The sequence below is a fragment of the Batrachochytrium dendrobatidis genome (genome assembly GCF_000203795.2).
Source record: "Batrachochytrium dendrobatidis JAM81 unplaced genomic scaffold BATDEscaffold_2, whole genome shotgun sequence".
Taxonomy (NCBI): Eukaryota; Fungi; Chytridiomycota; class Chytridiomycetes; order Rhizophydiales; genus Batrachochytrium; species Batrachochytrium dendrobatidis.
Window position 1 is genome coordinate 1,425,836 of NW_006281100.1, and position 136,748 is coordinate 1,562,583.

Below are 136,748 nucleotides of genomic sequence, written 5' to 3' on the forward strand. Positions count from 1 at the left end.
TATCTTGAACGCATACGGAATTGGAATCATCACAACCCAAATGAAAATGAGCAATTGTGACAATGACATCGAGATTATTATCAAAGAAACAAGGATAAAGACCAGAAAACATACAGATAGTACTATTCATTGAATTCCGATCTTGAGAAGGAGAAGGAGAGTAAAAACACAATTCCAGAACAATAAATAGAAACAATCACAACAAGTGCTTTATTCAAGCAGATATAAAGATACATTGATTAAACACGGAAAAGAGACTTGTCCATTCAGAGTAGATTAACAAGTGATTTCCACAACGATGGACATGATTGACATGATACCGAGTTGTCCCACCACAGTGTAAAAAGACTGCACTATCAGTTCCACGATCATTGGTAGCAACATCATCACTGGAGTCTGAATGTGTCATCAATTGATGAGACATTGTTGGTTGACAAACTGTCTCACTGCAATGGAAAGAGACATTTGAGTTGCTTTCATTATTGCTTGAATTCAAAGGTGTCAACATCAACTGTTGGTATTCACACTCACTACAATGCCAACTATTGCTGTAACAGAAACCAGTCTCTTGTAATGAATACACAACTTTATCGAGTATTTTCAATGATCAAAGTAGCACTCGATTGCATCCATTTCTCGATATTCTTACTCCGGTAATCTACAGGAGTACAGCCATCGTCATCATATGGACAATATTCATCATCAGATTCTACACCACCAGCCATACACCAAATGAGACATGTTGTCTTGTGTAACTCTAGTGCGTTCCTGTTTGGTAGTCGAGTGAGATTGTTGTGAATGAAATACAATGTCATTTCACTGTTGGATTCGACTGTTTGTCGATTGTCAGTTTATCTCTTTTGCCTTGTTCTGCGGATAACTTTCAAATCTTCAATTGTCTCAATCCACTTCTTGTGCTTGTCACTTGTCAGATCATTCGTCTCATTGATTACTTTGATCACCAGTTTGTCATCCACTACATCCACATATTGCTTTAGTTTACCAAATTGGTCATGGCAATTGATACACAACAACAGTCCGTTCTGTATTTGATGTTTCTGCGTCAAACCAGCTCGTAACAAGATGGATGGTTTGTTGTATGCCATTCCAATGTTCTTTTGTGATATGATGTGTGCTCCTTGCAAGGACAACTTATCCCAGCAAAACAAGCAGACGCCGTCTCTCTTTTCAACCACCTTGTTCAAGTACTTGTGCTGTAGCTCACTCACTTTTGCAACATAGTCCAGATCATCAGCAGAGTTGTTTCTTGATGTTGGGTTTGATGAAACTGGAGTGTGATAGCTGGATGAATCGTTGTAGTCTTTGTGGAATGGCAGTATGTAATACCCAAACATGTCATCAATGAATGTACAATGATGTTCTGGGTCTGCCAACTGGACCTTGGTTGAGAACTGCTGCTGCTCTGCAAATTGGTTGGCAGTCAGCAGGTTGTGCAGTCGAGTGATGTGTGAGGTTTCTCCCTCTTGGATGATTCCCAAAAACAAACCTCGTTTGTTGTCATCCTGTCACAACTCCTTTTGTCTCTGTGTTGGTATGGCTTGAGTGCTGATTTGGTAGTATTCATTCAACAGTTGTGTTGTTGCTGTGTTTGTTGTTTCGATATTCATTTGATGTTTTTTGACAAAAGAATGAAACTCGAGCCAACCAAAATAATTGCAGTCAACAATCAAATTGGACAATATTCACCAATAATCTTTTAAACTCGTACAGTTTGTACAGTGTTGTCATAAAAGTCATGGTTTGACACATTTTCATCAAGTTATCAGTGAGTATCAACGAGTATCAATCAACAAAATTGGTCTCGTTGATTGATATACTATTATAGTGTAATCGATTGAGTTGAATTGACACTCGATCGAACAATACAAATAAACACAAAATTGTTTAAATATTCAAAGTGTGAATTTGTTTCATTCTTCACACAATATTAAATTTTGAATTCAAGTCGCTTTTTTTTGTTTCTTTTCTTTCACAATTGTAATGGAAAATAAAATATTTTATATCAAATATCTTGACAACCAGCCAGTGAAAATCAAAACTCACTTTGATGGAGAACTAGAGAGAAGAACCCCAATTGATAGTGTTTTGAAACTAATTGCTGCTTACAAGACTGCCACCACTCCCCTCCTTGACGCTATCCCTGTTGACGAGCCCACTCCATTATGTGGTGAATGGTCCAGCCATTGCTGGGAATGAACCCCTGGCCTCCATTCAACATCCAGTTGGTTGTTACGGCCATTCACTGATTATAAAATCAAGGAGTGGTGTGAATGTTGTAAAGTTTTCCAATTCAAACCAAATTCCCATGAGTGCCATTGATCTCTTGGAATGGCTTTCTGGATCGAATGTTAATTCTGCAGTTGATTTGGCTGACAAACAAGTGCTATCTCAGCAGCAAACCAATCTTAATCAAAAAGTTGTATTTCCGCTGGCTGGTCGAGAGAAATCGCTCCAGCACATTGCATCATGCTTTATGGCCACCTATCGACATCGTAGCAATATTGATCGGAATTCAAGACGTATTATTGTATGTACTGGTATGCCGGGATTGGGAAAAACTCGACTTATGACAGAGTGCTCTATCACAGTTTTAGACATGACAGGGATTCAAGGCAAACGACTATCGGCAATCGTTTCTTTTGGAAATGACACGAACCCATATGGCGAAATTGACAAACTCCTTGGAATCAAATGTTCATTTACCTGGAGATTGCTCCATTCGGTTTTCAAGGCGCAATACAAGTTTGATGATTGGATGCGTGGAAATTCACCAATAAACAGAAGCGGGCTCACAATGACATTAGCTTTATCGACCATTGAGCTTTATTGGAGTCAGAAAGCTCGAGACAGCATACTTTTATTTGTCGGAGTTGACGAGTATCAAAAACTCGGTCAAGATGAACTGAGTTCTCTGCTGGATATCTTGTGTGCTTCTTCTTATCGTGCTAAAGTGTCAAGGCTTACACTTTTCTGTATGTTGGCGGGAACTGACCTGAACATGATTCGTATTGCTCAACCATCACATCCTAATATTGAGAGAATACCAACCCGGTTTCTAACTCACATGGAATCAATGGAGGCCATTGGTCCTTTTATTTCGGATATACACTGGATTCGTGGTCAGTGAAGCCTTTGCTCAAAATGCCTTTCATCTAAGCGGAGTGCCAAGACTACTGACTGAGTTTGCAAAACAAGTTGTATCCATGAAGCCGAATGATCTAACCGAACACCGTTTTCGGGAGGCAAGAATGGTTGCGCTTTCAAACTTGCAGCATCATCAATTGTCACTCGCTGATATTTTGAAGCTACTGGCGATTTCTTTTACAAACATGCCTGTTACATATCTACTAAACTGTCCGTTTTCTGAATCATCGCTACCTTCTGCAAGAAACCTTACTTGGAGTCAAATGGTTTCAAACGGGATGTGTCAAATTCAAGATGATGGTCAAGTGATTGTACCATTCCATATCATTGTTCAGGCTTTGGAGAGGCCATTGAGTCAAAGCGTCGGTCTAAACCAATTTGGAGCGGCGCTCCTATCATCGTTGAATGGTTTGTCGCTTGACGTTGAATATCCACTTTCCAACATGACTCGTTGGTCACCATGGGAGTATTTTGGTGCTAGTTTCTACTGTATCAGAATCAACTCGTTTCTTGTATTGGGAATATCGATACTTTCTTTGTCTGATATACTGTGTGGATCGCGGTTTGATTCAGGTATTTTCAATACTCAAGTTCACATCAGAATTGCTGAAGTTTTCCAATCAAACGAGCAATATGGACCTGATATGCCACGAATGATCACTCGGAAACACGACAGCTGTTGTCTCGTTGACTGGGTTGGCGGCGAGACATTGCAAATTGTAATCAATGGTGAGAATGGACCAGGAGTGGATATATACTTTATTCTGAAACGCGCAAAATACTGGCTATATCATAGTTTTGGATCAACGAAAACGACTTGGTTCTGATATTACAAACTCGAATCTGACCACTTTCCGATCGAAATTACCGAACCCGCCAGCATGTTTAAACAAGTTCAAGTTGGACTCTGTTTTTGGTCTGATGAGCATATATTCACAGATTAATATTAACCATGTTCCAAATTCAACGTATTTTGTTTCTGCATCAGATTATCTGTATTTTCATGGTTCACTCTATGATCATCCAGGTTGTTCTATGGCCATTGATGTCAATTCTGCATTGAAAACATCGATTAAACAGATATTCTGCGGTACCAATGATGAGCAAACGAATTTGGCAAACAAGGTCATTGAACAGCGCTACAACAAACGCATTGCAAGCTATGATGAACTTGAATCATTGGTGTCACAATGGGGTGGAAAGCTGAACGAGTCGGCTCGTGCAAGAATCAAGTTTTAAAAACCTGGCTAGTATTTACATTTTACTATTTATCAACCATAAATGTAGAAGGTGTAAAACATGATTTCAAGTATTGATTTTATCGAATTCATCAAGTGGTTGATTGCAATAAATGAACGCTGACTAGATGTTGGCATGCACTACACAAAATTCAACCAAATCATTGCAACTTTCAAGTACTATTTATTCAGTTTCAGTTTTAATGGCATTGATTCATTTTTACAATCTTGGACATAATATAGCAGTGATTCTGGGTGAATCTCATCAATTGTGTTCATTCGAGTCAGAGCATGAATCTGGTACGGTAAGCAACCAATCCTTTCAGATCATCCACTATTGTATACCAAGTCTTTTGTCCAAGATTGCACATCTCGAATAAACAGTGTGTGACAACTATGGACACATGTAGCAGTAATTGACGGTCAAGAAACTGATATCAATATTCCATGTATACTACCAAAGTGTGTAGTTTAATTGTGGTTGTTTGATTGGTACATATTTGTACATATTTGTATGACTGAATGATATGGCTGCAGTTATTTAATCATTTCAGTACAGGAATGAAACCTTGAATGTACATTGTAATCCAAACTTTATATTACAAATATTGTTTAAATTGACTCTTGGGATTGTCAGTCCAATAACATGCCATTAAACGATCACCCGTTGAGTTGAGTGGTGATATTTGCTGTATTGGTTGGATAAACACTGTCGATTCTTGAATCAACACAACAACCATCATATGACACACAATCAGACTATAATGTTGAATCTACACTTTGTGCACTCTTAGTAGTCATACATTGTACGATCACCAAATTTGAACCCACATTCATGTATTGTGTTTGACTGTCAATGTTGTCAATACAACTCTGTACACACATTTATTGTGTTTATCACCATCCAACTCAATCTCACCATTTCAATCAATCTTGGTCAATGTTGATGATTTACACGCTAATTCATTATCCAATCTTGTCTGACATTATTATTGGCTTTAATCACGTTTGGTTTGTAAACTGCCATGATTTGTACTACCATTATCATTGTGTATCTGATCACCAAATATTCCAATACATCAATAATACCACAGTGTAAACAGTAATACAGTTGATCAGTCTTGTGGCAAGACATTTCATTCAAGTTTGTATTTGGAAATACTCGATGGTTTAATCACCACACACTGTTTGTAATGCGATTGTCATTGATCTCATTTCATTCCAGTCCAGTCCATCTGATTTATGATGATGTTTAGTAATCCATTACCATGTGTTATAGTAAACTAGTTTGTTTATTAAACCAAATCTACAACGATCACATTCAGAATATTAATTTACAGTATTTCTAAATGCATGTTTGATAACAATCCAATTTTGTTACAAAAAACTGATCAAAACAATACTAAAATGGAACAATTCGTTTGTGTGTTTTACAACAATCCAAACAAACAATTGTTGGCAATTGTCGGACATTCGCATAAATGAAATTGTCATCAAAATTCAACTTTACTAATTTTATCAAACATGGATTGTGTTGATATCATGAAAGAGTTGATCAAACGCCTGGAAGATTTGAAACTATTAACAACGGATACTCAAGTATACAAGGCTGATGGAATATGAGACAGACTGCTTGTGTTGATACTGGAGCTGAAAAAACATGGCTACAGTAAGTTTAATAGCCATTGTATTATTGATGAATTCAAACTGTTGCTGACTTTGTGTTGGTTTGAAATGGCAGACTTTAAAGTTATATTGCCTCGCTTACAGAGTATTGGACTGGAAGATATCACAGTCAAGTATTTGGAGTATAATCGACCCAGTTTACAGGTATTCATATATTGTAACAATAATGGATTGTTGTTCATGACTAAACTAATCAACATGTGTTGTGTAGATCAAAGTAATGAAGTTTGCTGCAGTGTTTGCGAGTATGGTATACTATGATGGTCGGTTCAAAATATCTCAACGACTAAGCAACCAAATTGTACAACTCATGCAATCACCAAGCCGTCAAGTCAAAATGGCGGCAAGTCATGATTGATATTGATCAAATGATTGAAATTCAACTCATCTAGTGTCAATATGCATATAGGCGATGAAATCATGCACAGAGGTGTACAAATATAAACGCTGGAGGGAAGAGGATGGATTTGATTTTAAGCCAATGGTTGAGATTATTGTCCATGAGCCTGATCAACAAGTGTTCACATTGGCAATTGGCCTGTTCTCGAAAGTTTGTCATGATATTGACGATGAAAATGTATGTTTACAACAATACAATATTGGATCAGTTTGGACAGTGTCTTGTCATGTTGATCTGATTGTATACTTGACATTGAACAATATCATTAGTTTGGCATCGTGTTGTCAAGACTTGTTTCACGACTGGAATCATCCGATGGTTCAGTTGCTGTCGATTTTATCGAAAATCTTCAAACCATGTATCTGAATATTTATTGTCATGACCGAGTAAAAGCAGTGAAATGTGGCATCATTCCAGCACTAGTCAATACGCTCAGGTATGTGGTGTTATGCATGAATGTGTGTCCAGTCATCACAATTGGTAAATTTGACATGGTTGGATTGACATGACATGAATACAGGAGTGTCGATCAAGAAGTGATTTATGAAAGCATTGTTGCTATTCAGAGTTTTTACAATGTTACAGATTATGAAGTGACTTCAGTCGAGTTTATAAGGTCGGGTTTGATTCAAGCACTGAACGACTTGTGTATCAAATACAGCAACAACTCTGGGCTAAAAACACGCATGATCAAGATGGCTGGAACAATTGCATCCAAAATGCGGGACTTTCCTGTATCGCTTGTACGATCGTTGGTTTTTGAGCAATTGACGATATCAGTGTGTGATCTCCGCATGGGTTACTCTTTTCGCCTGTTTGATAATGTCAGCGACATGATTCAGAAATCTACAAACAAGACCGAGATGATCAAGGTGTTTCAAGAATATGGAATTATGCAGCAACTCATCACTATTTATTCACGTACAGATATACGTTTGCATGATTCTGGTGCTGGTACTGTAAACTTACTCATGACACTTGCTGATTTTGCCGATAATCATTCCGACAGTTCAATACGTACCGAGTTGGATCAAGGCGGGATACTTGAAAATCTGATGGCTATTGTAAAGTCGGATGCTGCTGACCACGTAAACAAGAGGGTTGCTGACCAGATCATTGAAGCGTGTTTCCAGCATCGGGCTTACACTGCTAGTTCGAGCATTTGGCCATACAATGACAATGCCGAAATTGATATGAAATCTGGAATGGCCGGATATACACATGGACAGGCACGCACACTTGTCGAAATGCAGTATATCCAGTATCTCCATTCTATACTTTGCAAACCCATGTGGTGGATCGATATCACAAACCAGCATATTGTGGAGCAATGGAGGGTTGACTCACTCGGTCAGAATATATCACCATCAACATTTAATCTTGCATTGGAACAACTCGGGGTTTTTGTCAAACAACTTGTTTGTAGTGGCAGTGATGGATTTGGTACAATTGTCCCAGGACCTGTTGAACTGACGTATATACTGGACAATGGCATACCTGACAATGTATACACGCGATTGATGACAAATGTATCGGATATTGAACATGGATCAAATCACAACACTGGTCAAATGGTGCACAATCTAATTGATGCATCAATGTACAGTGTTGTATATGGACAAACGATAATTGCACCACTGAGTATACGACTCGAATACACCACAATGGTACCATGCGATATGCTGTTATCGACTCGACTTGTTTCAGATACGCCCATCATTGACAGCAGTCCCAAGTTTATATCACGCAAGTTCCAATGTCTTCCGAGTGAATTCCGTGTCGAACAGGATGGCAGTGTGACCATCAACTCATACATCAACAATCTGAATCCGATATGGCATCGAGACATGTACAAATGCATTGCCAAAATATTCAAATGTTTTGTCCCGATGTTTGAAAGTCTGATCAGAACGATGGATCCACGGTTCAAGTATATTGATATTTGCAATCGCACAAAGGGATATAAACCACCAAGCCAGTCAGATCGTGGTGGTATGGAATCAGACACTCAACTCATTCGTCCCGTGTATGTACCAACACTTCCGGAACATTTTGAATCCAAATATGAATCAGCAAAGCCAGTATCACTGCGTGGTCGTAATCTACAAGTCATTGTCAAACTCACCAACATTCAACTGACACCATCCAAACCTAAATACAACGAGGGAAACTGGCACATTGAAGGTCCAATTAACGAATCGATTGTTGCAACTGGACTGTATTACTACGACGTGGAAAATATCACCACGCCCAAACTCGATTACCGTGTGGCTGTTGATCGTTTTGATGAAATGGCATCTGATATGTATTGGAAAGATGTGTACGACATTGATGAAGAATCACCACGCAATCAGTATATAGGATCGCTTGAATTACCAAATGGTCGATGTGTAGTTTATCCCAATCGATACCAACACAAAGAACAATCATTTGAACTTGCAGATCCAACTCAACCAGGACATTGCAAGATTCTGACATTTTTTGTAGTGAATCCATCTCGTCGGACTGTTTCGACTGCGCATGTGGCTTCACAACAACCACAATGGTACAACTCGAGTCTTGACAAGACACCCATACTGCCTGAACTGTGGAATGATGCCACGCAGTATATTCAAGGTGTTCAATCACCAGCTGAAGCCAAACACTATCGAGATGAATTGACAAGTGACCGAACTCAAATCACAGCGGCATATAACGAATACAGATATGAGCGGGTGATTGATCTTTGATGGTGAATTATGAGATTGTGATTTTACAACAATGAGTTGCAATGCCAGTCATATCTATGCAATTAAATGGATCGAATAAATTGAATCAATCATGACAATCATGACAGTGATTGTTGATTATATTGACTGATTGTGTACAATTGATTGATACAAGTGATATGGATGCATCATTCGGTGTTGTTGAATCAGATCATTGCTTGATTCTGTCAATGTGATCAAATGGATTACTACAAAACTGGACATGCTCAAGTTGAATCAAGTATTGAATCGAGTATTGGATTGATATTTACACACAACCACAATTGTAACCACAATTGCAATCAGCACAGTCTGAATATTAGACATTTGAACATCACATATCGAGTTGTGGATAAATGCGAGTTGGCATATTGGACTGTTTTTGTAGTTTATTAATGATTTGATTCACGACTGTTTGAATTCAAGGCTCAATATGGATTACAACTGGATTGTCGTTGTTTCCATTTGGTATGACAAATCTGTCAATGTGTTGATTGATTGCTAGTCCATTGACCAATCCATCGTCCAGTAATTGTCCAAATAAGTTGTATCCGAGTCGAGTTGTCAATCAGGATACCGTAACCTGACATCCAAACGATTATTCAAACGATTGTTGAAACCATCAATGATTGCCAGAATAAGCTTTACGACTCGACTGCAATAACCACCACAATCATGGTCAGGTTAGTATGTTGATCCGTCTACAAAGTTCCAATACTGCAACAGATTCAACATACTCTTGAAAGTGCTGCACACCACATGAATCCAGCAAACCCACTGATGAATTGAACCAATCAATTGACCAATGACATGACTCGATATTGGACATCGAGTTGCACACAGTTGGTAAAAAGTCACCGACATGTTCAGATAGTCAAACCTTGACTACAGGTTGATATCATCATCCAACACACCAAATACAACACACAATCTGGACGACTACTGGATCATATTGTGGATATCAATCGACGTAGCTACTGGTTCCAAACAATCATGCACAGTCATTACAGGACAATATGATACATTTATGAATAGCATGTTGTAATCAACACGAGTGGAGTTGTGCAATAGACTTGTCATGGTTTACAATGGTTTGATATGAACATGATGACTCGGACTCTATTCAGTCGGATCAACTCGACCACAATTGGTCGTGTATATTATGATTGACACGATCAATTGTAGTTGAACTCGAATACAGATTGACTGTTGAATCACAATGCGTGGTATCAGCAACATGATGTGATATATAGTGGAATGTATACGCTAACCTGACATGTGTCATGTAGTGTGTATTCGATCAATATGGGTATTAGCAATCAACAAGTCATACGATGTTTGTGTTCGAGTGATGGAATGGAATACAATGGAATGAGTGCATCAATCCAGAATACGAGTCAACCATGACATATGATCATAATGTGTGGTTGATACAACTATATAGTGACAATCGATATTGATATAGTAACACACAACATTTGTAAATCGCTAGATAGCGTGCAGCGGTGACCAAACATGTCGAGTTGAATGCAAAGTATTACTAAACCACAGCATGTTGAATCGTGCCAATCAATTACAACTCTGAAAAGCATACAACACACCACATTGGTGATGGTGTAGTAATCGAATGCCAGCCATTCAGTCCTGACCTGTACCTACTTGACTGTATCTTGGCACACTAGCCAGGGTTAGGGTGGAGAAGGGTGTAAAACCGCACAATCGATCAATCGTACGATGCTTGAATGTATAGCCGAATAGCGGTCCAGTAAAAATTGCTGATCGTCATATAAAGAAATCCTCCCTTTAAAGTTTAGCATTGATAACAATAAATTAATACCAACCCTGACAACACCGTTTTTTGAACGGCCATTCAGCATGCTTTTAATACCATCCACTCAATAACAGATATAAATACAGTCTAAAACCAATCAGTTGAACGACAATCATCCACAATTCGATCAAACCAGTAGAATGAGATTCGCAGTCACTATATTGTCATCAATTCTGACTGTTTGCTCAGTTACTATTGCTAATCCGATTCATTCCAGTGCGACTACAGATGCTGAACATGATCCTTTGACAATTGTTTCCAGTACGACTGCAAGTACCGAATATGACTATTTGACAGTTGTTCCCAGTTCAACTACAAGTACCGATTCTAGCCCTTCGTCAACTCCTAATACAAGCGATGTAGACCCAAGTGATTCTGATTCTGATTCTGATTCAACTCCAGATGGCGTCGATGAATTGCTCAAAAGATACTCGAAAAAGCAAAAAGATTATAGCAACAAAGGGAAAGAATGCGAATTCATAGAGCTTCAATATGGTAATCAAAAAAGCCTGATAAACCGTTTGGAGAAAAAAGTTGCCGATTTGAAATCTAAACACCAAAAAAACAAGATCAAGCTAAGATTTGGTGGTGGCAGGGAAGTAAAGGAGCTTGAGGATCGGCTTAAAACAGGGTATCCCGAACTTTCTGAGCTTGAAAAAAAAAAGAAAAAATGCAGACTCGAGCAAGAAAATATTGAGTATGAGCTAGACCTCATCAAATTGGCAATGGTGGGGTGCATTTTCACAGAATCTCCCAATACTCAATCACTTAATGAGCGATTTTCGCGTACGATCTCACGTCCTCTCGTTAGGGATTACATTGAAGCATATGAAGAGTCATCAGGATGCACGGATGACTTTGGCCAAGATCCTAGTGAGCAACAACAAAATCCTAGTGAGGAACAGCAAGATCCTAGTGAGGAACAACAAAATCCTAGTGAGGAACAACAAAATCCTAGTGAGGAACAACAAGATCCTAGTGAGCAACAACAAGATTCTGATATTGAACAGCAGCAAGATCCTAGCGAGCAACAGCAAGATTCTGATATTGAGCAACAGCAAGATCCTAGTGAGCAACAACAAGATTCTGATATTGAGCAACAGCAAGATCCTAGTGAGCAACAACAAGATTCTGATATTGAGCAACAGCAAGATCCTAGCGAGCAACAACAAGATCCTAGTGGACAACGAAAAAGTCAAAATTCGCGACCATCGCCAAAAATACAGTCTAAATATAATTCCTTTAAACAAAGAGCTTCCACCTTTGGGCAGAGAGTTTCCGCCTTTGGACAAAGAGCTTCCACTGGTATACGTAGTGCTTTCTCTAGACTTGGTGAAAGAGTTAGATTGCTTATCGGACGGCTTAGGTGTGACAATAAATCCGAATGTTAATCTGGATTGGTTTCAACCAATTCAATTATCACCCCAACTCAACTTGCAATAAATTTGGATTTACACATTATATCTGATCATTTTACACAGTCTTGGTTGACACAATATCATACCATAGTATGCATTGACACTTGTATTTCCAATACAATACAATACAGTTGATTGTATATTGCATAGTTGTACACATTGATGATGCTGACGTGCATGTGTGTATTGTGTCGATATGATATTGCTTGACATGTCGTATTGACACATGCAACACCAATACCAACAATAGTCATGTGTGTTGATATCAGATCTGACCAACTCGATCAATTAGACTGGTTTGACTCGTTGATTGTGGTGTCAATAGTTGCATCAATAGCCTGACTGATCACACATATCAGTCGCAGTATCAACTCTGTCGTGTGTCAAGTATCACATGTTGATGTATCCAATGATCGTATATTGGTCGATTGGTGCAATATGATCACACACCAATGGAATGTAATAATCATGGTATTTGCAGCAGTATACCATATTGCAACTGTTGATATCGCGTATCTAGTATCGACATGATCATCCAGATATACAGTGATGGATTCAAACAATGCATACCATGATTGATACACTTGGATAATGTGTATTCAATCCATACCATGTATTACCAATGCAATAGTATGTGTGATCGTCGTGTATCAAACAATTACGATACACACTGGACTGATCCAATACATGCACGGCTTGAACATATCACACAATCAAACATGGACACACCACATTAAAAATACATATAATATCAGCTTGTCACTAATGAATTGTATTCAGTCGAGTTTATTGAGAGTCGCTGTGTGACTCTTGACAGTGTGCTGAGTGTTCAGGCACGACTACTTGATCAGTTGTAGTTGATGTATCCATAATGGGAATGAGCAGTCAAACAACGTGTAATACAAAATTAGCAAGTTGATGGATATAATAAAACTGGCCATTTATTTAATAGTGCATAACATTGATCTTTCTGTAATCGAAATGATGTACATGAACACTAATCTGATCTGATATTGCATAATCACAGCATATTATCATTGTGCAGCATGTTGATGACTAACCACTTCACCTGAATATCAAAGCTCTCAATACCATCGTGTGGTGATCAGAATATACTTGCCGCATGATGTCGTTGCACAGCATATTTTAATCAAATCTAACCCTAATACCAACTTTCAGCTTCAACAACAGGCGATTATATAGGCGGATCTCCCTTTAAAGCTACCTTGACATCAAGCCAACACTAATCCCTTGAAGCAGCCATTCAACATGCTTTTAATCTGGCCCACTCTAATGTGTATAAATGCAATCTAAAATCAATCAGTTGAATGACATTACACCTTGCTCAATCAAACCAGTATAATGAAATTATCAATCGCCGTATTGGCATCAGTCCTGACTGTCTGCTCGGTCACTATTGCTAGTCCAGTCATTCCCAGCTCAACTACAAGTGCTGAATCTAGTATTTGGACAGTTATTCCCACTGCAAATGCAGTCAGTGAACCTGACTATTCGGAATATCCTATCCCATATGACGGGTATGGAAAGTATTGCCATCCACTTGATTTTGATGGAATGATGCTGGTCAAACTACTTGCAAAAAATACACATAAACTAGAAAAAGTAACAAAATATATCAACAAGAAAGAGTCCAACATTGCATGTCAAGAAACATTGGTGGGTGAGCTCAAGGAAAGACTGGACTCTGTAATGGATGATGGTCATGGGTCAGGAATCGCCGAGCTTGAATCCGAGTTTATTAAACAGAATGGCATTCTTGAACAACTCAAAGAACAGTTGGAGCGACTTTTTAAAAGACATTCGAATAGGTACAAAAAAGATGTTGGATTGCGATCGGCACTTGCAGAGTACTTTGCAGAGCATGGTATGTCTGGAGAAATGACTACTGATGGTGAGCCAAACCTATATTCATATCTTGGATTCAAGAAATGTTTTGATTATTTCTACAATCGCTCATGACAATGATTACCAAGATCCAAGCATGGTGTAGTTTTTCAAGATTATGATGTTTGGCAACAAACTCATGGACCAGATTCGTTACATTGCTGGAGTTGAGTGAACCATCACAGTCACATCCAGTATATGTTGTAATGCAGCGTGTATTGCATGTTGGTTTAATTGTCATGTGTCATGCATTCAATGTCGTTCATTCAATAAGCATCGTGTATTGTCAAACAATAGTGTATTATACTAATGGTTTGATCATATTGCACTAATCAACTACTATGTGCTGGCATGACTAATCATTCGGTGTGCTACACATATTGAATGCATGCAAATCCATGACTGTCAATACTTGTTGTTGAAATGGGTTCAGATCACCATCAGCTCACTCACTCGTTGCACCGATGCAACTGCATGATCAACCTGACACCAACCAAACCACACTCGAATATATATGTTCCAGTCATGTGCATCGTATATCGATTGTCAACTCCAACACATTCCACCATGATTATGGTCACATCACACCATGCTGATGTATGTCGATCGGTATCACATTGCAACCAGTTATCATCCAATGACTGCAATGCAATACCGTGCATGTATTGTGACTGATACGCTGTGCACCATCAGCAAGTGTACAACTGTCACTCGATATATCGAGTCTGATATACAACAACATGCTGTGTTTACCATGATCAGGTTTTTGATCAATCTTGGACTCATGATACATGATTTGTCATGTTGGATTGTGTGGATGTGTCATGGACTGCAATTTAGTTGCATACACACATATGTTTGGCATTGACCGATGCATACTGTGTAACAACTGATCGGTGCGGATGTAATTGCACACTTGGTGGTATTGTGCATTATGGTTGTTTGACAATGGATGAATGCTGGATTAGTCAGTTATATGCAACCTGTTTGAATCGACCTATTTGAACAAACATTCGATGTAACTGACAACAATTTGTATATATGGCTGTTGGATCAGTCGAGTTTGTGCTGGTAGCGTACCATTGGTAACAGACACTGTTCTGACACCATCACTGGGATTGCCATACAGCAGTTGACCAACACACTTGTAACATCACCAGTATATGCTTGTACGATTACAGCCTGTTCACATGAGATCATTTCATATCTCAATACCCGAGTTTATTTTAAATAAATCCATTCAAAAAACAATATATTATTACAAGTGATTTGAATCAAGAAAACCTAAAAATCGATGTTTTGAATCTTGACCAAACACTACAATTCAACATGTTCTGTCGTGGTACTGCTTTGCTTGCTGTCCGCTCTGTTCTCTCCAAAAAACCTGCTGCATTATCAACTGCTGTGATCCGCACCATTCCTATACGTACTCTGACTTTTAAGCCACTGTATACTGCTGAAGCAACTGCTAATGGTGGTCGGCAAGTGGAATACTTGGTCTGTCAATGATCTGAAATACACATGTATTGGCATTATAAATAATATCTATGTGTGATTAGTAACGGCACAGTCAAGACCTCTGATGGACTTTTAGATCTTCAGCTTGCACTTCCAACTGGTCTTGGTGGACCAGGTGACACTCGAACAGTTGTAGATCTGTTGATATGGCTACAATATTGAGATCAAGCGTACTAATTTCTATTCTCGGTTGTTGCTCCTTGAAACGATTACTCAAAGGTGGTGCCAAATCCAACCCAGAACAACTCTTTGCAGCTGGCTACTCTGCCTGCTTTCTTGGTGCACTACATCTTGTTGCCGGAAAAGCAAAGATTACTCTTCCTGCGTCTACCACAGTGAATGGTCATGTTCACATTGGCCGTCACGATGGATCGCTTTTACTGGAAGTCGAGCTAAAAGTGTATGCTCCTGATGTTGACAAGACTAAACTTATGGAGTTGGTAGAGTCTGCCCACAAAGTTTGTCCATACTCCTTAGCCACTCGTGGAAATGTCAAGGTCCATTTGCAGTCGTATTCACATAAAATGTAATACTTGCATCTTGCAATGATTTGCTCGACTTGGCTTTGGAATAAACAATGCTTGAATGTTTCCTACTAGAAATTGGCTTTAAAAATACGACTATCATGTGATACAATCAGACTATAGTTTGGAATTGGAGTTATTTTCTTGGTACATCCATGTATTGTACAATCACCAGATTCATGCATTACAATTCAGGCCAAGTTTGACTATTCTCAAGCTCTACTTTGCATCCTGAATCACAGACACATTCGCGTTCTAGCTCAAACCAAAGACCAAGGAATGTAGCAGTTGTTTACATACCAATGTTTGGTTTGTAGGAAAGGAGAGTCAAAGATCGAACAAGTGTCGAGAATGTGTAATATAAGCATTTGTTCAATTCTATCCAATGTTTCATTTACGTGAATATGGCAGTAAATAGGTATTGGCACAGTTTCAAAAGTCTCGCGATTATTGAGTGGCAAGACCCATCTATATTGAACTATAGATTTTTTTATTTTAATAAAGGGACTTTATTCAAGTTGTGGATTTTACTGCACATGTATAATTTTGGGCCAAGCGAGATCATCTATTAATCTTGGGTTTATTGGTCGAGTTTTGGGGTTTTTGATTAAACATGGATTTATATAGGAATACTTTGCCAAGCAACAGATAAATTGCGCTGTGGGGACCCTCCCAAGTGCGGTAAAACATGCCGTCTTCGTCCATCAACTTCGATTGCATTCAGCATATCTGACACCAACCATACACCAACACTACGTCCCAACATTGATCCATTCCTTGAATGCGCACCTTCCAAGAACCCATCGTTTAGTAAATACGTTGTACACGTGTTTCGCTTCATATCTAAAATAATAACTTCTCCTCTTTGCTCGGCCGGAGCAATGACAACTGTGGATGCATCGTTGCTGATATCAATTCGAACGTTGCGACCCACAAAAGGAATTTTTGAAATGGAACAGAGACCTGATATTGCAGTTGTTGTATTAACAAATGGGCGATACGGTTGAGTCAATGCATGAATTGGGGCTTTACGATCAAGGTTTGTCTGGTTAGAAAATATTTGAACGCTCCGAATTACATCAAATACTGCCAAAATATCGGTTGTATACAAAACCAGATGAAGTCGAGTGAGAAGGAGATGAAAAATACCTGAACCTCGCATGAATGAACTGGGAATATCACTTGTAATATCAGCCAATAACGATCCGTTTCCAATGTACCATAATTGAACAAGAGCTGGATTGTGCGTTTGATCAGCTAGCTCATTGGCTTGATTTGGTAGCGAAAGAATACGTACCGCTACTACTAATTCGTTGCAAACAATGCCTTGTATCAATCCAAAGGTTATATCTCGCTGCCACACTTTTCGCATTGGGGATGGTAATATCCTACTTGACTTGAAAGGTGATAAAAATGGGGAGGGAGGTGTCGAATTGAATGCTGTGGACTCTTGTCTGCGTTGTTCAAGTTCAGTAGAAATGCTGCGTTGAATCAGTTCAAAACTATCGTCTTGGTATATCCCGTTCTCGTTTGCATCATCCAAGTGCCAACAGACAACACCCTGCACTCTGGGAAATGGACTCGACTCGTCAAACTCACTTGCTATAGATTTGCAAACCAATGTTCGTCCACACAATGATGCTCCAGATGCCTGAGAGGAAAGTATCCATATACCTTTGACGCGTTCATGGTTGTTTCCATCTGTAATGGTTTGTGGTGGTACCACCATTCCCAAAGGAAGTGTTGGCCCAAGTAAGTCGGATGCTAGCCATGGACCATTTGGATGCAATCTTGGATCCCATATCCTGATAGTAACTAATTTCTGTCCGGGAACAATTTCTTGTAAAATCAAAAGATCGGATCGCGACTGATGAAGAAGTTGAACCGATACGCCTGCTGGTCGAAGTGGTTGCATAACACGAAACGAAGGAAAAGATGCATCAAAATTTGACGAGGGGAGTGAGGGGGATTGAAATGCCATGGGTGATCCCATTTGAAATGACTGACTAGGAGATGTTCCAGGAGAAACGTCTAAACCTCGCATAATTTGGCCTCCGTTATCAAACCATAGATGTTGTCTGGGAATGCTTTGAGAAGAACCAGCATAATTTTCTGACAAAAGAGTGGGCAGGCTGATTGTTCCAGTGCCAATTCTTGCTATTTTGACTTGCTGGAATGCAACTGGCATTGGCGAGATTGCATTTGGAATGGGCAATGGACGAGAAGGCTCGGGATTAAAGCGGGGTTTGGAGTTGGTTAATGGTAGAGTCGGCACTAATGAAGAAAGCAGTAACAATGGCTTTTTTTTACTATCTGATCCTACATGATCGGTATCTGAAGTTGTAGTATCTTGAGATGCTTCAAAAGACTTGACAGATGAACGCGATTCCATAGGCTGGAGAGCAGTTGGACTGATATTAAAAGTTGCATTCTGTCCAATACCATTGTTTAAAGTACTGCTATTCAATGGAGATATTATTGCACAGTTATTCCCAACCTGTAGAGCCTCTAGACGGTAATGACTCCATGATACCCACATATGTACAATATCTCTCCAAGTTTCTCCTTTTGCCAAACTATGAAGCAACTGTTGCTTAAAAATCACTTCAGGTGATTGACTCGAGCCATTTTGTTCAGTGAATGTAAAAGCCGTGGTCATTTTGGATTCATCTAATAATGAAAACCTGATTTAAAAGACAAAATAGTTTAATCAACTGCATCAACACAGTATGGAATAGTGCATGTTTAACACCAAACATAAATCGGCACAATAACAGTGCTATAAAGTTTGCCATTACAATGAAATTGGATTGCTATTGACTAAATCCTATCCAATACGATGCTTAAATAACTGCGATATTGACAAAACGACATACCTGCAGAAAACCAACTGTCTGTGGATTTCTGTAAAAAGCAAGGCCTGCCATACAAAAGTGTCATGCGCGCTGACTAGCTGGTAAGATGCCTGGCAGGTTTGTTCAAACCGACACACTGTTTGCGGTGAGGTATAAATCAAGACTATCAACAAGACTTCGGGTGGCAAGATACTAGTAGTCATGCTTTAGTAAATTCCAATGCACTATAAGCTAAATAGTATGCTGCTGTATTGATACTATCAAACAAGCTCGAGTGAATGACTAAAGAATGTGAATTGAATGGCTTTCCAAAAAGCTTATTTGGCGGACAAAGTAGTAATAAGCTATAAACGCATCAATTATCATCACTTTAACTGAAAGTGCTTTAAAGCACATGACTGAATAGACTGTTTCTCAACAGAAGTCATAAAATGCTATAACAAGTGGCTGAGAGCATCGTCACTTTACTTTGGATTTCGCCACTGAAGAGTCGAATGCTTGCGTGAACATTTATTAAACTTTTGTATGTTTTGAAATCAAAACTCGCTAGAATTCGGCACATTGAATCAATCTATTCATATAGTTATAGCAAGATTTATTTGTCAAAACCTTTTCTTGATATGGTCTCACATCATGTCCTCTTCTTCCTGATTCACTCCAGTAATTGTTGGCAATTCAATAGCTGTGCCAAGAGGTACAGATAATCCCAATTCTTCTTCACGAATCCCCCGATCAACTATCAATCTCGCCAAGACTCCTTCCAGTTCCATTGTACGTTCCATTTGCTTGGCTGCAAACAATTGCATATGGCGGATATAATCGACCGACCGACGCAAAATCACTCCCTTGTTGGGTTTGTTTTGAATGTCACTGGCAAATTCGGGTAAAAGGTTCGAAAGCTCATGGATCTTTTCATTGATATGATCTCGACGACGTCGTTCAACTGCATTATGTGATTCTCGTCGACGACGTCTTTTTTCAATAAGTACATCTGCACTATGGATTTAAATTCAGTTGAATTGAATGCTTCAACACCAACTTGAAAGCAATGGCATAGTATAGCCAATATTTGAATTGACTAGACAAACAATCAGTGCCTACCTTGGTTTTCCTTCATCTTCCACTGATCCAGACAAGGCAGTAGGTGTGTGACCAAACGAACCAAACGAACTTGGATGGCTGCCGAGAAAATTATTTGCATCAACCCCACTATAACTTGATGGATGCATAGGCATGGACATGGAATAGAATCCATTTGGCTGTGTTTGAAATCCTGGTGTTCCTGTATATTCAAACAAAAGACCGAATGAAATGCATTGGGTTGGTAGTGCAAGTTAGTTACAATTGGGGATTGAAGAACACGATTGGAAAGTTTCGTTGATGCAATAAGACCATAATCAAGTAGAAAAGTCACAAGTGGTATTGTCAAGATGCATAACCATTGATTATAAATAACATCTACCAACAATAGTCCTTTGAAAAGCACTATTCTTTTATCTGGCAGGAGGGATGTGGACATACAAAACCTTTAACTCTGACATCAGCCAGTAGCAATGATAGACTCATGATAAAAACAAACCTCGATCGATATTATCATGTGGAGAGGCAGACAGAGGGGACATCATGTGCTGGTCTTTGGAAGCAACTACGGCCGCAACTCTATTCATACCCATACCAGACATGTCAAAGTCATTATGTAGAGTGAAACAATTGGAATTGTCTAGAAAAGATTCTTCTTTGATATCGCTATGAAACTGTGGCAAAGACAGGATACTTGGGTCGATGGATGCATTGAACTGCTGCTGTGGTTGCTGTACATGTTGTCGAGGAAATAAGGTGTGTTGCTGCTGTTGAAGTTGTTGCAACTGAGGAATGGTTTGTTGTTGTGGTTGTTGCTGCATGTCTTTGAATAATAAAAAGTAAACAAGTCCAGTAACAAGTATGTGTAAAGCACTTGCTTCCAGCAGCAACGACAACTGCTGTAATTATCGGTTTACAGCCGTATTCACGTAAAATGGAACATTAAATAAGGGTTCCCAAAATACATAATAAACGGCCAATCTCATGGATTGATAGTTCACACTGAAGACCCACTTTTCTAACTAGTCTGTTGTTCAACTTTCGTTTTTCTTGAATAAAATTTAAACAATTGTTTCAATATTAACAAGATTCATATGACATTCACATTTAAAATCGTCTTGCTTCAAATCCTTCTAGCACAGACTCTAACCCATTTTCCAATTTACCCACTACACCTGACATACTCATGATTTGATTACCAAGTAGTTCCATCAGTACAGTCAGATTTCCATTAGAATCACTTTGTCCTGCTAAAATATCGTCAATCGCTTGTCGCGTAGACATGCATTGTGCAACAATACTATTCAGTTCTTGCATTCGTTCTTGTCTTGTATTCATAAATCTGTTCAAAAAACCAGGCTTTGTCTAGTAACATCCAAGACAATCGTATGATTAATAAAAAATCAATATTTAATCCTATTCCAAACTTGCTCTGCTAAAATTCTCACCTTGTCTTGATACTCGAGTTTATCAGCAATAGATTCAAAAATTTGTGCCGAATCTGGTCCAGCCCATATAGGTGCGTGCTCATTCCCATTAATCAATACGCTTTGCACTTTATCACATATATGCTTCAGGGTTTCTCCAAGTGGTACGGTTGAATTAGCAGTATCTATGGCATTACCAACTAAATCAAGAAAGTCTATCTGCAGCTGCCGTGAAAATTCAAAAGCATCACTGAATACAGCCAGTGCATCGACAATTGTGTGTGCACGGGTACCATCATTAGATTGAATGTTTGGATACACTTGACTAGAAGTAAAGGATGATGGGTTATGTCGAGTAAACTGGTCGCGATGCTGTCCACTGTGGGTGATGCTTTGAGGTTGTGATATGTGCGATTGATGCAAACCCATAGGCCGTAATCCTTCAGGTATATACGGTACACTTAGTCCAGAAAACTCAATCGATAGCTCTGGTTGCCATGTCCTATCTACATTACGCATTACCACTCCCGATGAAAGTGTCTGTTGCTCTTCATTAAAATCAGGCGATTTCTGGCTTAGCAGGGCAGCCAGCTCTTCAGCATAGGCAGCACTTTCAAATCCAGACCTTTCCTGTGGTCCAATAATTGCTACAACAATTAAAACTCTAGACAAAGCTTGATCCGCTAAAGTGGACGCATCAAACTGCTTGGCATTGTAGGCTTGCTCATTCGATATTGAAAAACCACTCTTTTCAATTCTTATCAGCTCAACATACTCTACGCCTGGAAGTCGCAAGCAAGCCATAATATCTACTCTGATCCAGTATTCAAATTCTGGCTTATCTACCAAATTGTAAGAGTTGGGACCCAAATAAAATGAAACAGTCACTTTTGAATTAGGTCGAGCCAGAATACGCTGGGCGGGTGTAATGGTGTTGGATTGACGCGATTTAAAAGCTGGCTTGTCAAGATTCAATTGTAAAGTAGGTGTTGTTGAATCATCACGCTGAGTTGATGATGCAGGCGATCCAAGTTCATACATAAAATCAAATTTATCTAAAGGTGCAATGATGCTTGCCAATAGTGACGATCTATCAAAATTTCGCTGACTAGGTGTTGATTCAAAGTCGACAAACTCGTCTTGTTGAAAAGCATCCTCGTGTTTAGGTAAATCCTTTAAACGCATCGTGGTATCCACGTTGACGTTTTTGTCCATTGGAATTTTTTTTAAATGCCCAGCAGGTTCCAAATCCACTTGTAAAACATTATTAAAAAAATGCTGTAGGTCATCAACCAGCGCTAAAAATCCGGTATCATCTAGCTGATCCACCATTGGATCTAAAGTAGCATTTTGAAGTGAAGATAATGACTTGGTGTTTGTTAAATCATCATTGCTCTGTCCAGGATCACAACTAAATGCAGCAAGTGAAGATACGCTGGACTCGTATGTTGGAATTCGAGAATGTAGCTCAGATGTGACATCGGCCGAGTCATGCGACATAACGGAAAAGCTACCTGAACATGTCATTGCAACACCACTCATATTGTACTTTGCAGTCATGGCAGATTTGGTTGGATCTTTAACCCGCCATTCATGAAAATATGAGGATACCTTTCCAGAAAAACTGCCACCTTTTCCTTGGCCATTAGCTGACGATATATTTGAAGCCAGAGAATTTGCTGCTGCATCCTTGGCAATCTTGTATATTGTTTTTCCTCCAAACACCAAAGACAGATTTGTTTCATTCAATGAAACACGGCCAGTAAGAATCTTGTCCAACGCCTTTGTGGCCACTAAAGCTAAATCTGTGTCTAACAAATCTAGCAGTGGTTGAATCCACTCTTCTTCAAACCCTACTTGTCCACTTTCAATTCCAGACTGTGACGATACTTTTTGATGCCCGCGCAGCATATCTGCACCAAGTCGAAATGCTCCTTCAGTGTGCCCATCCGGAAACAGCACCCTCAAACAAACCAGCACATGTTCCCGATACACAATCATTGTATTTCTCAACAATGACATGAGAAAATGCAAAACCTTGGTTTCCCATTTAGGGAAAAAAGACTCTCTGATGACAGACGCAAGTTGGCGCATAAACTCGTCCATACTGCGAAACCTTTTTTTGCTATACATTTCGTGCACGCGGGATAAACCTATATGATTGTTGATTTTGCAAATATGTGCAAGATAACTGGCAATTGTACATGACTCTTTTATAGGCAGCTGTGATGGTGTGGATGTGCTATCAATGCTGCTACTCGAGCTAGATTGTGGCTGATTGACTGGTTTGATATGGTCGTCTTCTTCACCCGTTGCATTAGCAGAAGCAGCAAAAAGTGCATCTTGGCTACCTTCATGCAACAAACGAGGCAAATTGGCCAAAACAGAAAACAGTACACGCGACGTTTGAGAGGCATCAATCAGTAACGAAGCCGGTAGCAACATCAGCTTATTAATGATATTCAATGATAGCATTTCTGTTTTTGAGGAGCACATGCCTTGTAGAATCAATGGCTGCAAGCCGTAAAATTCGCCTTTCCATCGCGTAGGAAGGTTTGCAAGAAGCAAACTAGAAATACGAGCATCAGATAGATCCAACCGTGAAATGATATTTTCAAGAAGATGTGCACCCATTTCAAATTCGCATTCATGCGAAGACTGAATAATAGCAATACTGGCCCAAAAAAATTGTGGAAAATAAACAAGCCTGTCATCCGACAAGTGTGATACCATCCACTGCAACGTCTCGATCAGTTCAAGAGTGTATCCTTGTACATCCTCGGAAGAATCCCCCAATGTAACTGAAAGTCTTGCCAACAAGTCGCCCACCATATTTTGAGTAAAGACAGGTCGCAGTGCTCTAAAAACTTGCAGCGATCGGCATGCAATATGTCGAACAGGACACTCAGTGCCCCAAGACAAAGCTAAAACTCCCCAAGTTTGCCGTAAAGTTGGATGAATGGTATGAAATAAGTCTAAAACCTCCAACACAAGTGCTGATAATTGGTAAACGCTGTCAATAGTGGGTTTGGAAGGTGAAACATCCTCGTATGTCCATAAACGCTTTCCTTCTTTAAGATTCAGTGCTGTAAGAGTAGCATCAATACTTTCTCGCCGCGTTTCTCTCGGTAGCATAGCCTGAATGATATTCACCAAGAGAGACCGTGCTTGCTCACAAATCAAAAATAAAAAGTGATCGAGTTGAACAAAAATGGCATGAAGGAGAAGCGGCAAATGAGGTCGCAAGGCAAAATTTCCAACCTCGATAGCAACCTCGACCAAACAAGTAAATGCAATCTGACCAGGTGAAAAGGGTGGTCGTTCAGGCATAGAGCTTAATGCATCATTTATACTCGCTGTAAAATAGCCTTGAAGATATGGGCATTGCTGTGAAAGCAAAGCGGATATGTTGTCAGGATTGGTAACCATATTCTTGGGCGTGATTTTTGAAATGATAATTTCGATAAATGTACCACATGAAGGTGTACGACAGATACACACGGCAATCTTTTTTGCAATTGCCACAAATCGTGGATTGCGGCGCTCAAGACCAACTAATAGCAAATAGTCTACAATAGTACCGATATTCTTTTCTTCCCATGCCTGCCGAGACGCTTGGTGGTTTTGATGAGATGTGCCATCTAAATCAACAAGATGCACCCATAGTAATTCAATATCCGTGATAAATATATCCCCAAACTTGGTCGTCAAATAAAAAAGATTTCCAAGAACCATGGCAGTGATGGCTTGAGCATGCAATTGATTCTCCGATTCAGGCACTCTAGAGCCAACTTGGTCACTATTAACATCGTAGTTAAATCTACCGTCTAAATCCATGTTTTGTAGCCAGGGACTAAGCGTTAACAGCAAATCTCGAATCCGCGGTTGATATAATGATATGTCTGCAAGCAAGTAAATTCTATGTATAAGCTCAGAAAACATCTATAAGATATAACAGTAAAAATTACGATAGTTTACAAAGGTTGTTAGATAAAAACCAATCTAGTCTTATGTTATGGCATGTACTTACTTCGTACGTCAGCTCGGGTCGTTCAATTGCAAGTCGCTTTGAAACCATACCCTGAGCGTATTTGAACACAAGTGGCAAAGAACTAGTAATCGCTGCAGTCTCATACGTTGCCTGAACTTCTCGTAACAAATCATCTTCTGAAATCATTAAGCCATCCATTATATCTTCATCATGTGCACCACCAAGCTCTAAAGGCTCGTCGTCCATATTAAAAGAATCCATTCTACTAATAAGCATTTCGCTAGACTGTGATCCACGGTCAAACATATTCCGCACATCAGCCGCTAAAGCAGATCCATCTCCACCTGATCCAAACATGTGCCGATCGACTGACAAAAGTAGTCTCGCCGCACCTTTTCGTCTTTGTGAACTATCACTACTAATGTTATACAGAGCAAGACATAAAATTTTGGACACGCTGATGGATGCTTTGCGACCTTGACGACACACCAAATCCACAAAAGCCATAAAATAAGCTAGAGTTAATTTAGATTCATCGTGTGTACCCATATAGTCCGTCTTGGATTTCTTTTGATGATTATAGCATTGCTTCAAAAGTTCTTCTATCAATCGCTCGTTGGAAATATTATTCGACAACAAGTGTTCAATTGTTTTTCGAGCAATTGGATGATACTCTACATGTGGTGACCCCAGAATAGCATTGATCCATATGATAAGTCTACTAAGATCAAGTTGAAGGTAGGCGTTATCTTTTGAGGAAATAGGACCGTTACATAGACTTGCAATGGATTTCAATGAAGCAGCCTCAAGGGCTTTGCGCTGCTCTTCCAAAGTAGAGGTGACTGTTGCTCGAAGGCTAATATCTTTGACTTGTTCAAGAACCACTTTCATCATTCGAGCCTCACGATCACGAGTCATGTCGCTGTTCAAGCCAAACCCGCACCAACTCTCAAATAGCAAAACTAATTCCAACCTAAGAGCAAATGGAATATAGGTTTCAATAGATTCCGTGCCTGATGCAGTCGGTCGAGATGAACCAACAGCCGTCACCAATGAATGGTAGAATTTGCTGATAAAACAACAGAAATAGTAGCGAAGCATTTGATGATCCCATTCAAGCTGAATCTCTGAATCCGACAAAAACTGTATAAGAGATCGAATCATGTCAAGTATTGGAGTCATAATAGTTGGGTCAAGACGGTATACATCATACTCGACAAACTCGGCAATAAGAGATAGCATATGTGTGACTTCCATTCGAACACGTTCAAGTCGTTTTATCTGAAAAAGTGCTTGGGGTTGCGAGAAATTTGCTTTACTCATTGGTTCAAACTTTCCGCTGATTGATCTGCTACGCATATCTTCAATCACAGTATGTAATGTTGGCTGAATAGCAACCAATAATCGGCCAAAGCAGTTGGGATGGACTGAGCCAAGAGCAAGTGATGCAATTTGGCGAATAGAAACGTTTTCGCACCACAACAATGGCGTAACAAGTTGAATCAGCTCATCAATATTAAACAAAGCGGTTGCATTATTTATGTGATGACGAGTATGAGCATCCCGTTCGCCGGATATTGAAGTTCGCGAACCATGCTGAGGAAGAGTTGTGGGGCCAGAGCCATTATTCATACTTGATACACCACTTTTGTTACTATGAAAACTGGCTCGATTTAAACTGGATGTGGAAGGTCGACCCTGTACTGTGCTGGTTTTTATAGGAGAGTAACATGTAGCAACAAAAACAAGACAACTCTTCCATTGATTAATCAAAAAATCAACACGCAGGCAAGAGTTACTGTCATTCCCAGATCCGGTCGAGTCATTGGTGTTACCAGGCTGACCGTGGTTATTTGGATGAGTGCTGGATCCGTTTACTCCAAAATGGAAATTACTGTTATTGTTCATATTTGTGTTGGTGGCAGTATTCAATAAATTAGCTGTACTAGTATTTGATGCGGCGGCACGCTTTTCTATAGAAACACGCTCCATGGCCCATTTGTTTACCGATCCTGCCATTCCTTTTGATGAAGTCGGTGTTTGCTGTGGATCAGCCAAAGTACAAATAGTATTGTGCATGGCACGAATGCGTAAAAACATGTCAATAATACTACGTTTGACGGCTTTTGGACTTGCATAGTCCATGACCCATTTAAGAAAATCTGGAAAACATTGATTCCAAAGAATCTTGTCCCGATAGTTTTCAGAAATGGCCAAAGTGGCAAAACAGTCGGGTTTGGCCAAAAGAGACAGCAAATAACGTCTGTTTTGCTGTTGTATTTTGGGTGGATCAGGACGTGCTGAGCTTCCGACGAGACTGTCGAAAAAATGTTTCTTCAACAGCTCTTGACCGCAATTTTCCATAATAGTAATGATACGCACAGTTTGATGTTTTTGTGCTTCATCCGGAGCATTAGAAACAGACAAATTTCGTTTATGATGAAAAGACTCTGAATCAGGAAAGGCAGGATACACAAAATCACTTTCAGATTCTTCTTGGATAGGCTCAGTTTGCTGCACTGCCTTTTTCCTTTGTAGAGTATTGCGCGTATTTCCATGAAGAGTCGTAAGACGTAAAAGAGTGCTGCTGTCTTCTGCAAGCAATGGGCGATTGCGGTTGAGTGTAGACGAATACTCGAAATTCTTTTGTTCATTTGGATCAGCAGAGCGTTTTGCTTTCAGCTCCTCAAGCTTAGTATCAATTGTGTTTGCCAGACGAAAGGCCTTGATGGCCATCTCACGGCATGCCGGCCGACCCATTGTCAGAAAAACCAAGCCACGACTTTCAATTTCGTCAATTACCCATGAACATTCATACCTGTCAAAGCTTTGCAGCGGCCCATCGGCCTGTTCAATAAAGTTTTCAAACCAAATTTCGGCAAGACCAACAAAATTGCTGGAAACACAATGCATTACACATTTATATGCATATTCGCTGACGCATAGATCGGCAAAACGGTGTCCAATAATAGACATGCATACACTAGTTGAAATTCTCAAAACTGAAGCAGAAATGCTTTCAAGCGAGCTGGATGTGAACCAAAATGTGTGTTGAGTAGACGAAGTCTTAATACGGGCAATACGGCAAAGTGCTGCAAAAGCTTCACGGCGGACATTATCATCCAAGTGAACTAGTAGTCGTGAAATGACTTCTATCACTTTCAATGGTGTGATCCCTAATGGGGTATATCTTGGAAGGCATTCCAGTACCGAGCACAGCAAATCCAGGTGTGGTCGAATTTTTACAAACAACTCCGTGATCGTTGGCTTATCTTTTTCCAGCCCTGCCAAAACAGATACACTTGCCATTGGAGCATACAACGAAACTTGAAGTACATCACTAACATTCACACTAGGACGTCGATGAAATGAATTTGATGAGCCGATTGTACCACCTGATGAGCACTCGGGAAACTCAAAACCCATTGAAGGTCGGTCCATGACATATACGTTGCCAAGGGTCTGATCCAAAAAAAGCAAGGCGCGACCAACCACTGAATTGATCGTCTCGAGCGTTTCTCGAATACTACTGCCCATACGAACCAAAATCTCTTCAGAAAGATACCCATTGATAGTAGGACAATTCGTGGTGGTTTTACTTATCGGCACAGCATCATCTTCAGATCCAAAAACAATATTGTGCTGGGCATGGTGAGCCAGGTTTTGTAATGAGCTCGACGTACCGTTTTTATTCGAATGATGATCTGGGAATCGCGGCGATGGTAAATTGATCTTTCCTTCAACCACCACCATCCCAGATCCAGACTGTACGGCAGACACTGTTCCAGCAGTAATAAGTGATGATCCTTGTGGATCTCCCAAACTGACTTCCACATCGGAGAGAAACAAAATAAATGATCGAAAAGCAATTAATAGCCGCTCTGGATTTGGAAGTACCTCTGTGTTACGAAATATTCCATAGCTCAAGTCTGCCTCGCTAGAGCCATAGGAAATCTGTGATGTCGCTGAAGATGTTAATAGCAGTGAGATGCTGGGTAAATTATTAAGCGAAGACGGCCCCAGTAGCATGTTGATAATCTCATTCCCATACTCGGAATATTTAACAAGCACAAAGTAAACAATGCGCACAAAACTAGTTGTGTCGCAATCTGTTGGGACAACTCCGCGCTTATTAGCTGGAAACAAAACGCGAAGAATCTCATCTACTCGGCGTTGTACTGTCAAAGCAGGAGACTCGAAACAACGGAATAGATATACCCATATAAGTCGAGTCAAGGACACAAATGCAATCTGCTTTAGTTCTCTTTCTGTATCACCCTTTTCCTTGAAACGCTTAATAAGCAATTGTACAAAGTCGAACCAGTTTTTGAGAAAAAATTCCCGTTTAGATACACATAATAATGTAGAAATAAGTGGAAGTGCTGCCTGTAGCGCCATATTAAAAGTGTATAAAAAACTGTCAGTGACATCAATCACTTGTAAATACTAAATCAATAGACCTCACTGGTAAATGTCTTGATTTGTGCACCATACGAGCTGCCTTTGGGTAGATAGTGTCAACGGTTTTTTGCCATGCTGGAAGATTGACTTCAGCTGAAGCAATCTATATATTTGAAACAAAAATTATATAGATAGTTAGATAAAAAATCATAATACCAGTAAGGATTTTGCTACTCACGCTAGCAATAGGATCTAAAAGCTCAACAAACAGATTGGCATAGGCGTGCTTCACATGAATATTGTGTGTATCCTGAAATAGATCAGCGCTAGTTTGCAAAAACTCGGCCGTTTCCTCAAGACAGTCCATTGGGTAAATCTATTTATACACTCCATTAGCATCCCTTGCATAAATACAATAGCAGATTCGACGTATAAAACCCATGAAATTGTATCTACCTTGAGTTTCAAAAATCGCATCGACCGAATGATTAGCTCCAGTTTGGTTTCCTTGGTGGGTGCTGCACCACGACCAATTTCGCTGATAAAACGATCACTAACTGTAGCAAATCTGATTCAAATTTCAATGGCAAATACGCCAATCAGCCAGAAACAAGGCTAAATATTTACTAAACAGCAAAAACAAAATACCTAATATTGGATAGTGCACCGATAAGCTCTGCAAACATGTCTACGTTGGCCTGTCGATTTACAGATTTTACAACAAGATCTCTAAATCACAAAGTTTGAATAGTGATATTATCAGACTGGATTAAAATAAACAAAACTAGCCTACAAATAGTATACTTACGGATCTGAATTTTTGAGCTGTCCAAATACCATATCTTCAAGCTTTTCACCAAGGTCGTTTGGCAATGTGTTTTTTCCAAGTTGTGATATAATTGTCGTTAAAACTCGACATAAAACAAAGTTTGCCAAAAGTGACTTTCGTTCCTTTAATATGGTTAGCAAATCCTTGGACTTTAGTTGTGGGTACATCATTCGACTATTTGTACAAATAAAGAACAGTCAGAACAAAATATGTCATCGTGTATCTGCAGTATATAAAGTAGTATAACACTTACATATGATCAGGAACAGTTGTCATGGATTGATCTCCTTTTGATTTTCTCCACACCATGATACTATCAATAATAAGCTTTGGGCAACATTTTGCAATTGAGGCAATTGAATAGAGTAGTCGGTCAAACGCTAGATCTACCCCAGGGTTGAGTGGAGATGATATATCGGTATCACGATCCTGTATGGTTTCAAATTAAAATTAAACAAACGATTAAGCAGTCGTCTAAAATGAAGATTTCAACCAAACACACAAGTATTTTTAACTACATCCGTATCCATGTAAACCAATACACTAGATAAGCATGTCAAAATCCATGATGGACAGTCTCATCAAATCATTGGTTTCAGTTTACTGGACGTTTACTGGACATTGTGTCCTCGAAACTCTTGGTTGACTGACTTTTCCCCCTTGTGCCCATTTTTGTATTAAAAACTGAGTTTTTGCATCGCAGTTTCAGTCAATCCTACGTTCTTGACACTTGTCCAATCTCCAACTCTTCAATCACTCAAACATCCAAACTAGACACTACAAGTAAACATTGCATGACCAGTATCCAAACTGCTGCATTCATGATACGTGCAACTTTTGTTCTGTTGAACTAAAGCGCGGACGTATCTGATATTTTAGAATACAGCAATAATGAGTTTGTAGAGTTTGATTGGCAACATCAAAACAGTCAACCGCAATATTTGGATTGCGATGGATGCATCTGGTTTCAAAATTGATGATCATAGCGTATGATCATATCAAAAAAGAACAGGTTCAAATCTATAGTTTGTATGCATCATATGATGAATGTTTGAAAAACTGAAAATGTCAATGTGTAGTAGGAAAGTAAGGGAATATCTGACAATTGTCCATTCCAAAACAAACGACAATCACTGCGAGTGTTGCAGTTTACACGAATATGATTGTAAAATCGACTGGATTAGTTAGCATCGAATATCAAGTATTTGATTTTACAATTTTTGTAAAAGATGCTGTACACAGTTCAAGTCAAGTCCTGATGAATAAATTCCAACATATATAGTATGTATGCTAGAAATACCTTGTAAAACCCAAGAAATCCTTCATTTTTGAGCGTTTTTGATCCACAGTCGATGACGCCAGTATATAGTGGTGCTTCCCGGGGTTGAGTTTGCAGACGGACTTTGACTGTATCAAATGGCTGATTAGCACGAATAAAAAACAAATTAACACAATAATTCAATTTCACAGTTGGGCGATCGCATAAAACAATGGTGTAAGTGATAGCCATAGTAAACCATAACCAGCAAAATGGTCTTGCATTTGAATCATATACAGCGACAGGAAAGTATTTTTGATAAAGATACAAAGTGCAGACAAGTACTTGCCTGACCAACTAAAACTTGTACAACACCACCAATGCTTCCAGCCAAAAGTTCTGTTGCAGTCTGATACTTATTCTTGACTGAATCCACACTGGCCATGATCTACACAAACTATTAACCGAACAAGTCGGATATTGAATAATTTTCAGTAAATTACAGTATCTGGCACGTGATTCTTGATTGGCTGGCGAGTGTTTAATACGATAAGCAATGCGGATAGAAAGAGTGAATGAGCAAGTCGTGCAGATGAACTTGATAGTAAGAGCAGTTCAGACTAAGTCTGGCATAACACTCCAAATACGAATAGATTGGATTCTGACACGATCGGATTGTTGGGCGAGATTTGGTCAAAAACAATCCATTGCAGTCTGTGTGGTGTGTACTGGACTTTGTAGCACATCAATAATCATTCTGTTTTAAAGTGCAGCAGATTCATATCGAGTTTAAATGAATGGCATGAACTGGTCGAGTCAAATATTCGACGTGAATTTCCTTAGACTTTCCACCACCATCAACTAAAGCATCCAAACAGCAGATTGTTAATGGAAGGCTTCCAATTCCCTCCAAGAGATGAACATGTTCCACAGCAGAAACCCACTCCCATAGCTGAGCCTACTATTCTACAGCGACCTTTGAGGTCATTGAATAGTCTTAATTCCGGAAACAGTCCGACTTCTGCCAATGAAAATAGTGCTGCTGGTATCATCGATAATGATGTTTCTGCCAGACTCGGTCTATCTTCCGGATATCCTAATACGTCCATCCAGTCCGGCCCTGTGTCTGGATTCCAAACTACTTCAATACCGCCACGATCTTCTAGTGAAAAACTAAACGTATCCACTGCCGTCGATATAAACTCGACTTTGCCAGGCCTGTCTGTCATTTCTGCTTCTGCTCTTATAAATACACCCCCAACTGCATCTGCAAGACACTACACGGCTTTGGATCAGGAACTTTCATCATCGCTGGGTGCTATCAAAAGCAATGCAGTTCCAATTGTGCTGCAAGCCATATTCGCTAAATTCGTTCATGCTGCTGAATCTAAAGTTGACAGTCTCTTAAGCTATCAGTTGGTATGTCGTATCTAGCATCAACCTGTTATATTTTACAATCATATTCGTGTAAACTGCAACACTCGCAGTGATTGTCGTTTGTTTTGGAATGGACAATTGTCAGATATTCCCTTACTTTCCTACTACACATTGACATTTTCAGTTTTTCAAACATTCATCATATGATGCATACAAACTATAGATTTGAACCTGTTCTTTTTTGATATGATCATACGCTATGATCATCAATTTTGAAACCAGATGCATCCATCGCAATCCAAATATTGGGGTTGACTGTTTTGATGTTGCCAATCAAACTCTACAAACTCATTATTGCTGTATTCTAAAATATCAGATACGTCCGCGCTTTAGTTCAACAGAACAAAAGTTGCACGTATCATGAATGCAGCAGTTTGGATACTGGTCATGCAATGTTTACTTGTAGTGTCTAGTTTGGATGTTTGAGTGATTGAAGAGTTGGAGATTGGACAAGTGTCAAGAACGTAGGATTGACTGAAACTGCGATGCAAAAACTCAGTTTTTAATACAAAAATGGGCACAAGGGGGAAAAGTCAGTCAACCAAGAGTTTCGAGGACACAATGTCCAGTAAACGTCCAGTAAACTGAAACCAATGATTTGACGAGACTGTCCATCATGGATTTTGACATGCTTATCTAGTGTATTGGTTTACATGGATACGGCTGTGCACTACCCAGTTTTCGATTGCTAAATATATCTTCAATATACTATTTGATAACCATATATTTAGGGTACGCTTACTCCACTGCTTGGTATCGGTGCATGTGTCTCGATTCAGTTTGGTGCATTAGAGGCTATGAAGCGTTACTTTTCTGGAAACAACAAAACTGGATCCCAAAACCTCAGTATTCTTCAACTATATCTCTCGGGTGCTGTATCTGGTGTTGCCAACTCTGTTCTCAGTGGACCCATTGAGCATATTCGTACTCGTTTGCAGATTCAATCTTCCACCAACAAGTTGTACAACGGACCTTTGGATTTTGTCGGAAAAGTATCCAAACAGTATGGTATGTCTGCCATTTTCAAGGGACAGACAGTTACGGTCATTCGCGAACTCCATGGGTTTGGAGTTTATTTCTGCGTGTACGAGTATTTGATGCAGCGTGCTATGGCGATCAACGGTATTAAGCGTAATCAGGTACCTAGCTGGAAGCAACTTCTTTTTGGTGCTACCTCTGGTTACATGCTGTGGATCTCTGTCTACCCTATTGTAAGGTTTATATTTTGATCAACATTATGCAAAACATATGATGTGTTGGATATTGACTCAGTGTTGTGGTGATATGTTGCTATTTTAGGATGTTATCAAATCAAAACTGCAAACAGACAGTTTTGATAAATCTACTCAGAAATACAAAGGCATGATTGATTGTGCTTCCAAGATTTTTGCTCAAGAGGGATTGACTGGTCTTTATAGAGGTATACAGATTTCTGATTGTTTTTATCAAGCCATCGAATTGACTCGTTAGATTTTTGATGTGCATTATCACTGACACCCAAACTTTGTACTGCCTTGGACTGAATAGGGTTTTGGGCGTGTATGCTACGTGCAGGTCCTGCCAACGCAGCAACATTTGCTACCTATGAAATGGTCATGAACTTTATTGGAAGATAAGATGTCTTGCAACTAATAAACTTCCCCACTATAAACAAGGCTGTAAACTGTTTTTCAATTAGATAAGCAAGCATCTACAATCGCTTGCACATCATGCATCTGTATTCAAGTATGGTTTATATTCAGTCATGATCACCATCAACTCCTAATTCAGCCTATTGCCAGGAATATCTATGACTGATACTGCCACAAACATGCAGACAAATCAATACAAGAAATCAGTTATTCATACACTGTATCGAAGAATCAGCTGAGCAGGGTCAATGGATGCTTGCCAACCCTTACAAAGTTCTGTTTGGAACATAGGGTTCAGAAGGTCAGATTCGCCGCTATCCTCTCGACAAGACCAATACAGAGCAGTTACCTTGCTGCTTTATCAACAAGCTTGGATTCAACTCCTTGCATTGACCACAGAAAATGCAGACCACCGCTCATATCAGTACAGCTGAAGCTTCGTTGCATATCAATCACAAGGACACTGATGAGGGTTTTGAAGATGATTATCCAGAAGAGTTTCCATTCTGGTACAGCTTTCCCAGTGGAGAACAGCATATTGACAGACACCAGCAAAAACTACTGTTTGAGTCGTCCAGTGCTAGCAAGGCAGTGTTTCCTTTGGATTTGTTTTTGAAGCAACGCTCGTCCGTCGACCTTCGAATTAGAAACGACTCGACTGTCGCTTTCGATGACAATCATCAGTCATTCCATAATCAGGACTCTGTCCTGCACTATTTCGTACCCACTACAAAGTCTGAAAAACTCCTTGACCAATATATATCTGGGGTAATTGAAGGTATTATGATTTTTGAATCGGGTAGTTGGATATTGTCTGCAACTCATCTAATCCTAAACTGTGCTATCCAAATCATCAATATTAGCATTTTTGGATGAGCCTGCTCCTATCTATGCGACAGCCGTTTCTAGGACTCACAGTCTGACTGGAAAGTTTGGTGGTTTATCAATTCCAGATGGTAACCGTTCATCCGTTGCAGATCTGGAATCATATCTGAACCATCTTAAACTCAACGTGATTGACAAATCCACCCGGACGGGCTCTTCCAAGATGATTGGCCATATGGTAATTTCAGTTGATGTTTGAATGCAATGATACGACCAATGACTGCTTTGGCACACAAGCTAATCCATTGACTTTTGAATAGACTACCGCACTTCCTTTTTTTCACCGACCTTTGGCAAGACTTTTGGCTGCTCTAAATCAAAACGTAGTAAAAATCGAAACGGCATCCACATTCACTAATCTGGAGCGCCAAACACTAGCCATGTTGCACAAGGCATTTTTTGGCTCCTCTGATGAATTTTACACTCGGTATGCATATGCTCCAGAATACGCTCTTGGTGTCATGGCATCTGGTGGAACGATCGCCAATATTACTGCTTTGTGGATTGCTCGCAACAAGGCACTGGCTGTTAATGCTGCTAACGGATGTCGTGGAATAGACAAGGAAGGGTATATATCAGCCATGCTCAAATACGGTTACAAGCGTGCTGTTATTATTGGCAGTACACTGATGCATTACTCGTTTAAAAAAGCAGCCGATTTGCTTGGATTGGGTGAAGAGGGTCTTGTGTTGATCCCTGTAGATGATGCATTTCGCATGCGCATAGACGTGTTGAAAGCCAAAGTTGAGAAATGTGTTGCAGAGAACACACTAGTCATTGCTATTGTGGGAATTTCTGGTACAACAGAAACAGGATCTATTGATCCTTTACTTGATATAGCCTGTATAGCTCACAAGTATCATATTCATTTTCATGTCGATGCAGCTTGGGGTGGACCATTGATTTTTTCACCCGAGCATTCTAGTAAACTAGCTGGTATTTCGCAAGCAGATACAATCACAGTGGATGGTCATAAACAGTTGTATACGCCAATGGGGCTTGGTATTTTACTTGCAAAATGCCCTTCTTTGGTAACGTTTATTCGCAAAACTGCAGGCTATGTCATTCGCCACGACTCGCCCGATCTAGGGAAATTTACTCTAGAGGGTTCTAGGCCTGCCAATGTATTGTATCTTCATGCCTCGCTTAATCTGCTTGGCAAGCAAGGACTAGGAACCTTGATGACTCGGTCAGTGACGGTAGTGAAGCAAATGGCAGTGCGATTGAATCTGCATCCTTCGCAAAGTTTCCAGACTTTACATGAACCCATGAGCAATGTACTTTTGTATCGCTACATTCCATCTGACTTGAGAGAGTCTATTGCTGACGGCACGTATGTGCCTAATCCGGAAGATGAAGATAGAGTGAGCGAAGTCACCAAAAGACTACAGATTTACCAAGCAAGCTGCATACCTTCTGATGCAGTTTTCCCCGAGGTGTCTACACATGCAACGGATGAAAGTACAAACGGAGAAGCGGGACTTCATTCTCAGCAGAATCAACTGCAAGGTGGATTTGTAAGTCGCACTCGTGTTCTATTCAAAGGATTTCATGTCAATGCGCTGAGGGTTGTCGTTGCCAATCCATTGACTACGTGGAGAGATGTTGAGGGTGTCATTTCTGACCAGCTCAAAATGGGTGCGATGATTGAAGAGGAAATGAAGCGGGAGCAGATGGTAAAGCGTGTACGGGACATGTATCCTATGCATCGACCCAATGCAGTTGTACCTGATAGTGCCAAATCTTGTACTGCTTTGGCTGCATGTGATGGTACGGATACGTGTAAACCAGATGATAAGATAGAGTGGTGGCCTGGATGGCCATTTGATTTGTAAACTACTTTTTAGCATCTTGTCATCCAAGCTGTGCCCATCATCTGCTAAATAAATTTTATTACATAATCAACAAACGAGTTTAAAATCAGACTCGGATAGTATTATAGTATGGAAGCTCAACAGGCTGAAGCGAATCATCACAATTCACAGCTACATTTGCGTAAAATGGTCACTAGAATGTCATTAAATAAACAGCCAATCTCATGACATGGTTGATGTCAGTTTACTGGAAACGATTGAATTTAAACTTTTTAGTTGACTGGCGTTTTCCCTAGCAATCAGCATGTATAGTGGTATTGTATGCATCATACGACGGGTATTGTGTCTGAAAGAATTGAAAATGCCAATTTCCAATAGGAAAGCACAATAAATATTTAACCATTGTTTATTTTAAAGCAAAATAAAACTGCAAGATAAATACAAAAAGGCTTTCTTTTACATGAGTACGACTGTAATATAATTAATGAATTCTTTATCCTATTGACCTTTAACTTCAAGATATAGGAACAATCAGAACTTCGGTATCCTTTGCCTTGAGATTATTCAACGCCAATGAGATTTTTGAGCAATAGTCCGCAAACTGATCAATTTCATTTTGCTCAACTGAAGTTGTGGAAGGTAAGCTGTGTATACTGATGGAATGGCCAGATGAGGTGGTGATGGGAGCGATTAAGGTACTGGGATTTAGCTGGATTAGTGTTTGAGGGTGTCGCTTCAGACGAAGTTCCTTGACGATATCGTCCTGTGGTGCATTTTCCAAAGCCCGTCTAATTCAAGTTGGTAAAAAGGTTAAATTGAAGCCATTGTATAAAACACATGTTTAGATGCATTCAAGCCATACCTATATTCAGCCGATCGCTGAACAGCATAGTTATTCTCAAGTCTATCCAGCATCCTGATCGAAGAAATATCCATCAAGTGCCTGTTATTGAAAAAGACCCAAAAATAGGTTTAAATGCATGCATACAGTTAATGACTATTACTAATCGAAAGACATGGCTGTATGATAGTTTCAAGCTCATTGTGGATAATATATGCACAGCCACTATGGTCAATTTGCCAGTAATCTTATTTCTAAAAAAATAGAGCAAGTCGAATATGTTTGAAAATATATGAAATAGACCAGTCTTACTCTGCTGTAGCTTGAACGACGGTTTTGAGTTTGTCCTGTACTATTGTTACTTCAGTGGGTGAAGACTCTGTATTCATGCTATACAATAAAGTCGTAACTGAGTGAATACGATGAGTTGTAATAAAAAGACGATAAAAATGCAAGGCATTACTCTGGTATGGAGTCATATCCGCTTGTCTGTAGTCGTAGATTAAGAGGACTGTCACTGTCCTGAGCCAAAAGTCGAGTCTGCTCATTAGACTAAAAAAGATGGCGAGTCAGCCAAGTCAATACATCAAGAATGGTATTTCACACAACTGTAGTGATAGCTTACCCCCGATGACCTTGTTCCACCAAGACCTGAGCAACACTGTCCCATATGTATGTGTAATCAACCAAGTGCTGAATGTGTTTGCAGATGTTGGATAAAGTTGTGTAAAATAAGATTAACGGGTATTAAAAAAGGTTTGTGAATTGCTAATGTATTGGTTGTATTCGTGTAAAATGCAATACTATCTTGCAGTTATTGCTTTGGAAATGAATTTCTATTACAAATCGACTTTAACAATACAACGATCATCATGTAATGCAAACTATAGTTTTGAATTGAGACTGTTTGAAAAACTACAGATTAACAGATATTGGAATACACTGCTGACAATCCAGCTACAAACTCGAATGCATTCGCGCTTCAGTTACACAAAACAGAGTTTCTAGCAAACCATGGCATGAGATTGGCTGTTTAACGTTCTGTTTTACGTGAATACGAACATTACTGTTCAGCTGTTGAGATTAGAAACAACTTGCCGAGAAGATTCAGTCTTGAAATCAGTTGGCAATTCCACCACAAACGCCAAACAACTTTCCCATTCAATCGAATTCCAGTTATGTTTCTGGTCAACTGGCTTTGGGATGTTCTGGGCAGCTTGGGTATGATATGACTATGGGTTTCACTACTGTATTATTGTCTGTTTTATAATGCTATCATTTGCTTCTGGAATGCATTGCTGGCTGTTTTGATCCCCACCATTCACATGAACACTCGAGTGGTGTCATGACTAAACGAGGTTGGTTTAGCTTGATGCAGCCTACCATCATAATCCATCGAGTCGATAATAGTCATACGCTGCTGACTATGCATATCACTGCTATTTAAAGCCATCTTTAATGCACCATTGATCTCATGCAGTCTAATGTCGCATTGTATCAAACTGCTGCTTCATCCATGCTAACCTTTTTGTATTGTTACTTTGGATCATATCTACTGTTTTGATTAACAGGGCTTGTAAACAAGAGCGGCCGTCTACTGTTTCTGGGTCTGGACAATGCTGGCAAGACCACTCTGCTGCATATGATGAAGAATGACAGACTGGCCACTCTCAATCCCACACTTCACCCTAGTATGAACTGTTTTGTTGTTGGTCTCTTGCTGGATTATTGTTCTCACTCTAGTTTCATACAAATTCATAGCATCGGAAGAATTGGCTATTGGTAATATCAAGTTTACAACGTATGATCTTGGAGGCCATCAACAGGGTATAGTTTTGCATTCATCAGCCATATCAACCAAACTTGATCTAGTTTATTAACTTTATGAATTCATATGGAACCTTGGATCGTCTTACTGTATATAAAATCTATTCAGCTCGTCGTCTTTGGAAGGATTACTTTCCAGAGGTTGATGGCGTTGTGTACCTCGTTGACTGTGCTGACGTGGCTCGTTTCCCCGAAACCAAGGCTGAACTGGATGTGGGTTTTAGATTACATTGCTACCAACTAACACACCATCTTGTTGAGCATATGCTGATCGCTTAGTCTAATTTTGTTTATTAGGCTCTTTTGTCGATCGAAGAGCTTGCAAAGGTTCCATTCGTGATTCTTGGAAATAAAATCGATGCTGCTGGTGCTGTTTCTGAAGATGAGCTTCGTGCCCACTTGGGACTCTATCAAACCACTGGTAAGGGTAAAGTTGCTCTCAAGGACATTCGCCCAATTGAAGTATTCATGTGCTCTGTTGTCATGCGTCAAGGCTACGGAGACGGTAAGCTAATATGAACTGCCATAATTGAAAAAACAATACAAGATAATTATTCTAATCTTTAACTCGACTACAAATGCAATAGGTTTCCGATGGTTGTCCAACTACATTAACTGATTACTCTAAAAAGATAAATTGGATCAGTGAAATCTACTTGATAAGATGGAACTTTTTCGGAACGACTAGGTTATATTGCGAGCTCAGTTTTCTTGCTGAACCCAAAATGCTATTTGAATAAAAGCCTTGGTTTGATTCGATTACAGCTGTATTCATGTAAAATGGAACATTAAATAGGGAGTCAGTGGTGTGAATCATCGTGTCATGAGACTGACCGTTTACTATGCACTCATTTAGTAGTCAATATTGGTTTTGAATTCATCAGTAGACTGATTTTTAGTGATTGTACCATGTATTCCTGCAACCTTTATTTTCTTGAACGCGAACGTGTCCGAGTCTAGAACACAACAATCGAGTCTGATGCTATTCAACCAATCCAAATATCTGGATTGCAGTGAATGAATCTGATTTCAAACGTCAAGCATTGTCCAATCCAAAGCAAAGGGAAATCACTGCAAGGCAAATCAAGTCATTTCACAAGAATACAACTGCAAAAGTAGAGTATGACACCACGTGATGTAAACTGATTGCATTTGAATTAAAATTCTGACGAGCAAACTCGAACCGAAAATGAGTGGAAGCGCTGCAGTGGGTGGAAAGTTGTCCAGAGAGGACTTTCGCAAAGAGAAGCTGATTGAAGAGCAGCGAAAAGCGTAAGTGATTATCACTGCACTTGCATTACATTTTTTGATTTTTAACCATCCCATTCATGTTGTAGAGGAACGCTTCCAGCTGAAGTCGATCCAGAAACTGGCCGAGATATCAACCCTCACATTCCTCAGTATATTTCCAAACCACCATGGTACCTTGATATTCAACATGCTACTCTAAAGCATCAACGGTATGAAGATGCATCTGTTTCTTCAGACATGAACACTTGGTATGCTCGAGGTTCTCGTCAAGGTCCCGCTGCAACTAAATATCGAAAGGGAGCTTGTGAAAACTGTGGAGCCATGACCCACAAAACAAAGGAATGTATGGATAGACCAAGAAAAAAAGGAGCAAAATGGTCTGGTCAAGGATTTCAAGCTGACGAAGTCATCCAACAGGTTCAGCTTGGGTTTGAAGGCAAACGTGATCGCTGGAACGGATACAATGCCATGGATCATATTAAGCAGGTCGAGGAATGGGAGGTGATTGAGGAAAAGCGACGCTTGAAGCGAGAAAAGGAAGCTCAGGAGGCTTTGGCTGCTGCTGCTGCTAAAACAACTGCTGCCAAGACTAATGAATCTGCTGCATCTAAACTGGACGGAGTTGCTGCTGTTCATAATGGAGATGCTGATGGATTCAAACAACCCGCTCCTAGATCTGGACTTGTGAGTGCCGAAGTTGCCGCTGCTGCCGCCGCCGCTGCTGCTGCTGTTGATGATTCCAGCGACGACGAAGATGAAGACAAGTATGCTGAAAAGGCTAATGTTGCAGGCCAAAAACTGGATACCAAATCGCGCATTACTGTCCGTAACCTTCGTATTCGTGAAGACACTGCAAAATACCTCCGCAATTTGGACGTCAATTCTGCTCATTACGATCCTAAAACAAGATCAATGCGTGCCAACCCTCACAATGACAAGGATGCCAGCGAGGTCACTTATGCTGGAGATAATATTTTGCGGTATTCTGGAGATGTGTCCAAGATTGCTCAATTGCAATCTTTTGCCTGGCAGGCTGAAGGTAGAGGAAAAGATGTCCATCTTCAAGCCAATCCCACTCAAGCCGAATTGTTATACAAGGAATATCAGGCAAAAAAAGGACAGGTTGCAGAAACTCAAAAAAAGTCAATTTTGGAAAAATATGGTGGAGCCGAACATTTAGATGCACCACCCAAAGAACTATTGCTGGCAGAAACAGAGCATTATGTAGAATATTCTGAAACTGGAAGATTGATCAAGGGACAAGAACAGGCAAAGCAAAAGTCAAAATACGAGGAAGACATGTACGTCCATATTTACTTTTCTGCTATAGATATGTATTGTTGATGGTCTGATTCACCCTGAACTTTGTCAACATGCTAATTGTTTTATATAGATTCCCCTTGAATCACACTACAATTTGGGGATCATGGTGGAAGGATGGCCAATGGGGATATGCTTGCTGTCACGCAATACTACGTGCATCCTATTGTGGTGGAAAAGCAGCGATCGAGGCAGCAAAAGCATCACATGAACAACTGATTCAATCTTCTCTATCCAACACTAATACTACAGCACCACCCAAGAAATCTCTTCTTGAACAGTATGTTCAACGTGCATCTAAAGAAGGGCCAGCCATGTCCAAAACCGATTATTCAACTAAAACTCGACTTGGTGAAGGGGATGCACTATTGGATTTAAACAAACTGGCTCAAGCCCGCGAAGCTGAACAAAAGCGCAAGTCTATGGGTGTATCCGAGTTAAATGGTGACCAACGTGATGGCAAGCGCAAGTACAACTCTTTCAATGGCTCTGGAGAGCTTACAGAGGAGCAGTTGGAAGCTTACCGAATGGAGCGTCAACGCGGCGAAGATCCTATGGCTAATTATATTGATGAAGAATAGTGTATCTCTGATGGTTCCACCATCTTTAAATAAACAAACTACTATTTTAGCTATTCAAGTTTGACATGGCCAATTATCATCTTCAAATCCTCTGGCATCTCAACATGGTTAGTTTTTATTCCAAACTGCATAAAATGACTACATGTCCAAACTTCCTTCATCATCATCCCATTCAATATCCACATGCTCATGCTTCAAATCCTTTAATCCACTCACTTCTTCCAAATATTCAGGTGAAGCAAGACCTTTGAGAAGAAATGAATGTCCATTTTTGGCATATTCGTCCAGAATCGATTTGGAGCAAGCTGGACATTTGTCATATGCATGACCTACTACCAATATATTGTTGAATTGACCAAGATGTCCGCGAATCTGATGAGGCATAGCGCCTAATATAGAAGCACCTGGGTCACTAGGTTGGTTGGTTGCATTTGCCCATGGTCTAGCCATTCATGCAGCAAAAAATGATTAATAATAGACAAAGTCAAATGTCGATAGACGAGACATCTTTTCATGTAAACACGCCTACCCATGTGGATGATTTGAAATAGAGGATAAAAGCTCCACAGCAAGTGCACTAGCTATGCTGGAAAGTCCTGGGCGTGTTACTGTGCATTGCTGATCCAAAGTGCGATCAGTAAGCGACTAGAAAGATTGCAAACAAAACCACATTCAGTCAGCAATAATCAAAATATCAACTTGCAGTAAAATTCAAACCCAATACACTACATCTGTTGGAGCAACCACGTCATTGCAATAGTAGCATCCAAGATCTACAGTATTATCACTTGTGCCGTACGGATTTACACCTCGCATGCCATGACGCATAACCAAAAATGTATCAAACCCAAGTGCAGCATTGATCACAATCTATCCAAAACATGTAGATTAAATCTTGTTTAGAAAAACTGCACGTCAAAACCAAGGTCGTATTCAAAATACCTTGCCCATACTGGCTCCTAGAAGAGTCGGTAGCCAACGGCCCTCGCGACTATCAGTGAGCAAAAATATTGCATCATGAGATTGAACCAGTTCCTCCAGCTTTTTAATGTCTTTGGTAATGGCGTGGGCTGTTTGGATAGAGTGTCCTGGCATCGGAATGCTCAACTCTACTCCAACTGAATTCTACAATTTAGAGCCAACAAATATAAAAGCAGTTGAAATATCGCCCAAGATGTATTATTTCAGAATACAACAAATTGAAGTCTTACCACTCCGGGGAAAATCTCTTTCAACGCTGCTGCTGCCATAATTGCTTTAGAGCCACCGCCATCAAGACAATCATTAAACTTGAATAGCGGTTGTCGAACTGGATTGGAAAATGATATTTTTCCATTATCCACTAGAGTAATGTTTCGAACACCCCATGCCTAAACATTGCGAGTTGTAAATACCAAAGTAATGGTAGTATTGGAACACAAACAAGGTTTTAAAAATCATGCAGTGTAACACACCAAGAGCAAACGAGCAACATAGCAGCCTAAAGTGCCAGCACCCAATAAAAGACATTTTTTTTGAGAAATGGCTTCCAGATTTAATTCTGGAAGGATTCGCCATCTCATCAACTTTAAATTCAAGTCTACAGCAGTTTCGGCAAGTCTATACGGTTGTGGTAGAGATACTAAACATTTTAGCAAGAATCATCACAAAGAATCAGACCATATACATTGGTGCATATGGATTACCTGGATGGATCCATCAGAGCAGCAAGATCGGCAACGCGTGGCATTGGTTTACCATTGATTCCTTTTTCCCAACCAGCACATTTTGGCTCATCTAGAATGTAATGTTCAAGACTTTAGTCCATTCATTCAAATCAGAACAAAACTTTTGTTATTTTGGAATAGCACATACCTGGAAAAGTAGTCAGAGTCACATCCAGAACGATGGAAGCGGAAATATCATCTCGACGCTTACTGGATTCTCGATAGCAAACAACAGTTACCTTGGACAACTTCCACCTGTATGAAACCAACGCTAGGAAATTACGTAAAGGCCACCCAGGATTTTCTGATAAGCCAGACGGATCAACAAATCCAAGTGTGACCTGCACCAAAGGTAGAGTTTAAATAATCTACAATAAAAATAGTTAACAATCCATTGTAAACGAGACACTTGCCTTGTCATCTTGGCTAAAAAACGTCTCGAATTGGGAAACATCTGCAATGTTGACTTTGTCATCTACCGCTTTAATCAGAAAGTATCCGGAAGTGGTCGAGGTTGTATGAAATCGATTAAACTCTGCTTGAAAGAGAGCCAACTAATCGATTGAAACTATTAGATTTACAAAAAACCTGAACAGTCGAGCGTGAATTTACTTGCCATCTCAGAGCCATATGATTCAACAAGCGATCGTGCTGGACCATCCAACACAATTGGCTCAGTCGGAAGCAGAGCAGGAAACGCAAACCAGTAATAGAACTTGTATTTTTTCAAGTCGGCAAATGTCAACAAAAGAAACTTGTTGAGCAGAGTTGGATCAGCAACAGCAGCACCTGAAAGAATGTCTTGCCAAATCTAGACTGAAATGTATTAGCCAAAATCAAGGATGACAATAAAGAACATGAAGACAAATGACATACTTCAAGGGAAACTGTCTTGATCAGACTGTTCTTGTCAACAGACTTGAAATCCTCGATAGTATTAGTATTTTTAAGCACACCAGGGACTATGCATGAGCGAGAATCCGGTTGTCTGAATAGAACAGTACGAATGATGCATGGCCAGTCCAGATTAGTTTATAATTCAACTGCAGTTTGAATGGCATTCAATCATCCGCAAGATACCTCTGAATCTTGGAGAACGAAGTAGAACTAACACATAAGCGAGAAGGAAGAGCGTCTGAATGGCTGCTGTTGATATGATAGTATGCTCCGCCGCTAGAATAGAATCCTTGAATTGGAACCGACGCATCATCCAGTTTGTATAGATTAATCTTGTTGCTGCCTAGAGTGTGCCAGAACGTAGCATCCACAGCACTCTGAAAGGGTTCGTACTGCAGTATCTTGGACATGATTGTAGTTTACTAATGACCAAGTTGGTAATATAGATCTGGTATGCGCTTGCAAGGTACTTTCAAGGGTTGTAGTTTGTGAAATTCAATGCTGGTTACGAACACTGAATATCAAAGTATAAACTCATTCCAGATACTATCAAACGATTACTGAATCTAGCCTTTGATCATCTTGCCATCCAAATGTATTTCTATTTCCAAATAGTTTAACTTGAAGCTGAATTCACAACACTTGAACATTGCATATGCTAATAGAGTGAATCTCAAATAGCAATCGCATCAACAGTGCTTACAGGTGTATTGAAACACGCATCCAATAAGTAGTCACTCAACCAAAGTACTGTAATCTATGTGAAATATGAAAGCAATGGATAGTAACTGCACTATTACTGCTGTATTCATGTCAAATAGGACACTAAGAGTCTTGTGAAATAATCATCTACAAATTCACTCCAACATTCTAAACTCATTACTGACTGGTCTTTTAGTGACTGGCATGTATAGTTACATTCCTGCAATCATTGTTTTTTGAACTAGAACGTATCTGATATTTAGAACACAAAAATGGAGTTTGGTTGATAGCATCGGAATAGTTGAATTTAACATCTGGATTGTAATGAGTCTGATGATTGTACAGACAATTTCAATTCAAAACTATAATTTGTACTACTAAAACCAATTTATAGTAGCAAAACAAGCATGTATTTCAAAGCAATGACTGCAAGATAAAGCATTTATTTTACACGAATGCGGATGTAGCTTACGCTTGGCCTACATTTGATAGACTTGATTGTCCAAAACTGGCTGTTCAATAGAAATTTCTTTGAAGCAGCATCACGTGAACTCGACAGGTTTATAAACTAGACAGCTTGACAGTCATTCAAGTCGTAATGCAAGTTCCTGTTCGCCAGAGCACTCCCAGACGCAGCATTGGAAAACCCCTCAAGCAGCCCAATGAGCTAACAGTCAAAGACTGTCATATCCACAAGCTTACTCAGTATAGTTGTCAAATTGTAGACAATGAAATTGAATGTCAAGCCTTTAACCGCTTCTTTAGAATGTATGTCTTCTATGCTTTTAGATATGCTCTAAACAAATTTGCATATCTTGGCTTGATTTGTATCGTCTAAACAACTGTGTTGCATCTTATTGGATGTGCTAATTAGTTGTACAAACAATGCTTCCAAAGAGATTCATCAATCCGAGTTCATTCAAAATAACCAGTCCAGCTCAAATACAAACGAGATTAAGAGTGTTCGTCCGTATTGGGGTTGAGCGTAAACTCGGCATGCAGTATTCCAGCCAGTACAGGTTGGGTTTCTACAGGGGTTTCTTTCTGGACTGGCAATTCAAATTGATAATGTCCTGATAACTGACTCTAGATCATGTTCGATTCACAAGCAATGATTAGAAAGATTAAACTCTGTCATATGGACTCGGCCTGAAGCTCAAACATTGAAACGGCTATAATTTTACCTGGCCACATAAAAGTGCTCTGAGCGATGTGCGAAACGTACCAAGCACTGTGGTTTCTGCTGGCGTAGCCATCCATTGCGCTCCTAAACCGTCAATGTAACAAAGCTATCAGATTTAGATTCCCACATTCATTTTTGAAATGGAAGAATAAATGGATTTGGCTATAAATAATCCTCTGTAATCTGTTACCTGTATCGGTTTTTGGTGCCTTTTTTCCTTTTACTGCTGTAGATCCAGCGCTGTTTTTTCCAGGCTTGTCTGTGGATTTTTTTGCAGGTCCTTTGGCACGATCTTGAGTAGAAGCTGAAACCGCACCAACGTCTTTTCCTGTTTGTACAGATTCAATTTGATGCGGCGATGTAGCAATATCATCCTTAGGTGATGGACACGGTATAAACATCATACGACGTCGATGCAGACTTGCAATGATTCCCTCTAGTTTTTGATCAAGCAATATTCTGTAAGCATATACAATCATTGGCACTCTCTTTCACGCATGCATTTAAACTACTAAGCGGACAAACATGCCTTGAAATGAATCACGAAGTGCTGTTGTAAATGGAAGTGCAACTATATATGAATAATTAATATTGATCTCTGGTGTTGCCCAGTCAACTGGAACCGATTCTACTGGAACCACACCGCTGTTTGGAATATCTATTTGAATAAAATATTTGTATCTAATGACCAATGTGGCACTATTAATATGTTGACTATTGGAGTTGAATGCAATAAATTAAAATGCATACTCGTCTGGTGGTTGCTCAGGATTATCTGAAGGAACAATGCTTGTTTCAATTACACCAGTCAACTCTTTCAAAGCAATCCCTAGCCTGACTATATTTGTTTAACCCCAAATATATACCAGCATCAGTTAATCAAGTATCAATATAATAGAAACCGTTTAATATCGATTGATATAATTTTTACCTGTAGAGATGTTTAAATGCTCTAATACAATAGTCTTGGATTGAGATAATGCGCTTTTGGGGACTTCTTTCTCGTCCAAATATGCTAGATTGGGAATATTGCATGTTACATACTTTGGGTATGCGCTGACCATACAAAGCGGATTTCCCTTTACGTGTATCCATACATTAATCATGTGTTAAATCAAGCAATACGCATAACCATTGTTTAAAAAACCATATTCATCTCAAATAGATGATTGTTGATGCTCGGTTATGGCAATATACCTGTAGTGACAAGATTTTAAGAAGAGGTAGTACTTTTAAATGATTGACAGTTTCTTCCAAATTGCACAAGTTATTCCAAGCAAGATCCAACGATACAATGGTTAGTGGAAAGACCGTATCCATTTTCAATAGCATTGTCAAAGCTTTTGACGGTTGAATGGATTGCGCATGCAACGTAGGCGATGTCAATCCTTTTAGTGTTTGGATTCGTGATGTCATTAGTTTTGGTTTTGCCGATGTGATGGATTGAACCTGCTTAGTTGATGGGGGATGAGAAACTGTGCTAATTGTATTATAGCTGATACCAAGATGAAGGAGGTTTTTAAGATGTGACACTTTGGGAAACTGGTCTAATCTAAAGACTCGCAGTACAAATTTATATACGCAGTTCTACTAAATAAGCTTTCTGGTTTCAAAAATGATCACTTAGATATACTTGAACTCATTGATACTATCATTCTTACTTGTTGGCGTTTAAATGCAGCACTTTGACAGATTCAGGAATGTTTTGCACGGTTGAAATTAAATTCCCAGTCAGGCTTAATTCTTCCAAGCAAATGAATTTTGATAGGCTTGCATCCATCACTTTAATTCCTTGGCCATGGAGTCGTAATGTTTTGAAATGCTTGTTGATATATGCCAAACTAAATTGGGAATCTGGTTTTGAATGGTCTTGCTTGCGTATATGAGTAAGAAACTGTTCTTTGAGAGCCAGTGCTTCATCGCTCCATGAGAAATCAGCTATTGATTTCATAATCAAATTTGCATATTGAAACAAGATTGTTAGATATTAATCATATCCAAGCATGGTTTTTGACTTGTTACAATATTTTTATAAATAATAGCGACTCAAGGATTTGGTCAAGTCCTTGAATCTATTTCCAACTCACCATTTTCCCATGGGTCAAGCTCTGCATCTTGAATGATATCATGTGTATCGCTTAGTTGATCAGCAATCACCCATGGTGGATGTACTACATCCATCAACAGCACCGATAGGTTGGAGTCTGTTTTGGAAGCAGCACCTGTATGAGCAGATTTGAAAGGTATTGTTGCCAATTTGGCACGTCGCGTAATGGATATTGATGGGTTTGAGCTGGTGTTGGGTTGGAATGAGGGCTTGAATGGTTTTAGTTTTGTACTAGCCGCCAGGTCTTGTAGATGAAATAACTTTAAAGATGGACTTTTGGCTTTGACTGGTAGTATGGTTTTTGGGCTAATGGGTTGGGCTGTTTCTGCGGCTGCAGCACTCTTGCTAATATGTTTTGATGCTTTCGAATGACGAACCTTTGGTAATGGGTCGAGCTCTTGCTTAGATACACGAATGCCAGTGTTTTTTCCCAAGATATAATAAAATGCAGACGCTACAGTTTGAGTTGAATAATCCATATTCACAAGTCTAGTGCTGAAGTTGTTTTAATTGTGAATGCCAAGCATAATGAAAGTAATTTTAAAATTGGCCAGATATTTGGATCATCAAAAACAGTCCAGAATCATTTTACAGTTGTATTCACATAAAATGGAACACTTGTATTTTGCTTTGGAATAAGCAGTGGCTAAATATTTGTTTCCTACTACAAACTGACTTTTAATAGATATTCTCAATGTTTGGAGTTGCATGTCATACAAAAGCATGTTTTATCCAATCATCAGCGAGGTTCAAGAATTGATAGTACGAAACCACCTCATGAGGTTGCTGTTGAGCGATTGACCATGTTTAATCAGTGAATGTGTAGCTTTGTCAAAAAGTCGAAACAATATTGCCCAGTAGTTTAATGGAAATCATTATTTCATGAGATTGGCTGCTTATGCACTTTGACTCGCACTCGGTGTCATTTTACGTGAATACAGCTGCAACTTCAGATATAGTGTCGGGTCTCGGGTATGCTGGCAAGAACTTCTTTCAAAATATATACTGAGATCAATGTGCTTATGGCGACAGGGCACAGAGTATCGGCAGCACAGTTTTCTACAACTATAAAGAATGATAGGATTCAGGTTGACCACCTTGTAAGTTGTATCGATCTTTCATCAAACTTGTTTACATCCTTTGAGTGATATTTTGATTTGAATCTCACTGAAACAACAGGTTATTGGTGCAGGTGTAGTCGGTTTATCTATAGCAGAACGATTATCCCGTCATTCGACCGCCTCCACTCTTCTTCTTGACCAACATTCAGTTTTTGGAAATGAAACATCGTCTAGAAACTCGCAAGTAATTCACGCAGGAATATACTACCCAGATGACTCGCTCAAGACAAAGCTGTGCATACGAGGCAGAGAACTAATGTACGATTTATGTAACAAAAACAATATCCCATTCAAGAAGATTGGCAAGTGGATTGTTGCTGTATCGCAGCAACAGACTGAGGATCTGCATGCGTTGCAGAAAAAAGCGCATGGATTGGGTGTAGAAACCTTTTTTCTAACAAAAAAGGCTGCGATAAAAGAGGAGCCTCATGTCAGCGCCTATTCAGTACTTGCTAGTCCAACCACGGGAATCTTGGATGTTCATAGATATATGCAATATCTAGAGGTAATTTTTGATTTGAAACAGTACCCATGAATTGGCATGTTTAAATGTGGTCTAGTTGTCAAACTAATTGTATTTTATTATTAGAATGCTTTTATAGATCAGGGTGGTACTACAAGTTACCATTCTTTAGTGTCGGCGATTGAAAAGCATGTAAATGGAGGCTATTTGGTGACGATCCGATCATCGGATGGATCGCATACTCAGATTGTCGCTGGTGTTCTTGTCAATGCAGCAGGGCTTTATGCGACAAATATTGCGTCTATGCTTATGCCACCTTCTCAAACTGCTTCACTCCAGATGCACTATTGCAAGGGTCACTATTTTTCATACAGGCGATCCAACTCGCCTGTTTCGCGTCTTATCTATCCATTGCCAGAAAAAAATGTCCAAAGCCTGGGTATTCATTGTACGCTGGATCTAGAGGGCAGGCTCAAGTTTGGGCCTGATGTATTGTTCATTGACAACTGCACAGACTATAGTATGGGTTCAGATTGTGATGATGGTGGAGCAGTGATGCGCAAGTTTCATCAAGCTATTACTTTGTATATGCCCATGGTAAATCTAAGTGATTTGAAGGCCGATTTTGTTGGAATTCGGCCAAAACTGTCTGGGCCAGGCGAGCCATTTCGCGACTTTGTAATAGAGATACCAGATGAACTACCTGGGTTTGTAAACTTGATTGGGATTGAATCGCCTGGATTGACATCAAGTCAGGCGATTGCTGAGCATGTTCATATGCTTTTGTTTGGCAAGTGACTGTGTAGATGCATTTCAGTCTATTGTTGGTTTGAATTAAATATAATACCTTGAAAACAAATTGGCCTTTTAGCAGTAAATCCCCTATCAATGAATGCGCTAAAGTTTGATTGGCCTTGATATATAACTTACTAGATGTAAAGATGGCAAGTATTAACTCGGTTTGCATACAAACTTTGTTTAAATAAGCAAATTGATATTCCAACTTGGGATCAGATCCCTACGTATTTGAACGAACCATTTGAACACGTAGTGATATGTAAATGCACGAATGGATATCTACGAAACGCAAGAGAAATCCAGAAAACTATCCGAACGCATGCTACTGCTAGATAATAATCACAGCCTCTAGTCACCGTCCGAAATTTAAGTTTTCAACTTCAACCCCTGAGCGTTTCCCTCTGCTCTACTAATTCATTGCTACATCAGTAGGTGTGTTATTCAAAGGCTTGTTTTTGCCAACTTGAAGGTTGGATGCTCTACTATAGATGTATATATTTTCAACCATGGCAGTTTTCTGCAATAATATATATTTATCTATGCCACTTTCATCTTGTCCAGCAATATGCATCTATCTATGACACCTTTATATCCTAAAGCCAGTGCATATACCTGGCACTGTAACTCCTTTATATGGGAGTATTCATGTATAAATACAAGTCATCACAAGGTGTTTTAACCATTGCAACATTCCCTATCAGTGCAATATGTTCCACTCTAGCCTATGCTTGACATAGTACTGTTTAAACCACCCAAATTGAATTTAATGATTACTTGCATTAGCATATAGTAAAGAAAGTTGCATCAACTGTCCACTACTATGCTGAAGCGCGTCGTTGTACAAAGAATGAGAGTGGTGTTGAGTGGGATTTATCTGATCAACACTAGCAATGATGATTGTTCATAATAAGAGCATGACACTTTGTCTTATTTCATGCCATGACTCGTTCCTCTATTGAATGCATGACATTTTTCAACAAGTGTTCAAGAGATAGCCATAGTGTTGATGGTCACTTGAGTATCTACTCAAGAATGGATGATAAATGCAACATGAATTCTTTTTGTATTTATTGACTACTGTAACGAGCAGTTCTGTCCAGTTCTGTCCAGTTCTGTTCTGTTCAGTAAGCCAGTAATGCGCGTATTGCAGGTTTCACAATACAGTCGTCTTGATAATAGTTTATGAATTCGATTCACTAACACTTTCAATATCAACGCATGAATGAATTGGTCGGTTCGAAATGCACTCTTGTCCAGTTCGAGTATTTGAGGTTTTGTTTTGCTTTGATTTTGTGAATTCTTTGCACTTTCCCGACTCAAACAGCTGTCCGAATGTTTGCTGCTGCCGCTCAGAGCAAGGTAATCATGCCACCACCAACTGTTACTTGCTATACTATATGTTTGCTATTAGTGTCCACTACCATCTACTCCCCTTTTGTTCTTTTTCTCTCTGGTCTTCAACCAGCACTGCTGATCAATAGAAAAGCTGTATCTACTGTTGGTTGCGTACTAGATATCTACCCATGTGTTTTTTACTTTCTTGAATCGTATTGCTAGAGTTGAGCTGTAGTATCATTCTGGTGTTTGTAATGAAGAGACAGTTGCAACATCATATGGCTCAACTTGAACTTGAGTTCTTTTCTTATGTTATAAAACAACTTCTTTTTAAACCCTTATACAATTTCATGTGCTATCTACTTGCTTTTGTTGTTTAACCATGACAGTGATGTATGGTGACAAACTAACATGTCTTATTTGGCTTGTTGATCTATCCAGACCAAGGTCCGCATCACTCGCCAATCAGCCGCTACTGCTGTAGCTGGCAAGTTCAATGATGAAAATGCCCGTGCTGTAAGATCTACCCGCGGCACGACCGCAAAGGAAGCTCTCAAGAGCAAAGACTCTTGCTCCACTACTACTGTCGTAACTAGAAAGCGTGCTGTTCTGAAAGAAAAGGCTGCAGTGTCCAACACCATCAAGACTTTGGTAGAGTATTTGAACGATGGTTGTATTGCTAGTAATTGATTTTGGGAATGTGGTATAAGGCAGTACTTGCCATTTATGATGCATTTGTGTCGCAATCAGCATACCGCTACCCAAGCCTTTATCTCACATTCTTGTTGCCTTCTTTGCTGTCGTTCTTTTATACTCATTGGTATTTGCTTTCATCAATGAGTATAGGCTGCTGGGGAAAAGGCGACTGCAACTCTCAAAACTCGCACTACTACCACTCAGATCAGAACGCGCAAGGCATCCGAGGCACTTGGCGAGGTGACTTCTGTACAAACAACTACTACCCGCACAAGATCTGCTGCCGCTATTGCTGCTGCACCAGTGTCTAAACTTGCTAAAAAGACTCAACAGGCCATTGAGGCCGTTGTCCCTGTTGCTATCCCCAAAGAAACTGCCCCTGTCGTAAAAAAAGGCACAAAAGAGGCTGTTTCAAAGGACTCTGCCATTGTTCCGTCTGCTGCCGAAACCTTCAAAGCGCATGCTGTTATTAAAAAGGAAAGTCACACTATTGAGCACAAGCTGGATCACGATGATTTTCAGCCCAAAGAACATATTTCCAAAAAGGCAAGAACTGTTGATTGGGATGATTTGGATGAGATTGATGGAGATGATCCAACAATGCTCTCTGAATATGTTCAAGAAATCTTTGAGTACATGCATACTCTCGAGGTAAGTTGCTTATTTTACTCGACCGCTTTGCTCTTCATCTGGGTTGAATTCAAAATTCGCGACGCGTTTTTTGTAATTGTATCATGGCTGTACTCATCTTTTTGCTACTCAATTCATGTTTACATTACATAGAACCAAACCATGGCCAATCCCAACTACATGGAGCAGCAAAACGAACTGCAATGGAAAATGCGTAGCATTCTTGTAGATTGGTTAATTGAAGTACACAACAAATTCCGTTTGCTTGCAGAGACCTTGTTTTTGGCCGTCAATATTGTTGATCGCTTTCTATCTTTGCGTGTTGTTTCATTAGTGAAACTTCAGCTTGTTGGTGTTACTGCCATGTTCATTGCAGCAAAGTATGAAGAAGTTGTTTCACCTTCTATTCAAAGCTTTCTTTATATGGCTGACGGTGGATATACCGATGACGAAATTCTTCGCGCTGAACGATATGTGCTACAGGTGTTAGACTTTGCTTTGCAATACCCTACTCCAATGAGCTTTCTTCGACGCTGTTCCAAGGCCGATGGATATGATATCCAGACTCGCACTCTTGCCAAATATCTTATGGAAGTGTCACTTGTGGATCATCGTTTTATCAGTATTCCTCCTAGTCAAATTGCTGCTTCTGGTCTTTATTTGGCTCGTCGCATGCTTGATCGTAGTCCATGGAACCCCAATCTTATCCACTATTCATCCTACAAAGAGGAAGAGCTACAAGAGTGTTCTGAGTTGGTTTTGGACTATCTTTCCAAACCAGTAAAATACGAGGCGCTGTACAAAAAGTACTCGGCCAGGAAATTTTTGAAAGTAGCTATTTTTGTTGAGGACTGGATTGCCAAACAAAAGGACAAGAGTCTGTTTTGCCAACCAAGCGATCGTTCTGATGTTGAACGATCTTCTGGCATGACTGCTCCCCAGTCGTGTTCATCGGCTGTTCCAACTGCAATCTCAAATGTAAGTGTCAAGTCCCATTCCACTACGCAACAAGAGTCGGAAAACAATGATCCTTGTGAAAATGCGCCCAAGCAGACAGTTAGATGCAAGGCTCAAAAAGAAAAGGACACAAAAGTTTGCCCTACACAAGGCTTGGAGGGGCGAGAGGAGAGTGTGTATGACGAGAAGCAGCAGGAAGATAGTGATGCAGATGACGGTCGTCCCTCGTCTCAAAGCTCAGAAACTGACGCATAGTTTAGGAAGCTTGGATGATTTTTCTGATTTTACCGTAGTAGTCTGCTTTGCTTTTTTAATTTTTCCAATAGTGTGCTATTGTTTTCTACAACACGTTTATGCTTTCTATGCGGCTAGTTATTTTATCTTTTTACCGGTTTATCCATATTCCCTATGCACAGAGTTATGTTGTCATCTCGTACACGGTTTACCACTAGTCATTCAATAGAGTTGTCGAGTTTTACCCTGCTGCTTTACATCCTTTGCCGCTTTAACTTTGGTGTGGCTTTTTTATTCCCTAGTTTTATTGTTTTTACCTCTTTATTTTTTGGTGTGCATAAAGTTAGTTGACTGCTGTGGGCATTTGTGTAGAATACAGACTCTTTTGCAAGCCTTTTTATTTTTTTTTGAACTTGGTTAGCTTTTTCATTTAGTTTTAATCCTGCTTGACTTGATGTTTTCAAACCATGCTTCCACTTTATTTCAGTTCATCTCGTATCCAATACAACTACATTGCAGATCTATTGGTTTTCTTGACCTATTTTACCAAGAATTATATAACAGTAATAGGGCTGATAGAAAAATACATGGATGGGGTTTGATTTAAATTCCAGTTTGTAACTATTATTCGAAATAGACTATGAACCTGATCAACGGACAAGATATAAATGTTCAATTGTGATGGATACAAAAATGATCAACCCAAAATAATATCCTTGATCGTCATATCCGGCTACTTTGCAGGATCGTTAAAAATGGTTTGACAAAATATTTTATTTTAAAGGTGGAACTTGCGTCGACTAGTGTCAAGTTCTGGCTTGTGCAGCCACTCATACTCTCCAAACTTGGTATCAAACGTTCCCTTTTGCAACGACATTAGCTTTAATGTAAACCGTGGTCCAAGCTCTTGGATATCGCATCGCTCACCATTACGGAAAATGTATCGATGGCGACGGAAAAAAATGAAATCGCGTTGATTATGGAGTGTAGCTACTTGACGACCGACAAACTCGGGTACATGTGGAAACATGGACGCAAACATCCTGCCAATGGTATGACCTAAGCGGGTGTTAAAGTTGTTTAAAATAAGTTCGGGCTTATAATCGTCTGCCTTTCCATGTCCTCTGATGAATTTGGGCAATTTTACACTTGTAAGTTTAAAGTGCGCTGTTGGACCATCCGGAAGATGGATTAGTGTAATGGCATCTGATGTTCAACACATTGGATGTATCAACAAATTAGTTTATGATTCAACCATGTCAAGTATAAACTACACAAATTTTAGGTTACAGCATACTTGGCTTCTTCCTGTCTTCGTTGATAACTACCAGGTCTGTATACGATCGTTCAATAGCAATCTCGACAATTTTCTTGATTTCGAATTGAGATCCACGCTTCACAAACTCGGCGTCAGGAAAAATAGATACAAACTGCTCTGCAAACTCGTATACACTCTAAAACACCCAGTCATGCATATGATTGTAGTAGATGCGATTGATGATTAGAAACAGAGTGATTGGTCTAAATGAAAGTGCTAAACTGATATGCAAACCGTTGATTTATAAACTACTTACAGCTGATGGACGTCTATTGGTTGTTACAAGAATTTTTGGTGGCAGTCCATCCTTGAAATATGAAGAAAATTCATCTGCATCTTCATCTGCAAATACCTGGCAATGTTATTTGATCATTTCAAAGCTATTAGCCTCATTGAAATCATGTACATCAATGTATTTTCAATAAAAACCACATACTTCTTCGTCCTGCTCAACCAAAGTTTCGTCCTCTTCTCGCAACGTTTCCAGTGTTTGAGGAACATTTTGCTCTAGTCGCTCCTTTTTCAGCTGTGGATTGGATGCTTCTTCCTTTTTCTGTTTTAGACGAGTTTTGAGCTTGTTACGACTCTTTTCTGACTTGAGTTTATGAAATACCTCGCCTCTCTTGATTTTGTTACGGATTCTTGATGGCTCTCTCATATTCTGGTTGGTGTCTTTGTATATATACTGCTGTTAAAGCCAATTATCAGAAAAATATTCTTTTGAATTTTCGACATCACGTGTTTGAAATTTACAGTTGTATTCACCTAAAATGAAACATTTTTCTGCATTTATCTTGCAGTGATTGTCTTGGAATAATCCATGGTTAAATATTCATTATTTTCCTACTAGAAATTGATTGTCTTTTATAGAGGCTCTGTTGTGTCCTAACATCAGATACGTTCGCGCTCTAGCTTAACAGAAAAAGGTAAACATTGGATGATCATGAAAAAACGGTTGTATTCCCAACTGTAATGTTTTGAAAAAAAAAAATTGGAGATTGGATGTCAACATTCCTTCAGTATTTTTGTACAAGAATGAGCATCAAGACCAACGAATTAATGAATTCAAAAGACAATCGTGCTCAGTAAGATTGGCACCAATCAAACATGACTGTTTATCATGTATTCCGACTTTGGTTTTCATTTTACGTGAATACGTCAAACTTGAATCAACGTTGATGATTTTGCCAGCATTGATTATGACTGAATTGTGATACTGCTCAGTTTATTTAATCAACGAGTCTAGTAGTTGTGGGACTCTACACATTCAATAGCTACAAAAAAGAATGAGAGTTTGTGCTATTGAATAGCTGTATAATAGAAAATAAAGCAAATGTAAACGTGGATATTGTAGAAAACATAAACGTTTTTTGAAGAATTTAAGACAACGTGGCCGAGTGGTTAAGGCGACGCCCTGCTAAGGCGCTATGTTCTGCATGCGTAGGTTCGAATCCTGCCGTTGTCGCTTTTTTGATTGAATTAGATTTTGATCACGTTGATTGGAATTCATTTTTTGTCTAGAAAATCGCACTAGTCAAATAACCCAACTTTATTTTGTTTAAAAATGAACTTTATACAACTGCAATAGTTTATGATATTGGCATATCCTGAGATCTTAAAGTGTTGACTCGTCCACGAAGTCGATCAGATGAAGGAGAATACATTGCGTTTGTTCTGGTATTTGTGTAATTTTTGATTGCGGTATTTGAAAATCGTTGTGATGGAGCCATAACTGGAACTCTTCCATCATCAGTAGCAGTTTTTTGAAATGGATTTGAAGCTTGATTTAGCGAATGCGTTGTATTTCTTGCCGGCATATCAGTATACCGGGGAGTTTTTTTCAAGCTTGGACTTACAGCCGAGCATTTTAATGTAGTGCTATTGCGAATCGAGTGGCAAGAAATACTTGTCAGTAATTATTAAATCAAACCCCCACATCTCAAATCGATGGACAAACCATTGGGTGTTTGTATTTGGTGGTAACAGGCTTTCGTTTTTGGATTCCAGTTTCAATGTAGGATGATTTGTGTTTAAAGCTATAGAAGGCTTAGACATTGGTTTATGTGCTAGTGATATGTTTTCGTTTGATTCTGATCGAGCCACGACTGATAAAGATTGGCGAGTTCGTCCCGTCAAAGAAGATATGGCCAACAGATCTAGCTCTGCTTCTCGCTGTGCAACAAGTCTTTCTCTTTCTTGCAAGTTCAGCAATCTAAACTCAAATTCTTCCTCTCGGCGATTTAAATTGGCAATGCTAGCACAGAATTACAAATAAGCAAATATAAATCTCGAATAAACTCGCAAAAGTTCAAAATATACCTATTTGACAAATCTTGTTCCCTGATTGAAAGTCTGATATGACCATGGGCCAACAGCTCTGTCGTTTCTGGTCTTAATTCGTGCTATTCATGATAAAAAGTCAAACATATTTAGTGCAATCAAAGCAGCACACGAATTTGAGTTGAAGATACCTTTGTGGTCAGCATAATGCGAATAATTGCTTGCAATTCTTGGCTATATATGGACGATAGCGGCAATAGCTTTCCCGACTTTATTTTTGCAGACAAAGCGGCCTGAGTGTTTGCCTGAAAAGGTGGTCTAATGATAGTAGTGAGTGTTTACGCTATTCGCACAAGCGTGACTGAATCATAGTGTTTTTAACTTACTCGAGTGCACATAATTCGTAAATCAAGCACCCTACATTTCAAAAATAACATCAACAAATAGTAATATTATTTTCTACAATTCAGCTCAATAGTTTACCAAGAGCCCAAATGTCGGATTTGGCGTTGTATCGTGACTCATCTACCAATTCCTAATATTGGACAACGTTAGATGAGGAAGCAGCAACTAATACAAAGTAGCAGGTGTTTTTAAAAATATCCATAGCTTGTTCTTACGGGTGACATGTAAAAAGGAGTTCCAACATAGGTTTTGGCAAAATCTACTTCAGGATTTTCAATGACTCGCGATAATCCAAAATCGCCAAGTTTGACATTCAGTAGTTTATCCAAAAATACTACATGTGTATTAGACTCTCAAAATACAACAGTCAACATATCAAACAATTATACTTACCATTGTCTGGCTTGATGTCTCTGTATCATTTGTACAAGTTAATACATCTAAAAAACAATTTACATACATAAATATCCCACGTGCACCAAAATAAATACCTGTGCAAAATTGTCGGATGCTTGTCTGAAGCATGACACTCTTGCAGTGCTAAAAGTAGTTGTCCCAACAGATTCCACACAATTTCTTCTGGAATAAACCGTCTATTTTACTCCAACAAACAATAAAATTCAACAAACTATCGAGTGTATGTGAATTTGACAAAGATGTATGACTTGATATACCCTTCTTTTTTGCATCGCTTAATAACTGCAGCGAGATCTCCACCTTCGCAGTATTCTAGAGATTTCAAGTTAGTGAAATAGCCTTGATGAATACAACAGATCAGCAAACAAAAACCGCGCAAGCAAATTGGTGTTACCCATGATGATGAATATAAGACAATTCTGGCGATCAACAAATCTCTCATAGTATCGCACAATATTAGGATGTCGTAGTTCGCGCAAAATATTAACTTCGGCAACCAGCTGTTTCTTTTCCTTTTCCGACATTTTACGATAGTCTATTTCTTTTCGAGCCAACATCTATGTAATGCATTGCATTAAATATGGTTAGCAAAATATTTCCAAGCAGAGTTTGATTTACTAGGATTGGACAGCGGTGTGTCCGAAACCAAAGACAACCAAACTTGGATCCACAATTATAAAACATTTGCAAAGACTCGAATTTGATTTTAAGCTTGCATAGCATATGGAATGAAAGAGTATTGATCCATGTTTAAGATACACAGCTGGTCTAAATAGTTGAGCATGTACCTTTCCGTCTTCTTTTCGTCGCACTTTGCGAATAATTCCAAACGAGCCAGACCCAACAGCTTCAAGTGGCTCATAATTGTTCATTTGTAATATTCCAAAATTTTAATTCAAGCTTATTCTAGACACTCTTGACTAGATTTACTAGAAAATGGATGGAATGGTCACTAGTCCAAACGAGTTAAATGTGCAGTTCAAATGGAATAATTCTTGGACAGCGCAACCACGGGATCAGAAACTCACTTTCTAGTCGTGTTTGCATTGGCTGAAAAATGAGATTTATTCACGTGCCATTTAGACCAGTCAATCAGATTGGCAGTTGAACATCTTGTGAAGGTTATGGATCGCAAGCTGGAGGTTATTGAGCCTCTTGTCGCTCTGGTGGACGAGATGCTAAAGTCAAAAGTGCCTGAATTTGTTTATTCAGATAACCATTCAGATAACCATGCCAGACAGAGCACTTGCTCAAATATTCAAATCAAAGACTACTATTCAAATGACAGCTTCGAGCATACCAGATATATGGATAATAGTTCAGATCTATGCAATCCAAATACAGTGAATCTTTTTGTACAGGAGTATGGTATTGTCGATTGGCAAAGTTTGCTATATCAACGACAGAGGTAATAGACATCTGTCAAGCTAGCTATATCGACTCGACTTATTGACTATATGGAACTTTTCTGGATATGATTGTTCAACTTCAGAGAATCTGTGGATGATAAAGGCATTGATTATCTGAGTTTACGAGATTTACAAAACAAAGATTGGGCCATATCATGGTACGACTTGAATTGGAGATTGCTCATTGTCATCCTATTGATGTTTCATAGTCTAATAAAAAGATTAGTGCAAATGATGGTATAGCTGCTGCTCGAAAAGGGAACGATTCCAGTGCAATGAGGAAATACAATGCTGCACTAGACATGGATCCAAAATGTGTAGATGCTTTAGTTGCACGAGGGGCAATGTAAGTAGATCCATTTAAAGCATAATTCAACCTGTTGGTAAAATCTGATTTATTACTCCAACGCATCAATTAGGCTAGCAAATCAGGGAAGATTGGACAGAGCGTTGGTAGATCTGAAGCATGCTGTGTTGCTCAACCCAAGGCACGAAAATGCATCACGATATCTCAAACGAACGCAAGATGCCATTGCAAAAGAGGATCAAGAAAAAAAGGCAATTCTTAGAGGAGAATTTTTGATGGTAAGATATCGTAACAGTGATTAAATCTCAAGACACATTTCATTACATAGATCATGCGCTAGTTGGTTTTTTTGCTATGTATTTTAGCCTGCAAATTATGATCCTGGAGACAAGAATGCATCAAGACTGAATAGTGCTTCACTACCAACAGATAAGTACTCGTTGATAGATGATCCGGATTCAAGCGACTATGAAGGGCCAAAACGGCCCCATACATCTAATTCCGATAGCAATGACCAATCTCGGCGCAAAAATAAGCACAAACACAAAAAGAAGCATAAGGAAACAAGTAGGAAAACAGGCACTTCAAAATCTAGTAAAAAGTCAAAGAAATCTAGAGACGACGACTATTAAACCAGCGAAGCATAAAAAAGTCGTTCTACTACCACAGCGGAGGTGATCGCTCATCTGAAAGTCGAAATGGTTTGTAAGATTCTAAAAGTGACCAAAGTCGCTTTTTATAGAAAAAGCTGCTTTGAGGCTGCTTCAAGTATAAAACAATTCTAAAAATACAATTGTATCGACTCTCACTTTATTTTTAAAAGCGACTATTGTTTTGGGTTTGGGTTTGGCATCAAATGATGCATGCATTATGCACTATTCCTATACTGTCTTTTCTCGGAATAGTGCGATAATCGCAATTTTCGGTATCCAAATTATATACTGATTTGGAAATATCAATAGCATTACTGTCCTTTGCAGTTGTAAAGTATGCTTTACTGCTCTCTCCCATCGCCTGCAGAAATAATTCGCGTGTACCCATATCCTCGGGATTTCCTTCCAAAGCCATACGTAGACATTCAACTGCAGCCATTGCTTGCTTTTCTCGCAAAAAGGCAACCCCGACTGCCCTATATACCAGATGTCAAGATTAGAACTCAAGTAGCGTGCGATCTTGCCGTATCACCATAAAAGCCAAAAATTTGCAAATCAATAAGAAATCAAAGTTCTTACTTGAGAATATCGGCGTCCTTGATTCCAAGATAAAGAGCTTGTGTAATTGCCTGATGTGCTTCAGTTATACGACCTAATGTAAGTGATAGCAGTGCGATATTGGCCCACACCTCGCTGTCGCGATTGTTCAAAACATTTGCTTCCTTGATTACAAAAGTTTCTATATTAAACACTAAAACTCACGACTTTTCCCAGTACTCCAACATCAACCACATTTTCACTTACAGCAAAAGCGTCTTCGGTTTCCTGGTACTCCTTAAGAGCAAAGCACGCTTTTCCAGCTCCGTGCCAGCTCTGGCTTGATGGAGTGGTACTACATGCCTTTAAAAACATATTCTTGGCAATCGATGCCAAACTTACATCCACACATTCTTCGCGATGCTTTAGGAACTGAAGGTGGTTGGTCAAAGCATCCGGATATTCAGATGCAACAGGCACTTCTAGATATGCATTATGTAGATAGATGGTTCCAAGTCGGATATAGATTGGAGCCATCTTTTTTTCATCTGTACAATGCATCAGCAAAAAATGATGTTACTATTTTTCAAGTTCATAATTCATAAATTGTTTAAATTATGTTGAATAACTTACCAGGATTGAATGACAGTACAGTCTCATATGCATGTTTTGCCTCGGTATATTTCCCCTGAATATACATTAAATGACCTTACAAATTGATTCATAGATACACTGTTAATAAGCTAAAACAGTCGAGTGTTTTACAACCAAGGCAATCTTAAACTTACCTAGTTCTGTCCATACAGTAACATTGTTACTATCTAGTGCAAGTGCCTCTTTGAGATGCTCAAGTGCCTTATCGTAATGGCCAGACTGAATCTTTAGCTGGCTTAATAAAAGATAAGGTTTGACTGTTGCGCCGCGGAGAAGCAGCTCCTAAAGTTGATACATTGCAGTAGACACTGGTTAATATCGATTACTGTAAAAACAATCTGCTAACCTTGACCCACCTGGGATAACGCTCGATCAGAAAAATCTCCCAAATGAACCGATGTAGCAAATATTGCAGCTTCTAAATATGGTGTTGGTCCGTCCTCAACTACCCGATATAAAATAAAATATTATTGTATGCTACATCAATAAAATGGTAAAACTCTGGTTGTACTGAATAGAATTACCTGATTCATGCTGCAAGCCATGCAAGAGTTTAGCCTCGGCAATATATTTTTCAGATTCGGCATCGTCGCCCAAAATATCAAGAAGAATCCCCTAAAATATAAAAACCTACATATAAGCACTCTAGCCACTCAATGGTAAATTTGATAAGATTATGTTCAAAACAGGATTTCCCACCATAAAAACATTGCTGAGAATGCACTTTGGCTCTAGCTTGACCGCGCTTGTCATATACACATGTGCCTCGTCAAGTTTTTCATGGGCACAGCAAATTGCACCATAAACGAGAAGTGCTGGAACATACTTTGAGTTTCGAGACAGAATTTCTTTGAAACATGCTTCGCCTTTTTCTAGCGAATTGGTTCTCATCATAAAACATCCATAGTCGAACCTGTATTAGGTATCATTTAATTAACATAATCGCCAAGTGCCTGTATAAGATGCTATATTGCTGTTAAAATCAATGGGATACAAGACATGAGCTAGTTACCATGCTGAAATTGTATCTTCGTATTTTGCAACACGTTCAAGATGATATCTTGCAGAAATAGAATATTTTCCATTAAACTCTGCCACGTCTGCAAATTCTTTCAATGAATGGAAATCAGCAAGTCGGTCCATAGCGGGATCCACAAATTTGGGTTCTCTTTTTGAAAAAATCTAATCATTTTGCAGAAATTCAAATATTTTTTAACCCCATGCCAAAAGTTTTAAGACTAGAAAATGTAATGTAGCCAATAGGTCTACTACTGCTTTGAATCTTACCTGATTGATAGCAACGTGCATTTGGTCAATCAGATACACGTAAACATTACTCATAAACAATTGCTGCTCAGCTACTGATAAAAAGGGAGATTTTTGAAGGAAGCGCTGACATATGAATCAGTGCTTAAATTAGTCATGACTTGATAAAATGCATTCAAATCACCCTGTATCATCTAATACGAATCTTGCATACCTCCCGGATAACCTGAACAACCGATGCTTTTAATTGCTCTTTTAAACTAAAATATGCACCACTTTTGTTTAAATGATACATGAAGAGTTTTTTCCGCTAAATATAATAAAGTATGAATGTTTAATTTAAACATATTGAATTGTTTTTCAAAAAACCTACTTGCTGCTGACTTTCTGCAGATCTCGACTCATGATCATTCATTTCTTCACTTTGCAGCTCAACCTCTTTTTGCAATGTGTCTCGGTACTTGTCCACTAACTTGTGCACAATCTCGTTGATTTTTGTGCGGTAATCTTCATCTGCCTGGTTTGACCGCTTTTTGAATTGCAGATCTTCTGGAATGTATCGCTTGGGAATGAAATCGCTTACCGACTTGGTACTCTATTTTGTAAATTTCAAATAAAAACAATCAAAGATTGATAAGCATATAGACCAAGCTCAATGACAACATCAGATCACGTACTGCTTGCAATTTCTTTTTATCAATCAGCGGTTTGGATAGCATGAATTCCATAGATACTGCAGAACCAATGTTGCGATATACGTTATTTTGATCCACTAAGTAATTTACCATGTTAGCTACTGAATTAGTATAAAATAAACAAAACTGAATACCCACATTTTTTGTTTCCCTTGAACTGAGCTGGAATTTCGTTGAAAGAAGCGGCTTGAGCAGAAGAATCACTGGTATCCACAACATCCAATGGAAAACGACCTGTAAAATCATCCAGCATTTTATAAAAATAAATTTCAACAATAAAATAGTTTGACCAGCTACTACAATTTACAAGAACTTGCCTTTAATTCCAATGATGTTTGGATACATAAGCATTGACATATCAATGGTGGCTCTACCCCGGTACTTGCTAGCAAGAGTATCTGTAACAGACGTAAACTTTGTCATGGGTGTGCGAATAAACTTTAACGCAGTACAAATGTAATAACCAACAAATAAGGTCAGTTCATAATCATTTTTAATCATCAAAAGCAACTCAAATTTTAAAACCTAATACACACCTCTATTTCCAACGGCTTTTTATCCGTAGCCTGTTTTCTAATCTGTTCAAGAACAGTAGGACTTAGATATACAATCGACGATTGTCCCCAAAACACGCGTTTTGTTTCTTTGATTTCTACTGGATCACTGTCAGCCTCTTCAAGCGGCTGGGAAGAAGAAACCCCTGCTGCAGACGCCAATGTAGCTTGGGCTGTATGTTCTTTTCGAATGTCTGCCAGCGTGACAGTTCGCGGAACATTTGCAATTGGATCTACAAAAAATGAAATATTAAATTCTGGGATCAAATACTCTACTGTAATTTGATTTGTATCTAAATATCACATCATTCAATACCAGAAACTACTGGAGCTTCGCATAAAACCAATGAACCGTTTGAAATTGAAATGACACGCTCTTTTGATTGGTCGCTTGGAAGAGTTAGATTGATGGTGTACGAAAACACATCTAGCATTATACTTGTCAGTCAAATTATTTTGTAAATAGTACTAAAACAATTATGTTCACTATTCAATCTACTTGCTTGAGTTGAGATCTTTTTCAGAGCCTTCCTTGGTGGTCCATTCGTCTGGAATAGGATATACATCATCAATGCGTAGTTTTACAAAGTTGCCATGAGAGATATCATAAGAAGTAAGTAGGGGTCTAGAAAGAGAGATTTCTATTGTGCACTCTGAAACAAGTTTGGAAGCTTCTGGTGATGTTAATAGCAGTTTTGGATTAAGATAATCGATTTGAACTGTTTTTCTGAATTGTAATGGGGCTTCGGGAATTACTCCGTCATTTTCTATGTTGCGGTCGTAGTATTGTAAAAATGGTTTGTAAAGTGATACTTCAGCGCTTCCAAGAAGCGCAGTTTTTTCTTTAGGAAGCGATTCAATCAATGTCAGCGTGATCAACTTGTTTGCAAATGTCTCAATAAGAGTCTAATATTGTTAAGCACCAATAAGTATCAGTTGCAAAATATAAACATTCAAACTTTGTGAGCCAATATAATGATTGAAAATATACTGCAAATTCAATTCCAGGCTTACCTCGTCTACATTAAAAACATGTTCATAGGATAAATTGTAGTCCGGATTGCCATTGTCCACAATTGTTGCAGTCTGTAAAGTTGATGGAATAAAATGCAGTTTCATTAGCTTAATTTTATCCAGGCGTGTGGTGTCTAATCAGATTCAATAGAATATTGATACAAAACGATACTTGCATCTTTGTAATCAAAATCAGCAAACTGAGTACGAATAAATGAATTGACATGCTCTCCTTTTGCACCACGAATGTTTACACCATTAACAACTCTAATGGGTGAATAAAAGAAACAACTGTCAAGAATCCAGCCAATAGACTAATTATAAAATATTTCCAAAATGGGTGTTTCTGTATGCATGAATAGGCAGGTCCAATTAAAATATACGCTTTTCCAGCTTAAATTGAATGTAGTCATAAATTACAATCGTATTCACGCAAAATGGAACATTAGATAGGAATGTCAAAGTGCATAGTAAACAGCCAGTCTCGGAATATGACTGGGTCAATTTGTTGAACAGCATTGTGGTTTTAAAACTCGCTAGTTTTTTTGGTGACCAGCATGAACACAACAGTTATATTTTGAAATCTGCAATCTTTGTTTAAACTAGAACGCAAATGTATCCGAGTTTTAAAATATAACAGTGAGCTTGTACATCATCAAAACAGTTGAACCCAATATCTGAATCACAATGGATGAATTTGTGCTTAAACTTGGTGATCGTACAACGTATGAATATACTCAACGAGAAGAAAGGGAAAGTTTAAAATTATAGTTTGATTATATCATATGATGAACGTTGTGTTTGAAACAATAATTGGGTTAGTTTCTAGTAGGAAAACAACGAATATTTCACCATTGCCTATTCCAAAACCAAATGGTTATTACAAGATACAAGTGTTCCATTTTACGTGACTACAGCTGGAAATGCGCCACATATACAGATAAACCAATGAATGAATGTCAAGAATCAGCATAAAAAGGATATTCATCACGAGAGATTCCGATATCGAGGCTTCCTGTCCAGTACCAGCAGTAGAGACTGCTCCAATATTTAAATTTTGCAAGGCATGGCTCTGATACTCTTCATTACCGAGTAAAGCTGTAGTTGTTGTGCTGGCTACAAATGGAGCGGACTTTGAGTCTGCAAGACCAGCATTAATAGACTTTTGTGCAAAGCTACTTGAGAGTTTGACGGCAGTCAATTTCGAATTTACAGTAGATGAAATGGTTTCAGCATTCATAGAAGCAGTTCCAACAAAAGCAGGATTTGTGCCTTTTTTTTGCGTACTAGCCATGAGATGTAGTTTGAGCTTGAAGTTGAGTATCGAAGGAAAGGATGGAGCAACGCGTCGTAAAACAATCAAGTTGCACAACTGTCGGTTGGCTTGAGTGGGTTGACAGATCTGGTTCTTATTTGGCATCATCACTGAGGATTGCATATGAAATGGCTTGACATGATCTTGCAAGAAATTCTAATCTGTTATTTTTGTGATACACAACAGTGACTATTACAATGAATCTGTCAGATTCAGGATCTAAACGAGACCATAAACCTTGATAAGTTATTCGGTTACGATGTGGTCCAAGGATGACATGCTTTAGCAAGTTGTCAAATGCATGCATTTTATTCGTATTGAAATTATATTTGATTGTTTCTACGTAAAACATTGAATATACGGACAGTCATCGTATAGCCAGAAACTGATTGATTGGCAATGGCAGAGAGTGCAGTTCGTACAGGAAATAATAACAAGAATTCAGAACTATGGCTAAAGCTTATTAGCAGCCATCTGTCTGTGCAACTGGCAGCTCTTGATACCATCAAGTCCAAGATTCAACAACTGTCACTTGATGATCCTAGACGAACTGTTCTTATTGACAAAACACTATGGCCTGCAGTCACTGCCTTTGAGCACCACTCACTTCAGACTATTTCCAGTCATGTCTGTCTTGATCTAGTTTTTAAAACAGTGCTGGATTTGCAGGATATTCAACAACGGCTGCTGGCTGGAGTAGCTGTTGCACCTTCAGTTGCTCTGTTGTCGTGGGCAAGATTATTGATCAAACTAATTGGTATTGATCTTGCTCGACATGTCGATACATACAGAGCATCTCTTGTTGAAAATATCAATGTTATTGAGAGCAGATACGATGTTCAAGGTGCCGATATTCATCCATTTATAGTGGCTATTGCACAGCGGTCAGATATAGCTCCGTTCATTGTTCTGGCATACCGTGAAGAGCTAAAATCTCTACTGATTTTAGATGGAACTGATTGTATTGAATCTGATGCAAATATGCTTGCCAACATTGCCACTCATCGTCCTTTTATTCATTATATGCTTTCATTGACTCTACACCAACCCAAAAGTGTTTTAGAGTTTCAGTTGCATATGCTAGATGCGCTTTTATCCACCATGATGGATATTCCAGCAACTTTTACTAGATCTAGCAACTATATCTTTGCAGTATTGATGGATCATGTTTTAGATTTCGCTTCTGTAACTCAAGAACACACTCTTGCGGGAATGTATCGCATCTGGCAATTCAACAAAGCTGTAGCCGACCAATACTCACTGATTCAGCTGCTTTTGAATTGTATTATGCAACAATGGTGCACTTTCAGATCTATATCCACCAATGCTTCTGCGTTTCTATTCGCTATTATCAACCAAACAGATGGATGCTTAAAAAATTCCGAGTGCGCTTGCATTATGTCTGTTGCATCGTTTATCCTTCTTGACATTACAGATGGAAGTTCACTTTCCATAATTGTTCAGCTGGTATCCAAAATATTTCAATCCGTGGACAAGTTTGATGTTGCTCTTGATCCCATATTTTTGGCCATTCTTTTTCCTTTGAATGCCATCATCCCGATTGTTGGAGCGCTGTATTCTTCCGACTCAAACAAGACTATATCTGATACACAGTCTCTGTTTGCTGGCATTATGAAAAAAGTATACCATAGATTTACACATTTGGATAATGTCGATACAGAAGCGCAAAATGATAGTAGCAAACAAATCATTGCTACACTTTGTAAAGCACAGGCAAGCGCATCCTGCATAGAGTACTCGCAAATACTTGGAGTTTCCATCAAGATCCTTTTACACGAAACACCATCTTCGTATTGGCATTCCGACACTTTGCCTGAGTTATCCATGTTGATGATTGGTTTTGGGATTTTTCATCCCAAATCTTCAATCAAATATGCATATCTGACACGTCTTGGCGGATTGATTCAAGACTCGCATAAACCGTATTTGATGAAACTTTTTGCATCTATTATCTATATTTTAAAAGGCAAAATAGAGCCAGCAACAATGCATGCTATTATTACAAAAACGATTCCTGACCTGTCTGCACGCAAAGATCCTTTTTTAACTAGCGCATGCATTCGGTTTGTGCTTACTTTATTGGCAGGTGAAAATCTCAACACATCGGCAGAGCTTGCCGGATTCGAGTCATTAATACATATCTGTAACTCACAGCCGCGTATTTGGGCTCAAGTCAAAACGTATATATTTCAATGGCTTCAACGATTTAAAGGTAGTCAGGGTGGTGGCCGTATAAAAACTAAAGCCGAGATACGCATTCTACAAGATATCGAGGTTTTTATTTTGCAATCCGTCAGGTAATGCTTAATCTTGTCTGCACGACATTTATATCCAGCATCAACTGTTTTTTGTTTAATAATGTTTAAATCATTTTAAAATCCTAGTCAACTTTCAAAACAAAAACCGACACAATGTGGTTACGATTTGCTTCCATTTGTGATTCAGTACCTTCGACTTTCTTTTGCAAGCGTATCGGGCCAATCTATTGCATTACTGACAATATCACAGGCAATTCGCGACAATGTCTCGGCACCATTAACAACCTGGAATGTAGTGATGCAAAATTTTGTTTCAAATATCAAGCCAGATTGCCCACATTTGATTTTGGAGTCACTTTGCGATTACTATTCTACTGTTGGAGAAAAAATGCAGTTTAATGAGCAGTACATTGCGTTTGCATCAGAAATTTTAACCCTGCATCTGGTTCCACTGACTGTTTGTGCTGTTGATAGTATTAAAAGTGCCGCTTTTCGAGCACTATCCAAGTTCCCTTCATCGGATGTGTATCCACTGCTTGGACTTCCGCAAGAATTTCTTACTTTTCAAATACCTGATCAGCCAATTTTATCTGGACACCGTGACTTGCTGTGTAGTCTTATCGAGCACGAGTGCAGTACAATGCGCCGACCTGTATTCAAGGGTATTGCTTCAGCGGAAGGAGTAGTGGGAAACAGTAGTCAAGATACTCAGATGGATGCGCAAACTACACTGATTTCCAAGGTTTATACTATATGTTGTAGTCTCACAGAGATCTATGAATCCGCGAGATTTAGTAGCGCTGCTCGTGGCGGACTTGCATTCGCAGTTTTATTTTCAGCCAACAAAAAGGAATATGTCAAAAAAACGGTCAATTTTTCAAAGCTAGGTACTCATAGTTTAGAATTTTTCCAGGTTGGTAATGCAGCAATAAAAGATCTGGTGGTTACAGATTTTCCGCTTGCTCGATCTGAAGCAGTCGAAGCTTGGTGCACATTTTGGAGAAACAGCTTTGCTCAAACAGCCCGCTACATTATTGACCCTGAATCGACTATGCTTCCATTAGAAGCGATTGAAACCCTTTTTGAGATGCTAATTGGTGAATTGGTGTTTGACCAGATCAAAGGCAGCAAAGCACCAGCAGTAGTGGCAAACAGCTTACTATCCGCTACAGGAGCCGTTCTTGCGGCACACGATCTGAATTTTGCATCTGCATGTAGCCAGGCTACGGCGCTTGTTGATCATTGTGTCGATCAACTTCAACAAAACACATCACGTTCTGAAACTATAGCAACCCTTTTAACTTCGCTGTCATTCTTGGCACAGACTATTCATTTGAGCGATGGTGTTCGGCTCGAATGTATTTTAAATATCATGTATTCGCATCTTCAACCTCTACCTGATATATCTGATGATGAAAAAATCATTTCATTGTCAGCAGGCGTTGGTTTATCTAGAGTTATTCATCATATTCTTACACTCCCCACGGCATTCAGTCAAGGCAAAATCAACGAAATTTTGATGCAATACGTTCAACTACTAGATTCCTCTCTCCCGTGGAACGTTGGTGTAGCCATGGGATGGTATGCACTATTATCTAGCAGTGCATATGATGATATTGTGGAGTGTATTGGTAGTGTGTGTTTAGAAAACGTCATCGCCGTTTCGGTAGAGCGAGTTCAAACATTTTCTGAATCTCCACAAGCAACACTCGAAAGTTTAACAGATGGTCATTCATTTGTTGCTGTTCTTTGGGTATTATCAGCAACTGCTCCACATTATCCCGAGATGTTGATCAATTTTGATTATCTTGCACTATTAAGTAAATTTCAGCGTCATATTCAAAGCGATGTAAGTTATTTTAACCAATAGTAACACTTGGTATTGAATTAGTTGTTTTGTATTTGTTACTTACACTCACATGGCAATACATTTTGGATTTTCGCACTACTAGAGAAAGTTTGAATTTTTTCTGCCGCATGTTCTTTTTGCTTACAACCATGAGATTGCACGTTTAGCTCGACTAAGTAATGGTGCATCGGCATCTATAATGGCTGATACACTCAACTATACACTAGAACTATGTCAATCGACAAACAATCTTGCGTCTCTCCGCCAAGCTTATATCCAGTCTCTCGGACCTCTTCTTGGAACTAGTTTTTCATTTGAGCTGGACTTGCGTGCATCGTCTCTAAACGTTGCTCAGCTGTTGGAAGTGTCAAAAAAGCTTTATGAGTTGTTGATATCTCGCGACGATGCCAAAGTTTTGAGATTATGTGGATGGACAGTTGGTTCTATACTATGGTCTCTTGGATACGCTTTGGATAGCGACGGCACACGTTCTGTGCGACGTCGTGAACCACGCACTTACCACCGCCTAAATGTGAATTCTTCGTTTTTACGTGGTATTCACGACAGACTTCAAAGATCTATTTTCGAAAAGGGTATGCCTGAAACATTGTGCCGACACTTTGTTCTCTATGATTTTTTCTTATTTTAACTCTATATTCTACGTCTTTGTACTGTAGATATTGATATCTCTCTCACATTAATGAATGTTATGGTTCGTGTCGAATCAGCCTTGCCATTGACTGATTGGTCTCCACTGTTTGAGGGTCTGATAAACCTTGATGAGTCGCTTCGAATGCCGATTTTGCTTTTATCACGAAAGCAATCTCAGCATGACTCGTCGAAATGTTTTTCAGATTTTTTTACCAGCCAGCTGAAAATAATTGCACTATCTCTCTCATCACTTTCAGCGGAAAGTTTACCAAATCATTTACGTTTTATTGAATTTGCTTGTTCTTTTGAAAGCATTTCTACTTTGCTTAAGCTTGGCGGGATTCAAAGTGATACCACTTCACTAGTAACTGTCAAGAGTACAATTTCCGTTTCTAGTGCAAGAATATTGGATATTTTGACACCACTGTTGCGATACCTTTATTTAGTGGAGCAGGAAGTTGAAAACACATGGCAGATTACTGTTGCGGAAGCTATTATAAAAACGCTGCCTGCGCAATCCACTCGATCTTTACTTCACCGAGATATTGCACGTCTCGCTTTGCAGCTTTTGGAGGAAGACCATAGCATTGTGCAAACTGATTCTAGCGCAAAGGCCACATGCTATCTCGTTGAATGTGTACTGACTGATAGCTCATGTACCGAGACACTGATTCGTCGTTTGGATGGATATGCTTTAAACCCTTCAACACGGCGTTTGTGGATTCTTGGATCAGTGGTTGTCTTGGCATCATCTGCCAATCAATCAGAAGGCATATTTATTAAAGCTCTCAAGAATGCGTTTTTGGAAGGATGCCCAAACACGGTTACTGCGTGTGTACACAGTTTGCTGACGGTGGTCTCCATCAAAGCAGTTGAAAAGCAAATTGTGATGGATTGGATCAGTAAAATGTTGGATGTAGCAATTCTTTTAGCCATCTCTTGTGGATCCAACACAGCAAGTCTGAGTGCTCTCCATGCCATTTGGAACTACGCGATTTCTGGACTGTTATCGCTAGGTTGGGGATCTTTGAGCATAAAGTCTGTTGCTACTGATCTGAATTCTTCAAATGTGATGGAATTGAATTCCATATTAAAAGAATTTGTCTTGGTTCTTGTACCTGTTGATGCATGGCCTCAAATCAAATACGAAGCAATCAATATTTTCCAACGATTGCTGCTTGATGCCCATAAAAGCCATACTCTTACCACGAGTCTTCAAGTCTCTGGTGTCAATAAGCGGCTGGTAACCTTGTTGAATTGTATAACGACTTCTGCATCTTCCATTTCAAAAAGTGTCATTGAAAAAGAGGATGTCGACTCGTCCTTTATTGGCCCACTTGTTTGTGTTTTGAAACGACTTACCGCTTAATGTCTGGTCTGTTTTAAATCCACAGCAATATATATCGGATTGCCTTATCTAGACTCTATACACTATTTGATATAAATACACTTTAATAAGCGAGTATGTTTATTAGCTTTTGATGAATAAATTGCAAGAAAAATCACAATGCTAGTGACATATACATTCATGTCTATGCAAATCGCAATCAACAAGCAAAAAATGTAGTCAAATATTAAAACATTCCTTCAAGTGTTCCATTTAGCACAATTTCTGTGGGAAACGTTAATGTATGGATTTCCAAAGAAGTGGAGCCACTGTTTGCAAGTTCGAGCATCAGATTGCTCTTGACATGTTTTACAGAGTTGTTAATTGTTGCAACAGTAATATGCGGGATTTTGTTGCTACAAGGCATTTCTGGATAAGTTCCAGTCACTTCAATTGCCATAAGCATGCCATCCCATGCAATTTTTTTGATACATACTTGAACAGGCTGCATAGGGGAGAATAGATATTTATCAGCATCGCCAAGAGTAAGCGCGTCGATTTGGCTGTTCGGCTCTGACTTCAATGAAGCCGAGCCATTTATTTTCCCATTAATAGCAGTACGATACCACCACTCTAGATATCTGTTGTATATATCCCCCGTGTTTTGAAATCCAAGCGTAACATGCCACCCATTTTTCCTATGGGCATCAACTCGTCCGCTTTTCACCAATTTAGACCAAAATCCATCCAAAGCCAATTTAGAATCACTGAATAGTGTTTCTAAAATTGGTTCCAGATCTTCAGCAATTTTGATGGCAAAATACCGAGGTCGCTTTTTTTTGGGTAGGCCAGAGATATTAAGATTTTGAGTCAGAGAAACTAAATTGGCGTCGGTAGATTCGGGCAGAGTGTTTTTTGGCCGGTTATTAATGGATTGTGCAGCTGATGATATAGAGGCCAAAGATTGATTAGCTGGAAGTTTGTATTCTAAAGCAAATTGAACTGATGATACCATATCCGATGGATCCGGAGATTTCCATCCAAGTGCTTGAATAATCAACTCGGCATTTTGAGCTACAGAGTTTTTGACATTAAGAGATATAACTTGATCAAACATGGAGTCGGCTGGATTCAACCTATCAAAACGTGATCGTTTGTTGACAAACCCATGAATTATGCCGCGCAACTTTGGATCTTTTGAAGTCAATGTTTGGTGATTGTCACCTCTGAAAATCAAGCAATTAGAGTTTTCTATCAGCATAATCAAAAATCATTTCTATAGTAATCAAACATAGTATCACTGCATTTAAACTACCTGCTATTGATTCGATTGGTAGTGAGACGGATCAGCTCGTTTTTGTCAGCCTTTTCCACACCCCAGTCTAATGCAACCAACTTTCCATTTGGATATGCCCCCCTAAACGAGATTGACAACTTTTCACGATGTTGATAGAGATGATTGTTGCGATCAGCAAACACAATGTCTTTGGTTTTGAATGAATTGATAACCTTGGCTAGAAAAAGCGAAGCAGTCCCCTTTTTTGATTTGATATCATCACTTTGAACGTGCTCTATTGGGAACATGTTTGCTAGCGCCCGTGCAAGAGTAGTCTTTCCTATCCCAACAGTCGCAATAGGCACCAATAAAATCTTTTGATTTGCACTGTCAATACCATTCAAAGAAATCGAGGTAGAACCATTAGTTCCTGTGGATGGAAGCAGACTTGCATGTTCTGTTTGGACATAACTCTCATTAGCAAGTTTCAATATCTCACTGCCACAGATACTTTTCAGTCCTTGTTCACGTAAAAACAAGTTGCGAGTGTAAATAATTCCCTTCATCTGAGTATACTTGGCAAACAAATGCGGTTTCTCTTTACGCTTATTAACCACCCATGCCATGTAATTTCCTGTGAGTGCATGACGCGGCGTGAAGCGATCTGCTCGACCATGTAAAATAGCCATTGTAGCTTCACGCCATTCGCGGAACATAAGATAAGGCTCATCATACTTGATTTTAAATAGATAAGTCGCTTGCTGCGATGTTTTGCTCAAACCGTGCGTATTTAGTTGACTGCGTACAACAAACCCTTCAATCGGACGACCTTTATAGCTTCCTGTCTTTCCACATTCCTCTGCCAGTGCACGAATATCTATTGTATCAAGCCAATAAATATGTGATTAGAGTTGGTGATCGATTGATTGGTACAGTAGACTCCATCAGTAATATACAAGCATCAATGGCATATTACCTGCTACAGTATCTCTGATTAGAAATTCAACCAGAAAGAATCCAAATCTTTTTGCAAACACTGAAAGTCTTTCAACACTCCAAGTGATAAATTCGGGAGTGTTTTGATTGATTCCATGCAAATACAGACCACGACGGTCAGGTGGATACTCCAAAATATGCTCTTCAAACTCGTCATCGGCAAGCTTAAATTACAAGAAACAATTAGTCTTGATGTTGATGCGCCTGAACATAGTAGATTCCAGCTATTGGGTACTAATTTAACATGTCTAGACATCAATCCATACCTCAAACACAGCAGTTATGTTGTGTTCTGTAAGAAACTCGGCCAATTCCTTGCGAGTTGAACCAGACTGTTTTAAATGGGTATCCAGCCATCTTTCTCCCATGTCTGCATGAGACGGAGCTTCTCGGTTTGAATCCTTGGATGGACCCAATGCATGCTTGGATGTAACTAAAATATGGCCCTCGACTGCAGCTATAAATATAATACATCCGTTCTCCTTGAGTGTGATCTCATACGGACCGACAGCATTTTTTTCAATATAGTCCCATGTAGTGGTAGGGACTTCTCCGACTAATCAGCAGTGGAATTGAGTAAAACAAAGAGTCTTGATTTAGTCCAATTGCTCAATGACATATTTTAGAATACAACCATAACTCTTGAGCCATACATACCATTGAAAAACTTGTCGTATCCACGAGCAACAATCATCCAGCTTCCAGGCACATCTGGGACTTGTCTTACAAACAAGCCTCTAGCCTGCACAGGCAAGACGTCACTATGCTTTTTGAATGCCCACTCAACGCAGCTGTACGAGTAGATGGGGATATGCACATCAGGTTCTGGTCTAAAGTCATACTGATTACAGCTAGCGAGGGATTTGGATCTTGTCAGACCATTTATACCCTTTTGAATATTTTTAAAAGCATCTACCATAGCATTGGTGGATTGATACGAAGACGTGCTGCTCATGTTGCGACTGGATGAAATGGCTTGGGATCGCAAGTGATAAACTGACGGTTTTTATAGTAATTTGGCTTATTACCAAATCCCAACTCAACCAGAAAACTGTTTACACCTGGCTAGCTACGCCACAAGTGACTTTGTCGACTCGGATGAGTCGATCGATCGTATTCAGTTATTAGAATATTCGCACAGCTTCGATGTCTCACGAAACCTTGTTTATTCTTCAACTCAAACCATTAGAAAGTTGACTGTACAGCTGAAGTTTAGTACTGGTAAAAGAAAGTATTTAAGCTTCACTATTCTTGTTCTACTTGGTAGCCTTGCTTACAAGTGACTATCTCAATTGTGATCAAGAATACCTCTGAATAAAAATACTACAGGTCAAGCAAGTGGGATTTGAAAAATTAAACTATTCAGATATTAACGAGAAGGAAAGGGATTTCAAATATAAGCTAGCATGATGGCTAGAGGCAGTATAGTTTGGCTTGATCAGCAGTCTAGTTTAACCAAGAAACTTTACTGCAATATCGTACAAGAGAACCGATCTGGTACGTGATAACTTTGGTGCAAAGCTGGGTGCTTTATAACTTGCTCTCTCAGCATTAACAACTAATAAATTACCAATAAGCATTTTAGTAATTTAGAAGCAATTAAAATATGCAATGTGAAATTCTCTTGAATAGTATATTGCATGCATATGTTCTATTACACTACTTACGCTTATGGAGGAAAAAGTCTCTTGACATTGCATCCATCTGAATAAGCGGCGGATCTGGTATTTCAGGCAAAAACGATGGAACGCCAGCCTTGCTGGCAATTTGAATTCTATCAAACAAGCATCTTTGTCAGTATACAATTTAAGCAACCAAGTTCCACAAGTATATACTACCTATATCCTTCCTCTTCGGGAGTTACCAAAGCAACAACATGGTTTTGATGTGAAGTAATACTAGAAAGATCAAACGCAGTCTTTTCATCTTGAAAAATTATCATGACAATGTCGTTTCCAATATGCCTTTTTCGTTCCAACTGTTGCTTGTCTTCGGGTTTGTGAGGGAGGAGCGTGGCAACATGGTACATGATCTCATATCCTTGCCATTTGGTATACACTGACTGGATTCCTGTATTATTGGCTATTATGTTTAAACACCAATATATGAAAATTCAATTAAACGTCTGAATTCAGCAGATGTGGCACATTTATACAAAAGTTTAAAATGCAACCACTTACCTCCAGAAACATCTAAACCAGCACGATAACCTCTCCATCCACTCAACTCGATCGTTTCACCAAGAAAAGTCAAAAACTTTTTGTAAGCAGGGGATGCGTTTTCTGAATAGTATCAATAATTAGCAAAGCTGTTTAAAATCAATGCAGTATTTAGATAGTATTGATAGGCTTGAATCATACCATGAGTATTGCATAATGCATGCTCTTCAGTTGTTTGACCACTAGAAATATATTCCACGCCAAATTTATACGAACGAATAACTTGGCGTTCTTCCATGGATAACAGTTCAGATGGAAGACTAGAGTCTTTACATAGCTTGAGAAAATGAGATGGAACAGTATATCCCATCGAGGATATGATGTTTTCTAAAGTGGGGGATAGTCCAAAAAGCTTTCGCATCGTGCTTCTCTGAACTTTGACTATAGCAACAGAGAGTCGTTCTGTACCAAGATTTGATCGAATCAGTGCCTTGTATATCGTACCGTCCTTGGCTAGCGAAATGGCCAATGGCCCGCGCGGCGAATCTGGCGCAAGATAGTTTTGGTGGACTAGTATGGATTCAGAAATCAAACAGTCGCATCCAAGGCCAGATATAAAAGTCAGTTTGTATATATTTTTAAAAATAAAGCTTACTAGTTTGAGATTATGATAGGTGTGTTTAAACAGTAATATGCAATGGGCGTTGCAAGCCATTAGCCATTACTGGCATTTAAAACAGGTATATTCACGTAAAATGAATCACTAGACAGGGAAACCAAAGTGCATAAACAGCCAGTCATGAATGATTGATACCAATTGCCACTACATTTACTGGACAACACTGTGTCCTGAACTCTAGTTGATTGGTCTTTGCTTATTTTTGTATAAGCAACTGAACAAATACTCGCATTGCAGGTTCAATAAATTCCACTTGTTCAATCTCTTTCCATCCAATCCAAATATTGGGTGATTGCATGGAAACAACAGTTGCATTCCTAGACTGCAACATTTGTCCTTTTAACCACACATGCATCTGTCAGGATCCAACAATAAGCTTGTACAGACTCGAAAACAATCAAATCCAATATCTGGATTGCAATGCATGAATCTGGTTTCAAACTTGGTGATCGTACAACGTATGGCTACACCAAAAAAGAAAGAGCAGGTTTAAAAGGAATAATTTGATTGTGCATCACATGATGGACGCTATGTTTAGAAGAGTTGAGGCTATTAAAGAAGCAATATAGTCAACTTTTAGTAGGAAAGCACAGTGAATAGCTGACCATTGTCTATTTCAAAACAGTCACTGCAAGATACAAGTGTTCCATTTTGAACGAGTGTTCAATACGGGAGGCGCGCATCACCATCCTGCAATATGAATATCAAGCACAATTGCCAACCAAAATATCGTCAAAATCATGCTGTGTACTTGGTAGGCGATAAGCTAGTCACCCCATCCCAATATTTTAGCAAGCACTCTATAAGGTGCTCTACACAGTACCTATATACCACATCTAGTTTGACCCGTATAAGATATATCATGGGAGCGCGATGAGATGTCTATAATAGTGGTGCCTGGTCATTTACCTTTGCCAAGAAAATTATCCCTATACCATAGAACGTCCTTTTCACTCTCTTGCAAGAGGGATTCTTGAACTCCAGTTACTCGTGCATTAGGGTTTTCGGTCAGTATTTTCCAGTCTGATTTTCCAACTGATGCGGACATCAGGTTCGATAGTAGCTTACTGGATTTAAGTTTGCTCTTTTTGGATGTTGATTCTATCAGCTGAGCAAAACACGCTAAACGCCTTTTTGGCTGATAGTGTTGCAGGACAAATAAGATATTTGACCAAATGGCGTCAAGCATGACATTAGTGGCTGTTTCTACATTTCGTGATGGTTCATGAATGGCAGCTTGCAACCGTCGCCACAGGTGATCAGCTCTTTAGATTTGCAGCAACATGCTGTATTGTTCCAGCATATAAAGTGAGGATTTTGAGTTCCGGGGGCTTTACTACGACTGGTGACAAAATTCAGTAAATTGCTATTACTAGGCGGAATATTGCCAAAATAAGCGACAATGAAAACAGTTTTGTATCCATCTACTCTGAATCCCAATGGACTATTGGAATATAATTTTATTTAGACATTCAGTTCTGATAATATTCATATAGCAATGGCTATTCTAAACTTTGATCATTGTCAAATTATAGTGGGGCAGAAATAAGACTAGTGATCCATAGTACAAAAAAACTAGAGTATGATATCAGTTTGGTTATTCGTGGAGTGGTGCATTCACCAACAAATATCAATATAAACTTGTTCGAATTGACACTGTAGCTACTCATGCATGCCACTTGCTCTATATATACCATGTCTTGATTTAATATCAAGCTGCATGCTTTATCGGAATTGATATCAAATCATCATTAAATTTGCCAACGCTCATCGGTTTAATATCAAAGCATGTTTAATTTCAAGTGGTTTAAATCTAGCTTTAATTCAAAACCAGTCGAGTGTACATCGCAGATAGAGACTTGAAATGAACTATTCTCACGATATACAGTTAGTATTCCGAAAATGAAGTATGGCCAGTGGAACTGGCATGTGCTCGTGCATCTTTCTCGCCAACCAAAGGCTGTAGTATTAGTTTGACACAAACACAATGAGTCTATACACAAATGATTCAAAAATAACGAGTCAGGTTATACATTTCATCGACATACCAGTAAGCAAATGCCGCACTTGAGAGTGAAATCGACCATATTGGTAAATTTTCGTTGCTAAATAAAACAGTGAGTTTATTGCAAAATATATCTGTATCATTGACAATATTAAAGCCTAGTTTCAATACCGTTTTCCAAATCTCAGCCAACTTTATTGCTCCGCGTGCGATATCGTCTGCTTCTTGATTTTTAAATAGCCTTTGTTCAAAGTCGTGAGGAGCATTTTCTGCTGGTGTCCAAGAGATGGCATCATAGTGAATTCCTGTGTACATGACAAATATCCTTGATTCATATTGATTTTCACCTAATAGTAAACAAAGCAACAAGAAACACCAAAATGAGCAATCTCCAGCACACAATTTTTAATATAGCAAAAACAACTGCTTACCAAGTCTACTCATTCGGGTAGTAGCGACATCTATCAAATCTATTTCTAAAAACAAGAGATTGAATATAAATGTATTAACGAGTTTAATTCCAATTCAAATACAAGATCAAGTATTCGATACTACGTACCCACTTTGTAATGCTCAGACAAAATAGCGAGTTCAATACCACCTCCCCAAGAATTTGGCTTGAGTATCCAGCTGGCGTATACAGAGGGATCTTTTCCTAGTATAGCAGCATTGTAGTGTATTGGGTCTGCCAGAATTTTGCTTGAAACGACTAGTTTAAACGATAGGTTTAGCCATTCAAATAAACTGGTATGACGACAAACTGATTCAGTGCATTTGGCATGGCAAATCAATAATACCGTTTCTTAATTTAGAAGATATTTCTGGATTGTTCTCCAGCAGATAACTTGGATTATACAAGGAGATGTTAGCAAGTATTGCTGCCGAGTAATAGTATCCACGCAAGCAATAGCTTACCCGATCGATCGAAACAAGCAGCTATTGTCATCCTTCATTTCACGGACTACCAATATGCCACCATTGACAGGGATGGAAGTAGCAGGGATAGATTTTGAAGCGGGGACAGTATGTGGTTTGGTAAGTTCTACACTAGCACCCAGAGTAGTATTTCTATCGACAATCAATTGCTCGCCGTCCTTGATTCCGCATGCAGAGATGGTATCGGTATCGGCTCCAGTAACAAGTTTTGGCGGAAATCCAAATTTAACTATTAGACCAAGCCAATGAGCAGATGCCGTTAATAAGAACAATATCAGATACTGACTATAAAAAGCAAGGGTTGAAGCAGAAGAGGATTGACTCAACTGGACTGAGTCATGACAGGGATTCCAGTTACAGCAGCCAGAGAAGCTTTGAGATCAGCGAGACTGGAAGTAGAGTCTAGACCAGCACCAAATGTGTCGACGCCTTTTGCATGCCTACAACGAAGTCTCTGTACATGAGTCAGTGATGATGTGGTTTATAGTGATGTTAGTAAGCAGGATTGTACATACCATCGTGAATGGGCTGGAGAGTGCTGATACTCAGTAAGACTTCAATGGTAGTAAATCACGTGTAGTTGGATGTCAGAAGCGAGTGTATCTGAAGTCTAGGATCATAACCAGCAATAGCAAGAAATAATCAGAAATAATTAGAAAGTAATGTCATGAATCAAGCCAGAATACTACACTAGAATGGCACGCTTTATTCAGCATCAACATGTCGAATAGTGACTGATCGACATGTTGATGATGCATTGGTTCAAGTCGAATTACTAAACTCTGGTTTTACCGGATTCTGATTGTATTCTGCTAAATCAATGAATTCCACTACGAATTCTACTACGAATTCAACCGCTGGTCCAGATTCTGGTGCTGTTCCTCCCACCGGTGGGATTATTGAAGCATTGATGCTCTTGGTCTTTGATGTTCTTGCCTTTGTGAGCCAACTGCAGTCGGATCCAAAAGGCGCCATCAGCAACCATCAGCATCTTGTTGTCTTGCTTCTGATAATGCTCGTTACTCCTATCCTCTTTAAACTGATTTCAAAGTTCTCTCTTTCTACTCAGGTATCTATATTACTGATCCTAATCTTATGAGTTACAGACCGAGTCGCCCCACTTTGTTCTGTTCATGTTCTGGTAGTTTTTCTTTATTCATATGCTGTAGTCTATACTAGTATCTAGTATGAATTGCTATGGGATCACTAGATACTGTGTTTCTAATGTCTTGAGGCACATACTACCAATTTCAACCATCTTGTGCTGATTGTTTATGCACTTGTCCTGTCTTGTCATTTGCTTTGATCAAACTATGAGTTTGATGAGAATGCCTCAAATACCACGGCATGGATCTGTTTAATAGTCGCTATTCTATTCTTTATCGCTTTGATCAATCTTCAGCTGGAAAATCCAGTGTCACTATTTACTGACAATATATTTGATATCTAACAAGGCAGGAGTAGATCTTCGATTAGCAGGAAATGTTGAGGAGGAGGCAAAGGAACTGGAAGAGGAAATTTGCAAGGCTCCCGTTACCGAAGCCATTTGGGAGATTGGTGTCAGTGCCAAATCTGCCTCTGTTGTCGAGGAAGGTGTCGTTCGTGTAGTTGCGTTTACCAAAAATCTGCGTCCTCCCACTGCCGAGCATATTGTTGCTACTCTGATCAAGGCCATTGCTCGTCCCGAGTTTTTGACCAAGTCGCCTGTGCGTCGTCCAAAAATCGCCATGTTTTTATCTTCCCGTACCTGCTCTGACGCAATCGTTTCCAAAGTCGCTTCTATCATGAATGACAAGTGCGGCATACGTGTCACTACTAGCGAAGCTCTTGCTCCAGAGCTTTCTAAAATCCAAAAGAAACGATCAAAGGAAATCTTGCAACAAGAGGCAAAGGATCAGGTTACGACCCCACGCGGTGTAAAGAATCTTGATATTAAGCTGCTGCCTATGCCCAACCGTTTTTGTTTTACGTGCAAAAAAGAAATTCTTACCAAACCTAGCCAGTGCAGTGCTTGCAAAGCTGTCATTTACTGCTCTGCAGAATGTGCTGTATGTATTGTTGTTTTAACGTTAAAGTGTTGGATTTAAATTGTATCGGTTTTGATGTTATTAACACTCTGTTGAACCACATTAGAAAAAAGATTGGCCTCAGCATAAGCCCATGTGTGGTCTGCTCAAAATCAATGTCGCCCATTTGGAGGAGTGGAAGCTTCATAATCTGCCTTTTGATTTTTATACCGAAAAATCTCCTTTGGCTTCATACAATCAAGTTCCTTTCCTTAGCCAGCAGGGGTATCACAATGTTGGCATATTTCGTCGTCTCTGTGGCTGCTATAACAATGTTGCCTGTGGTGAAATGGCAGCTAATATGCTTGCTCAGATCCAGGACACCAATCCGTCAGCACAAGAAAAGTTTACTATGCTCGGTCTACCAGATGAGATGTACCCATTATCTAAGCCTTTTCCTAAAGACTTTGATGTCAATACAATTGTGGACTGGAAAACGCTATTTGAGGCTCGTGGATGGTCGTTTGACAATCCAGCCGCGCTTGTTCTTGACATTCCCATGACTATTTGGTACCTCACTAATCGTTTTGTTATACAGGGTCTTGCCGCTCAAAAAAAAGGTATGCTTTTGCAATCATGGATCTATTATCCAGCACAACACTAGTCGCATCTGCCTTTTTATTTCTGACAATCTATACAATTAATTGTTTATACCCAAATGTTTAAACAGAGCCTTGCCTTATCACCATTCACCTGGTGGGTGTCGAAATTGAGGCCGATTACATGGGACTATTTGAGGTTCTTTTGCCCATGTTTCCCGGTTGCCATGTAGCAATCCATATGATTGGGCCATCTATTTCCAAGGACATCAAGGCAAAACATCGATCCATTGCCATGCGCAGCGAAGCTTCCGATAGTAGTATTTTTATTTCTTTCAACACGGATCTCTACTTGCCCAAATATCTTGAAGGAACTGCTTTCCCCATTCCACCCAACCTTCCCGATGAGATCAAGACCAAGTTCAATTTTGGTGTAGGCAAGCCTGATTTGGTCATTGCTCTTAATGCAGCTGTCATGTCATACAAAGAATGGAAACCGTGCGTTCAGATGCTGATAGAGGCCAATCAAAAGGCAGTGTTTACAGATGGACTTGAGCAGATGGGCGATGCACTGGGCTCCAATCTACCTCACCTTGGATCTAAACTGTCAGTCAAGGCAACTCCTAACCCCTTCCGTCATCCCGTGTATCAGTACAAACCAGACGTTAATCTCCCATCATGGTCTAATGGGTTTTACTTTGGAATTGGTCCACTTTGAGTTCAAAATAAAAATGCTGTAAGCAAATGTTGCAAGCAAATACTTTTATTTCAAGTTTAGATCTACATCTGTATACACGTAAAACGGAGTATCATTACAACTGTATTCACATGAATGAAGTACCAAATGTTAAAATGCATGATAAACAATCATGTTTGATTAGTGCCAATCTTACTGGACAATAATTTTTTTGAATTCTTAGTTTACCAATCGCTGTGCTCATTCTTGTACAAAAATACAGAGCAAATGCTGATATTTCTGTTCCAATACACTCGAGACCTTTTAAACAGCGACATGCAACACTCAGACTGCCATTTCATTGAGCAATACTCCATTTCACAAACCATCTGTCTGATTAACATGGTTCACCAACTGTTCAACAGAGGTTTGAAGCTACACTCATAGTCCTTTATTTTCTATTCTTGAACCCCACAAAAAAATGATTCTAGCGTCTGGAATGGACCAACACCAACGCACGATGCCATCCAAATACCAAAAAATTGAGAGTTTTGATAAAAGAATCAGTTTATAGTAGAAAACCCGAATATCTAACCATTGCGTATTCCAAAACAACCAATACAAAATAAATACAAGTGTTGAATACAAATTTAAATACTGTTTATTTCAGAGGTAGTTACTTCAAGATCAATACAGTATTTCATGTTACATGAATATAATTATTGGAGATGCCAAAACAACCAACTCGGTCAAATACAACTTAAAAATATACCGCTTCTCAGGTGCAAAGCATGCCATAGAAGAAAAGGACACACCCTGTGTTTTTAGAAGCGGTTAATGCATTACCGCTTAATATTTGTCACCGGGAACGTGAGATCGACCACAGAGCAAAGTCGAGCTCGAACTAGTGGTGCAGTGTTTATTGTTCAAGTGGAAAAAGATTCGGTGAAAAAAACTAATATTTATAGTAATTAAATCTACCTGGGGATGAGCTGATTGTTTTTTCAAGTGGAGTACTTTCCCCAATCCAGTTGAGCAGTGAGATTGGGTTGGACATGTACTGATGGATGTGATGCTATATTGTACAAGAGCATTAAGAGAACTGACTCATGATCTCAATACATTTTTTATTCCATGAGATCTAATAATAATTTATAAATGCCACTAAACACTTGTAATAGCTGCTTAGTGTGTTGCAAGTATTGGATTGGAAACTATATATTTATTTACCACCATTACACCCATATTCATGTAAGGCGAAACAAGACAAAGGAATCAGTAAACAGTCATGAAATGACTTGTCGGTTTATTGGACAATATTATGTCATGAACTCTCTAGTTGACTGGTTTTCATATTCGTTTTTGAATAAAAAATTGAATGCTCATATTACAGCTTCAGTAAATCCCACAAAGTCAAATTCAACTTTATCCGTGTACAAATCATGTCATTAGATATGGGTTCAACACCCTATGCAGATACAGAGCTGAAAGAACAGTCAACAGAACACCAAAAAATCAGCGAATTGTCTCAAAATATTGCCATCAGCGCCATTGCGGAGCAGTTTTTGGATGTCCCAGAAGTCAGTTTGGAAATGCGAGCATATCTGGTTCAAACCACACTTCCAACAGTTGTATTATCACTCGAAAAATTGATTATCGAAGTGGAGAGACGCAAAAACCTTGAATGCGATGGTATAGACAAGAGCTTGAAAAATGAATGCTCCAGGTCCATTGAGCTTGCCGACTCTCAAACAACTTTAGACGACGCAACCAATATGCAATACGATTTACCCAAGGATAGATTTGACGCGCTCAACTGGCTTGGTATGTTACTTTAGACAGCCAAATAGTGGAATAACATCAATATAATGGATGCATGGGCATGATTGTTTTAAAGTACTATATTGATCCAATCTATATACTTTTTTACCAAAAACTTTTTAGCACAACACTTGTTTCGAAACAATCCTACATACTCCAACTTTTCCGAAGAAACATCATCACCATATGTCAAAAGCATAAAGGCTGTAGCCGAAGGACTTTATAAAAAAATATCAGATTTGGTTGCTTTCAAGGAAGCAAAAAAAATTGCAGACGAGTTGGCCAAGCAGGATGAGATTGAAAGAATTAAACTTGCTCAGATTGCACGAATCGACGAAAACAGGCGCATCTTTACTAGCTTGCTTGGCTCAACATTCAAAATTTGGACTACATCTATATGGAGAAAACAGCCAGGAGTGCTTTACCGTTCAGAGATTGTAATTATACATTTGCTTATATGTTTTAATGTAGTTTTTAAAGTCTGATGGCTAACTGCTGCGCAAACATGGATTAAAACTAAATATACAATCGTTTTGCAATACTAATAGATTGAAGAGTTCAAAAGTGTAGCGCAAACTACCGATATTCAGTCATGTCCGGAGCTATACGCTAAAGTGATTGAGCAGTGCGAATATATCTCAAAGGAAAAATCCAGCATGAACATTGATATTCCTCCAAACAATTTACTGTTTGATCCATCCGAGCCAATCTATGCCCTGGATCCAGCAGCAGTAGAACGATGGGACTGCAATTTTTTTACAAAGATGAATCTTAAACTTATGTGCATGTGGAGCGTCAATGAACTAACCAATTTTCTTCGAGTTCTCTCATCAAAAGTCAGTGGTCACAGCACACTGCTCAATACAGTATATAAAGAACATCTGTACGTACCCAAATTCAAACTTTCTCCAAACTCTACCGTCAATGATTGGCTTGAAGCACTGTTGCCAATTTCAGAGGTGTTGAAGCTGGACGATTCGATTCACGAGGATGCAGCCTCTAAAGCATTCAAAGACTTTTGTTTGGGAAAATCCAATCCGCGATTCCAGAATGAGACTGATACAGACATTACCGCAGATTCTGACGACACTGTGGCGGTATCGGAGAGTATTTATAAAGGTTTTGCTAAAGGAATTTTAGGAGAATTTGGCACTGATTTGTTCTGCAGTCTAATGACTCAAATCAAAAAAGAAGTCGAGGAAGAGCAGATTCATGCCGAAAAGCGTACAGCGCGAGCTAATGCTGCCATAACAGCGTCTCAAATAAGCTCTGCCGTAAAAGCACAGCTGGAAACAAAAAATCAAGCTCTTGATCAAATAGGCAGCTTTCTTGCTTGCCTTTTAGAGCCAAGTGGAGTTTTGCGAGTTGGATACCTTATCAAAATTCTCACTATTATCATTGATAATCCTGATATTTCTCCTACAGTATTGAAACTTTTATCTAGTATCAGATCACACCTTGGATCGCTTGAAACAGTGTCTATAAAAGAAATGCTGATCAAAATTGAATCCATATGTGAATCTGATATTCAAGGGCTGGCTGAAATGGTTCCATTGCTGACGTGGGCACTCGATGTGGTGACGAGCAAAGCTGCAGAGTCTAAAGAAAATACATTTTCTCGATCTAAAATTGAACAGGAAGCACTGGAAGAAATTGAAACAATGGCATTGCAAACTGATTTATCTGTTTCCACTGCTTGCAACGCTTTTATCAATGTTCTAGAAAATGCATTTCAAAAAATTCATCCAAATAGCAAGGCATTTGGCCGAGTTTCGTTGGTTGAAACTGCTCTCACCGGATTGACTAATGGACACGATAAGCTTACCGATGAAGATTTAATTGCTTCAAGTGGAGTTATCGAATCATTTATGCGCACAGTAGCTACCAGCAAGGAGCTCAGATCTACTCATTTGGGACTAACCACAAACGAAGGCTCTGGCATTGACTACCATATTATTTTACTTGAAAATAATGTTTTAATTGAGGATGTGGCATCAAATGCAATGCTGTCGGAAGATTCATTTGTAACAGCGGTAACTAAAAACATTCAATCTAACGAGCAAGCTAAATTTATGGGTGTCTCTTTGGTTTCAGCGCAAGATAAACCATTTGGCGCATTTGATATGGTTATGTGTGGACCTGAAATACTTACTCGCGCTGATATGGATTTTTCCAAGGTAGCTGATGAATGAGTAACAATGCTATGTTTTTTGGTCGACTATTTTAAATCACAAATTTGAGGCAAAGTAACTGATTTTATTTGCATTGCTAGCTTGCGGTATCTCGATTAGTAAGTCTTTTAACCCGCATAGAGAATCGTATCAAGTCAATTGAGGTGGCAAAATCGGCCATGAGCTATTTGTCTAGCCGATGCAGTGCTGAAATTCAAATCTTTATAGTTGAGCCAAATCCTAAATCACTTGATCCCGAAATTTTTCAAATCGAGTCCGTTTCTTTATCTACACCAGAAGCATCTTATCCGCAGTCCGAGTCGCGTTCAATTCAGGCTTCACCTTACATTAGACCATGGTCATCTAGGCTTTCTAAAGTTGAAAAAGATGATATCCCTGGCCTGTAAGTGGTTTTTATTCTTCATGCAAAAGTCGTGCATTACAACTATTTTTAATACTAACTTCACTATTGATCCATAACTACAGTTCGGAAAAGCTTGTGGAAGTATGTACTACAGGATTGGCAATCACGGTGCCAGAAAATCAAATCGGATATTGTGTAATTCCAATTAATAATGCAAATGGAGAGTGCATTGCATTGGTGACTCTCAAATCTGACAGCAACATGGAGGCTTTGGATGAACGTGTAAAAGAAATATCCAAACTCTGTAAATTAATTGCTGGAGCTTTAGAAAATTTTAAAGAAAGTCAATTTGGAGCAGTAGAAAGCACACAAAGTGTGCATCTGGGTAAGTGGGTTGAAAACTATATATGCCGTTTCTAGCCATAGATTGACTAACTTGCAGCTGATGCATCAACCAATACCTCTTATAAAACCAATTGAATGCATACATAGATGCCAGTTCAATTGATGAGATGACTCGGCGACGATTTATTTTTGGAAAAATAGTTCTTGGATATGTACGAGAGTTGTTGCTCAAAATGGACAATCGGGCTTTGGCGGAACTTCGTAGCTACAAGAAACCTCCAAAATCCGTGCATCGTCTTGTCAAAGGCGTGCTGTATATTTTTGGAAAAACACCAAAAGAAGGTATGGTGCTGATTTATCATTTGATTTAGAATCCAATTTTTAATCTTTTGGTTTGATATAGTCAAAATCTGGTTAGACACAGTCAAGGTAAGTTGATGCGCGATCTTGGACTATAAATAAGGTGGCTTATGCAGTTTTTATGTCCTTTAGCTATTTACAATGGAAATTGTCAAAAAAATGATTCATTATGACCCTACAGCTATTCAGAAAAAGATCCGGTTTACACGAGTCAAAAGGATTCTAAAAAGTATGTATTTTCATGAAAAATTTAAAATGTATATGGCTGCATCAATCTAAATTACCGTTTTTATCAAAGTGGTGCCTTTCCAAGATCAAGGAGCTGATAAAAACTACGTGGGATCACCGGCGCAAATTATCCGTGATTGGCTCACAGTTGTGGTTGAGCTTAGAGATCAAGCAGTTACTGCACGTCGTGCAAGACCCGATGTGTTTGCTCTTGCATCGCCTGAATCGACAATTATGGAGGATGCTGATGAAGAGGAAGAGGATGTGGAGAAAACAGCTAGTGATGGAAATATATATGAGGCAGACACCAAGATAGCATCACATAGCGAACTGAATTCCCAGCCAAATGATATAGCAGATAATATGGTGGGTGAAGATACTGAAGGATCGCAGTTGGATCTTACTGTTCGGTTTGGTGATGAAGATGTGGTAGCAACTACCGACGCGCCAAAAATATAGACTCTTGGTGTCCATGTTGCATTATCATTTACAGTCGTACTCACATAAAATAGAACACTTTTCTGTATCTATCCTTGTGATTGTCTTTATTTTTGTTTGAAATAAACAATTATTAATTACCCGTTGCGCTTTCTTACTAGAAACTGGCTACTCAATAAACATTCACGATTCTTGAATAAACACAATATTGTTCAGTAAACTGACAAACCACTTCATGATTGTTTATCATATACACTGACTCTTTCGTTTAGCGTTCCGTTTAGATGAATACGGATGTAATCGTACTTTTGATAACAAGTGTGATCCCATTGCTGAGCAGACATGACTCGAAATGCAATGACTAATAAAACGAACCGTGAAATAAGTATTTACAAGAACTTTGACGAGTGTGTCAAGAGCAGCGTGATAACAGTGTTGATTTGAACGCAGTTATTTGAAACTGATACCACATACAGTTCAAGATGCCATTAGAGCACCAAAAATGGTCGACGGAAGTTTCCGTTAGAACACAAAATTCGCCAAACAAGTATAATCAATTCAGCAGTACATATACCATCCTTGTCTTGATAAACTCCTATGTGGAAGTGGCAAACCCCTTTCAAGATTCTTCCTTCAAAACAGCAGATTTTGAATGTTGACCATATTCAGAATAGTCCTAGCTGCCAATCAGACCAGCCATCAACGCATCTTGCAGCGAGTTCGGACCAGTCAGATTCACCACCACCAAATAGCATTCTATACACACCCAAAGAACTGCTACTTTCTCAAGAACAGGAGACCTGTATTCCACTATGTCAACTATTAGAATCCTTTTCACCTATATTTCAGCATCAGCTGCTGTATGTGCTAAATAGCGAGTTGAGTTGGATCATGCTGATTCCAGATATTTGCCCATGGATTAGCAACACCGCCTCCAAAGCATTAATTTTAAACTCTTCAAAAAAGCAGTATCAAATGCCTTACAAACGAAATCGATTTGGTTTGATTCAAAAAAGCTGTCAACAGGTAAAGTTTTTTATCTGATTGCACCAGATATATGCATCCATGAATCGCATTAATTTTGAAAATTGTGTTTTTATATTAGGCTTTATCAGATACTCCCAAAGTGACTGAATCCGAGGTTGCCAACGCCATTAAATCGCTCGATGTTTTTATTGAAGCATGCGAATCTAGTAGTAATCAGGATGGTTTTAGCGCTATCATTTTATCACTAAGGCTTATTGAGCATTGCCAGCATCTATTGAATATACGACAAATCTCACCAGTCACCAACAATCAAACTATTCTTTGTATAATCAGTTTACTAGAACGACTGTCAAATCAAACATACAGTAGCATTTTAGCTTCTACACATGCTTTACCAACAATACTATGTGTAGCAGAGTATCTTTTTTCTTGCATGGCATTTACAAATCAACGATGGGTCAATTGGAATGAGCATATTGAAACTGTTATTTTCAAAGACACTGAAAGCACAGGCTGGGAGTTTGAAAATCAGGACATTCATCGACTGCTTTTAACATGCTCCAAGTTTTTAAAATCAGCTACTTCATCCATGGATCAGCTATATCAATCAGCTATTCATATTTCATACATTCATATTATTGGTATTTTGATAGCCGAGTATCCGACGTGTGCTATTCAAATTCTTTCCAATTCTACTACATGGGCTTCATTGGTTGGCTGTTCAGATAAACCTTCATACTATGACAAACGGATTAAAAATGCGTCTATAGCCCAAGTTCAGTTCTATAAAATATTTTCGCAGTGGTCATTGATTAGACTCATGGATCATTTGGCCCCTACAAAAGCTTATTCGCCCATCGTAAATCCGCTCGAGACAAAAATGGAAACCGAGTTAGAACCTGTACGAGTTCATTTTGATTCATCTACGCTTTTGGCATTTTTGCTCAAGTATCCATCATCTGTTTGGATGGAACAATGTGAATCCGCTTCTACGATAATAGACTTTGATATTTCACAGACATCGCAGTCATTTTTACTACCTCCATTTGTCCTACCCTTTAATCAAGCCGAGCTTTGCGATTGGTTATCTATACCGTTTGAATCAAATAATGTGTCTATAAAATTGGCAACATCTTGGCAGCTTGATTTAACTTTGGGCGTCATTCAAAAGTCATTTATACGACTCAGTGATAAAGATGATAAATTGGTTTTTTCCAATTTACAAACTGTATTTGATCAAATCCGCTTGGCCCTATCACCTTGTTCATCTTGGCTATCTACCTCTACCACAATATTACATTGTCAGAGCGCTGCATCATGCCTTTTATTTATCAGCAATTTAACAATAGACACTCTTGACTACTCTCAGCTATGGAAGGATGAGCTTTTCGAGGCCATACTTGGCTGTGGATTTGTGGATCTTTTGTTTGATTTACACATGTTCTTTCCTTCTACACTCTTATCCATGCCAACCATTTCATCAGATATACAATGTCAGCTTGTCTTTTTTGTGGCACGTATACTATCCCAGTTTACTACGTATTCAAGTCAAGGAAGTCAGTTATTATCCGACAAGATTATTCAATTGGTTTCTATCAAAACCCACATTGATCAATATCAGATCTGGCTTCAATTTTTTATCAACGTATACGGAAGCGCGTTACATCCGTTTCAAGTATTTCACACCGATCCTAGTTTATTCACGGCATTATTCTGTACATTTTTTTCATGCAGCTCAGTCAATAATCTCAATTGTCGCTGCACAATGTTTGCATTGCTTTTTACAATCAGCAATCGAAATCAACAGGCATTCGAGAGTCTGTTTTATCAGAATGAGGATGTACGACTTTTTCTTTTTGGTATGCTATCTACAGAAGACCCCTTGGTTATATCTACATCATTAGGCATGATATTCCATAATATGCAAGCTTTATGTTGCCATCAAACTGATATATGCGTGTTGATACCTCGCCGAGATGTTGCTGTAAAGGTGTTTGAAAGATTATTGACGTTTTTGTCTATGCACACATTTATACCTTCTCAGCATTGTCTTGCTGCTCTTATATTTGAAAAAATCTGCACACTTTTTAAAAGCAGCCAAGCATCTGCGATACTCGAGTACACAATATCCCAAACACATTGGATGAATCATCTTGTTGATACTATTCTTGACAGATACTCTGAAAACGTTGTTGAAAAGTCTTGGAAATGTCATGCCGATGATGCTAATGAGATATTTGAACTGATTATGAAGTGCATTCAGCATACACTTGAATGGATTCCCCATAGTCGATTAGCTTTTTATGCAGCCGACGGTTATAGCAAGGTGTATAGTAAAATTCAGAACGTGAATCTTATGTCAGACAAGCTAATGGAAAGGTTTGTAAGTATGTTTTGTAATTTTGGGGTATCTTCAAATGCGCCAGTACTTCGAGATACAACAAGCGTTGCAAGTTTTTTGCTTCTTTATCCTAAATTTACTCAAAGACATCAACACGATGCGACATATCGATTGAGAGAACTTGTACAATCTAGTCATGAAAACATTACTGTTTGTCGACAAGCTGGTCTACTGACGTTTCTTCTCAAAACTGCTTTTCCCACGGCAGTTGACAAGAATCATGTCAAAGCAATCGTCGATATTATTATTCAGCTGGTATCATATTCCCTTAGCATTTCTGACGCTAAAACCCTGTTTCAACAGTTGAAACATCATGATACGTTTGTTTCAGCTCAAGCGCACCATTCAGATCATGAAGCAGCTTCTACTGGTACTCAAGCGCCATCGCCTATTTTTACGCCTATTTGCTATCTTCCAACAATACACGATGAGCTACTCAATGCCATTACCATCGCTGTTCAAGCTGATTCCATACAAGAAAACATTGACTACTTTGCCTTTCGACAAAAACAATCATATATACAACTTCCAATACTTACGCGATGGCCAGATCCCACTGGACGGGGATACTCGGTGTATATCAACTTTTTATCGTCGGCTTTTGCTACTGATACTTTTAGTCAGATACTTTTATCAATGATGTCTCCTTTTGGGTCTGGAGAGCAGTTGAGTATTGAAGATCACTCACTTGTTATTACGGTTTTTTCTCCACCGGATCCTCCTATTTCCACAAAGATTGTTGCCCCATCGGTAATACCTGGAAAATGGTACTCTTTGATTGTTACACATTCCACTGGAATATTCAACTTGACTACTTCTACTGTATACATGAATGGTGTAATGGTGTGGAAAGGTAACGCACCTTTTACCAAATCTACTGAAAATGTTCAGGGCTATGTCGGATCCAGTGTCACGTACAATACCGATGGGTCTTGTATTTTATCGCCGTCGTTTTCCGGTTATATATCTGCTGTTGCGCTTTTCAATTATGTCTTGTCTTCAGAAATCATACAAACGCTGCATTTTGGACCACCAGAGGATGTGGAAATTCAGTCGGATGTTTATCACTTTCAGCTTCTTTCTTCACAGCAACAGCCTCTATTATTTCTAACTCCGCTATCTGTTTCTGGGACAAATTGTCGCAACCTGTCTACTTATGATCAAGTAAAATTGCATGGCGATGCCACACTACATAGCGTGGCATGTGTTTCAGTTCGTACATTTGCAAATGCGATTCAGTGTCTTGGCGGTCTAAAAGTCCTTTATCCTCTTTTTTGCCAAGTCAGTTTTCCAGTCTATGAATGTGAAAAAACCATATACTATCAGTCATCTCCCCAGGAACGAACCTGTTTTGTATTTTCTTTAATCACTACTGCGCTTTCGCAAAGTCCTTTGCTCATGAATCAATTTTTTGAATCAAATGGTGTTCGAACAATCTCGCTTTTGTTGCAAAAAGCGTGTTTATCTGACCTATCATTTCAAATACTTGAAGAGATGATCAAGATGCGCAAGGTACATTGGCACTGCACTCACGTAATACATTATTTAAAAGTTTTAAAATATCTGCTAACTGCCTTGACTAGGTGTGTGCTTCTTTTTCTCAACTAGTTGCAGCGATTGACGAATACTTGATTTTTGAACCTCAAATTTGGTCGCATAGCAGCAGTACTATGCTTAAGACTTATTTTGACGAAATTCAAAAACTACTATTGCAATACAATGAGCTTAACGACAAGTTTGGATTGCGATTCTGGTTGGATGCGATTGAGCAACACTACGGCTGTTTTAAAATGACGGGCGATGAACATCACGCATGGAGGTTTGCAGTCAATCTTCTTAAACCTCCAGTATATTTGGATGATACGAGTCCAATCATTGAAAGTCTTTGGTGCTCTATATATAATCACGCATCTTTGCCTTTATATCGGATTTTTCTTAATTCAGACAGCCTGCATGGCCAGACTTTTATAGCAAAGCTTCTTGATTCTGTAGATCTCGATATTGTATTCAGATTCATGGATAGTTCAGTTGAGATGATCAGAACATTGGTATATGATTGGATTGTTTTTGTTCTTCTTTCAGACTCGATCCAATATTTTCGATTGCAAAAAGCCTTGTTGGATATTCATCCATCTGTTATATTTGGAATTTCAAAAAACTATCCATTGACTAAGCATCTATACGAATGCCTTTTAAAATTGGCTTGCATTTCAATCGATGCCAAACGAACTAGAACAAATACAATTGTAATGCAAACAGTTGAATCTACACTTGCAGTTTCAGCAGCATGTGAAGATCCCAAAATCGAATTTTCAAAATCGGCGCCTGAGCTGTCAACAAGCAGTGCAAAGACTGGGTTTGAAGCAAGCAATTGCTTGATTGTAAATTCTGGTTTTTTAAAAGTGCTTTTGGATTTGCTGGTTTCCTGTCAAGATGTTCGACCAGAAGTTTCTGGGCAACTTGGAGATGATTTATTGACAATCATTTCATTTCCCGCAAACATTTCAACTTGTCGTCAGATAATGAGTCTTCCAATTATGATTGCTATTATTAGCCGAATATGCAATTCTGGAAACACCGGTTCATTAGACGAAACAGTTTTTCAGATGACTGTAAAAGGTATGATTGTCTAATGCCCGTTGGATTTTCTACTTGCAAAAACTAACCTTTTTATTTTAACCATACCTTGGTTTAGAAACTAAAACTCCAGTAACTTTATTAAAAGTGTTAGTTTGCCTCATTAGCCAACCGGATGATTTGAGTATTATCCAAACGAATCTAGTAGAAGAGTCTATTGTCGCGTTATGTTTGCTGCTTCCAGTTAATTTGGCCTATTTTATAATTCAAACCCTCATTGTCATGCTGATTGATATCACTTTAAACAAACTTGATAGCCGATCAATACTGTCAGATTTAGATATTGTAAGAATGATTTTTGCATATAAGAAAACTACAAATACTGTAAACTAATATTTATTAAATACACAGCAAAGTTTGTCAAGTTTTGCAAGCTTGATTGATCAATTTTTGTTTCATAAGCTGGATATTCTTAGTGGTTTAAAGCTGGAATATGGCGATGCAATGTATACCTGGTCAAGTTTACTCCAACAAACCAAAAGTGAGTTTTTATCAGCTTGTTTGTAGTCATGACATCGGTGTATTGCTATGGATAACTGTTTGGGATCAGTCGAGTTCTCACTTTTGAATTGATTTGATTGTGCAGCCATAGCAACAACCTCGTCAAAAAGAGTTTCGACAACGGATCTAGCAGTGCATACTTCAAATCCTTTTGACGAATATCCGGATTTGGCTAAAGCATATTCCACATTTATTGCAAAACTTATTGAAAGCAAGCAGCTTAGACCGCGAAAGGGATACCATTTTATGTGGAAGGTACACAATCTGGTATAAACATACGACCATATTAAAACTGTGGATAATTCAATCTAATACTGTAATATACATCGATTGTAATGTTATAGTCCACAATTCAGTCATCGGATGACTCATTCATTGTTTTGCTTGTCAGAATTTCGTTAAATGGACTTTTTTCTGATGTTGAAGATAGACGAGATTTTGCACTAGATACTTTATCCCGCGTCATCCCGTATGAAGAAATCGCAAACGGAGAGGTGTCAAAGTCATTTGTGCTTTACCTTTTAGGTAATTTGATAGAGGCAGACAGGATTCATTCAGACTTTATACCATTAAGGAAATGCATCGCAAAATTACTTCTTGTATGGAAAAAGGTTGTCGAGTCAAGCTTTCCCGAAATTGTGAATCCATCCTTGGATGCAGTTACATCTGGCATAGAAAAGTTGGATACATTTTTACAGAGTGAAATTTGGGCCGTGTTTTCAGAAAAGCATTTGTATTCTGCAATGCGTAATACTGAGCAAGAATGGATGGCAACTGTATCCAAAGTTACAAAACGGTTTGTAGATGCAAGCCGCTTGATTCTGTCAAAGGCTGCAAAGAATGCCGACTCTAGTCAGGCTATATTTACTACCATGATGACCAAACTTTTGGCTACTGCAGCTACAAAAACAGAAGTTCGAACACGTCGCATTACCGAGCGTATTCAGGCATACGAGTGTGCAATGCAACTTGTGGTAGATCAATGGAGCTGTCAATCTGAGGAATTGGGTCTTGAACGGCATATATGGGCCATAACAACACCCTCACACCGATTTACTAAGCTTTATCCTTATGAAAACTCTTTGAGGATGCGTCGCAGACTTGTTTTAAACAAAAACTTCAACACCCATATCGATGCTTCTACCAAACGAGACAAACTTCCTCCTTCACGTTCTAGCTTTTTAATCAAGCGAGGACTACTGCAAGGCATTTCGGCAATGTCGCTACACTCACTTTCTGATCGTAAGAAATTACTGGCAGAGCGTATTCAGAAATTACAAGCGGATTCTGAATTCAAGCGTGATTCATCTGATGCAAGCATGCCTAGTATTGACGAGTTGCCAAACGACGATACAGTGGGCCGTATTTCCAACGATGATTTACAAGTTGGAAAAGAGCTGATTGTGTGTACTGCGTTTTGCGAGATGATACAATGCATGTCTTTTGTCAAGGGAAAACTTAGACTTTCGTCAACGTTTCTGCAGTTCATTCCAGAATCCACCTCAACAACAAGTTTAAATCAATCAGCTCAAATTTCGACTGCCTCAAATCGGCCGATTTTAGCAATTGATAAAGACGCCATGACTGAAAAAAAGTGGCTGCTGGTTGATTTGCAGCATGTGTTTTTAAGACGGTATAAGCTTCGTAATAGCGGTGTCGAGTTTTTCTTTGTTGATGGTCGTACACAGCTGTTTAGCTTTTTTGATGGAGATGGTAAACAGGGAAGCAAGGATCGCAATCGTATTGTACGCAAAATATTCAGTTTTGGGCTGCCAAACTTGAAAGAATCTGCGCTGGTTGGGCCAGAGGAAAGTTTGAAGCGAAGTGATTTGACAGATCGTTGGGTTCGTCGTGACATATCCAATTTTGAGTATCTAATGGCTCTTAACACACACAGTGGACGAACATATAATGATTTGACGCAATATCCTGTTTTTCCATGGATACTGAACGATTACTCAAGTCACACAATTGATTTGGCTGATCCGACAATCTATCGAGATCTGTCTAAGCCTGTCGGTGCGCTAAATCCAGATCGTCTAGCACGCTTTTTAGAGCGATATCATTCGTTTGAGGATCCTGAAGGTCAAGTTAAAAAGTTTTTGTATGGGTCTCATTACTCCCTACCTGGATCAGTTTTGTTTTATTTGCTTAGATTAGAACCATTTACTTCCTTGCACATCCACCTTCAAGGAGGCAAATTTGATCATCCTGATCGACAATTTCGATCATTGGACTCGTGCTGGCATTCTGTATGTACAAGTAGTAGTGATGTAAAGGAGCTTATTCCCGAGTTTTTTTACTTGCCAGAATTTCTTCGAAACGAGGTTAGTTGCACATTTTTGTAGACATGCAATGGAGTGATGTTGTAGATTACTGATTTTTACATTATCACTCATGATAAAAGAATAATTTTGATTTGGGAGCAACTCAATCTGGAGAGCGTTTGAACGATGTTGTTCTTCCACCCTGGGCATCAACACCCGAAGAATTTATTCGAATACATCGCGAAGCATTAGAGAGCGAATATGTATCCGATCACCTCAATCAATGGATTGACTTGATTTGGGGCTACAAACAAACAGGAGATGCTGCCATTGAAGCGCACAATGTGTTTTACTATCTTACATACGAAGGCTCAGTTGACTTGAATCGTATCAGCGACCCCACAGAGCGTCAGTCGATTGAAGATCAAATAAGCCATTTTGGTCAAACACCATCCAAATTATTTTTCAAGCCTCATCCATCTCGACAAAAAATACCACGTCGTAGTATATTTTTGAATACTGACGAAACTGCAGCGACTGATGTGGTTTCTCTGGCTACTTCGGTAGCGGCCGCTGCTTCATTGTTTGTCACAGAAGCTGTAAATAATCTTAGTCCCATAGGGTCTCCGCCTAGTTCTGAATCATTAATCACGTCGTTTGTCGACCCAGTCCACTTTTCAAAACAATTGGCCACGGCTTCCTCGACACTTGCTGTGCCTATGAAGATATTGGATGCCTCCAGCTCAAGGAACTCGTCCGTATCTGGATTCATTGATCGTCCAAGTGTTTTAAGCTTTACTTTGAAATTGAATAGAGAAATTCCTCCTGTAATGATAAAATGTGCTGAAATTTCTAATGCAGGCACACAGCGATGGACAAAGACATATAAATCAGGCTCGCGTGGCAATAGTGGATCCAGTATAGTGATGGTTGATGAAAAGTTGCATATTTCTGTATATCAATGGAGACCCTCGTTTCCATCAGACTCGGTTCCCATGCGACTTGATCAAGATCTTAAAGGATGCGAGAGCAGGTAGTGTGTGTTATTTCAAGCTGTGTGCTTTTACTGATTACAAGATTTAACCGTAAAATATCTCTTATTTCAGATTGATTCCCACAGTTCTTGCAGATGGCATTCAGCCCAACTCGCAATGCATTGATATTACTTCTAATGGACAGTTTATTTTTGTCGGAGGAATTTGTGATTTTTCGCTTTGCATTTATCAGATTGTAAATATATCGGTCAAGTTGTCTGATCGAGTCTATGGCCATCGTGACGTTATTACCTGCGTTGGGTTGTCTGAGGATGAAACATTTTTAGCTACTGGCTCAAGAGATACCACTGTTCGAGTGTGGCCGCTCACCTATATGCGTGACAAATGTATTGTAAACAAAAATGGATGTCGCATCTACTACGGGCATGATGATTTGGTAACTTACTTGATATTAAACATATATTGGTTGCTGATACTATAAACCATAATGTTACAGTATGCTGATGTGTTCAAAACTGCTGTAGGTGACCACTGTGCTTGTGAACCGAGATCATGGCATTGTGATTAGCGGTTCTGCTGATGGAACCCTCATTATCAACTCTCTTTATGGACCACCGTGTCCGACTTCTATAGATTTAGATTATCCCATGCACGATGGTATACAAAGTACGATCTGCGACGTGCTTTTTAATTCTTGTGATGCTACAATCATAGCTCATTCTCAGTCCGTGTCTGGTCCTAGCAATGGATTATCATTTTTACATGTGTTTTCTATTAATGGTCGCAAGCTTGCATTCAAGGATCTTGGTGTGCCTGGCTGTACTATTCAGTTGACATCACAGGGATTTATGGTTGTAATAGTCGACAAGAACAGCGCAATTCAATTTTTATCAAGCACAACGTAAGTCTTGATATTCTTGATCTATATGTAGACAAATGTGACTTGTATAAAACAAAAGTATGCAAGCTCAAGTTACCTATTTGCTTGACATGTTTATTCATTTTGTTTGAATTGTAGGCTTGAGCAAGTGCATGCATTGAAGTCGGAACTTGAGTTGACAAGTATGTGCATTTATGCATATAAAGGATTAGCCCACAACCCTAGTGGGGTTTATGACTCGACGATCGATATGTTTCAACCCAAAATCAACGAGGGACTTTTCCCTCCAGAACGAGTTTCCTTGGGCTCGACACCTCCATCTGAAGCCCCTACTGCTTTAAAGCATCTAAGGATCTCACCAGAACCATCTTTTGTAAAATCTCACAAATCTGTTTCGTCTATTAGTTTAATTGATCTAGAATCTGGGGATATGGCGGTGTTTGGACGCGCCGATGGTAGCATTATGGTGGTAATGCTGTAACGGATGATGACTCTTGGCTTCACATGGCGGTTTAATACAAAACATGTATCGATTTGCTTACCGCCGCCGTATTCAAGTAGCATGAGATACTCGATAAAAGTGTTGGTGTATAATAAACAGTCTCATGATAATCATCACCCTATTTACTGGAACTGTAATGTGAAGGCTACTTTAAACATGTGTTGGTATTTTATAGAAAAATGAGTACAGAGATTAGCGAGTCTTGCTAAAGGGCTCAGTAAACACAGTATTGCCTAACGATTTGGTGAGAATGATCATTTCATGAAACTGACTGTTTATACGACGCTCTTGTCGAGTTTTATTCTACGCGAACATGGCAGTAAAGTCCAATCAAGACAATGTGCAAGATGGTTTTATCAACTACAATCTCTCAACAACCCGTATTGTGAGATTGTATCGAATAGCATTTGCCTCAACCTCGGGTTCAGTAAACTACAAATCACACAAATCGGCTGATATTGATCATATGATTGAAAAAAAGATGGCTATATCGCATATTTGATCCAACCACGAGTTGACTACATCCCAAATTGTGTTTTGAATTTATTACTAATCTCAATGACTGGAACTGCATCAAAGGGAAAAGTGCTTCTTGCCTATTCTGGCGGTCTTGATACTTCCTGCATTCTTGCATGGCTGATCGAGCAAGGCTACGAGGTTATTGCCTACATTGCCAATATTGGTCAGGAAGAAGACTTTGAAGTTGCTCGCCTCAAGGCTCTCAAGATTGGTGCAACAAAAGTGTTTATTGAGGTGGGTGATCAACTACGGCATGTGGTTCCTGCTCGATAAAACATATTACCAATTCCATTGATAGTGCTATTTGTGTGAATTGCTTATAACTCGAATAATAAGAGTGTTTGACTTGATTGTGATTTATATACTACACTGAAAGCAGTGTAGTGTTTGTTTTGGATGTTAAACACTCGATTCCTTACTGGAACACTCTTTGATGATATCTGTCAGAACCGAGCACTGATTTAAATCCCAATGCTAATCGAACGAGGTTTTTTGAATAGGATCTCCGCAAAGAGTTTGTTGAGGATTTGATTTGGCCTGCCGTTCAAGCCAATTTGTTGTACGAGGTAAACTGAATCATATTGGGCTTATACTGCTGCAACACCTGTTTAAACCAAATCAGTAGTTAAATCTATTATTCTTGATACAATCCATTAGGGCGTTTACCTTCTCGGCACTTCTCTTGCTCGCCCAGTCATCGCTCGTAAGCAGGTGTGTAATCTGATATTGAATCGTACTGATGAGATGAGCATTCTATTCACACTTTTATGACAATTAGATTGAGATTGCTGCACGTGAAGGTTGCAAGTATCTATCTCATGGCTGCACTGGAAAGGGCAATGACCAAGTTCGTTTTGAGCTGGGCTACTATGCCTTGAATCCATTGATTGAGGTGATTGCTCCATGGCGCGATCCCGAGTTTTTTGAAAAGTTTCCTGGTCGATCTGCATTGCTACAGTATGCTGCAGAGCGAGGCATCCCTGTTACCCAAACAGCGGCAAAGCCATGGTCTACGGATGAAAACTTGTACCATATATCCTTTGAAGCTGGAATTCTTGAAAATCCCAATACTACTCCACCCAAAGATATGTGGAAACTCACTGTTGATCCTGAAGATGCACCCAACACTCCCGAGCGCATTGAAATTCATTTTTCACGGGGAAAACCTGTCAAGGTGGTCAACACTGTAGACGGAAAGAGTGTCACTGACCCACTTGAACTGTTCCTCTATCTTAACGAGCTTGGTCGTAAGCATGGTGTAGGTAGAATTGATATTGTCGAAAATCGTTTTATTGGTATCAAATCTCGCGGATGCTATGAAACCCCAGGCGGTACAATTCTTCGTGCTGCTCATGTTGATCTTGAAGGTCTAACTCTTGATCGTGAGGTACGTCGTCTCAAGGACACCTATACCCAGCGTCTTGCTGAAATTGTCTACAATGGATTGTGGTTTTCTTCTGAGCGTGAATTTATCATGGCCAGTGTTGAGCAATCTCAAAAAGCAGTCAACGGTATTGTCAAGGGTAAGTCAGTCATTGTATTTTTTGCTTTGAAACTCTACCAACATGCGTGTTCAAATGAGTACAAGACAATAATCTCGGTTGAATCTGCCATCTTTGTAATGTTATTCAATAGTCAAATTGTACAAAGGCAATGCTATGATTGAAGGTCGTTCATCGCCTACATCTCTTTATGATGAAAAGATTGCATCAATGGACGAGGCGGGTGGGTTTAATCCTTCTGACAGTCAAGGTTTTATCAAGATTCAAAGCATTCGTCTCAAGGCATACATGAATCAGCAGGCAATGATAAACAAGTTGGACCAGTAGGCAGCGGACCAAAAAGTAACTTTGGTTTGGAAATCAAAGCATTTACAAGTGCATGCTTGATTTTAAAGATTTATGAATCCATTCTACCGCTCTAATAGCTGCAGAGTTGCAATGTTAAGCATTGCAAAATGAATTCAAATGTGGTATTGGGTTTATTAGTTTGAATAATTAAATGTTTAAAGTAAAAATGACAAATGAATTGGACTAAAGGCTAAGGAGATGTCACACTTGATTTGGATCTAGAACAAGCCCAAGGTGCAACACCATCCTCACCAAATGTTCCGCCATTAGCAATAATATGACGTTTTAAAGCATCGGCACGGCCAAACAGACGGAGACAGTGTGAACACCGGAATAGTTTAACACCAGCAGGAGCATGAACACTGCGACAATGACGTAGTAGCTCCTGACGACGACGGAACGTTGCAGGACATTTGTCACAGGCATGCGGTCTTTCATTGGTATGGATGGTCATATGCGATCGCAAGTTCTGACGACGAGTGAATCCCAACGAGCAGCCTGGAAAAGTACATAAAAAGACATGTTTGGTTTTAGACTTTTGCGGCTGCTGTCGAAGGGATGAATGAGTGGAAATCTGTTTGGCGGTTATAGAGGTGGAGAGAATAGAATGACTGGGACTAGATGAATAGGATGGAGTGTAGCTGCTACCATTATCAGACAGAGCAGCAACAGATGAATTGGAAAATGGAGAAGACTGAGACATTGGAATGGAATGTACAGACGATGAGACAGTGGAAGAAGACTGGGATGATATGAGCTCATGCTGTGATGGAAAGTCTAGAGATGTAAGGATCGGGGCGGGAAGAGTAATGGTAGATGGCACAATAGAGGACGATGATAAAGTAGAGCGTATGGAATCGGACTCGTCTGAAACAGCAATAGCAGCCAATGTTGAGAGAGCAGTACAGCACAAAGACAAATCTTGAATTGTAGTAGTGGTTCTAATAGTATCAAGTACGGCATTGGTAGAGCAACAATCTATCAGATCGCTACCAGTATGGCATGTACCAGCACTAGTATCCGAATGAGTAAGCGCGACTGCAGCCACGTCTTTCGAGCAAAGCGAATATGCAGAGTGGCTTTTCTCTTCAGCAATATCCTGATTACCAGCACCCTGAATATACGTACCAATAGTTGTTGGAGTGGCATCACATGTGTCTGCAGTTGGAGTTTGTGGCAGATCACTTGTATTGGCTTCAAAATTAGAGTTTATTCTCATCCCATTGAACCTGATACCAGAACACGTGTAATTTGTTGTGCACTGATTGGTGGATACGTATTGTGAAACTGGTCGACTTTTTATGCATTCAGCCTTACTTGATTGTTGCTGATTGAATTGCTCTAGACAATCATGGTGATGAGGCTCAAAACTGTTTTTTTGTCGACTCGAACCCTCTTGAAAATTCTTGAATATCGATGGTGACTGGACACGTACTATTGGCGGTGAATATGTCGGTGGTAAAGGAGATGCAGGACAAGGCGCGGCCATTGCCTTGGTATAACTTGAAATGACACCAGATACACTGGTGATGGCTCCATTGGCTTGAAAAAGTGGCAGTGCATTCATAGGAGTGGCAATTACAGCAGATGTCTCGTTGAAATTTTGTCCAAAAGAAGTCGCAGATCTAATTGTGGTTTGACATTCTTGCAATAGATCTGGTTGCGGTAGAGTCCGACTGGGAGGAAGAACAAGATATGGTAGATGAGGACGTCGAAATGGCTGACTGGCATTTGAGAGAGTAAAGGGTGACATGGGTTGGGAACAAGCATAGGACAATGAAGGAGTGGACAGAAATGTATGAATTGATGGAGACTGCAATGGAGATGTGCCTGTTAGTGCTGGAGATGGATACAAAAGACTTGGTAAGACATTGGAATTAGCACTGTAACGATGGTATGGATGGGCCAAGGTGTATCTAGCTGTATGGGGCTGATACGATAAAGAGTTTTTGTTGGTCAGAGGTATTTGATGCTGCCGAGGATTGCTTTGGCAAGATGAAATGGGAGACGGTGCAACAGGCATATACTGGCTGTGAGAATAGTTTGGATACTGAGGATTGGATTTTCCAGTAGTGAGGGGTGGTGGAGCATCGACAAAAGCAGCCAAATCGGCAGCAGGCATCTTGACTGCACTAGTAGTATTAGTGGTAGCACAGAAAAAAGTCGGCTCGGTAGGGTGGGAGAGCGAAAGCAGCGTCCTGACAGGCTGCTCATCAATAAGCTCACAGATATTCATTGTAAATCTAACTTGAAGCAATAAAATAGTATAGGGCCAATTTAAAGGTAATAGGGATAGTGGCCGTTTAATGCAATACTATCGACTTTAATTATGCTTGTATTCTTTATATGACTTTGATGGATCCAATCAACCCTAAAAACTGCGGGGCGTACATGCTTACGGTAAACCCAGTCCACGAGATACTATAATTCATCCCATCAAACGAATCACTATCCCACGTGGACAAACCTTGGACAACCCTGAGTTTGTAATGCAGGTATCCACAATAAAACCATGAATCCTACAAAGTAGTCTAGACAAACAATATCGTAGTAACTCATAATATAATGTCTTGGTAAAACCATCAAAGCCAAGCAAATACGATGCGAAGTTTTGTCGCATAAAATAACCGGCTTCGGTGCTATGCAAATACAGTGTTTCCAGCCTCAACAGAGTCGGCTAAATGAATCATAATAGGGCGTTGTATGGTCAGGTTACGTTTCCAGTGTCAATATATATTTTAGTTTGATTTATGCAAGGCTCAGCCCTTATCGCTACCATGTTAAACATATTATTGAGAATAGAATGGTAAATATCAGGGATCATCTAAAATTGAATCAAACTTGACTATATCAAATAAAGCTAAACATCCCTTTATGCAGGGCTGGCATAGCTGGTGACTCAAATATATAATGTCCAAGAATGTTAATATGACCCAATTACCACTTTTTCCTCATGAAGCCTTTTATCACATTATTACTGGGTGTTGTGGCCATTTCCACTGTTCAATGCAATGACCCACCACATGCCGGAACTAATGAACTTACAGTCAAAGTCCGCCCCACCGAATCCAAAGTTGGTGGTAAGCATAAAAGCAAAACAAAACACATTGAAACCCATCTACCACAGCTACCTACCATTGAAGAGCAAGAAATCGTTGAAGAAGATGAGATCGCTGAGGAAGATGAGCTCATTGAAGAAGATGAGATCGCTGAAGAAGATGAGCTCACTGAAGAGGATGAGATCGCTCAAATTGAACAAGATGCTCGAAAAGGCGGTTCTATGCAGATTGCTCAAAAAACAAGTTTACTCGAGTCAAAGATGAGTTCCTGTCAAGTTAGTACCGAGCTATCAAATCAGCTTTCAAAATATATGAATTACGCTGCCGGTATTTGTAAGTTTAATCATTCATACTATGGCTTGTATTGCAATACTCGAATATAGATATGCATTGTTAATGGAATTTGATTGTGTAATTAGACTGTGATTCTGTTCTTCTTCATAAAGCATGGGTTTGTGAAAAATACTGCGGCGGAGATACTGCTGGCACAGTGGTGCATCATATATTTGGAGATGGCGTGTCTGCTGTGGGGTAAGTAAATAATCAGATCCAATAACAACAACAGTTGTACTTATTGATCTATATACACTATACTTTAGATTCATCGGTGTCCAAGAATCATCAGAAACTATCATTGTGGCTTTTCGTGGAACCGATGATATGAATGACTGGAAAGCCAATATTCGAATGGTACCTCGAGCTACATTTTGGCTGAACCATATGGTTGGCACAAAGAGTCGTCGACGATTTCCCAAGTTTCATCGATCGGTTCCTCCGCCTAAATCAAGGGTTAGTATTGCTTACATTTTTATTTGCCCTCAATAGATGTTGATATAGAATATGAACCAAGTGCATCTAACTTGCTAAATTTATTTACACTAGACTCATAGTGGATTTCATAAAGAATATAACAAAGTCAGAAATGCTGTTCTTTTGGTCATGGATGCGGTCAAACTCTTGCATCCTAACTTCAAAGTCGTGTTTACTGGCCACTCACTTGGTGGTGCACTGTCTACTATGGCTGCTCTCGATTACTATGATAAATACGGAGGAGGTGCTATAAGAAATGCATATCTTTACACTTATGGGTCTCCCAAAGTGGGTAACAAAGTTTTTGCAGATTGGTTTTCAAGTTTGCCATTTGGCGGTATTTACCGACTCGCGCATGTGAGCGATATAGGTAATTTCATGTCTATCAAAAATGTTTGTATTTGGTGCATATTGAACAAATTAGCTTACTCTGGTTACACCACCAATATATATTTGTAGTGCCACATCTTCCACCCTCATTTTTCGGGTACGCTCATATTAGACCAGACTACGAGATAACTCAAGATAAAACTGTTTTTAGTTGTAGCGGAAACAATGTTGGAGAGGTCTATGTTCGTCAAGCAACTAGTATATGGTCAACGAGTGTTTCAGCACACAAGATTGGTTACCAATTTGCATCGTAAGTTTTTGACACTTTGTAAAACTAGTTTGACAAGTGTAGTGTATTAACAAGCCACCATGTTTACCTTTATATAGTGGGTGCAGATAATAACTACCGAGTTAAAAAAGGTGTGATTACATCTAGAAACATTGCACCAACAAGCTAATTTCACAATCTAATAAAAAATAAACAACGATACATTTCAAATCGTAGTTTAAATCATTTAGTCAATGGACGCTTACCGTTTGAATATTCTGCTAAATGACTGTTTCGGCATACTCGTCAAACATTTTAAACCCTGTATTAAAAACAAGATTGCACTCTTGATGCAGACTGTATAATCCAATCATACATGACTATCTCGCCTGCGATTTAAAAGGCTCAGGTGCTGACTTTTCAGTTGGTATACACTGTTACAGCTACACATTTTCAAAAGTAATCAAAACGATTTATTTCTAATCGTCTCTGTTGATCTTCTTTTTGGCTGCCTTGCGGTCCTGGGCCTTGAGTTCCTTTTTAGTAGGCCCAGCAGTCTGGCTAAAATATTAAAGCAATCAAGATGTAAGCAGCTAAACATTCACTTTGGTGGTTATTGCATTATATCCCAAATATCAATAGATACCTTGCCATGCCAAACCCAGTTTTGAATGGTCGTGCAAGGTTGTCAGTGGCAGGTTTGCCTAGAACGTGAATTTGAAACATGGGATTGCTGTAAAGCTGGCGCAAAGACATGATCGCCTGAATAAACAGTGGACGAAGGTATCCCCATTTTAAATGCATAAAAGCTAAAATAGCCACAGCAGTCAAGCCCTGGGTAAAAAAGTTTTTAACCTGCTCTTTATCATAGTCGCCCACAGTGGAAGTGACCACTTTTGATTCACTAGCAATCAAGATAAAATATAGTGAGTTTTCAAGCTTGTACTAGATCTAGTTTGCTTGAACCAATGTATACAGATTTGGCAAGTATTTACTTTGGAGCAAATGGATTTTTGGACTCGTTGTAGATCAATGCAGTTTTGTCTATGTAGTATCACATTTCAGTGAGCTCAGTTAGCAAATAAAGCCACTTGGTAAGATGCAATGTATATAACCAGCAATACCGTTTTTGTCACGAACACGCATAAACACATATGCCATGATCGAATAGCCTACTAGCTGACTAACACCATAGGCAATGCGAATGTATCTAAGCCACACAATTTAGTACGATGAATGGGTAAGTGTCAAGACTCGCAACTTTTTAGAAATAAAACGTAGTGCTACCAAGCTGCAACGCAGAATACATACAAAATATTCTCTGGAGCATCCAGCTTAAAGTAATTGGCCTAGAATTATAATAATATAGTGATCAAGCAAGTCAAAGGTCGATAGATCAGGACTACAGTAGACTAAAGCAAAGGATGAAAAGTTTTTGGAAGCGCTAAAGATGGCAGTAGAAATGTGGGTTCAAGGTTTGCAGTTGGATAGAATCGAGGTAATCATGACAGAACAAAGTGCTGTGAACTTGAGTATAATCTATCAATATAAAGCAATGCTACCGGATATAAAAACTTACCACTTGCACGACAGAAAGCACAAGTCCAATGTTGATCACCTGAGCAAGTGTAAAGGCGCATTCATTCCATGGTTGAGCAATTCATGAGCACAAGGCAATATACAAGTCAGTAAATACAGACCAGACTAATTTCAGTACAGAGGAGCAGTAATGTGCTACTTTCAAAAGAATGCAAACTTACTGCATCATTCATGACTGCTGAAAACTATTTTGAATGGGCAAGTTTTAAAAGAATTCGATTCAGCTAGGCTTTGGATCAGAAATTCATGCAGCCATCAATCTAGTACACATCAGTATCACCGCTGCATCAGCCACTGTTTTTATATTCTGAACATAGTCGTTGGGTAAAGAACATGTTACACCTGCAACTGGGCTAGAGCAATCAGAACCATCTTGGTTCTCTTGAACCAGTATCAGCAAATCTATCATTTCAATAGACATTCGCTATATATTTCACAACAGCAACATCTTCAAATCATATATTTGTAAACTATAACAGATGGGCGACCAAGAGCTAAAAATAGGTTGGATACGAAAGATGAATTTATTCGTAAAAGAGACGGTCAAGACCACGAGCCCAGCTCTTAGCACCACGAGGGAACCACTAGATAATACATGTCAGTTGACAAAGTAGATACATCAGGGAATAGTAACGGGAAGAACACATACCATGGCAATTTCCTTCTCGGCAGACTCGACAGAGTCAGATCCGTGGCAAATGTTCTTGCCAACATCAATGCTAATAAAGCAAAATACAAGACGGATGAGTTGATACCAATCGCATGCATTTAAATGGATAGAAACAATCAGATGATCGGGTACTTACCAGAAGTCACCACGGATGGTGCCGGGAGCAGAGGCAAGTGGGTTGGTCTGGAGAAAAGAAAATACAGATCAGACACAGATCAAAGTCTCATAACTACTGGCAAACATACCTCTCCGAGCATTTTGCGGCCAGTCTTGACAACATCCTTGCCAGCCCAAACCATACCAACAACAGGGCCAGAAAGCATATAGGTCACAAGTTTAGGGAAAAAGGACTTGGTTTTGAGGTCACCATAGTGCTCTTCAAGAAGAGCCTTGGTGGGGTGCATGAGCTCAAGAGCAACAAGCTGGTAGCCACGGCTCTCGAAGCGCTTGATAACCTCTCCGACAAGACCTCGCTCGACACCGTCGGGCTTGACCATGATATAAGTGCGTTCAGTAGACATGTCGAGTAGTGAGGTTTAGCAATGGAAAAGGTTGGTTTTCTGTGAGGAAAGATTTCAATCACTGCTATTGGCGGTTTATTTTATCGATCGTTCAAGTTTCATTTGCATGCAAATATTTGCAACTTGCTTTGCATTCAGCATTTCTGGATCTAGACAAAACTTGACGCTGAACTTATAGTTTATTTGAGAATAAATCAAACAAGACCTTCTATCCGATTAGCGTGGAAAAAGGAAGAATGGGCATCGGCAAAAGTATATTCGTTAGAGCAATAGTCGAGGCTTCTCAAGCATTGACAGGTTTTATATACGCTTGAAAACATGGGCAGGAGTGTCAGGTTTAAAGGGAACGCCAAGCTCTTCTAGCTTTTGGAAAGCTTTGGCAAAGTCCTCGAAAAATTTGCCTTCATCTTTAGCATAGATCTCTGCTTGCTTTTTAAAGACACGATCATTGGTAATAGCCAAGTCAGTAGGCAACATCATGAGTGTACCAGTAGCCTTGTCAATAGCTTGCTTGGGCCCAGTCCATTTTTTGTCGACCCACTTTTCGCTAAAAAGAAGCTATTTCCAAACAATTCGAGTGGTAAATAGCTAGATCTGCATGTCCATGTCCATGTGATAAAATAGAAAACTTACTTTAAAGTATGCGTTGGAGAAGGTGGTGGGGCTAAAGCTCCACGGTCCATCATAACCAGATCGATCAGTGTGACAACGTCCAAGAGAATGTGCTCCAGAAAGAGCGACAATCTCTTGATCGTTGAAACCCATGCGGTAAAAGATGTTTCGCAACTATAGCATGAATTCATTGTATATGCAACACAGTTAGCAATACAATAAGAGTGTAGCAAGAGATACTGAAGCTACATACGTGATCGTGTGACTGACTGGCATCTGGGAGACGGCCATCAGGAGTGCAGGCAACAGATGTCTCTGCGTCCTTTCGACCAGCGCGCCATGGGATATCTGGACCACCCTATAGATCCATAAATAACAATACATGTTGAACAAAAGCTATGTTATAGGTAGCATGGCAGTGCAACACATTACCATTTCCTGAACAGCGACAACACCAGCAAGACTCCACAGATCTGCGTATGTGATGGAAGGGAATTGCTTCTTGACTTTTTCAAGACGTTCACGGGCATGGCTCAAACCAGCATTGGCGCCATGAGCACTTTCAGGGTTGAACCGCATGGTTGCCCCATTGGAGCCGCCAGTGCCAGTGTTTTTGTCATAAGTGCCAGATGCGTGCCAGGCAAGACGTAAAAGAACAGGACCATAGGAGCCATCATCATAGTCGTTTTCATCCATTACCTCAGCAATGGCATTATAAACTGCTTGATAATCAAGAGGCTTTTGTGCTATTGTATTGATAGCATATAGATCATATGGATTAATTCGAGATCACTCAGTAGGGCCAGGGGATTAGAGATATCAAGATAGACATGTCCCATTACAGAGTAAATTTATGCAACATGCATCTGACAGCAGATCATGATTCATACTATTAGTTGCAATACTCTGCAACTTTGACCATCTTTTGATAGTCAGGATGGCAATGGGAGAATCGAGAAAAGCTCTACAGATCACTAACCTGCACCAAACTTTGAACTAATAGCACATCCATCCTGAGTAGTATAGTAGTAGTAGCCAGAGCCAGCAACCAAACCACCAAGAGCGAGCCACATGAAGGAAGAGCCATTAGAGCCACCACTGCTGCTCGATCCTTTTGTATCAGAAGATTGAGTGGTTAGGGCACGGACATGAGGAGCTGTATAGCGAGAAACAACGGTGGTGATGGGAGAGCGAGCAACAGTGCGTAAGATGGAAACAGAGCGAAGCATGACAGTGAATACAATATTGGTTCAGGTGCAAGTCGAAGTAAATCTACGTTTATATTGATATGCAAGGGCATTGACTTGTTTTATTGTTCCGCATTTATTGCCCAGACTCGAACAGTTGTTGCTTTTCAGAGTTTATCCGTTTGTCAACTGAATCAATTTTACGTGAACACGGCTGTAACTCACCTATGGCATTAGCTGTGGATAAACAGTTGCTTTGAGTCTTGATCTACTATTCATGCTTATCAAGCAAAGTTATCAGTGCTGCCCACGCTTAGCAAGACCGGTTATTTTTTATTGCTCATACTAAAGCAATTTCACCTTGGTAATCTGAAAATCGTGTAAATTTATAATCGTTGTATTTCAGCCCATTGACCTTTTAGCTCAGTCCAATCCATTTGCTCAGTGCACTTGGTTCAAGTCAAGTAGTGTTTATCAAAAGATGCTAATTAGCAACTTGTATATGGTTTTCAATTGGTGATTGTAAAGCTAGAACCGTATTCCTCTAGAATGAAACACTTGTATTTATCTTGCAGTGATTGCTTGGAAATATACAAGGGTTAAATAGCCGTTGTATTTTTCTGCTACAAACTAACTGCATTAATTCTTGAATGGTCAAACCGTTATATGATGCACACAATCAAACTAGTTTGAACTGAGATTGTTTTTTTGGCAGTCATGCATTGTACGATCACCAAGCTTGAAACAGACTCATGCATTGCAATCCAAATGTTGGGTTTGTTTTCAACCTCTACTTTGTTGTATCCTGGCAGATTGGATGCATTTGCTCTCTAGTTTAAAAAACAATTTCAGGAATACAACTAAACATGCCAGTCACCAAAACCAAGTCTATTGGTACAATATTTAATAAACAGCCATGAATGATTCGTGTCAAAATTGTGTTCATTCACGATTATCGACAAAAGGAATGAGAACAGAGGCGATATGGAAATAGTCAGCAACTCTTGTGTGATCGGGGTTGGTTGTTGTTTCTAAAACTCCCACTGCCAAACCCACAGTGTCCCTTAGTAATTTGAAAAGGGGGTTAGGAAGTTTCAGGTTTATATTGTGGGTTGTGTAAAGCCTTCCATCTTTCAGACGAGCAACTGAAGATCGACTGGTGTGCATTTATGATTGACGACCTTGTACGAGAATGTGCTGGTAAATCACCTCAATGCGTCAAGTACTTGCAGAAAAACAAATGACCAATCAAACTCTCAACCAAAGAGTTTAGGTCGTTTCTTGCAATGTGTATACACGATCAAAACCACACGATTGCTTACAGGTTATCCTTGGATATATCTCCTTTTTACACAACTCACGCGGTCATGCTGAAACATCTACAGTCAAGCGTGTGTTTGATAGACTGTCAATCTGGGTAAACAAGCATTGCAGCAGTGAATGCTGTTTTTGTTGTGAAAGCGAAATACAAGGTGCTGTTTTGATGCGTCAAAGGGAAAAATCAAGCTGCAACAGCCAAAACCAAAAAATCGTCGAATCTAAACCATTGATCACCATGTAATCGCCTTGGTGTCAGGACAAGAACGCCTATCACGTACATGCTAGTCGGGCTCATCACAACAAATGAACTGATGGTTCTGTTTACCTTGTTCAATGTCCTTTAACAGTTGTTGTGTTAGCAACCATTTTCCTCGAGAAAACACGGAAATATAGACCTGTATTTTCAAAACCCTTAAATCTATGCATCTCATACATGATACACCAGTGATGGTTACTGACTATTTTCAGGTCATCTCTGTTCTCATTCCCTTTGTCATAATCGTGAATGAACACAATTTTGACACGAATCATTCACGAGTGTTTGCTAACAGACTCTTGATATTTCATTTACATGAATACAGCCGTGATTACGAGTCTGTTCAATGCAATCCACAATAGTTCAAGTGAAACTATAAAAAAACAAGCAACCGCAATTGACAAACTACACGCTTGCAAGGCTTTGATGAAACAAGTGATTTCAAAGTACAAATTTTGATTTTGATTCTGATTCTTGAATCTTTATTGCTGACACCAGATATTGCTATTACCATTAGCTGCTTTTCAAGTTCAAGTCCAAGTCCAACCTAAACCCATACATTGCTTGATAAATACATAAAGGTAACTGCACACATGATCGCTTTAGCATGACACACTGATACACCACTATAACCCAACAAGGTGTGAAAGTAAACCCACACTAGTTTTACAAAGACTCAAGTGCAGGATCGATTTCAAGTGATTTGTTCATATTAGCAACAACGATTGTTTCCATAGAACTTGATTGCTGTGTTAGCACTTGACCATCTACAAGTTGCTGTCTTTCCTCAACACGACTCCGTCAGCGGATTCTTATTTTTCTTTTTTGGGGTTTTCTTCACCTGCTGTTGTTTTATCTATTCATACTGTCGGATACGACTTGGACTCTTGTTGTCCAGCTCAAAGGGGATTTATTGTCCTGCTATCATTAACCCCTTTCTATTGCATTTTGCTTTTTAGCCTCGATACTAGGCCGCTAGTGTGTAATTCTGAATCCTACCTTTTTATTTTTATTAAAATATCATAGGCAAGTCCTGATTCCAGCTCGAGTTCTATTGTCATTGCCTGCTAATACCAGCTATAATCAATTTGATTTTACAATAGTCAGCTACTACAGCAATGTCGTGGGCAAAGTTGGCATCTCCTACAGCGACTCTACCTGCTGTTGCTGCAACTCTAGGTGCGTCCAAATGGATGTTTTCCTTGTCTAGACTTGCATTGTTTTGGAATCGGTGAATCATTGTGGCTAGACTCGATCGAGGCCCATTGCTGATTCCTTGTGATCATTGCTGTATCAGCCTGTCATGACAAACCATTCTTGCCCGTTATTGTTGGCTGGTCTTTTGCATCATTAAATTACCACATGTGTTCAAGATGTGTACATGGACAGTAACTAACATGCAATATCACATGATATTCTTTATTTCTTTAAAATACTACTATACTCGATCCTCTGGTCTGATTATGCTGGAATCTCGTTACTGTCCTTTCTAATACCTCTAATGGATAACACTCCTTTAACTAGAAGAAGGTTTTTTTGGAATGACTGCACCATCTGCTGTTGAAGCAGATTTCACAAAACCTACTCTCAAAGTAGCCAGTGTATCCTTGTCAGATACTTCTTCTTCAGACACTTTACATACCTTGCATACTTTTGAGCCTACTATTTCCGCAGAATCAGCTAATGACCTAGTAGCAGATGATGACGAGTCATGTCTTGAGGAAGGAGAAATTCGTGAGGAAAAGGTGGATAGTCCTGCAAGCACTAATTTCAAACCAAAGGAAGAATCGGAAAAGCCATTTGTTCCTGCTCCACCACCAACAGTCAATATATGGGCTGTCCGACTTGAAAAACAGCAGCTTCAAGGTCAACCTTCCCCTGCTGGTAGTCGTTCTGAACCACAGCCAGTCAGTAGTACTACTGGATCCAGTATCACCAGTGTACCATCTACTCGAAAACAACGATCAACTATAGGACGAGAAACTCCATCTGAAAAAAAGAATGTCGTGTCTGAAAATTCCACATCAGGCAGCAGTAACAAGTCTTCCACTGTCGATCAGGATGGTTTTGTTGCAGTAACCAACAGAAAATCGTTTCAGTCAAAATCTTCAAATACCAAACTTGCATCTTCTGGTGGATCTGGTGCTGTTCGTAAACACGCACCAAAAGCATCTTCCGCTAAACCAAAAACCGCCATCGCATCTTCTACATCAACGGCTGTTTCAGCACCATCTGCTTCCCTGACTGCCCATCCTACTCTAGCGACATCCACTCCTGTTCTTGGTACCGAATCAATTTCCACTGCAGTTATTGCACCTGCAGATGATGCTGCTACAATAAGTAAACGCGAAGCTGCCAAGATTGTGCAAACTGCTGCTCGTAGTGTGAACTTGTTGGAAAAGCAAAATATGCCTGAGCCAGCTTCAAATAAAATTATCCTGGATTCATGGCCCACTCTCAATGACTCGATCACAGCTGCCTCGGATGAATCAGCTGGATCTGTTGCTTCAGGGAGTGCAAGTAGTTTGCATGATCAGCAACCCACCTCTTCATCGACTTCATCTGCCTCTACTATCGTTGCAGGAAAACGTCAAGGATGGTCAAAATTAGATGTTCAGATCTGCTTCAATGCTGCTCCCTCGTCCATGGGACGTGCTTCCGGCTCCAAATCTGCTAGTCGATCTGGTGGCTTTGAAAAGCGAGACGCTGGTCATAGGGGAAATGGACATCGACATGAAAAACAAGATGTCCATGCATCTGCTGATACTATGGCCAGTAAGTCACTCAAAGACTCACATTCTAGATCACGATCAGCTCAGACTTTCAAAACTGGTGCTGATGAACGGTCTCGTTCTGGATCAGTTGTGTCTGCTTCTTCATACGCTTCACAAGCTATCACTACCCATACAACGACTGATTTGACTTCTCAGCAACCGGTGAATACCAACAATTCGAATCATAGCCAAGGCGGAGCCCGAAATAGTGGATCTCGTCAACATCGTTCTGCAGCCCGTGGTCAGCGTGCATCTTCTACGCAAACCTTGTCTGCAGCGACTACATCGTCATCTAGTGGCCGCCAATTCCGCAACGCAGGATCAAATGCCAACGCGCAGCGTCATGGAAACAATTCATACAGCCGCAATAATCGCACTGAAAACTATAACATGTACTATCCTGGTACACCTGTAGACCCCAGTAGTGTGGATCTTCCCACAATTACATGGCTGGTTCGTACACAGGTAGAATACTACTTCTCTGTTGAGAATTTGTGTCGCGATGTTTATTTTCGTAGCAAAATGGATAGTGAAACCGGCACCGTTCCTATTAGTGTTATTTCCGGATTCAACAGAGTTAAATCCTTGGTTGCTGCCACATATTTCAAATTACATACACTGGAGCAGTCTCCTACTGTTGGTGCTAATCAAGTAACATCTACATCTGATGTCAAACTTGAGAGTACAAGTAAAGATACATTGACTGCTTATCCAGTCACTATAGACTATAATTCTCAAGAGTACAATGATTGGTCGGTAAAGTTTTTGATTTCAGCTCTTGAAAACAGTGAAATTGTCGAGGTAATTACCGATAAAGTGGACGAACCATTGCTTCGCTGTCTTGAAAACTGGGCCATGTGGGTGCTTCCTGCAAATATTCAGTTGCCCGTCACTTTCCTACCAACACAGCATAAACCTATGGACAATGCTGCTGTTGAAACCTCGACTGCTTCTACCGAGGGTATTGCAGTGGAGCCTCCTGCTCTTGTACCCACAGTTTCGACTCTACCTCAATCTCTTGATGTGACTGACAAAACCACCACGCCTTTACCCTCTCTCACAATTTCCACAGCCGATCAATCTGATGCATCAATTGTTCCCGATTTGAAAACTGGCGAGGATGAGGGTTGGTCATCGGTTTCTCGTAAACGTCGTGGTAGCAAAGTTTCTTTTGCAGATTCTTTTCCAGCGAGTGCTGCTTCACCGTCTCTTTCATCTCCAGCCATAAGAAGCGCTGCTGTCAATTGCACTCATAACGATGACGATTTGTTCGAGTTTGATGACAACGAAGATTGGGCCAAGCCTCCAGAGCGTGATGTTCCCCGCATTGAGCATGATCATTTTGACGAGCTTGAGGACGACGACTTGGATTCTCTGATGATTGTTACTCAGCGATTTGGAGACTCTAGCTCCACAACTATCAACGGAGCTACCAAGCCTATAGCTAATGGACACAGTAACACGATGACTTCTGGAAGTGTTGGTACCAGTACATCTTCATCAGTGCATGCTCGTCAAAACATGCCTCCTCGCAAGCATGCTACTACACCGTACAATCGATCCCACAACGATTGTGATATTGTAGATATGATTAATGAAGGATTGTTTATGTATGAACGATCAGTGGCCAAGGGTACTTCAAAAAGCTCACTGCTTTCCCAAAGCAACGGATTTGGACAACAAGGCAAGGTGGGATCAATCAAGAGTGAGGTGTTTACTTCGATGCAAGAGTCGCTGAAAAGTACTTCACCTGCTCACAGTGTCCCTAAACCTGTCAGTATCAAACCTCGCCGTATGTATGAGGGCTTCACTGCATCTTCTCCTCCAGTTGGTTGGATGATGCAGTCTGTTACTGATGCTGTTGCTGCGTTATCGTCATCTCCGCGTTTGGCTGCTTCGCCGCGCATGTCTGTTTCGGCTTCTCGCTCAGTTGAACTCGTGGTTCCTGGAAATCACTCTGTTGCTGCAACTCCAGCTTCGTTTAAAGAGTTTACTCCTTTCCAGCATCCTAGTTACGAGCTGCTAAAAAATAACGGATTCGTACAGCAAAAATACACTAAATTCCATGCCAAAGCCGTTCGTGATCGCAAAACACGCGGTCCTGGACTTTCACATGAGATGAATACCCTCTATCGATTTTGGTCCCATTTCTTACGCGAACGCTACAACAGCAAAATGCTGACAGAGTTTAAGCGTCTTGCTGTTGAGGATGCCAAAGCAGGGTACCGCTATGGCATTGAATGTTTATTCCGATTTTATTCTTACGGTTTAGAGAATTCATTTCGCTCTGATCTGTTTAAAGAATTTCAAGTTCTTGTTCGTGACGACTATTGTGTTACCAAGCATATTTACGGTCTTGAAAAGTTTTGGGCATATCTATTTTATCGCAAGGATAAAGTTGAGCGTCCCAACATTGAAGCCAACATTTTACCTGAACTAAAGCAAGCCTTGTCACAGTTCAAAACTGCTGATGATTTCAAAAAAATGCGTCCCCCTAGGCCTGAAAAACCTCATTGGCAACACAGTAATAGGAATCATGCTCACCAAGGCACTGGTAGCGGCTCAATGCGTGATGTGTCTAAACGTGGATAAAGATGATCTTTTATTCACAATCAAGCCTACATATTTTGCATTTCTACAGTTTATAACCATCACTTTGATTTCTACAATGATTGTGTTACTGACTACTTTGCTCCAATTACAGTTCTATTCTCTCTGTTGGTTTCCTTTCAATATCTTTCTACTTGACACTTAAATCCGCTTTTTTCTGAATGGTTTTTATTGAATTCTTGTTTGACTTCAAATAAAAATGTATTTTAGGAGTGGTGTTTTTGTCTGGGTATTCAAAGTACTGATATGATTCCACGACTTGCTCGATCAAACTTGTATTTGACTATGATGCTGACAAGTATGAGTGAAAATGAAATCAAAGTCATTCAATACTTTACAAGCGTGCACCTTATCAGAGTTTACAGCAATACTTTCCAGTAAAGCAACTCATCGTTTACGAGACTATTATACTTGTTTCATTTTACGTGAACACGACTGTAAAATGAAGTTTACCAACACAATCGAAAGCGATTCTTGAAATTGTGTTGTGCTTGCATGGCCGATTAATAGTCCACACTTTCTAACTCCAGCCATATCACACGCCCAGTTTTAAGCATGATAGATACAGTCACCTCTACTCTCACACCTAATACGACCACCAAGAAAGAAAAACCTCCAAAACCTGGATCCAAAAAAGCACAACTGTTAAAGGCACAATCAAAAACTACATCGTCCAAGGGAACCGACCATGCTGATCCGTACGTGATGCCAAACTATGCTGTTCATGGCCAAGTACTGGTTCTCGTCTTTGCAAAAGCCTCGTCGTTAAAGGCAGCACTTCTTCAACCACATATTTGCTATGAAGGGCAACAACTAAACGGCCCACTCAAAGGAGTCAACTTTCCAGTAGCATCGTTTTTAGAATGGAGTGCACAGACTCCCAACAAAACACTTGCAGAAACATCAATCGTTGACTTGGTAATTGGACTCGAGGCAAATAAAGTCATAGAGGATGTTGTAAAACCAGGTTCACAAAATCCATGTTCGGTGTCTTCATTAGCAAAAATAGAACCTTCAACTCATGCAGATGTATTGCCGACTGGAGCATCACTCCAAGCAACGGACTCGGCCAATGTGCTTTATATTATTTCTGGGTTAAAAGGCGACAGGTCCACATTCCTGCATGAATGGGCTCATGCACGGTTTTTTCTAGATGCTTCGTTTAAAGCAGAGTCAACTCGGATCTGGGATGCTCTTGATCCTCAACTGAAACGGCATATCCAAAAAGAATTGCTCATGAGAAATTACAGACCGGATGTGTTTGTGGATGAATTCCAGGCATATGTGTTGGAAAGTGCTGAAGATTTTGGAAAGCGATGGGCGGAACACTTGAAAGTTCCTCATGCCAAACTGCGATCGCTTGTCAACTTGCCTTCTAATATATGTTGATTCACGTAAAATTGATCACTTGTATTTATCTTGAAATAGAAAATGATTAGCTACTTGTTACGCTTTCCTACCAACACATTGACTCCAATTCTTCAATAAACACAATCATACTCGCATTCAAACCACCTTTTCCTCTATTTTTGTCATAGTCATACATTGTATGATCACCAAACTGATTTTAATTCAGAACTCAAGTTCTGGTGTTGTCAGTCAAGCCCACAAGCTTCAATTTAGCAAGTAGCTCAGAGGGCAATGTTATTTGATAAATTTAGCGGAAGTCATCATGTATTTGACACCCTTATTGAGTGTCATTTTATGCAAGCACGGCCAGCTTTTAGTACATACCTTGAAAATCATATGATTAATACAAACATTAGATGGACATCCCTTTGATTGGAATCACCAGTCCTACGCAAAACGCGACGTTGGCTATCTATTCTAGTAGGGATGCTTTCAAATGCTATTCAAGCACCCTTTGTAATTTATCCCCTACTCATTTTCTATAAAAGTGCATAGAATGCATACTCGAGTCATCATCTGCGAATCGTCATTTCAAGGCAAAAATGATTATGAATCTCGGTTTATTAACAACTCTCTTCATCTCCACTGTCGTCTGCAGTGCCATCACTCCTTTGTCAAGTGATACCGATCAACATGATGAGTTTTCTATCCTTTCCAAGAGAGATGGACTTGCAGTCGACTCGGAGGTTGTTGAACAAATACAGACCTATGTTCAATATTCAGCTGCCTCTTGTATGTTACTTTTCATATAATGTTTATTGCTATGCCATCATTTGATGACCAAGCCTTTACTATCTCGTGTTTTCGGATTTTCGGATTTAACTAACATTTGATATTCTAGACTGTCCAAGCGTCATTACCCATATGGGATGGATTTGTGGTAGTGCTTGTAGTGGTCGGACTGCTGATACCAAAATCGTCAAGGTGTTTGATAACTTTTTCATTGGGACAGGTGTTGCAGGGTAAATCAGTCTTCAATTGCTTAATACGTCGCATTTGGATTGTACTAATCTTGATGATAGATTTATAGCATACAATGAACGCACGGAAACTATCGTGGTTACATTCAGAGGATCAGTTTCAGCCACAGACTGGACTAATAATCTCGATTTCTTTCTTAATGATGCTTCATTTGGTGAAATGGTTCCTGCAGAATTTGGGGGCGATGATGTTCAGGTATTGTACATGTCTGTTTATCAAATAGTAAACTATTATGCTTTTCAATATCAATTGATGACTGAATTCTATATTTCCATCCAGATTCACAGCGGATTCATGAACTTGTACAAGGGCTCCAAGGATAAGATTGTTTTTACGTTGAAAACTCTTTCAGCTCGTTTTCCAGCGTATAAGATTGTGTTTGCTGGCCACTCTTTAGGTGGTGCAATGGCCGCCTTGTGTGCTGTAGATTATCATTTTTTAAATCCCGATGTTGCCGACAAACTATCGGTCTACAGCATCGGTGCTCCTCGCATTGGAAACTTGGCATGGGCCAACTTAGTCGGCAGTTTACCATTTTCGTCGCGAATCTACCGTGTAACCGCTACAAGAGATCTTGGTACGTATACAGCTCATTCAATATCACTTGTATTTGACGAGCATTCGAACAGCTATTTACTTTTTACACTTGTCAATCAATCTAGTTGTTGATATCCCAAAAAATACACCACTGCTTAATTACGTTCATCATAGTCAGCAATACAATGTTCAAAACGGCGTCACAGTCAAGTGTATCAACTCTGGTGTTGGTGGGGAAACTGTGGGATGCAATTATCCCAATTATGGTGTTCCTGGTCTTTTTGCGCACGGATTTGGCTACTATGGTTGGTCTACCTTGTTTCGTATCTGCTAAACACCACAACAAATATCTTTTACATCTTCAATATGCTAGAACGCTGCTGTTCTAGATTTTCCATTATTCGAATATTTGAATCATGAACATCCAAATCATGCAATGGTTATTACACCCATTTTTCGCATACAATTTTCATGCAAAAAACCAATATAATATATCTACAATTCATGTTGATATGCAAGATATGTTTGAGCATTTTAAACTATATGGATTTATTATACTTTGAGTTGAACTTTGTCTTTTTCTGCTAATTTTACAGCATCCTTGACTCGATAAATGACCAATGGTCGACGAGAGTTGGGATTTGACAAATGATCGATTGATTTGGAATTGGCTTTCGACAATCCATCACCCATGATTCCCTCATGCACGACATGAAAACTAGCGGTATATTGCCCAACTGGCTGTACACCAACATATGCCTTGGTGTTGGTCAATATCGACAAAAATATTGAATCGTATGAAAACACAGCTGGACCAAGTGATAGTAAATAAGGTCCAGTGGTTGATAAAAATCCAAAAATGATAATGTCCAATAACTCTTCAATCAGCTGTGATGAAACTTCGGTTAGGATGAGAAGGATGATGATCACTATTCCTACCCATACGGGCAGAATCGAGCCGTCACACTGGCTTGTAGCAGAGCATACACCCGGCATCGTTTGCTCTGGTTCATGCATCCAAAGTTGGGCTAGATGAACATTAGCACCAGTTGTAGAGGTGTATCGGATATAAAAATTAAAAGCAGTTTGTTGCTGCAAAGATGTGCCATTATCTGCCGCGACAGTTGCGTTGCGCATATTGTATATAGTTGGTGCAAAGTTATAAGAGAGTATGGGCTGTAAAGTACGCGGAACAGATATAATCGTTGGAGATCTGCATAACCCGGATACAGTGCATCTCGATATGAGATATGTGAATGAATTGGTAGCATAGTCTATTCCAAGTCCAGCATCATAAATTCGACACGGCATGACTTCAGTAAACAAGATTGACTTGGATATGATATACATGGGTGATGGATTTGCACCAACATTGTTTATGTCCCAAACCATCCCACGTAAGTAATGGAGTGTGTTTGATGGTAATGTCGAGGCTGGATTAACTGTTACGCCTGTTGTGTTGGATGCCATGATAAAAATCATTTCGTAGGTAGATCCGTTACGAAGATTGGCCTTGGCACACAAAGCACCACCGTATGCAGTTGCATTCAACCACGTTGCTCCCGCTGTATTGTTTCCTGAAGCAACGGAGGAATTGAATGTTGTATTCTGTGATGATAAACTTTGTGGTGCATATGGACTAACTTTCACCTGCGAAGTATTTCCGGGCCGTAAAACAACAGCAGGACCAATCAAATTGGTTTGCTGGATTAACATGGAGTTCCAGTTTGCAATGTTTTTACCAGATTGTGATGCCCCGAACCCAAAAAACATTGCGGGATCTTCCCCAAACGTACCATTATCGAATGGAAAATCAAAATCAACTTTGCTTTCTGCAATCATGGGTGTCGAGTTATTTCCAGTAGTGTTGACTGCAGATGTCCAGATTTGCTGTTGAAATATACTCGTTGGCGAAATGGGTAGAATGCCATGCGAATCCACCAAAGGAATTTCAATAGGCATCTCCTGAAGCGCACCAAAACTTGAATTCACTGTAGTTTGGATGGCAGCAAGAGAGCATTGGGGGATTTGATATGTAACACTATTGAGGGTGATGGAACGCATGGTTAGTCCAGTAACATTCCATACAAAGTTGTTACGTATATCCACCGGCGCGATAGTTGCTGGAGCAGTGGAGTTGAGCAAACTGGTGGAAATCATCAAAGCATATGAGTTATCCCACCATGGACCAACCGTAGGACATACCAAAATCCCAGTTTTGGGATTGCAGTAATCTCTTAATTCGGAATATGTCAAATTAATTCCAATGCTGGGTACAGTGAAGCTCATGTTTCCAGCAATGCTGGGATCAACAATAGCTCTTGGATACAATCCCTGATCCGTCTTGATGAATTTGGAAAACAGGACATCAGTAGCTTGAGCACATATGGATATGATCAACAAGCATATTGTTCCTCCAATTGCTGCTGTTGTTTTGGCTGCAGATGGTTTTTCGCGTAGTTTTCTTCGTCGCCTTTCCATTTCACTATGTACTTTTTCATTTGCATAGGGTGAGGTGAATAGGCTTCTACCCCGTGTTAAAAGCGTCATAACTGTTCGAAACGGAGCCAAATGGAATGATGCTGTCATGCGAATTACTCCAAATCGACGTGCCCACCAGGACATTAGATTCCATGAGAATGATATGAGGGAAACTCGAATAATTGCTGCAAGAATATTAATCACGACAGGTGTGACCACATAGTTCCAATAAAATTTCATTTAGCTAGATTAAAAGTTTGATTGATGGTCAGGGATGAAGCTGTTTTGACCTGCAGGCGAGTTGTATTTGAAGTCAAACACGCTTTAAACTTGAAAGATTGTATTCTGTTGCAGATATAGCTGCATCAAGAAAAAGCATTCAGGATTATATAGTCAGGTTCACTTTTATCTAGAATTCACCCTGACCAAGCTTGAATCACATTGTTAGAATTCATATTTCTAATTTTAAACTAGTGTGATTTTTCCTCTAAATTTGTCAGAACATGTATAGTTTTTATATTCTACCATCATATATGGTCAATTTAGCTTCGACAATTCTTCGATGGTCGCTAGGAATTGTTTTTTGGGGAGTCATTTCATTTTTTGCAAGACGATGCGGCCTTATTCGCTTCTCTGCTCTACTTCAAGTAAAGCCCACCATGGCTCTCTGGGGATTATTTCGTGTCGAGGATGCAATAGGCTGGCATGACTCGGCAAGATCCCGATACTTTACTTTTCCGTTAATTTTGCTGCTCTTTGGACTTTTTTTAGTCTCGCAAGTATCCGAAGTGTTTTTGCTGGCATTTGTTTCGAGAGGACAGGGATTTGCTCCCAGTAATTTGACACCAAGTTTGACTCATTCAATCGCTTCGATTGGGATAAATTTGACATACTACGATTTTGGTGGACTGGCAGAATATTTACCCTGTAATGACACGACAAACTGGTGGGATACAGATTACAGATTGATGGTGGCTTCACTTGCAGGCATTCCCAAATCGCCTGTATCCATTCCATCTGCTAATATCCAAATCAAATCCACCAACACCTTGCAAACATCGTTTCTCGACGTGCCTCTCCAAGAATCTGATATTAGTAGCATGGCAAACTCAATTCTTACTACCACAGAGCTCATGACTTCAATTCCATTGAGTTTAAATATTGCTGATCCAATTTACACAAATGCTAGAATATTTTTCCCTGTAACGGATGCTGTTGGACATATAGTATACAATCGATCGCATGTGATGCAACAAATCATCTGGCCAGATGAACCACCTTTGGGAATGTACTGGCAAGCAGAGGTTCAGCTCACATTGAATTCAGGGTATACGTTACATCCACAAACAGGAATGAAAGGATATCCCGAAATGAACATGACATGGTTAGATGCGATTTTTCCATTTGCAACACAACTTCCAGCCAACCAAAGTATTCAGGTGGATCAGGGATCAACAAATGTTTTTGCTTTTGGAGATTACATGTGTTTAACGGGAAACACTGCTGCTGGAGATTCAGCTGGAATAGTGATTATGCCTCGTGTGATGGATCGTGTTTTAGGCACCACATCCGGATTACAGTATATTGTGATCAACTCCAATGGAACTTCTGTGGCTTATCCACATCTATATTTATCTCAATCTGTCGTATTAAACCAAGTCATGCGATGTCGAGCATATGCTAACCCCACACTTGGATCTCCATTCAGATGGTGGTTGGCGTCATGTACAGAAACATCTACAGAATGCGGCACTCCAATCTTTCAAGGCACGATTGATCCAGTTCAACTCCAACCTGTCGGGATCATGGATTTTCAAACTACAGTCATCAACACACGACAGTGTGATACGGCTTGCTTGGAGCGTAATACGCCAACCATTTCTAAACAGCCGCAATATACACTGCCATCCACATTAAACACGATTCTAGTCTCTTTTTACATTCCGTATGAATCCACTGTCGCGTGGGTAGCTCAATCCAATGTATTACATTTTGAAAGCAGTCAATGCTTTCCTGGCGTATGCACTCAGAGCGGGTTATGTTCCGGTTGGCTATTTCCCTTATGGTTACTGGCCTCAATCCTGGGTGTTGTGGTGGCGGCTGCATTGATACTGGCATGGGTGGAAGATTTATCAAGAGTAGTTCTGCATGGGTTTTTGCAGACTACTGGAGCATACGGGTACGGATTGCATGAAGGGAAAGGAGTCTTTCGATCCGATACATTGTGCTATTTGCATACAATGCATCGAGAGGCTTTTGTTGGGGTTAGATCGTGGGATACTCTTTATGAACAATCGCGGTTTATGGCAGATCCAAATGAGCGCATGGTTCGAGGTAGAGAAACAGTTAAAGTGTCGAGTTTAGGCGCTGGTCGTAAACTTGCTAAACTCAAAAACTTGCATTTGGAGTAAATCTCTACGTGTCAATGTACAATCTCATCAAAAGCTATATTAGAAAATTGGTAGTCAGTGTAGACAAATGTCAAGTCTATAGAGTCGAGTTTAGTCTCGACTGCTTTCGTGCAGCCATTACGATCCCATTAAAGGCTAAATAAAGTAGTGGCATATAGTCTATAATCGCATTCCAGTTGTATTAAATAATATTAAATAGATTCCATCGTATAATCGGACCAAGCATACCATATTGATTTATTCTGGAAAAGTCTACAACTTATCAAAATAGATAAACCCATGCTTAAAAATAGTTTAGATAGTTATAGACGAACCCAACCATGACCCAAAGATACGTGTCATGGTTGTTGCACTCCATTTACGAAATTCGGGTTCAATAGTTTCTGGAACACCATAAGTATGATGTATACCAGAGCCTGGTCCATCACGAAGGGTGCGCAACACACATTGCTCAAAGTTTTCACCAAGACTCTCTGTTAAATATTTTTTAACTGCCCGCTTCATCTCCACTCTTTTGTTTTTGGGAAGAGTGTTGTAGATTGGCACCATGGATTTAAGTACGCTAAAAACAAATTTACAGTGGTAAAAGTTAGTAAACGTGAGCTAATAGATTGCTAAAATGGTATTGAATAGTCAGTTACTCAACTGATTGTATCGAGAGATACGGAGACTCTTGCCATCAATATGCACGATTTGAGGGATATTATTATTGACCATACTTGATGCTTCGCTGTAATTTGGACTGCACAGATCAGGTGTATTGGTGGATAAAACACGGCGTGATACAGGTGTCAAAGCCCCTTGGTCAACAGTTTTCTTTTGATCATCCTGCGTCTTTGATGATGCATGTTTATCCTTCATTTTAAATGCAGAGAAGCCAGCATCAGTTAAAGTAGCAGCCGTATCTGAATTGGATTGTGTGTATTCGCCTTTCGATTCAACACTTGGACTTGCTTCAAGCTTGAGCTGGATCAAGTCGGCTGATTGACTCTTTATATTTTTTCTGAGTGATCCTGCTACAGGAGTATTGAGAAGGGTGTCATTGGAGCGAGGTTGAGTAGATGGCACACTTTTTTCGCGACGCATGGACCTTCTAGGTTGCGACAATGTCTTGGCTGATGAAAAAAGCATCTCACTTTTAATTGGTTTGGTGTCATCGCCGCTACTATGATTTGTGAATGTGTAATCATCAGTCGGACCACTTTTTATGAATGCAGAGCTGACGTTATCTGATGGTAGAGCATAATCTTGACTAGATGCATCATTCGTTGCAGAAGAATCCAACTCCAAGATTTTGGCATACTTTGAAGAGGGTGCGGATTTCGATTCAGCGGCACGACGCTTTGCAAGTGTAGTTTTACTAATACTTGGTTTAGTAGGTGTGAATACTAGAGATGCAGTAGTGGGTGTGTGAGAAGAAGTACTTGGTGCCGCACCATTAGCAGATTTCTCGGGAGTTTCTGTATTTTCATCAACCTGGGCAGGCATAGTTTTGATTAAACCAAAAGTGTTGCTGGTAATTGAAGCGCTAATAGTGCTGCTAAGTTCTCCGGTATAACAGCCAGTCGATTTTAGCCAGTGGGAAAATCTATTAATGCAATGTCTTGGGATAAAGTGTCCACATTTTAAGATTTCGGCACTTTCTTTGTCAGTTTTGAGGTTTGAAATAAACTCTTGTGCTGCATGAATGATGCGTGTGATGGCCAAGGGCGGTACATTATTGATCCCATCAAATAAGTTGCCCCTGACTCTTTCCAGAGTACTCCTCCATATCACCATGTTGTGTTGGAATGCAAGCGCTTTCTGCTCATGAGTAGGAGTAGGCCATGCACGGTATATAGGAAGAATAACACTGTCTTTTTTAGCGGGAGTAAAGACCTCGGTCTTTTTACGAACAAAAGCCGACTCGAATTCAGTCAAGAATTGAACTTGTATTTCAGGTGGAATTCCCTGGTATGTGAATTTTTGTGATCCAAACAAGCTCTTGACCATGACATTGCCTAGATGATTCCGATTGGAAAAAAGTGTTGAAAACTCGGCCCAAGCATTGTCCTTGGCAATAAACTGGGGATATTTTTGTCGAATGATATCGACCCATGCACACCAGCAATCTGTCGCAGAGTTACTCAAAGTGTTGGATTCCTCTTCACATTCCATTTGGTCATTCTGTATAGTGGATTCATCCAAACCATCGGCTTTTACATTGCTCACAAATTTGATTGCTTCCGTACCTGCTGCTTTGGCATCAAATATATCATTGTCTTTGGCTTCTATAGTGTGTTTTGTCTCGACGGCAGTTTCCACCTGGTCAACGCTTCCGTCTTCAATCGTATCGCTTGTTTCATTGAAAAACAGTTTAGTATCGATTGCTTTTGCCGGTGTTGCTGGCAAACCAGATTGGTTTTCGATACTTTTTTTTGATTTTGATTTACGATTATTCTCCAACAACCCATTATCGAGCAGGTTGTTAAACCAAATCAAAAATGCAGGGAGCATAATTTCTGGAATAGCGGGCTCACTTCGATTACTTTTATCAAATACGATACACAACGCTGTGTTTTTGGAACCGATGATACTTGTTAAAAAATCACGAATTGCACTGCGGATGACATCGCGAGTTGACGGCCGCATGTGAGATAAAGATCCAGGATGCGATTTGCGAATGACAGTTGTCCAGCTGATGAGTTTATTTTCAGAAGCATCAAGACAAAAGTCGTTATCAGAAGACTGCGCTGGCGATGTGTTTACTACAGGTGCAATAGAGGATGGCTCATCTGCAGTTGGTATTGTGTTTTCAAGATCAGTATTTTCAATAGGTTCTTTTTCAACGTTTTCAACAGGCATATCCGATTCGATGGAAGCATTAGTCAGGGGTTTAGAATCATTCAAGGACTTTGAATTAGTCACATCAGATACAATCTCCTTATCAATGCCTTGAGTGATGGGCAAAGCATCCAATACAGGGCTTGTATGATTATCATTTAAATCATGATCTATGGGTTCCACTTCAGGGTGTTCAACCACCTTATTAGAAGACTCGATTAAAGTTTCTGTTTCAGGTTTTTGAATTTGGACCAATTTTTCAACAATGGGCTCTTCTAAAGGCAATTTAGACTGAACGGGAGTTTCCTCAATAACTGGTTCGATAGTAAGAGGTGGATCTAGGACAGCTGTAGAATGTTCCAAGTGATCGATTGATGGACTAGCAGCAACTGTGTTGCTCTCCAGAGCAGCTGTAGTTACAGTAGGACAATCTGTAGAGATGAGTTGTGTTGTGGTTTCCTGAACATCTTCCATGGAATTGTTTTCCAATTGCTCAGTCTCGACTACAGCTGGAGGAGTGTCATGAGTCGCTTGAACCGACTCAGTAGATATGGGTGTACTTTCATGCTGAATTGAAACTCCCGAGTCAGTAACTGTTTTTAAAAGTTGAGCAGTAGGCAACACAGGTTTCAGATTGGTTGGCGCAAGACTAGTAACAGATTCAACCCCGAATGTTTCAGCTGGAACCGTATCAGAGGCCTTGGTATAAGCTGGAGCGTTAGACTCTGTCGGAATTCCTTCTGATTGAACTATATGAGGTTCTGAAGTAGAACCAACATCATTTGGAACGCTAGACTGATGAATTGGGGTAGCAGCTGGTTCAAAGGTAGGAAGCTCTCTATAATCACGATTGGTATTAGTTGGCGGATAAGAAGTCCTGGATGAAGTAAAAGGATGGTTTAAAGTTTTAGAAAGACAAGGAGTAGCTGAATTGGAGTTGGAATACGATGGGTTATAGTTTGCAGGAGGAGCAGACTGATTCCAAGGAGCAGTTTGTGGAATAACATGAACATCAGCTGGGCCAGCAGCGCCAACTGGAGTAAATGGATTCGGCGGTTTTTGACCATAATATGAGTAATTATACAGCTGATGAGTCTGTATACGATTTTCAGTATTAGAGACTGTAGGCGAAGGACGGTATGTATGATGCGGATTGTTATTGATATGCTCTGTTGTTGCAGACGACGAGTGAGGAGTGCTCGAGTAAGAACGCAGTCGGGATTCCAAATAAGCAATATGGTTTGACTGACTGGCAAGCTGTTTTTCATATTGAGAAATGATGATATTGTCCTTTCGACAGATATCTTGCAAGAGTGCAATACGATCCAACAGTTGATCCATCAGACTCTACAATTGTACTTTTATAGAAAAATGCTAAATAAAAAAATCAGAATGCACGAAAATCAGTTTCATGAAAATAATTTCTACCGAATTTGCTAATAATTGTTTTTCAAGCTCGGCAAAATTGGCTGCTTCTGTGCTTGTTCTGCATAAAAACTAAAGATTTACATCATAGTTTCAGTCAATTTACATTAAAATAGTCGAGTCATTGTACAATGCATGGCCATGTAAAAAAGTGATTGATTCCAGTTCAAAACTAGTTTATTCCAAAGTCAGTCACCAGGATGAGTACAGAACTGTTTTATTTTACGTGAATACGGCTGTAATGAACCATCTCACACAGAAGGGGGTATTGATGGGAGAAAATCAAAGTATGTAGATATTCAAAAGATATTGGCTTGGTGCTGTAATATACATCAAGAAACCACCAAAGCAAAAACCTCTGTTCAGTTAATCCGTTGATCATATATGCAATTCTGAAAGTAAAGGTAGCGAATCTAACATAAATGTGGTGTTTGAGATATCTACAGTGATATTCATGGCCGAGCTTTCAGCAGTTGATACACGGTCCAAAGATATTGTGTCTAATTCGGTCTCGGCTTTGGATTGTGATGATAAAGGCTTATCCTGTGATGGGTCTGATTCAAACTCCCCAAGACGAAATGGCCCAATCGAAACCACACCACGGCACAAATGGCATAGTGTATCGGCATCGTAAATATTCGGATGAAGAACAAACTCTTCTTGGCGAGAACGCTTTTCAAAAAGATGATCCAGTATCAAATCAAGTTCAGCATCTACTAAATCCATGTCAATTGATTCTGGAATGAAATGACCTTGTCGAGCTTGGTTAAAGTTGTCCATCTCTGATGGCTCAGTGTTCATATCAGTGGCCTCGGAAGAATCGGAGCTCAATGACGCAACTGAGAGTCGAGACTCGACAACTTTGTTTGGTGATACAGTTTGATCAATTACTTCATCGTCCGCTACAATTGTTGACAGCGAAGATGACCTAACAGGGGAACGCAAAACGGGTGAGCACAAAACATCGTCTTGATCTGATTCGATATTTTCATCATGTTCAATGTCACTCAAGGATTGGCTTTCAGTGAGTGAATCTTGTTTTATGTCGCAGTCCGAGTACAAGCTCATTTGATATTCTTCCATATTGCCTTTTGTATCCTGATTGGAGCAACTGGGTTGAGTAGTTTGTGTGGCAGCAGTAGCACTTCCAGAGCACATTACCATCTCACTATAACGATAAATGAATCGTTCTTGAATAAAGTTGCGGCGAAAGACAGATTGGTCCCAAAGCCTAAATGGCTCAGTGTACCAGTCTTCAGGGTTGAACTGCATTGACTGCGGACGTTCATAACGGAGCCAATCGATAGCTTCTTGGGGTGTTAAGCCGTATTTCTCCAGCAAGTAGATGGCAAGAAACACACCAGTGCGACCCACACCAGCCTGACAATGCACAACAACCTTCTTTCCGCGCGAGATATAGTCTCGCGCATGATTGAGAAAAGTCTGCAACTGTTCGTAGGATGGAACACAGCCATCATGAACAGGAATAAACAGCGAGTCGAGACCATGGTGGGGCTTTACATCACTAAGCAGATTTAAATCGCACTCGATAGAGCTGCTGAATGTACCTGTGAAAATCGAGAATTGAGGGGATTCAACAAATAGTCCATACATGGAGATGGGGTCACGGGCCAACGGCAACAAAATAGATTCGCATCAACACCAGTTTCAAGAATAAGCCATGCGGAGGCGTGACGATAATATCATGCAAAACACCAGGAGCACATTACAGAAGCCAAAACGCATGCACAGGTATTGTAAGGCAGTAAAACATTGAATGCAAGTGGAAAGTTAGCGATGCACAAAATAGAAGCGGCTGTTATGGGATAAACAATCTATGCAAACATCACCACATGGCCAAACAATAACGTACAGTCAGCACATCCAATGGCGCAATCATCTGGACCGGTCTCGGAAATTCGACCAATATAGTCCTCGGTAACATTTACAATCAAGCCAACACCAGCCTGAGCTAAAGCAGGGTAGTGATTGCGTTCAGTAGGAGCACTCATACCACCCATCATGCCATCGTCAATCCAAGAAAAATGCCATGGTAGATCCTTGTCTTGTGGATACATCCAACTGGGTCTGCCCTGCTTTGTAGGCATTTTCCGTTTAACTGGAACAGTAGAGTGAATGGCTTCAGACTTGGCTTTAGTCATTGAAGCATGGCAATGATTAGAGTCTGCGGACAGAGCATCATTCAAAGAATCGGTATGGTGAGTGCTAGGGTTCAAGCGTTTAGAAGCAAGTTCAGTAATAGGACAGATGGCCGCAAGACTAGATGCCATTATTTTGAGTAGTAAGAGTGGTGAATATGCGAAAAGTTAATTACAAAGGATTACAGAAGCCTATAACAGCAATATCAACGAATGAATGAAAAGTTGAAGCGATGCGCCTCATTCTTTTAACTTGATACTATTTGTTATCTTTATTGCTATGGCAAC

General features: G+C 39.6%; 42 protein-coding genes across 42 annotated transcripts; 22 read left to right on the forward strand and 20 right to left on the reverse strand.

The window, feature by feature from the left end:
• Window positions 1–408: 408 nt before the first annotated feature.
• Window positions 409–1,355, reverse strand: BATDEDRAFT_23076 (uncharacterized protein; the record flags this gene model as incomplete). Its single annotated transcript, XM_006676638.1, has 3 exons — window positions 409–485; window positions 650–768; window positions 910–1,355. 3 exons carry the CDS (start codon window positions 1,353–1,355, stop codon window positions 409–411), a joined length of 642 nt encoding a protein of 213 aa, XP_006676701.1.
• A 646-nt stretch (window positions 1,356–2,001) lies between these two features.
• On the forward strand, window positions 2,002–4,404 carry BATDEDRAFT_23077 (uncharacterized protein; the record flags this gene model as incomplete). The annotated part of the gene is made up of 4 exons (XM_006676639.1): window positions 2,002–2,195; window positions 2,281–2,946; window positions 3,101–3,894; window positions 3,962–4,404. 4 exons carry the CDS (start codon window positions 2,002–2,004, stop codon window positions 4,402–4,404), a joined length of 2,097 nt encoding a protein of 698 aa, XP_006676702.1.
• Window positions 4,405–6,063: 1,659 nt separating this feature from the next.
• On the forward strand, window positions 6,064–9,218 carry BATDEDRAFT_86681 (uncharacterized protein; the record flags this gene model as incomplete). The annotated part of the gene is made up of 6 exons (XM_006676888.1): window positions 6,064–6,072; window positions 6,174–6,233; window positions 6,301–6,339; window positions 6,499–6,666; window positions 6,759–6,925; window positions 7,010–9,218. The coding sequence occupies 6 exons, from the start codon at window positions 6,064–6,066 to the stop codon at window positions 9,216–9,218; spliced, it is 2,652 nt and encodes an 883-aa protein (XP_006676951.1).
• Window positions 9,219–11,207: 1,989 nt separating this feature from the next.
• On the forward strand, window positions 11,208–12,458 carry BATDEDRAFT_86682 (uncharacterized protein; the record flags this gene model as incomplete). The annotated part of the gene is made up of 1 exon (XM_006676889.1): window positions 11,208–12,458. One exon carries the CDS (start codon window positions 11,208–11,210, stop codon window positions 12,456–12,458), a length of 1,251 nt encoding a protein of 416 aa, XP_006676952.1.
• Window positions 12,459–13,847: 1,389 nt separating this feature from the next.
• Window positions 13,848–15,899, forward strand: BATDEDRAFT_23080 (uncharacterized protein; the record flags this gene model as incomplete). Its single annotated transcript, XM_006676640.1, has 5 exons — window positions 13,848–14,370; window positions 14,824–14,987; window positions 15,231–15,357; window positions 15,448–15,475; window positions 15,656–15,899. The coding sequence occupies 5 exons, from the start codon at window positions 13,848–13,850 to the stop codon at window positions 15,897–15,899; spliced, it is 1,086 nt and encodes a 361-aa protein (XP_006676703.1).
• A 155-nt stretch (window positions 15,900–16,054) lies between these two features.
• Window positions 16,055–16,438, forward strand: BATDEDRAFT_34485 (uncharacterized protein; the record flags this gene model as incomplete). Its single annotated transcript, XM_006676756.1, has 1 exon — window positions 16,055–16,438. The coding sequence occupies one exon, from the start codon at window positions 16,055–16,057 to the stop codon at window positions 16,436–16,438; it is 384 nt and encodes a 127-aa protein (XP_006676819.1).
• Window positions 16,439–16,862: 424 nt separating this feature from the next.
• On the reverse strand, window positions 16,863–19,601 carry BATDEDRAFT_86315 (uncharacterized protein). The gene has a single exon (XM_006677015.1). It carries the CDS (start codon window positions 19,089–19,091, stop codon window positions 17,052–17,054), a length of 2,040 nt encoding a protein of 679 aa, XP_006677078.1. The 5' UTR covers window positions 19,092–19,601; the 3' UTR covers window positions 16,863–17,051.
• Window positions 19,602–19,913: 312 nt separating this feature from the next.
• Window positions 19,914–32,718, reverse strand: BATDEDRAFT_23083 (uncharacterized protein; the record flags this gene model as incomplete). The annotated part of the gene is made up of 15 exons (XM_006676641.1): window positions 19,914–20,283; window positions 20,389–20,569; window positions 20,957–21,190; window positions 21,534–21,732; window positions 21,816–25,736; window positions 25,825–26,300; window positions 26,331–30,171; window positions 30,233–30,349; window positions 30,425–30,562; window positions 30,643–30,754; window positions 30,835–30,915; window positions 30,995–31,189; window positions 31,269–31,444; window positions 32,316–32,422; window positions 32,619–32,718. 15 exons carry the CDS (start codon window positions 32,716–32,718, stop codon window positions 19,914–19,916), a joined length of 10,248 nt encoding a protein of 3,415 aa, XP_006676704.1.
• Window positions 32,719–34,441: 1,723 nt separating this feature from the next.
• On the forward strand, window positions 34,442–35,326 carry BATDEDRAFT_9288 (organic acid transporter; the record flags this gene model as incomplete). The annotated part of the gene is made up of 3 exons (XM_006676428.1): window positions 34,442–34,921; window positions 35,010–35,130; window positions 35,238–35,326. Coding segments are annotated over 3 exons (690 nt in total), but the record flags the coding sequence as incomplete, so codon positions are not given.
• Window positions 35,327–35,743: 417 nt separating this feature from the next.
• BATDEDRAFT_86687 (uncharacterized protein) lies at window positions 35,744–38,061 on the forward strand (the record flags this gene model as incomplete). Its single annotated transcript, XM_006676890.1, has 3 exons — window positions 35,744–36,119; window positions 36,205–36,404; window positions 36,487–38,061. 3 exons carry the CDS (start codon window positions 35,744–35,746, stop codon window positions 38,059–38,061), a joined length of 2,151 nt encoding a protein of 716 aa, XP_006676953.1.
• A 493-nt stretch (window positions 38,062–38,554) lies between these two features.
• On the reverse strand, window positions 38,555–39,551 carry BATDEDRAFT_86398 (uncharacterized protein; the record flags this gene model as incomplete). The annotated part of the gene is made up of 5 exons (XM_006677016.1): window positions 38,555–38,828; window positions 38,903–38,983; window positions 39,194–39,271; window positions 39,345–39,433; window positions 39,507–39,551. The coding sequence occupies 5 exons, from the start codon at window positions 39,549–39,551 to the stop codon at window positions 38,555–38,557; spliced, it is 567 nt and encodes a 188-aa protein (XP_006677079.1).
• Window positions 39,552–40,059: 508 nt separating this feature from the next.
• BATDEDRAFT_86316 (Arf family GTPase SAR1) lies at window positions 40,060–41,473 on the forward strand (the record flags this gene model as incomplete). Its single annotated transcript, XM_006676891.1, has 6 exons — window positions 40,060–40,102; window positions 40,453–40,572; window positions 40,643–40,708; window positions 40,818–40,921; window positions 41,006–41,213; window positions 41,296–41,473. 6 exons carry the CDS (start codon window positions 40,060–40,062, stop codon window positions 41,325–41,327), a joined length of 573 nt encoding a protein of 190 aa, XP_006676954.1. The 3' UTR covers window positions 41,328–41,473.
• A 424-nt stretch (window positions 41,474–41,897) lies between these two features.
• Window positions 41,898–43,912, forward strand: BATDEDRAFT_34487 (mRNA splicing protein SLU7; the record flags this gene model as incomplete). The annotated part of the gene is made up of 3 exons (XM_006676757.1): window positions 41,898–41,980; window positions 42,046–43,260; window positions 43,353–43,912. 3 exons carry the CDS (start codon window positions 41,898–41,900, stop codon window positions 43,858–43,860), a joined length of 1,806 nt encoding a protein of 601 aa, XP_006676820.1. The 3' UTR covers window positions 43,861–43,912.
• A 65-nt stretch (window positions 43,913–43,977) lies between these two features.
• On the reverse strand, window positions 43,978–46,941 carry BATDEDRAFT_34488 (uncharacterized protein). Its single transcript, XM_006676758.1, has 12 exons — window positions 46,647–46,941; window positions 46,443–46,554; window positions 46,183–46,377; window positions 45,980–46,120; window positions 45,715–45,907; window positions 45,546–45,636; window positions 45,315–45,459; window positions 45,072–45,230; window positions 44,803–44,985; window positions 44,590–44,730; window positions 44,390–44,505; window positions 43,978–44,302 (listed from the first exon to the last, which is right to left on the reverse strand). The coding sequence occupies exons 1-12, from the start codon at window positions 46,871–46,873 to the stop codon at window positions 43,999–44,001; spliced, it is 2,007 nt and encodes a 668-aa protein (XP_006676821.1). The 5' UTR covers window positions 46,874–46,941; the 3' UTR covers window positions 43,978–43,998.
• An 850-nt stretch (window positions 46,942–47,791) lies between these two features.
• On the reverse strand, window positions 47,792–50,934 carry BATDEDRAFT_34489 (uncharacterized protein; the record flags this gene model as incomplete). The annotated part of the gene is made up of 9 exons (XM_006676759.1): window positions 47,792–48,251; window positions 48,350–48,432; window positions 48,539–48,836; window positions 48,861–49,062; window positions 49,099–49,186; window positions 49,280–49,427; window positions 49,546–49,900; window positions 50,010–50,286; window positions 50,436–50,934. 9 exons carry the CDS (start codon window positions 50,932–50,934, stop codon window positions 48,120–48,122), a joined length of 2,082 nt encoding a protein of 693 aa, XP_006676822.1. The 3' UTR covers window positions 47,792–48,119.
• Window positions 50,935–51,477: 543 nt separating this feature from the next.
• On the forward strand, window positions 51,478–52,837 carry BATDEDRAFT_86688 (uncharacterized protein; the record flags this gene model as incomplete). Its single annotated transcript, XM_006676892.1, has 3 exons — window positions 51,478–51,555; window positions 51,635–52,081; window positions 52,166–52,837. The coding sequence occupies 3 exons, from the start codon at window positions 51,478–51,480 to the stop codon at window positions 52,835–52,837; spliced, it is 1,197 nt and encodes a 398-aa protein (XP_006676955.1).
• Window positions 52,838–55,435: 2,598 nt separating this feature from the next.
• Window positions 55,436–57,082, forward strand: BATDEDRAFT_15932 (uncharacterized protein). The gene is made up of 2 exons (XM_006676498.1): window positions 55,436–55,519; window positions 55,652–57,082. The coding sequence occupies exons 1-2, from the start codon at window positions 55,469–55,471 to the stop codon at window positions 56,708–56,710; spliced, it is 1,110 nt and encodes a 369-aa protein (XP_006676561.1). The 5' UTR covers window positions 55,436–55,468; the 3' UTR covers window positions 56,711–57,082.
• Window positions 57,083–57,467: 385 nt separating this feature from the next.
• Window positions 57,468–58,665, reverse strand: BATDEDRAFT_9487 (rRNA-binding ribosome biosynthesis protein RPF1; the record flags this gene model as incomplete). Its single annotated transcript, XM_006676454.1, has 4 exons — window positions 57,468–57,895; window positions 57,987–58,143; window positions 58,264–58,343; window positions 58,440–58,665. 4 exons carry the CDS (start codon window positions 58,663–58,665, stop codon window positions 57,468–57,470), a joined length of 891 nt encoding a protein of 296 aa, XP_006676517.1.
• A 1,582-nt stretch (window positions 58,666–60,247) lies between these two features.
• Window positions 60,248–62,040, reverse strand: BATDEDRAFT_18886 (uncharacterized protein; the record flags this gene model as incomplete). The annotated part of the gene is made up of 10 exons (XM_006676513.1): window positions 61,898–62,040; window positions 61,504–61,666; window positions 61,367–61,421; window positions 61,184–61,285; window positions 61,086–61,105; window positions 60,908–61,026; window positions 60,771–60,822; window positions 60,674–60,704; window positions 60,479–60,605; window positions 60,248–60,409 (listed from the first exon to the last, which is right to left on the reverse strand). The coding sequence occupies exons 1-10, from the start codon at window positions 61,979–61,981 to the stop codon at window positions 60,248–60,250; spliced, it is 915 nt and encodes a 304-aa protein (XP_006676576.1). The 5' UTR covers window positions 61,982–62,040.
• Window positions 62,041–62,233: 193 nt separating this feature from the next.
• Window positions 62,234–63,632, forward strand: BATDEDRAFT_86321 (uncharacterized protein; the record flags this gene model as incomplete). Its single annotated transcript, XM_006676893.1, has 5 exons — window positions 62,234–62,517; window positions 62,602–62,676; window positions 62,745–62,864; window positions 62,938–63,103; window positions 63,191–63,632. The coding sequence occupies 5 exons, from the start codon at window positions 62,234–62,236 to the stop codon at window positions 63,455–63,457; spliced, it is 912 nt and encodes a 303-aa protein (XP_006676956.1). The 3' UTR covers window positions 63,458–63,632.
• BATDEDRAFT_34493 (uncharacterized protein) lies at window positions 63,621–69,499 on the reverse strand. The gene is made up of 20 exons (XM_006676760.1): window positions 69,183–69,499; window positions 68,375–68,472; window positions 68,199–68,270; window positions 67,684–68,090; window positions 67,501–67,622; window positions 67,167–67,477; window positions 67,005–67,068; window positions 66,769–66,864; window positions 66,613–66,707; window positions 66,309–66,530; window positions 66,150–66,245; window positions 65,957–66,061; window positions 65,682–65,851; window positions 65,369–65,582; window positions 65,194–65,284; window positions 65,026–65,114; window positions 64,804–64,951; window positions 64,241–64,563; window positions 64,058–64,200; window positions 63,621–63,954 (listed from the first exon to the last, which is right to left on the reverse strand). Exons 1-20 carry the CDS (start codon window positions 69,490–69,492, stop codon window positions 63,678–63,680), a joined length of 3,453 nt encoding a protein of 1,150 aa, XP_006676823.1. The 5' UTR covers window positions 69,493–69,499; the 3' UTR covers window positions 63,621–63,677.
• Window positions 69,500–74,559: 5,060 nt separating this feature from the next.
• BATDEDRAFT_36662 (uncharacterized protein) lies at window positions 74,560–75,277 on the reverse strand. Its single transcript, XM_006676800.1, has one exon. It carries the CDS (start codon window positions 75,271–75,273, stop codon window positions 75,052–75,054), a length of 222 nt encoding a protein of 73 aa, XP_006676863.1. The 5' UTR covers window positions 75,274–75,277; the 3' UTR covers window positions 74,560–75,051.
• A 461-nt stretch (window positions 75,278–75,738) lies between these two features.
• BATDEDRAFT_34495 (tRNA ligase) lies at window positions 75,739–78,856 on the reverse strand. Its single transcript, XM_006676761.1, has 5 exons — window positions 78,549–78,856; window positions 78,158–78,447; window positions 77,872–78,055; window positions 76,935–77,772; window positions 75,739–76,845 (listed from the first exon to the last, which is right to left on the reverse strand). Exons 1-5 carry the CDS (start codon window positions 78,844–78,846, stop codon window positions 75,867–75,869), a joined length of 2,589 nt encoding a protein of 862 aa, XP_006676824.1. The 5' UTR covers window positions 78,847–78,856; the 3' UTR covers window positions 75,739–75,866.
• Window positions 78,857–79,342: 486 nt separating this feature from the next.
• BATDEDRAFT_9490 (uncharacterized protein) lies at window positions 79,343–81,777 on the reverse strand (the record flags this gene model as incomplete). Its single annotated transcript, XM_006676456.1, has 6 exons — window positions 79,343–79,449; window positions 79,559–79,665; window positions 79,730–79,973; window positions 80,072–80,173; window positions 80,252–80,620; window positions 81,639–81,777. 6 exons carry the CDS (start codon window positions 81,775–81,777, stop codon window positions 79,343–79,345), a joined length of 1,068 nt encoding a protein of 355 aa, XP_006676519.1.
• An 840-nt stretch (window positions 81,778–82,617) lies between these two features.
• Window positions 82,618–83,708, reverse strand: BATDEDRAFT_9386 (ubiquitin-specific protease OTU1; the record flags this gene model as incomplete). The annotated part of the gene is made up of 6 exons (XM_006676444.1): window positions 82,618–82,689; window positions 82,778–82,834; window positions 82,906–83,123; window positions 83,294–83,443; window positions 83,532–83,578; window positions 83,650–83,708. Coding segments are annotated over 6 exons (603 nt in total), but the record flags the coding sequence as incomplete, so codon positions are not given.
• A 763-nt stretch (window positions 83,709–84,471) lies between these two features.
• Window positions 84,472–87,030, forward strand: BATDEDRAFT_34496 (uncharacterized protein). The gene is made up of 4 exons (XM_006676762.1): window positions 84,472–84,739; window positions 85,125–85,718; window positions 85,804–86,296; window positions 86,407–87,030. Exons 1-4 carry the CDS (start codon window positions 84,491–84,493, stop codon window positions 86,991–86,993), a joined length of 1,923 nt encoding a protein of 640 aa, XP_006676825.1. The 5' UTR covers window positions 84,472–84,490; the 3' UTR covers window positions 86,994–87,030.
• A 1,363-nt stretch (window positions 87,031–88,393) lies between these two features.
• BATDEDRAFT_86689 (uncharacterized protein) lies at window positions 88,394–92,699 on the forward strand (the record flags this gene model as incomplete). The annotated part of the gene is made up of 9 exons (XM_006676894.1): window positions 88,394–88,775; window positions 88,896–89,209; window positions 89,321–90,949; window positions 91,045–91,346; window positions 91,430–91,692; window positions 91,800–91,994; window positions 92,056–92,081; window positions 92,145–92,241; window positions 92,311–92,699. 9 exons carry the CDS (start codon window positions 88,394–88,396, stop codon window positions 92,697–92,699), a joined length of 3,597 nt encoding a protein of 1,198 aa, XP_006676957.1.
• Window positions 92,700–93,160: 461 nt separating this feature from the next.
• Window positions 93,161–99,477, forward strand: BATDEDRAFT_34497 (uncharacterized protein; the record flags this gene model as incomplete). Its single annotated transcript, XM_006676763.1, has 8 exons — window positions 93,161–93,225; window positions 93,554–93,704; window positions 93,784–93,874; window positions 94,079–97,578; window positions 97,650–98,685; window positions 98,762–98,988; window positions 99,055–99,184; window positions 99,290–99,477. The coding sequence occupies 8 exons, from the start codon at window positions 93,161–93,163 to the stop codon at window positions 99,475–99,477; spliced, it is 5,388 nt and encodes a 1,795-aa protein (XP_006676826.1).
• A 198-nt stretch (window positions 99,478–99,675) lies between these two features.
• BATDEDRAFT_23104 (uncharacterized protein) lies at window positions 99,676–103,827 on the forward strand (the record flags this gene model as incomplete). Its single annotated transcript, XM_006676642.1, has 6 exons — window positions 99,676–99,706; window positions 99,742–101,531; window positions 101,612–102,504; window positions 102,578–102,902; window positions 102,991–103,367; window positions 103,485–103,827. 6 exons carry the CDS (start codon window positions 99,676–99,678, stop codon window positions 103,825–103,827), a joined length of 3,759 nt encoding a protein of 1,252 aa, XP_006676705.1.
• A 579-nt stretch (window positions 103,828–104,406) lies between these two features.
• On the forward strand, window positions 104,407–106,196 carry BATDEDRAFT_9716 (argininosuccinate synthase; the record flags this gene model as incomplete). Its single annotated transcript, XM_006676479.1, has 5 exons — window positions 104,407–104,601; window positions 104,868–104,933; window positions 105,025–105,078; window positions 105,146–105,890; window positions 106,003–106,196. 5 exons carry the CDS (start codon window positions 104,407–104,409, stop codon window positions 106,194–106,196), a joined length of 1,254 nt encoding a protein of 417 aa, XP_006676542.1.
• Window positions 106,197–106,407: 211 nt separating this feature from the next.
• Window positions 106,408–106,920, reverse strand: BATDEDRAFT_9844 (uncharacterized protein; the record flags this gene model as incomplete). Its single annotated transcript, XM_006676488.1, has 1 exon — window positions 106,408–106,920. One exon carries the CDS (start codon window positions 106,918–106,920, stop codon window positions 106,408–106,410), a length of 513 nt encoding a protein of 170 aa, XP_006676551.1.
• Window positions 106,921–109,170: 2,250 nt separating this feature from the next.
• On the forward strand, window positions 109,171–110,730 carry BATDEDRAFT_86691 (uncharacterized protein; the record flags this gene model as incomplete). The annotated part of the gene is made up of 5 exons (XM_006676895.1): window positions 109,171–109,609; window positions 109,696–109,807; window positions 109,876–110,065; window positions 110,159–110,456; window positions 110,546–110,730. The coding sequence occupies 5 exons, from the start codon at window positions 109,171–109,173 to the stop codon at window positions 110,728–110,730; spliced, it is 1,224 nt and encodes a 407-aa protein (XP_006676958.1).
• A 433-nt stretch (window positions 110,731–111,163) lies between these two features.
• BATDEDRAFT_23108 (uncharacterized protein) lies at window positions 111,164–112,456 on the reverse strand (the record flags this gene model as incomplete). The annotated part of the gene is made up of 7 exons (XM_006676643.1): window positions 111,164–111,245; window positions 111,331–111,588; window positions 111,680–111,728; window positions 111,809–111,894; window positions 111,996–112,033; window positions 112,264–112,302; window positions 112,445–112,456. The coding sequence occupies 7 exons, from the start codon at window positions 112,454–112,456 to the stop codon at window positions 111,164–111,166; spliced, it is 564 nt and encodes a 187-aa protein (XP_006676706.1).
• A 351-nt stretch (window positions 112,457–112,807) lies between these two features.
• BATDEDRAFT_9385 (uncharacterized protein) lies at window positions 112,808–113,474 on the reverse strand (the record flags this gene model as incomplete). Its single annotated transcript, XM_006676443.1, has 4 exons — window positions 112,808–112,867; window positions 112,933–113,002; window positions 113,090–113,136; window positions 113,199–113,474. The coding sequence occupies 4 exons, from the start codon at window positions 113,472–113,474 to the stop codon at window positions 112,808–112,810; spliced, it is 453 nt and encodes a 150-aa protein (XP_006676506.1).
• Window positions 113,475–113,774: 300 nt separating this feature from the next.
• BATDEDRAFT_9339 (uncharacterized protein) lies at window positions 113,775–115,315 on the reverse strand (the record flags this gene model as incomplete). Its single annotated transcript, XM_006676434.1, has 5 exons — window positions 113,775–114,032; window positions 114,108–114,260; window positions 114,340–114,444; window positions 114,519–114,832; window positions 115,072–115,315. 5 exons carry the CDS (start codon window positions 115,313–115,315, stop codon window positions 113,775–113,777), a joined length of 1,074 nt encoding a protein of 357 aa, XP_006676497.1.
• A 2,034-nt stretch (window positions 115,316–117,349) lies between these two features.
• Window positions 117,350–122,444, forward strand: BATDEDRAFT_34499 (uncharacterized protein). The gene is made up of 3 exons (XM_006676764.1): window positions 117,350–117,430; window positions 117,953–118,028; window positions 118,374–122,444. Exons 2-3 carry the CDS (start codon window positions 117,968–117,970, stop codon window positions 122,213–122,215), a joined length of 3,903 nt encoding a protein of 1,300 aa, XP_006676827.1. The 5' UTR covers window positions 117,350–117,430; window positions 117,953–117,967; the 3' UTR covers window positions 122,216–122,444.
• A 344-nt stretch (window positions 122,445–122,788) lies between these two features.
• On the forward strand, window positions 122,789–123,622 carry BATDEDRAFT_86692 (uncharacterized protein; the record flags this gene model as incomplete). Its single annotated transcript, XM_006676896.1, has 1 exon — window positions 122,789–123,622. One exon carries the CDS (start codon window positions 122,789–122,791, stop codon window positions 123,620–123,622), a length of 834 nt encoding a protein of 277 aa, XP_006676959.1.
• Window positions 123,623–124,185: 563 nt separating this feature from the next.
• Window positions 124,186–125,495, forward strand: BATDEDRAFT_86693 (uncharacterized protein; the record flags this gene model as incomplete). The annotated part of the gene is made up of 5 exons (XM_006676897.1): window positions 124,186–124,375; window positions 124,485–124,605; window positions 124,666–124,819; window positions 124,904–125,201; window positions 125,287–125,495. 5 exons carry the CDS (start codon window positions 124,186–124,188, stop codon window positions 125,493–125,495), a joined length of 972 nt encoding a protein of 323 aa, XP_006676960.1.
• A 218-nt stretch (window positions 125,496–125,713) lies between these two features.
• Window positions 125,714–127,882, reverse strand: BATDEDRAFT_23114 (uncharacterized protein; the record flags this gene model as incomplete). Its single annotated transcript, XM_006676644.1, has 1 exon — window positions 125,714–127,882. The coding sequence occupies one exon, from the start codon at window positions 127,880–127,882 to the stop codon at window positions 125,714–125,716; it is 2,169 nt and encodes a 722-aa protein (XP_006676707.1).
• Window positions 127,883–128,145: 263 nt separating this feature from the next.
• Window positions 128,146–130,053, forward strand: BATDEDRAFT_23115 (uncharacterized protein; the record flags this gene model as incomplete). The annotated part of the gene is made up of 1 exon (XM_006676645.1): window positions 128,146–130,053. The coding sequence occupies one exon, from the start codon at window positions 128,146–128,148 to the stop codon at window positions 130,051–130,053; it is 1,908 nt and encodes a 635-aa protein (XP_006676708.1).
• A 211-nt stretch (window positions 130,054–130,264) lies between these two features.
• Window positions 130,265–134,217, reverse strand: BATDEDRAFT_34500 (uncharacterized protein; the record flags this gene model as incomplete). The annotated part of the gene is made up of 2 exons (XM_006676765.1): window positions 130,265–130,615; window positions 130,700–134,217. The coding sequence occupies 2 exons, from the start codon at window positions 134,215–134,217 to the stop codon at window positions 130,348–130,350; spliced, it is 3,786 nt and encodes a 1,261-aa protein (XP_006676828.1). The 3' UTR covers window positions 130,265–130,347.
• A 286-nt stretch (window positions 134,218–134,503) lies between these two features.
• On the reverse strand, window positions 134,504–135,223 carry BATDEDRAFT_36665 (uncharacterized protein). Its single transcript, XM_006676801.1, has one exon. The coding sequence runs from the start codon at window positions 135,100–135,102 to the stop codon at window positions 134,680–134,682; it is 423 nt and encodes a 140-aa protein (XP_006676864.1). The 5' UTR covers window positions 135,103–135,223; the 3' UTR covers window positions 134,504–134,679.
• Between the last annotated feature and the right edge of the window lie 1,525 nt (window positions 135,224–136,748).

What these genes read in the sequence shown, in the direction of transcription:
- BATDEDRAFT_34488 (XM_006676758.1), bottom strand. Translation starts at nt 46,873, where the DNA reads ATGTCCAAGATACTGCAGTACGAACCCTTTCAGAGTGCTGTGGATGCT. An exon ending in TCGTTCTCCAAGATTCAGAG is followed by an intron (nt 46,555 to 46,646) that starts GTATCTTGCGGA and finishes TGTTCTATTCAG; the next exon opens with ACAACCGGATTCTCGCTCAT. An exon ending in GACTCTGACTACTTTTCCAG is followed by an intron (nt 45,637 to 45,714) that starts GTATGTGCTATT and finishes ATTACATTCTAG; the next exon opens with ATGAGCCAAAATGTGCTGGT.
- BATDEDRAFT_36665 (XM_006676801.1), bottom strand. Translation starts at nt 135,102, where the DNA reads ATGAACACTGAGCCATCAGAGATGGACAACTTTAACCAAGCTCGACAA.
- BATDEDRAFT_34499 (XM_006676764.1), top strand. Translation starts at nt 117,968, where the DNA reads ATGTCGTGGGCAAAGTTGGCATCTCCTACAGCGACTCTACCTGCTGTT. An exon ending in TGCTGTTGCTGCAACTCTAG is followed by an intron (nt 118,029 to 118,373) that starts GTGCGTCCAAAT and finishes TCCTTTAACTAG; the next exon opens with AAGAAGGTTTTTTTGGAATG.
- BATDEDRAFT_36662 (XM_006676800.1), bottom strand. Translation starts at nt 75,273, where the DNA reads ATGGCATGGAGAGCACTCAGACTTGCTGTGTTGGATCCACAAGAGATG.
- BATDEDRAFT_15932 (XM_006676498.1), top strand. Translation starts at nt 55,469, where the DNA reads ATGCTCTCTGAATATGTTCAAGAAATCTTTGAGTACATGCATACTCTC. An exon ending in AGTACATGCATACTCTCGAG is followed by an intron (nt 55,520 to 55,651) that starts GTAAGTTGCTTA and finishes TACATTACATAG; the next exon opens with AACCAAACCATGGCCAATCC.
- BATDEDRAFT_34493 (XM_006676760.1), bottom strand. Translation starts at nt 69,492, where the DNA reads ATGGCTAGTACGCAAAAAAAAGGCACAAATCCTGCTTTTGTTGGAACT. An exon ending in AAAAGCCGTTGGAAATAGAG is followed by an intron (nt 67,069 to 67,166) that starts GTGTGTATTAGG and finishes ACTGCGTTAAAG; the next exon opens with TTTATTCGCACACCCATGAC. An exon ending in TTGTTCAGGTTATCCGGGAG is followed by an intron (nt 66,062 to 66,149) that starts GTATGCAAGATT and finishes TTCATATGTCAG; the next exon opens with CGCTTCCTTCAAAAATCTCC.
- BATDEDRAFT_86315 (XM_006677015.1), bottom strand. Translation starts at nt 19,091, where the DNA reads ATGACCACGGCTTTTACATTCACTGAACAAAATGGCTCGAGTCAATCA.
- BATDEDRAFT_34496 (XM_006676762.1), top strand. Translation starts at nt 84,491, where the DNA reads ATGAATTCCACTACGAATTCTACTACGAATTCAACCGCTGGTCCAGAT. An exon ending in AGTTCTCTCTTTCTACTCAG is followed by an intron (nt 84,740 to 85,124) that starts GTATCTATATTA and finishes ATATCTAACAAG; the next exon opens with GCAGGAGTAGATCTTCGATT. An exon ending in ACTGCTCTGCAGAATGTGCT is followed by an intron (nt 85,719 to 85,803) that starts GTATGTATTGTT and finishes GAACCACATTAG; the next exon opens with AAAAAAGATTGGCCTCAGCA.
- BATDEDRAFT_34495 (XM_006676761.1), bottom strand. Translation starts at nt 78,846, where the DNA reads ATGAGCAGCACGTCTTCGTATCAATCCACCAATGCTATGGTAGATGCT. An exon ending in ACATAACTGCTGTGTTTGAG is followed by an intron (nt 78,056 to 78,157) that starts GTATGGATTGAT and finishes TTGTAATTTAAG; the next exon opens with CTTGCCGATGACGAGTTTGA. An exon ending in AATCAGAGATACTGTAGCAG is followed by an intron (nt 77,773 to 77,871) that starts GTAATATGCCAT and finishes TTGATACAATAG; the next exon opens with ATATTCGTGCACTGGCAGAG.